This window comes from Solanum lycopersicum, chromosome 1, assembly GCF_036512215.1.
Source record: "Solanum lycopersicum chromosome 1, SLM_r2.1".
Taxonomy (NCBI): Eukaryota; Viridiplantae; Streptophyta; class Magnoliopsida; order Solanales; family Solanaceae; genus Solanum; species Solanum lycopersicum.
The window spans coordinates 1,593,518-1,734,124 of record NC_090800.1 but is presented as its reverse complement, the minus strand read 5'-3'; the positions used below and the strand labels follow the sequence as shown (position 1 = coordinate 1,734,124).

Sequence of the window (140,607 nt, the reverse complement as noted above, 5' to 3'; positions counted from 1 at the left end):
TCTAGTTCATCCATCTCTTTTGAGCAATAACTCATCCAAATTTACACAAACACAAGTAAAGATGCTAGACGTTTTTCTTCTTCTATAAGATCGATAACAACAACAACAACGATATGACTTGTTTGTATCATCCAATATATGCTCTACCGAACATGGACGTAAACCAAAAAGAGGGTCTCACATTCAAGATTTCGAGTCAATGAGTTCTAACCTTTCTTCACATACCTATAATATACTCCGAGCTAGACGCATATGGGTCTTGCAGAGCCCGTTGCGTCTAGTCTAGATCCGCCACTCTTGACAAGAACCAAGATACTACCAATTTCGGTTATATATCAAAAAATGTATATTTAAAGACACAATAGATGATAGAAAGAAAAAAGTTGCTTACTTTCAAAGATGAAATGCTGAGGACTATTGCCATGCAACTGATTAAATAATGAGTTAATTCCGAGCTGAACTCGCGGAGGAAGTCGTAGAATTATTTCCGTTCAATCTGCTTCCGTTATGAGCAACCATATCATCGTTGTGTCTCTGCTCAACGTTTGAAGGTATGTTGTTGTCCGTGTTATTTTCCCGTGTCTCGAGCTGTCCCATAGAAGTACTTCGAGAAAACAATCTCTCTTTCCACCCGCGTGTACTCTTTGAGATTGATTCTCTATATCTGGAAAGCAAAAAAACACATTCAACATTGCGTATAGCTTCTAAAATGACACACTCAAAAGAGCAAGTTTAGCAATTCATACTTCATTGACATTGAATTAAATCGAGATTTCCAGGATTCCGATAATGAATGAAGAAGGTCTGATGGTCCTTCGGTATCCTCGTTTTCTGTCAAAGATGGACCAGAAGAGCTTCTAAAACGAAAAAAAAAAACAAAAGAAAATGGCAAATTTCGATATGAGAAACATGTTGTACCATTGATGTTTTAGCAAAGAGATTGGAAAGTGAAAATCGTTAATACCTATCGCCAACAGATATTTCTTGTTTAACGGTTTGTGGGCGAACATATCGAGATGATGAAGCAGAAAGTTGATTACTTTGACCAGATGAGAGGTGAGGCAAGAACTGTGCAGTCTCATGGCGGACAGGTGTTATAGGAACAGAAGGATCAGCTATAGCTTGACGAGAATCCGATTCAGCAGCAGCAGTAGGAGATGGATCAGGATGAGATGAAAACACTAAAAAATGCGGACGACCATGGGGAGATGGCCGATTTCTTGATCCCTCTCGTTGACCAAAGTGGTGTCCCCGTCCCATTGCTGCAGCAGCAGCCAAATGCTGAATAATGCGCTCTTCGAGTTCAGACTCACTCATACCCGTGGTCAACTAGAGAGCAATCAAAACGGAAAATGAGATAAACGCAACATTATAGCTTGTGGAATTTCATTAATCAGATAGGAGAAGGAACATTTATAGTTTGTGAAATTCAATATTTACCAGCGTAGGACGACGAAACATCGTAGCGTTTCTTGCCTGATTAAACCTAATAGTCCTCTCTTGTTCCACTGCCTCAAGCAATTCTTGACTGCAATATCATTGTCAATCAAAGTCGAACATCAAAGTTAATGCGTAGAGTGGAAATGATATGAATTTGTGAAAATCGAAAGGGAAAAGAAGCCACAAATGTACCTTGTAGGATCTTTCAGACTTAGGGGCTGCCAACACATTGGACAATTAGAACTTCTTTGATGCCTGTTTTGAAAAAATTATACAAATTATAATAAACTTGAATAAGATTTATGTAAGATTTCAACTTCAGAACAAAAATCAGTCCCAGAATTTGACAAGCTTTCATTTACGAAACGTGACTTTAACAAACAAGAATATAGATTTAAAATTAACAAAGAAAATTACATGAAAAAGTAACATATCAAATATCCCCCAATTCGTAAGGCAGACTTATTGAGAGAAACAGCCCGAAATGAGACAATTGTCATACACTCAAACTTGACCTCGGCTAGCAGGTAAGCACTATAACTTCGAGAGTGCACATCTACACACCTCAACTTGATCTCAACTGACAACCAAACACTCCAACTCGTCTCTACTATGTATCATGGATGAGGTGTCTAGATGATCATTTGGTAAGTAAGTTGGAGTGTTCAATTGACACGGTGGAGATGAGTTGAGGTGTCTACGTGTGCATACTCAAAGTTGGAGAACTTACTTGCCCTCTAAGGCCACGTGTGAGTGTTAATTTATGTATTATGCCCTTTAGGATTCGGACAACTAATAAGAGGAGCAGCTTCTACAACATGACCTCTTTGCTACTGTATTTCTTTTTCAAAACCGGTTTTGATATGTTCTACTTGAGCTGAGAGCCTATCGGAATAGCCTCTGCCCAAGGTAGGGGTTAAGGTATGTTTCCACACTACCCTCCCCAACTTAGTTGCGCAAACTCTTCACTTTTGATGCCACACCCGTCTCGGATTCTTCAAAAAATACACTACTTTTGGATATTCCGACACGCACCCATAGGCATTTTTGAAGAGTCCAAGCAACATAGCACCCTAGGCCCTACTAGTGGGGTTTCACTGGGTACGTTGTTGTTATTCTCTTTTATACTTTGTTCTCATTCGCCTATATCTCTCTGTCGTCCTCCCTTTCTCCCTTCTGCTACTCAATCTGTCTAATCAGAGAGTAATTTATTGTGTCATTAGTTCTGCAACATCTTTCGCTTACTTAGCTGTTTATATTTCCTCGAAATGTAGAAATGAAAAAATTTAGAAAGATTTCCGGGGCAAGGTGAGGGGGCGGGGCGTCAGCAAGGTGTGATTTTCTACATAGGAGGACATCTTGTTTTCAAAGTAGGAAGAGATTTAAGAACTTAGTTTGAGCTTCGAGATCAGTGGATCACGGCATCACGAGATATGACTTAACTTTATTACACCTTGTAAACCAACATCAACTTCATGACAAAAAGATTCTCAAAATCAATAAAAATGATGGAAACAGGAAATACTAGTGATTTCTTCCCGTTTGTCTAAGCCTCGGGGGATAGAGTTATCTGATACCTATGCGAGGAGCGTGTAAGCTTGCCTGGAAATCACGCTTATCCAAAAAAAATCGTTTTTACTTCTCTATTTTGCTATCCCAACTCACATTTCCGATAGCCAGTTAACCACACCTTTCCCGAAAAGGACAGTCACAAAAGTTATCAAGTCTAAGTTTATTCTTCTACTTCTCACCCAATTTCGAATCTTCAAATGACATTTTAATAGCCCAGACAACAACAATAAGCTACTGAATGCAAAATAACAAGAGCAGTAAATTAACGTTGTCAAAATCAACTTAAAAAAAAAAAAAAAGATATTGGTGCAACGCCATACCATTCGAGGATGCACTGGAGGTGAAACTCGTGCCTGCAGCTTGTTAGCTGTTGAACAACAGACCAGATATTGTAAGCAGTTTTTAACACCGCGGTAAAAAGAGAGCAAAACAATCTTATACTTAATAGAAAAAAGGGGGGAGCAGCCCGGTGCACAAAGCATCCTGCATTAGCAGAGCCACACCCGAAGGAGGTGTGATGTAAACAGCCTACCCTAATGCAGGCATTAGTGGCTGCTTCCACGGCCCAAACACACATAGACAACTTTACTGTTGCTCGGAAGGCTCCCCTTCAATCCTATACTTAATAAGCAGTTACATTTTGTGCTAGAAGTATTCATAGTGTTCACCGTTGAAGGATCGCTATCGCAGAAAGCTTCCAGACAAATGCTGCACGCATCGTCACAGGCATCTTGAATTCCTCCTTCCACAAAAGCTGCAGCTGATGTGATATGACTCTCCCCTTTCTTGAGCTCATCGTCCATTTCCAGAACCTTACATATGCAACAAAGCCCCAAAAACCGTTTAACTTAATATCTCGAAAAGGAAAGAAAAATCAGAAAGTCCCCCAGCATATCATGGAGAACTCCATTGATAATTGATGAATGCTCAAACCAAAGTACAATACACTAAGACACTCGAGAATTTCGAAGAAAAATGAACAATCCTCAGTGTAATACATATTAGTTCAATAAAATCACTATATGACAATTCTCAATTTGTGCGCATACATTCATCGAAGCCCTCCAATTCTCAGATCATAGAAAAAAAATCCAAACTTCAACGCAACTATATAGAAATTTCACATATTTTAATCCACCACATCGAAATTCTTGAAAAAAGATGCAAACTTTAACACAAATACAAAGAAATTTCATATATTTACATTCGCAACATGAAAAATCTTGAAAAAAAAATGCAAGCTTCAACACAACTATATCGAAATTTCACACATTTACATCCACCACATGAAAAATCTTGAAAAGATGTGAACTTTAACGCTACTACAAAGAAATTTCACATATTTTCATTCACCACGTGAAAATGGTTTGGGCTTGGGACTTTCATATTGGAGGTCTCAAGTTCGAAACCCCTTACCGAATACAGGGGTTCGCCTTCTGGGTCGAGCTCGTCGTACCAAACTTGCCTAGTGCAAATTGCCTCTCCTATATGGTTTGTGACCTATTGCATAAGAGCAGGGGTTTTACCTGTACGCACCCAAAGGTAGCGGATGCGAGTTTCCCTCTTCATAAAAAAAAATTGAAAACTTTATCACAAATATAAAGAAATTTCACACATTAACATTCACCACATGAAAAATCTTCAAAAAGATGTAAACTTCAAAACAAATACAAAGAAATTCCATATATTTACATTCACAACATGAAAATTCTTCAAAAAGATGCAAACTTTAACACAAATACAAAGACATTTCATATATTTACATTCACAACATGAAAAATCTTGAAAAAAATTCTAAAATCTTTAACACAACAACAAAGAAATCTCACATATTTACATTCACCACAAGAAAAACCATAATAATGTGCAATAAAATTTTTTTTTAAAAAATCCATAAACACAACAATTACAATCTCATAAACTAGATCAATATAAACTACAATTTTCATATCACATTTGTTTTATTAATTAAGAACTTTACCTCAAAAATGAATTAGAATTCTGTCCTGGAAAATGGGTCAAAAAAAAGGGGAAAAATTTCCATAAATTAGAAAGATTAAATCTCTGATATTTTTTGCCATGAAAATAAGAGAAATGAATGCTAAGGTCCCATTAAAGAAACCCTTGAAACATAGAAATAAGAAAGATAAAATAGACAATAATTAAAAAAATTGGTAATGGGGGTCACGTTTTTATTATATTTTGTCATTTTGTCCAACAAACATTTATAAATTTGAGCATAATACATACACAAACGTTACGTGACCTCGGTTGACAAGTAAGCATTTCAATTTTTAATATGCGTATCTAAACATCTTGATTTATCTATAAAATGTCAGTTGAATTCTAATTTAAATGGTGATTGACGCGAAGCAAGGATTTTCCATAAGGGGATTCAAAATATACAGAATTAGACACATGAAATAGCCGAACGGGGTTTCAGATCTACTATATATACATAAAAAATTATTTTAACCATGTATAAATAATATAACTTTTTGTCGAAGGGAATTTCGATAAACCCCTTCCTACAAAGTGGCTCTGCCCCTATTTGTCTAGACTCACAAATGTATCAATGAGAACGAGCTATTGTGTTTTTAGTTATTGAAATCAAGTTGAAGTCTCGAGATATTTATTTTAAAAGTTAGAGTATTTATTTGTCAGTTTCAATCAAATTTTAATAATATATTTTTATGTAACTGTATATAAATGAATCACGTCGAAATTTTGATGATAGGAATATAATCGCTTCGTCAAGCCTTGTGTTTGAACTACTATATAATTTAACAATTATAATGTATATGAATATATGTATTATGTAATTATTGAGTCGATGTAAACACAGAAGATACTCCCTTCGTTTCATTTTATGTGACACTTTTCGCATTTCGAGATTCAAACAAGTCTATCTTTGACCGTAAATTTTTTCATAGATCCTTTTAACATTTTGAATTATCAATTATTGTGACTTATAGTACTATTTTTACGTAGTATACAAATATATAAATTTCATTTAAAATTTTTTGAAGATTCTATAGACAAATATCTGATCAAAATTAAATCGTTCGACTCTCAAAAAATAAAAAATACCACATGAAATGAAACAGAGAGAAAGTACATTTTCTTGGGGTTAGGAATGAGAAGTTGATAGGATGATCTCTAATATTCTTTTTGAAGAATCTTTGTGTTTGGTGGCATATGATAATTGGTACTATAATTAAATTATAATATTATACAAAGATATAATTAGTATAATATTAAAACAAGTGATCCACAAAATGAAATATCATATACATATATTGGATTTGTTTACATTTGAGAATTAGGTCTTGTTTTGTTTATAAGTAAATATAATTTGGAACAAGTCACCAACCCTTTTATTTTTATATATTCCAAATTGTAATAATATTTAAATTTCAAAAATATAATAGAATATACTCACCTTTAACTACAAATCATGTGAATACAATGCTTGATTGTAAATTTACAAAAAGGCACAAATTTCACACATACATTGGACAAAAAGGAATAGATTATACTCGTAACGAGTGACGATTAGGATAAATTGTCTTCATCACAACCCTTATCGAACCCTATGTAAATACGAGATGCTTTATGCACCGAGCTGTCATTATAATAAGGCATCACAACCCTTATCGACCCCTATGTAAATACGAGATGCTTTGTGCATTGAGCTGTCATTATAATAAGGAGTCACACAACATTCAAGTGTAAGTAATATGAATAATGAAGTTACTATTGCTTGAAAAAAAAATACTTTTCTTCCAACCTTCAAAATTTATGCAAATATGGAATTTAATCTAAATAGTTTTGTAACATTCTTTCCTGTTGCAAAGATAACATCCTCAGAGAAGTACGACGCTACGCGACGAGAAACATACATAAACAAGAGTTTAATACAAACCATACAAGAGATTTCTATCGTTAGTAGTCATCGCCTCTTGATATAACCTCTTTGCAAGTCGGACGAAGTAAAATGGTGTGCTCAAACTGGGATACGTAGCTACCTTTGTTATCGCAAAGTGGGGGATATGGCTGCCAAAAGAAAAGAAAAACACAGCAGAACTTCAAATTTTGGATCATATAATGTGCACAGTGTAGTCCCACAAGTGGAGTTTGGGGAGAGTAGGATGTACGCAGACGTTACCCCTACCTTCGTAGAGTAGAGGGGTGGTTTCCGATACACTCAGATCAAAAGAAGTGCAATCAAAGTAGGATTGGAATGAAAATAACATAAGAAATTATGCATAAGATAGAATAGGAACCATTGAACGACGATGCTACAATAGCATAAGAAATTATGCATAAGATAGAATAGGAACCATTGAACGACGATGCTACAAGTGTCATAATTGAGCCAAACACTTAGCTTTGAGGTCGCGTACCTGAACAATTCCAGCATCACATAAGTTCTTCAATGCCATCAGATATTTTGTCTCGCCAAGGCGGTCTAGATAACGTCTACAGAATGCCAATGTGGAGAAGTTCTTATTAATCGTTGCCAGCAGTTGCTTGGCTCTGGGTAGCCGCAGTGGAATGTGTCCAATATCAAAGTTTTTCATATAATGGCTGCATTCAAGATCTTCCCTCACGTATCCCTTCCCTAATATATGGAGATACGAGACGAGAATCAGTTTTGTCACATCCCATGTGTCCCGGATAAGCCAGTTATATTACTCTTTCGCGTAAACGAAACAGAAATTACCTGTTGATCCGAACGTCTCAATTGCATAAAATTCACCCTCTTCCATTTTGGTTTGTTCTCCTCCTTTAACTATCGGAACAGATTTTCCTGCGTGGATTTGATACTGGCCAATACTGTGCCCATTCAGATTTCGGATGCTCTTAACTGCCAATGACAACATTGATCAGAATTCTCGATTCAATACAGACGCCTGCTAATTAAATTACTTCGCTTATCAACATATAAGGTCCTTTTCTCCACGCTCCGATGCCATGACGTTGGTTGTCTTAACAAAACAAAGTAGAAATAAATGTTTTTTTCTAGTTATCATACTTCTCAGATATCGTACCTTGGAATACCTTCCCGTTGATTTCAACCTCATAGGATTCCATAACCTCTTGAATTGCAGCACCGACATCACAAAGGCGTACATCAATTCCCGCTTCCTATATAAAAAAATCAAGCCATGAATGCTCCCGAAAATTTGTTAACGCTTCCAATAAACTAGAAGCCCTTTCGGGTGAAAAACTTCCAATTTTCCATAATTTTATTTCCTATTTTAACAAATATTCACCTTAATGCCAGTATTAGTGGCTTCTCGTGAAGCCTCAAGTAGTGGATCAAACATAGGATTGAAAGCCAGAGTAAATGCACAATCCACAATACGTCCTGCAAGAAACAACAGGTTAAACCATCACCTCGTTACTAAAATTGATAACAATGAGAGTGTGTGAGTTAATAAAGCTTTGAACAAACTGTTTTAATGCACGAAGGTGGTTCAGTATGTAATAGGAAATGGTGAAAACAATACTATTAGACTAGAGATAGGACCACAACATGGTCTGGGTCGTGAGGGATGAATCAATATGGCTAGTTTAGGAGAATTGTACAATGACGAGATCTGCACATGCGCCAGCCTGTTATGATTTCTGTCACTGTACTATGGACAACTCAGCGAAAGTAGGCATAACTCGCAATAAAAACTATTTCATAGAAGGTCGTAACATCCTCTTTCCCATGTTTTTTGAATAAGAACCAGCAGCTCACGACAAGCCGGGGGTTTATCGCAAACAGCATCTCTAGACTCTACCTTCCACCCTCCCCAAACCCCACTTATGGGATTACATTGGGTATGTTGTTGTACATAAAAATATGTACCGAGGCTGATTAATACTTATTTATCAGGGTGATTCTACCTGATTTAGAAAGATCCGTTTTTTATCCACGCATCCAATCTTCTCCCAAATACTGAACTATGTTTGGAATGGTAGTAAACACTGACAGATAGAGCAAGTGAAAGGGGGTCAATAATCCCTCCAGATGGATTGTTGAACAATATTAGAACTCCATATGGATGTCAATCTTCTTAAGCCTGAGGTCTATCGGAAACAGCTTCTCTACCTCCCAAGGTAGGGGCAAAGCCTGTGTATACACTACAATCCCGAGACCTAACTTGTATGATTACACCGATTATGTTGTCAATGTAGATGCCAATCACTTCTATGACAATATAGTTCTTTTTCGTACACCACTACGAGGCACCTGATATAACATGACCGGAGCTACTGTACCATTTTCCAAAACAAAAAACAAAAAATTTGATACATAAAGAGATAATGAGACTAATATCAATATACCATAAACCATAAAATCACATACCAAAAGCACCTTAATGTCTAACATAGTTACACAGATGAAGCATTCTATAATATTACCGTCAATATGGGTTCCAAAGTCCAACTTCATCACATCATCATACTGAAGCACAGTTTTATCTCCTGAATTGGGGGTCCAATGTGCAGCTACCCTGCAATAAGTAAGAGAAAAAGATTGACAATTTTTTTTTTAAAAAAAAAAGTAAGCACAGGAAAGAGAATGCGGACATGAAATAGGTCACTGCTAAATTCTGTTTTGAGATACCGTCTAACTGACAATACTTTAAATCACGCTACCATTAGTATCACATTTTTTTAGTAAATCAAAATGAATCTCTCATTTAACAGCCAAAAGGACAAGAAAAAGTTGCATTACCAGTTCAATGAGCACCCTGTAGGGAACGCAATACCAGCTTGAAGACCATTCTCTGATATCAATTTGCGAACCATATTCTCCAAAGTTTCACACAGGTCAATCATTAACATGCCAGGCTTAGCAATTTGCCTGATGTATTTCCGAACCTGAGGGTTGGAATTAAGGAAAAAGAAAATGGATATGAAATGTAATTGACAATTGAAGTTTTAATCCACAAGAAACTTTAGTATTGACTGTCTTACGACTATCTTTGGTAAGAAAATAGCCAGCGTGTATGTACATAGGTACTGACCTGACGATGAACTTCTGCTGCTTGACGAACAGAATTATAAGTTGGCTTTTCCAGGCGCTCCAGTTCCCTCTTTTCCTCGGATGTAGTCCTCCACAAGTTACTGCATCGACCATCAAACAAAATCATCCCATTACTCAAATTTTAATAGACAAAATGCAGTTGAAGTTTTAAGAGTGAAAAATAAAGGAACACCGGACTTTTTCTTTTTAAGTGCTCAATAGATTTCAATATTAGTCGAAACTCTAAACTAAGAACCCAATGGAATGGCTTCAATAACAATAGATCTTAAATTCAAGTGTACGTACTCATCTTTGTATTGTTGAATTTCACCCTCTGGAAATTCACCAGAAGGATAAAGCTCAACTACGGGAATAGAAGGTGGATCAGTTTGCTGAGTTGGCTCCTTTTTTTTCCTGCATTTGCAAACAAAGAAATGCAACATGACTCTAAGGAAAAGCACAAGAGAGTTTCGAGGGTTGGAGCAATTCTCACTTGCTCTTATTTTTCTTCTTCTTCTTCTTTGCAGCTTCTGTAAAATCGTAAATAAAAGGCACAGGAATTAGAGGCAACAAAATGGATCTAGTACCTAAAGGGAAACTAGGGCAGAGGCCAGATTATGAAAAAAGAGCACAAAATCATACAACTGACTTCAAGCACAGGACTAGCAAAACAAAATACATGTCCTTTCCCTAGAACCAAAATATGAAAAGTTCAACACATATTCTTATTTAAATTTATAACGCATTAGCTTGAATACCAAATCTCCATTTAGCAGAAGTTAGTTCCATCAGAACTGCACCTTCTATCAACTGCAAGTTTACATTTGAGTGCAAAAGCATCAGCTTGAATACCGATTTTCAGAAGCTTTCCATCAGACTGAACCCTACTATCCAATTAAACTTCTTACATCGTTAAAGAGCGCTACATCCATGAGGGTTAGTTTTCATCCCAAACGAAAATGAAAAGAATGGGTAGTGAAAGACCAACATCTTGTTTTATGAATTCTAGACTTATACTTGAACAGCTCTTGTCCATTAGTATATGCATGAAAATGTTCAGCCCATTATCTAAAGTAACTTTTTCGATGATCTTCTAATTATCGAGAGTCCAAGTAGTTCTGCATTTAATAAGTGTGTGCAAAATGTAAATTCGGGCTCTCAAGCGGAAAAGAAATAGATAAAATTGAAAAATAAAGGAAAATACATTCATTCATTCACAAGCAATTAAGCTGGTACTAAATTTTTAGAATTTCTTTGACTGAAGGAGTACCTGTCGTCGGCTCATCCACTGTCAAACCATCAATTTTCTCCTCAACCTCCTTTTGCAGTGAGGAAGCAGACCCGTTGGCCGTTTCATTATCATTGCGAACCTCAGATGTTCCTTCTATAACAACGGAAGCAGAGTTTGGCTCTTCTTTTGCCATTATCAATGTCTACACTGCAGCGGAGAATCAAGTGTGGGGTGTAGGAGAAGGTGTCAACAATTGCACAGCAACAAACTCAAAGAATAGTGAAATACCTTAAGGCACACAACTGAGAAGAACGCAACAATTTCAGGTGGCAACAAAAAGGCGAGGCAAGGACCAAAAAACAGAAATAAATCAGGATATCTATTTGTAGGAACCAGGACGAGAACAAAAAAATTCAAGGGCAACAAGAATGTAAACTGTAAGAATCATAGCATGAAGAACAATTGTACCAGTTAAAACTTAACAATAAGATGGCATACAGTAACACTTGAACTCAAAAAATGAAACAAAAAACCCTTTGCAGAACCAGCACAAAAAAAGGGAATCTTTAATCAAGGGGTGTATTGTAAAAGCAATAGCATATGTAATATTAACAGTTAGTAACACGAATTCATCTTGTAAAAGCAAAAATCCCAATTTTCAAGAATCATTAATCAAAAGACCCATCATTTACAAGAAAACTGAAACCAATGATAGAGATAACAAATTCAAAGGTACAAAAGGCACAAACTTTACCAAAATAAGAGAAAAAAACTCAAAGAAAAGGACGTAAATGGGTAATAATCCCAATTTTCAAGAAAAAACACTAACACGAACAAAGATATGAAGGTGATTTAGCTCGACCATATTAGCAATTGAACTCAAAAATGGCAAAACTCAAACATCCTTTTGCAGAACCAGCACCAAAAAGGAGAAATTCTCCAAGGGACAGGAATGAAGCATGTTGAAAAAGCAAATAACATGTGGTAACTCAAACAATTAAAACAAACAAAAACATGAAGATGATTTAGCTCAACCAATAGTAGCAATTTAACTTGAAAATGACAAAACTCAGAAATCCCATTGCAGAACCAGCACAAAAATTAAGGGAATTCTTTTCAAGGAACAAGAATAAAGCATATTACAAAAGTAATAGCATATGGTAACACTTTCAGTTAACAGCATGAATTTTGTATTGTAAAATCAAAAAAAAAAATCCCAATTTTCAAGAATCAATGACCAAACTAGATTCAACAAAAAGCACCGATCTTTTCAAGAAAATTTAAGCCAATGGTAAGAGAAAACAAAACTCACAGATATAAAAGAGCAAACTTTCACGAAATGAGAGATAGAAAAACTCAAACAAAGAACATAACAGATAACAATTCCAATTTTCAAAACAAAGACAATAACAACAAAACTACAAGTGGGGTCTCGAGAGGGTAAAACGTATGTAAACCTTATCCCTACCTTTGTGTGTAGAGAGGCTATTTCCGATAGACCCTCAACTCATTAGATCATATTGCAAAAGCAATAGCATATAGTAACACTAACAATTAACAGCACAATTCATATTGTAAAAGAAAAAAATCCAATTTTCAAGAACATCAACACAAACAAAAACATGAAGGTGATTTAGCTCAACCAATAGCAACTTAACTCAAAAACAGCAAAACTCAAAAACCCCATTGCAGAACCAGCACAAAAAAAAAAGAAGGGAAATTTTCCAACAATAAAACATATTACAAAAAGCAATAGCATATGGTAACACTAACAGCTAACAATTAACACTTAACAGCACAAAATTCATATCTGTGGTATTCAGACCAGCTTTCGCACACCTCAACTAATTCCACTGATACCTCTCAATCACCTCATTGATAGGCCACCACACAAATTCATATAAAAAAAAACCCAATTTTCAAGAATCAATAACCAAACTGAATTCAACAAAAAGATTCAATCTTTTCAAGAAAACCTAAACCAATGATAGAGATAACAATACTAAAAGATATAAAGAAGCAAACTTTATTGAATTAAGATATCAAAAACACTGAAATAAAGATTAAAATACAAAAAGAGATGAAGATGAAGAAGAATACCTGTGTAACTGAAGAAGAAGAATGAGTTACAGGCGCTGTATTTAGCTATCTTTTTGCCCTAGCTTTTGTTTCACCTCACCAAACAAAGAGAAAGGCAAATTAGAAAAAATTGGTAATTTTGCTTTGTTTAGTCAAAGAACTAAAATAATTAAACTATATTATAGTAATAAATAACAAATCTAAAAAAAATAAATTCTCAAAATTTGAGTTTTGGGATTTCATAAATAACGTGATATACTTTGTGCACTCGATGATTTATAAATAGTACTTGTAACTCGTAAGTTTCCGATATGACCAAAAAAATAATCCTTATCGTATTTTTTAATTTTGTTCTTTTACTTGGTAATCGATATTGCTATTAAAATTTAGATAAATTTAAATGCACGATAATAATAATAAGACACATGAATAATCTATAAATATATTTTTTTTCAGATTATTTATCAATCTAAGTTTGTATTTCGAATTGCATAAATAACATGATATACGTTATACATCTTATCATCTTTTAAGATTAGAATCCTTCGTAATCCTATATAGTGTTTGTAAGTGTCAAATATGACCAAAAATAGAAAATCTTTATCCTACTTTAATTTTATCTTTGACGTGATGTTTGATATGTATATTAAAATTCGGATAAATCTAAATTCACACAAAAAATTCATATATGGGTAAAGCAATTCATGAGTAAGGCGATTTCATACTCAATAAGGTACAAATTCAAAATGTCTAATTAAAAAAATATATTTAACACTACATCGCAATTACTATACTCTGCTTACCTATATAATATGTCTTTATACACTAAAATTAATCAGTAATATAATATGTATAAGACATAACTTGATCTTATCTAACATCTATATCTTTCAATCTTGTGTATGAGCACAAGTAGTCACTTAAAATTTGTATATATATAGCTGACACGTGTCCTATTTAACAATTTGCATCCTATATGACATTCTACATATATTATATCATATAGGACACATATATTTACTTGTTTAAATATGTATAAATTTAAGTGTTTATTTATATATATTCAAATTAAAAGATGTAAATATTAATTGATATCAAATTAAAGCACATATTTACGTATTATATGTTAATGGAATATCTTCTTAGAGGAAAACATTAATAATTTTTTTGGTGGGTTGTTGGCTGCTTTTGTTTCTTTTGGTCCAAATGGTATTACTGGAATGGGCTTTTTGGGCCCAATGGTAAACTGGATTGGGCTTCTTAGGCCCAATGATATATTGAAATTCCAAAAAAGAATTCATTTTTGTTTATACATAATACAATTCCAATTTTGACTGTCATTAATTATGTAAAATTATTTTATATATATCTTATAGTGTTAAAAGTTAATTATATCTTATTCTGCTTTTTATTAAATTATAAAAATCTATTAAATTTGGTGGAATTCGAATCTTGGTACCAAAGCATCTTGGTACATCATATTTCGATTTCGAATACATCCCTCAACGTCCTGATACATCGCATCTCGATTTCGTATACATCACTCAACGTCCCGATACATCAAGTACGTCCCTATACATGAAATATAGATTGACTCTCCCACCCTTTTGACAATATTTTTTTGCACTTGACATCGATGTTTGAACCTTGCCGATCATCACTTCATGTTATATCAAGATGTTATAAATGAATCTTACTACCAACTCAAATAATAAATTAAAAATCGAACAGTTCAAATGAAAAAGTTTGATATTGTCATAAAATTTTATATGGACTAAATTTTATAAATTGAAGATTTCTCACTTATTGGAGATAATAAATAAAGTGTTTGTTGAGGAAAAAAAAAATTGAACATTTGCTAGATAATAATGTTAGACAAATATGAGTGAAATGTTTTTGATTTTTTGAAATTACTTAGACTGACAACATGTGCTAAGCCTAGATGTTGACAAGCCAATACAAAGTACTACTATAACACAAGTACACCACTAAATTCACTACCCTAAAGTGAATAAAGCTTCAAAAAATTACTTTAGTCTTTTTGGAAAATAAATTATTTTAACTTCCAATTATTTACTACATATCTATTTGAGCAAGAAATAAAAGTTGGAAAAGATCACATAATAAAACGACTATATCAGCGTGGGTTGTGATGCACTGGTGAAAGTGTTTCATCCTTAATCAGAAGTTTCGAGTTCGAGCCTTGGGTATACAGATAATTTTGTTGGGAGCGTCACCCCCCATGCAGAGCGCAATTCAAATTTGATCGGATTTCTAATGTGGACAATGAAAACTGAGTAGGAAAAAAAAAGTAAAATGGCTATAGAAATATATTAGTAGTTCTGATAACACCTTAAATTTCATTCTACTTATCACAATTATATGCCGATAAAATATAAATTCTGAATTCAGGTTACTGAAAATGAAATTTGTTTTATTGATCGAAGGCAACACTTTTGAAAATTGACTCTGCTGAAATTCAAAATTTACTTAAATTTTAATACAACTATCGGATACTCAGGTTGTGAATCCACCCTGATAAAGAAACGTGAGACCTTTTTAAATAGGGAACTAGATAGAAAAGCATGTTAAAGAATGATTAAGTGTTTATAAATATTATTCATAGACAATAATTTATTATCGGAATGATTTCAAATATGTATCGAAAATCTTGCATTTGATATCAGTGTTCTCTATTTGACGTTCAATTTTTACAGCAAAACTTGATTAAATCTATATTTGTCTCAAAAAAATTAATATTGAGTCTCGATTAACTAGAAATACTACTTATGCTTGTAATATTATAGCACTATCAGGTGCAAATAATATATTATAATCATACTTGTAAAATCGTAATTTATACTGAGAAGTCTAATAGATAATAATTAGATAAGACATTCATATTATTATGAATGAGACTAAGCTAACTATGGTAATTAGCTTGATTTGTAATTGTGATTTAGGTGATTAATGAAAAAGTTAATTACCTAACAAAAATATTTTAATTTTTTTTTCAAAAAAAAAAGTAGAAAAATATTGTGGACCATATATAATATTTTAAAGTTGATTTTTTTTTGGTTTCTGAAATCACCTGGACTGACAACATGTGTAAGTTTGGACTGTGACAAGCCAATACAAAGTACTACTACATCATAACACCACTTCACTTCATATAATAAATTAAAATAATCAAACATAAAAATGTGTCAAAACAAATTTAGAAAGTTTAGGAAAAATGTACGGTATCTCCTTAATCTATGTTCGAAATTTCAGGAACATATTTATATTTTATTGAGGTTCTATTATTTTTTGAATTTATTTTATAAGTAATTTTCTATCCCTTTTCGATTTACGTGATGTTAGGTTGAAAAAAAAATCAATCGGCGTTGGCTCCACAAGTTAGTGTTATGTAGGTCGAAAAGAGGTAGAAAATTACTTATAAAATAAGTTCAGGGGTAATAGGACTTTAGTATAATATAAGTGTGTCTGAATTTCGGATATAGATTGAGAGAGTACTTGTACGTTATCCCAAAAGTTTATTATTTTCTCCATCTCAAAATAAATATCCTTATAATTAAAATAAAATAATATCTCAGTTATTTATTTTAGAAATGGCTAATAATTACTATGAACGAATACGAGTGTGAATCAATTTAGCAAAGTAACATGAAGTATATGTAATGATATGAATATGAATTAGTCAGATTCTAATAAGCATATATCTCGAACATTAAATAGAATATAAAAGAAATCAAGAGTAATAATAATAAAGAAAGAAGAATATTTTCATTTATGGCTTAAATGTGAAAATATTTTTAATAATATTATATATATTTTTTTTTTACAAATTATTTACCATATTTTTAATTATTATTACATGTCACTCTTTTGAGAGGGACTTCTCCAAAATCCAGCCCCATAAAATTTACTCCACATTTCCTTCTCCAACGCCACCACATCTTTATCGGATTTTAAGCTATTGCCGCCGTCAACCACCGCAAGTGTGGTGGCTCCGTCGATGTGATGAATCGAAAGATCTGAATCATCACAGCTACTACATTGTGATTGTAGAATCTTCTTTTTCATTAACCGGCGACGGCGTTTTCTTCGTAATGCTTTCCGGCAAAGACCCGCCGGAAGTTTGTAAATCGCCATTACGAGGAGGTTAACGAGTCCACATGGACAACAACAGCAAACGGCGGCGCATTCCGCTGTTGTTCCGCCGGCGACCTCTGCTAATCGTGCTTTTCGAACACCACCTCGTGATGATGTGTCTTGGTTTGATAACAGAGGTTGACGGCGACGATCGATTGAAAGGGATGAAGGTGCACGCAGCACTATTTGCTTTGTCATTAATTCGATCGGAAGTTATGGTTTCTCTCCGCCTCTCTAGCCGGAAAATTGAATAAATAAACAGCCCCTTTGACGGAAAATCAAACAAGCAGCCTCTCGCCGGAAAATTAATTAAGCAACCCCTTGTCGGAAAATTAAGGAAACAGCTCCTCGCCGGATAATTAAGCAGCCTTGACGGAATAATTAAGCAAACAGCTTCTTGCCGGGTAATTCAGCAGCCCCTTTACGGATAATTTATCAAACAGCTCCTTGCCGGAAAATTAATCAAAGGGGCACCTCGCCGGGAAATTAAGCAAAGGAGCACCTCGCCGGGAAATTAAGCAAAGGAAACACCTCGCCGGAAAATTAAGCAAAGGAGAACCTCGCCGGAATTTTAAGCAAGCAACACTTCTCCAGATAAATAAGCAGCCCCTTGCCGGAAAATTAAGCAAACAGCTCTTCTCTGGAAAATTAACCAGCTCCTTACCGGAAAAATTAAGCAAACAATCCCTCGCCGGAAAATGAAGCAGCTTCTCGCCGGAAAATATAGACCTTACACACCTCGCCGGAAAATGAAGCAGCCTCTCGCCGGAAAATATTTCAAGAACCCCACCCAACCAAAAATCAGATTGGGTGGGTGGGTGGGTGGTGGAGGAAGGAGAAGGAAATGGAAGTCACCGGAGAAGATGAACGGAGAGGCATTTGTAGGCAAAAAAAAAATTTTAAAAATCAAATAAGTAGGCAAAATATAAATATTTCAAAAAAAAAATTGATTTTTTTTTTAATTTTTTAGTTAATTATATTGTGAGCTTAAGCTTATCCTTCTCCTAATCTTTTGCTGTTTTTCTTCTAAATAATAATAATAATGAAAATAATATTAAATAAAAAATGTTGAAAAATAATTATATAAATTTGTGGAGGAGAGAAAAATGAGGAGATTTTAAAGGTGGGAAGAATGGGATTTGGTCTTATATTTATAAGGATATGTTAATGGTATGAGGTGTAATAAAAATGGCGGGAAAATTAACGGTACTCTCGATAGTATTTATGAATAAATTTAAAATCATAGGTTTATCGAGTAAATATAATTATTTCGATCCTAGGAGTAAGGACAATGGATGGAGGAAGTACTAATATCACAATTTTATTTTAAGAGTTTTGTTTTTATATAATCGGTATTGATTCTATTTTTATGTGGTGAATGTTAGTCTGAGTATATTTTGATTAATTTCCGAGGAAATTGATTATTTTCATGGGTAGAATATATATATTGAGTAACTTTATTTATATATATATATAGTTGGAGAGATGATTAGAAGAATTAATCTAATATTATTTTGCCTCAGACTGAAATTTGAATATGGAATTTCGTGATCCGTAAACAATTGGTGATCGCTAGGTTGCACACTCTCGTTACGCTATTGACAACGTCTTTCTTCGATTTGTAAAAAAAAAAAAAGATTGACACATTTATATATTAAAAAAATAATTTAACTTTAAATTTTTAGTTTCATAATAGCTTTACGTAAATGTCATGACATTTCTAAAGTCATAAATTTAATAAAGTTATTGGGATTTATATTAAAACGCGATGAAATAATTGAAATATTTCCATCATTTATCGCAAAAATTTTAAATATGAATTTCGAGGTTAACTTCTTGATAGAAAAAATTATTGTCGATACAGAATCTAGCTTACATGAATCAAGTTTAGCCGCCTCTATCTATAAGTTATTCAAGATACTTTTAAAGATAAATTTAAAAAATGAATTTATTCACAATGCATATTTACACTAAATCATATCAATCTGTTATTATTGAGTGATTTGATAAAGTGAAAAATATAATCATAATCAAATAAAGGAGTTTGTATATATATATATATACATAGAATACATTATTAATTTGACGTAAACACAATTATCAGATATACACCCCACCCCGGGGGTCGATAGGGTCGAGGGTATGTTGGATTAGGAGACAAAATACGTGTGAAAATTCAAGGTGTCTTTAGAGGAAGACTATCAACTAAAATTGTTGGTCCCTCCAAGTTGTTTTAGGGTTATGTATACATGAACCAAAAAAAAAAACAAATTATAAATTAATACAGTCAGGTTTCTCTATAATAATTATTCTTTTATTAAAATATTTGATCATAATGATATTTTTCGTAAAGTTAACTTTTCATTATGTGATTTCTGTATATTATATTTAAAAAATATTCATACAAACAATATCTTTATAAAGAGATTTGACGTATAAGATATCCCTCTTTGTTTTATTTCCATAGGTAAGATACTAAGATATTTTGTTATAATTTATAACTAAATGTTAAAGATATTTGAATGATTAATTTTTTAAAAAAATCATTTTTTTTCTTGGTGATATATAAAATCATTGAGTATATAATGATATTTGTGGTTTACATGGAAAATAAGAGGTCAAAAATGAATGGCTAAAAATTTATTTGCATCAAATATTTATAATCAATCAAGTATGTATGTGACGTGTGTTTATATATATGTGTTTGTTTGTTAAATAATCATAATTAAATAATATTTATATTTTACTATAATAAGTAGGTCAATGATAGTGAATTTTGTTGATTTAATTGTAAATATATCATGTAAGAATAAATAATTATAATATAATAAAACCTTCTCATATTTTTTAATTAAAACTTCTTTTTTTGTTTGACCTTTGAAAATTTAAAGAGATTATTATAAGTAAAGGGCCGTAGTACTGCAAAGTGCAAATTATTTTCCCATTAGAAAATGAAAAAAAAATAAGAATATTCCTTAATCCATGTGTTAATGATAATGCTAGTTTATTAATATGAAAAATACATCTTAACAACATTTTATTAAAATAATTATAGCTTAACCTAACACACAATAAAATAATATTTCCTAATTAAGAAGTGGAATTAAATTTCAAATGTCAAAGACACTAATATGGTGAGAAAAAAGATTAAATATATTAAAAGTTTAGAATTATATATACACGAATTTAATTATACGTCATACTCATAAGATCATTGAAATTTTTTATTCAAATTTCAATTATTTTCTTACGTCTATTGATTATTTTTTTTAAAAAAAAAATTCTAAGTTTAGGAAAATTGACATTGATATTTTCCATTAGAAAATTTTAACCTATAAAATAAATCCATTTTATCATATAAAATTTAGAATTTATAGTTTTATACTTCTTAAAATTTATTAAAGCAATAATTAAACAATTAGTCTAAATAATATACCTATCTTCTTGAAATTTTGATTTATTAGAAAACAATTTAACTAAGCTATCAACAAAAGACGTAGAGGAAAAATTTAATCTTTTCTTGGGTTTGTCTATTTATTGAATTGCGGGTAAAAAAAAAAAATATACGTGAAAATTTAAATTCAGATAAAAATAGATATAAAAATTCATATCAACGTGTAGCATAGTTAGAAGAGTCAAATATCAAGATAAAATAAACGAATACGAACAGTCTAATATCCAAACTAATTAATCAGACTACGATAATTACTTCACTTATTATTTTAATATTAACTATCTATTCTGATTACGTAGTTATAATCCTTCTGGATTATTTCTTCAAATTATTACTAGAAAAAACAAAGGATATATATATATATATATATATATATTATTATCATTATTTCACAACTTTGGCTTATCGTTTATGGCAATGGTTGTATTTCATTATTATTTCGATGGTTTCATTTCAAAATTAATATTCGATATTTATAATAAAATTTAATTAAATTCTATCAAGTTATGTATTATGACGTAGCTTATTTTTATGAATGATATGTTTAATATTTTTAATTTTTCATTTTTAAAATTTAAATTCAAATTTTTTAATTAAAAATAAAGAAATCTCGATCATTATAAATATTTTATTCTATTTTGTTAGGTGACATAAAACTTTAGGGAACTTTTACTAATAAATATACTAATTTAATTAACAAAGGAAAACGTAGCTTTTCAAACCTTGTAATTATTATTATTTTTTTTTGTATTTTTTAAATAGTATGTGTGTAATGATGACGTGTATTGAATTATTATCTTATATTAGCTGATGACTTGACACGTATATATTTTTGTTTTTTAGCAAAAATAATTGATTTGACACATAAAATATCAGTATTCAGTGACCACAATTTGTTCAAAAGGACGTAATAATATTTTTTCATCTAAAAATTATACTATAAACAATTTTTATCAAATCAAAATCAATATTATTACATTATGTTCGAACAATTAAAAAATCGACGAATAACAATTTCTATACACAAAAATAATTTATTTCTCTTATTTGAATTAACTTCGTAAATTTAAAATTCGTAAACTTTTCGATCTATAATAATCATTAAATTGAGATGAAAAAACGTATCGAAAGGGAATCATATTTATAACTTTATCGAAGAAAAGGAGGAGTGAGTATGCAAAGCATTTGCACTTATTATATTTATTTAATTTAATTTAATTAGAAGTTTCATCAAATTAAATACTTAAAGAGCACTAATATATTATTAATGTCAATATGGAAGCCAAATATTTTATTGAAAATCCAACATTTGTCCCTTAATTTTTAGTGCCAAATGTACATGACAGAAAAGAGTTTAAATTCTATGGAAAATATATAATTAGGTCATTTAGAAGGTAATATCAAGTAATCCTATTTTTAATAATATTGATGGAGTATGTAATAAAAAAATAATTAATATGGATTATCAAGATAAATTACATTGCTAGCGTACTAATCTCATTAAATTATTTAACTTAAATTGACGTAAGAATGATCGATTTTCTTTTTCTAGCACCTATATAGTTATTAATAGAAGTATTTTCGAACTTCTTTTTTTATTGCAATTATCACTTGTGTCTTAATCTTAAACAAGTTGAAGATAACTATATGAATTTCAACTAACCATTATTCTCTGTTTAACGTCAAAATAATACGTTAGGAAGTAATAGTGATGTAATCAACTTATCGGCTACTAAAGCAGTATATGTTCTCTTCATATAATCAATTTTTCCCCCCTAAAAAATCTTCATAATCAAAGGAAAGTAATGCAGATAATGAGTGAGAGTAACTTTTTGATACAGCGGACAAAAAAATTCTTCATAATCGAAGAAAAATAATGTAAATAATGAGTGAGGATAACTTTTTAATGTATCGGACATTCATGTTATAATATTTTATAACAATTTTTTTTCTCAAGCAATAATTTCATGTTTCATACAAGTCCTTAGTTTGATGGCCATTGAGTCCATTCCAATTGGTTGAATAATGTCACAACATTCTTTTCTATTACCATCCTGTACACAAAAAGGAGGAAGATTTTATAAATATATATATATACATCTATGAACATTTATAATCAATACTCTGATATGAATGTCGTTAAAGGTTTTATCGACTCTCGATGAAATTTAGTAGTAAAAAATATTGTCGATAATTAAAAAAAAGATTAATTGTTACTAAATATTTTTTTTAATGTAATGTTGATCGTTCAATACTAACACACACATATATATATGTATAATATAATCAACACTCTGATATGAATGTCTTTAAAGGTTTTATAGACTCTCGATGAAATTTAGTGGCAAAAAATATTGTCGCTAAAAAGAAAAAAAGATCAATTGTTACTAAATATCTCTTTTAATGTAGTGTTGATTGTTCAATACTAACATACACATATACATATGTATAATATAATTAACACTTTGATATGTCGTTAAAGGTTTTATAGACTCTCGATGAAATTTAGTGGCAAAAAAAATTGTCGCTAAAAAGAAAAAAAGATCAATTATTACTAAATATCTCTTTTAATGTAATGTTGATATTTCAATATTAACACACACATATACATATGTATAATATAATCAGCACTTTGATATGAATGTCTTTAAAGGTTTTATCGATTTTCAATGAAATTTAGTGGCAAAAAATATTGTCACTAAAAAGAAAAAAAGATCAATTGTTACTAAATATCTCTTTTAATATAACGTTGATTGTTCAATACTAACACACACACATACATATGTATAATATAATCAACACTCTGATATGAATGTCGTTAAAAGTTTTATTGACTCGATGAAATTTAGTGATAAAAAATAGTCACTAAAAAAACGAAAAAAGATCAATTGTTACTAAATATCTCTTTTAATGTAATGTTGATTGTTCAATACTAATACACACGTATACATATGTATAATATACCAAAGAAAATAAAAAAATATTTTTCTTGAAACAGAATAAGATAAATAAATCGAAACAGAGCAATGTAAACTTACCCCCACATGAAGCTTATCCATAGGTGAAAACACATGAACTTTCATGACACCATTAGAAGAATGATCATCATCATCATTATTGGCACAAATCCTATGATTTTTCTTGACATATGTTGTCACAAAATGATTCAACTTAGTACCCTCAAAAGAATCAAAAAACAAAATATTTGGAACTTCACCACATGAAGAATAATTATTGAATTTTCTAATATTAAACATATAAGGTGGCCATGCACCTTTTCTCCATTCACCAAATGTCTCAATTGGAGTTTGAAGATAACTTTGTGGTATAATTTTGTCATAAATTTGTACTGAATATCCCCATGATACTGAAAATGTCCAATTGTGTATCTTATTGTAACATACACTTTGTTGTAATAGTCTAGATTGATCAACACTTGCTGCTTTCATTAGATGATTCAAGGCATCATAATGGTTCATTGAAGGAAAAATTGGTGATACTAAGTCAAGATGATGGAGTGATATAAATGGTGATTGTGGATGAGCCGATAAAAATCCTGATATATCGCGACGCAAGTCGATCTGAAATAACATGAGAAAGTCATTTTCTGATGTTTGATTATCGAGGGAGTAAAAAATAAAGGGAGTCCGAAATATGCAATCACTATAATAATTTTTTTAGTGCAATAAATAAACACATTAATGAAGAGTGCTAAAGTCTTTATCCGTATTAGTTAAATGTCATTAGATTTAATATTACTAAAAACTTTAGAAACATATACGAAATGGATAAATTGTCGTTAAAAATATAATAATTAACGGCAATTAAGCTAAAATCGTAAATGAATTGCCGATAATTTTTAACTTCATATTATATTACTTGCTCTAACTAACAATTGAGACATTATTAATTGTTATTTAATCTTATTTTATTGAACACAAAGTTCTAAAAAAATATAAACTATTAAAATTTATAGTCTAGCTAGAACAAGCCAAAGATATTTGTGTGTGACTATTTATCTCACTATTAATAAACAAAAAGTTAAATTGATCCTAAATGTAAAATATATCATTTTAAATTTGGAGACAAACAACAAAGAAAAAGAAAAATATTTATGAAAAATTATAATTTCACTTGCCAATATTATTCTTGAAAAATATCAAGGGACACTTTAACATAACTATCCTAATATAGGATTAATAAGATAAGACCTTAGCTCTTCTTTTATTATGACTATCGTGACACCAAATTAAATATCTCTCTGTATACATTCGATTATGATTCTAGTTATTATTGTATTTCACTCAAAGTCTTTATTGACAACTTTAAATTATGAATGCGCCTATAACCGATCATGATAAAAAGAAAAAAAGAGTTTGATTACTTACTTGATGAAACCCTTTTTCTAGTGTAATAGTGACTCCTAAATCAGCAATACAAGCTTGTAAAATATGATCACTTCCATACAAATATGGATACCTTTTAATACAAGTATCCATATTCTTAGCCAAAGCTTGTGCTAAAGGGTAACTCAATGCATAACCAGCACCACCAAATGCCATTTGAAATGACATTCCAAAATTACTCACAATACACTCTGAATTCATCCCAACATAATAGTATTTCATATGATCATACTTTGATAACACATTGACCAAATTTTCAATCATCAATACAGTGTCATCGTCAGCCATAACGTACCATCTAACAGTACTAGAGTCATGTTCTTCCATGAACGTTTCCTCAATCACTCTCACCATTCTAATCGCGAATGGCATTCCATGTTTGTTGTAAGGCATGTACCGCGAATTGTCACTAGAAATTCTATAAGGAGGAGAGATATTAGGCCATGGTAAGTGTTCATCATTTGGGGTTCTATCTAAGAAAAGATAACCCTTAGTTATATTTGGTTTCCACCAAGAATTTATGTAATGTTTTTTTTTACCCCATGTGTTTGATGAGGCTGCAATTCCAAAAACTAAATGGCTAATATTAGTTTTGATATTATTTGAATTAAAATAATATTGTTTTGATGATTTGATGATGTTTTTTGAGGGGGAAAATTGTAATAGGGATGTTGTTGTTGTTGTTGATGATGATGATAAGAAAAGGTATATAAGATATAGAATTAGGGTTAAGAAAACTAGGGTTTTGCATAAAATTCCATTCAAGAACAAGTTTTTGGACAAAGTTTTTGGTTTAATATTTAGGATAATGGCATTAGTAGTAGACATTTTTCCTAGCTAGGAATTTTTTTGAGTTTTTGTTGAAAATGAAAGAACACAACAATGATATTTATAAAATATATGTAAATTTCGGCTGGTTACGCTGTTATAATTATTGTTGCACGCCTTCACTCTTTTCAATTTGAAAAAAAAATTCGGTTACTTTTTATAATAATCCGATCTAAAAAGTATGATACATCGATATACGAGATTTTCTTTTTTCACATGTTAAGACCCCCTTGTGGTGCATATATAATATGTCATGTAATTGAAAGGCAAATTAATGTGATCATTGATTAAGTAATAACTTAACTTGAGTTTATTGCTTTAATTTGTTTGGGAGATAATTGGTGATTAAATGATAACACAAAAAGCATGAACATATATGCAACAATTTTTGTGTGGAAACAAAATTTAATGATGAATAGTCACACCAAATTACACAAGGGTCACACAAAAAATTATACAAGGGTCACACCAAAGTTTAGAGGGTAATTAAAGTTAAATTATTTCGCATAGATCAAGAGTAAATTTGATTATTTTTATCAGAATAACTAACTTGTCATCATCTTAAAAATTGTCTTGTAAAGAAATAAAAGGAATTAATCTTTGTCTTAAGGTCGTAAACAATCTCTTTACCTCACAAAGGTAAGGGACAATGTCTGCGTATATTTCATTCTATCTACACTACATCTGTAAAATTACATCGAGTATATTCTTGTTATTGTTTTAAGTTTTTTCTCGTGGTCATAAGTATCTTTACACAAGTTCATGATCATCATCACGTCACAAAAAAAATAATTAAAGGAATTATCTAAAAAAAAACTATAGTCACTAAATAACTCATAAATAATAGATTTTTCTTATTAATTTATTGCTAATTATCCATCATTAAATTAAATTAGCGATAAATTTTTATTGTTTAGCGACAGAAGTTGTCCGGCTCTGATTTATTTATTTTTTTTGAAAATGGACCAATCAATTTCTAGGACATAGCTAAATTTTAGTTATTAACAAATTCATAATCCACAAAAGAATATAAAGGGTAATAATTTAATTTTTTTGAGGTCATCACATAAATTAAGAGTCAATGCCTTATAAATAAATTAAAAAAAAGTGTTCAAGGCATTGAAAATTGTATTTTATTATTTATATTAAAGGGGAAAAAAGGACATTCCCTTCTTCCTTTTTGCTCCAATTTTTTTTCTATTGAAATGAAAATTTTCCTTCCCATGAGCTTTGCCAAGAAAATGTTTTCTTTTGTAGTTTTCAAGGAAAATTTTCTTTGATTTTTTTTTTCCCAAAAAAATAAAATTTTGCAAGAGATGTATATATATAAGTCAATAAAATGTGTTTATTTTGTAGTTTTCAAAGAAAATTTTCTTTAAGTCTTTTTTTCCCTAAAAAATAATCCAGAAAAATAAATTTTGAAGGAGATATATTATAATTCAAGAAAATGTGTTTTTTTGTAGTTTTCAAAGAGAATATTCTTTGAGTTTTTTTACCCTTTACAAAAAGAATTTAAAAAAATTAATTTTGGAAAATATATTTAGATTTTTTTTTAAAATAGAAAAATAAATGGATAATTCATCATTGGGAGCTGGAATTTTTGCTGTTTTTGCAGTTTCTGGAGGTGTTGTCCTTCTTGCATCTAAAGTTCATAAACACCTCCTTTCTGATTTCATGAAGAAGATTGAGTTTGAAATTAGTAAATATTTTGCCCCTTTTAATTATTTATTTATTTATTTATTGTTAAAATATCGCATCGATTTTATTTTCTCTAAATTGTATATCTGTTATCCTAAACTATGTGACATACTTTTCTTTTAGATATATTTTAAAGATACTACGAGAAAACTGTGAATTATATGGAGATTTTTCTAAAAATTAGTATGAAAATTTGTTGAAAAATAAATTCCCTATGAATTTTCATATTAATCCCCATATAATTCAAACCTTTTTTGTAGTGAAAGAATAATACATTTTAGTATCGAAATAGTTTAACTTAACTTTTTTTACTTTATACTTAGGATGTGTTTGGTAAAAATGAATATGTTTAAGGTTTTTTCGAACCCCTTTTCTTTACGTTTAGTGAGTAAGGAGAAAACATTATTTGAAGAATACGTATATACAATCTAGAAAAATACTATAAAATAGGGAGTAGAGGTGGTCGGGTGGTACTCAAGGTGAGGGAGGGGGTCAGGGGGAAGAATATAAGCCGAGAAGGAGATAATCAACGTAAAATATCGTTTATTATAAAATTTATTTATTCTACTATCGTTCAAGAAGTTAATTTTTCATTTTAGGTAATAACCTGTTTTTTTTATAGAAAATATCTTGACTAACCAAATATGTTATTATTATAGTCGCATTTCTTATATATTTTTTATAATTATTTTTTTAAAAATTCTGATTCTGATACTGATCAATAATTTTGAATGTTAGGCCTAGAGAAAGACCAACAAAAGAAGAAGGTGAGGTTTTCCAATGAAGTTATAAAATTGGGGCCTCAATTAGAGAAAGTTGAAGATCATAATAATCCAAAGAAAAGGAATAATCCAAAGGACTTTGAATCTATGCCTTTGAATTGGCAAGTTCTTTACAAAGGGATCCTTCAACACAAGTCCCTCAAACATTACAACTAAATTCAATTTTCAATTTTTGTAATATTATTATTATTATTTAAAAATTGTGTTTTATGTGAGTCTCACAAAATTTTAGAATTTATTTATGTAAATTTTTAAGGTAAATAAAGGAAAAAATACACAAGTATCCCCTAGATTATGACTGAAATTTTAGAGACACGTCTTAATTAAATTAAGGTTCTGTTACCCCCTGAATTTTTTATTTTTTTTGTGATTTGTGCACCTTTTGGCTTACATGACATCCAAATATTTTCCACGCGCCTCAATTGTATGGAGTAATAAAGTGTGCCACGTAAGACAAAAGGTGTACAAAATTAAAAAAAAAAAGTTCAGGAAGGTGATAGGAACTTAGTTTAATTAAGATGTGTCTCTATAATTTCGATCATAATCTAGGAGGATACTTGTGTATTTTTCCTAAATAATTAGTTGAAGTTTCTTTGTTTCTTATTTATTTTTATTTGATAATGTTTTAGTCCCTCTTGCTCTTCTAGAAGAAGAAGAAGGAAGCTATGTCTGAATAAATAAATTAGAAGATGAAAGACTTTTTTTATTTTATTTTTCGATGGTAAAATAATATCAATTTCATGATTTCTCTTTTACACAAGCCATAATTATAGTTATCTATTCTCTTCGTTCGGTATTATTTGTTATGATTTCTATTTTTAGAGCCAAACTATAAAAATTTTGACTAATATTTTAAGATGAATTTTTTTAATCATATTATTATGCAAAAAATTGTAATTTATAGTACTTTTCATATAGTTTTAGAATATCTAATTTTTTGTTTAAAATATCGAATTAATGTGATCTAATTTACCTTTAAAAATTAGTCAAATTAATTTTCGATAAGCGTAACATAACAAACATTTTCAAATAAACTGAGTATTACTTAGCTAATAATTAATTAATCATCGACAATAATAACATACCAATTGTCCCATACTCCCATGATGATTATATAAGAGGACTTTGGATATGGTATGAAGTATATGCAGATTTTATATTTTATTTGGAGTAAAAAAAAAATTATATTAAATAAATCATCGATTTAAAAGAAAAGTTTTAAAATTTTATACCAGACAAATTTTAAATATAAAATATAGAGGTTTCGATTACTACATCAATTAATTCACAAATACAATAAATAATATATTATTATATAGAACATACATAAAACTCTAAAAATGTAGACTCCAAAAGTTTGATGATTTTTTTGACTTTTCAGACACAAATAATTGTTAAATAACTTTTGCAAATTGTCTAAAAGTCCGTTTGGATCAACTGAATTTAAGTGTTAGAGTTGAATTTAGAAATGTAGGAATAATAAGGAATTTAGATTTATATGTTGAAATATTTGAAAAATAAAGTATTTTATTAGTATAGTAAAACAAACACTTTTCTTGTTAAAATTGTTCTGAAATATTTAAAAAGCCATTAACACAAAAAATAACAATAAATATTTCCAGTGTAATTATATAAATATGAGTCTGAAGAAGGTAATATATAACACACGAAAATCGTCGAAATAAGGGGCATGCTCGTTTCGGGGCTCGTTTGACCTTCAAAATGGGTTGGACGGGCCGTGAGGGCCAACCGGATGCGTAGACAAGGTATTGACGGACGTCCACAAAAAAAATTGGCATTTTTGACGTCGGAATCTGGATCACCCAAAAAATGGTTTGTTATTGCACACGAAAATTATCGAAATGAGGGGTATGCTCGCTTCAGGGCTCGTTTAACCTTCAAAATGGGTCAGACGGGCCGTGAGGGCCAACAGGATGCATAGACAATATCTTGACGGACGTCCACAAAAAAATTTGACATTTTTGACGTCGTAATCCGGATCACCCAAAAAATGGTTTGCTATAGCACACGAAAATCGTCGAAATGAGGGGTATGCTCGCTTCGGGGCTCGTTTGACATTCAAAATAGGTCGGACGGGCCGTGAGGGCCAACCGGAAGCATAGACAAGGTCTTGACGGACATCCACAAAAAAATTTGACATTTTTGACTTCGGAATCACGATTACCCAAAAAATAGTTTGCTAGATTTTATTCCAATTAATCATTATAGGATAAAATTATACATAAATTGTTTCTGAATAGATTTTTGATTCAAAACGCATGTACTCGATGCAAAAATTATAAAAAGAAGGTAAAGATTTTTTAAAAAAAAAGTTCAGCTTTTATATTTTAATATTTTAAGTCAAAATATAAAACAAATTGGGTCCATAGCTCAGTGGTAGAGCATTTGACTGCAGATCAAGAGGTCACTGGTTCGAACCCGGTTGGGCCCTTTTTCACTTTTTAATGTGTAATTCTTTTTATATTTTTAATTAATTGAGATATAAAACTGTTAATAGTAGGTTTGATTGATTATTTTTGCATGTTTGTTTAATTTTGAGTCGAAAGTTTATCAAAATTTGTTCTGAGAGAAAAATATTTAAATGGTGAGTAGTGTTGTGCATTAGCTAGCGTATACAAAAAAGTTTGACAGCACATCAAGAGGTCACCGGTTCGAACCCGGTTGGGCCCTTTTTTCATTTTTCAATCTGTAATTCTTTTTATATTTTTATTTAATTGGGATATAAAACTGTAATAGTAGGTTTGATTGATTATTTTTGCATTTTTGTTTAATTTTGAGTCGAAAGTTTATTAAAAATTGTTCTGAGAGAGTAATATTTAAATGGTGAGTAGTGTTGTGCATTAACTAGCGTATACAAAAAAGTTTGACAGCAGATCAAGAGGTCATCGGTTCGAACCCGATTGGGCCCTTTTTTCATTTTTTAATCTGTAATTCTTTTATATTTTTAATTAATTGAGATATAAAACTGTTAATAGTAGGTTTGATTGATTACTTTTGCATGTTTGTTTAATTTTGAGTCGAAAGTTTATCAAAAATTGTTTTGAGAGAAAAATATTTAAATGGTAAGTAGGGTTGTGCATTAGCTAGCATATAAAAAAAAAATTATAAATGGTGTCGATATTGTTCAAATAAATAAAAAGGAATCAATCAACAAACAAATGTAGTTATTAAGAAAGAATCAATTTTTATTATATGAGTGGTTCAAATTTATTGTGGATCAAAAAATTTGAATTTAATTATAGAAATGAATTAGTTGACTTTGATAGAAATTTAACATATTATCGTTAAATAAGATATTTAATGTAAATGCAAATTAGTTTGATTTGAATATAAATTTTAGAGACACACCATAAATGAGAAGAAGTTGATTATGTGTTTGTTTGCTTGACATGTATAACCAATGCTATGTAATAATCAACTAATCATTAAAGAGTTAATGATAAAAAAAAAAATCTAAATTATTATTTTCTCGAAAGTTTGATATCTCAATTATTCATTGTTCCAATTTTATCTATTTAAACTATCATAAGGATAAAACACAAATACCTCCTACAATATGATCGAAATCTCAGAGACGCATATTAATTAAATTTATGTCCTATTACTCTCCGTACCTTTTTTTTTGGTAAATTTATACACCTTTTCGATTAACATGACCTCCAAACATCTCACACGCGCTTCAACTAAGTGGTATCACAAAATGTGTCACATGAGTCAAAAATGATACAAAATTGCAAAATAATAATAATAATAATCGAGGCGGTGGTGGTAATGATGGGGTGATATAAGACGTTAATTTAATTTAGACGTATCTCGGTTTCGCATAGTCTAGGAAGTATACTTGTGCCTTACCTTTTTATTTATTAATACACCTCAATTTCAACGAACTCATAATTAAAAACAAAAGTAAATTAAAAATAAAAAGTGAGAGATCTATAAATCCAATGAAACCTAAACCACTAACAAACTCTATCTTCATGTATCACCAACCAAATTTCAATTTTTTTTCTCTATATAAATTCATAAATTAACACCTCCTATTGCTTGGTATATTGTCTATATCCCATTGTTTTTTCAACTTACTTTTTTTCTTCTTCTTTTTGAAAAAAAAAAAAGAAAAAAAAAACAAAAAAACAATGGCCATCCACATTAACAAAATTTCCATTTTGCTCATAACCCTAATTTCCATTTCCCTTTCACATCAAGCAATTGCAAATGATCCAAATGTAGACAAAGCAAATGTGAAAAATCTTGTCACTCCCCTCATGGTTTCAACCATAGCGAAAACCGAGGAGTTCGTTAAGACAAATATCATAACACGTTTAGCTACCGTTAAAGAAAATCCTAATAAAGATTGTCTCGATACATGCAAAGAAGTGTACGAGGACGCGGTCGATGCCATGAAAAAAACAATAAAAAGTGTAGATGAAGGAAATTACGTAGAAGCTCTTGTGCATGTTAGTGCTGTGGGATCATTCATGGGTACATGCAAAGATAGTATTGAGGAGATACATTGTGATGTTAATCCTGAAATGACTAAATTTGAGGATTGGTCAAATGGTGTTATTAGTGATGCTACAACTAAAATTGCTAGTGTTGCTCATTAAAAAACGAAATCGAGAAAAAATTTCGTTAAAAATGTTCAAAATTTGATAGTTCTATATGTACAAATATATATATTTAATATATTCACAATATATTATTTCTCGATGACAAATGTCCATGCTTTACTGGTTGATTATTATAACATATGGATCCCTACATCGTTACATTCCATTTAGGATTAGGAATACGCGTAATCAGACCCGCTTTTTACATATCTCTATTGGGACCCTATTCACCTCTTTGAGTGAATCGAGAAATAGGTTTGATTGTCCATCTTTTTGATATATATCAGGTATTGCATTCTCCGGATAATTCAAATCGAAGCAATTGGATGTCCAATATACAAAATACATTGGTTTTATAGGTATGAAATTTGACTAAATAGACCTAAAATTAAATGAAATATTAAAATAAAGTTGTTTCGAAATATCTAAAATTTCTTGGAGAAAATAGGCCTAAAATTACATATTTATGATTAGGAAATTTACATAAATATATTATAATAAAAAAATATCTACTATTTATAGCAATAACATTTTTTTTCACTTGACCACTTTTAATTTATTTATAATACAAGTTTAATACATATTACATAAAATAATTTATTATTCACATATAATACAAGTTTTAATGATGGATAATACATTTATCACACATTTTAATACACTTATAATAAAATGTGATAATTTTTTACCAAACAAACATAATATATTTAAAAAATAATTATAATTCAAATATATTGAATATATAATTCACTTTTAATACATATTATAAATTCATTACAATAGTGCTATAACCGATAATAAACAAAATGTCACTAAAATCAGTAATACTTTTTAAAATGTATTAATTTATGTAATTTTCCTTTATGATTAAGGAGTATTATTGTTGTTGGGGTGTATTTACATTATTAAACAATGAATATTGATAAACTCATTAAATATAAAAATAATATAATATAAGAATTATATATCCCAATCATAATCGTTTTGAAATTCGCAATGTTTATTTGTGATACTTTTAGATATTTGTTTTTTTAATGATAATATAATATTAACGATCTAATATGAATATTTAAGTTAAAAGGTAATTTATAGATAAAAATGGATAAATAAATCAAAATTTAAATTTATAACATCGTAGATATCTGCTTACACTTAATTAAATAGTATTTATTTGATATGTTTTTTTTTAAGTAAATCATTTATGTAAGATGAAATCTAAAAATTAACAAAATTTTTATATTAAATAAAAGATGAAATGATTAAAATATGAATATGAAATATATTTATATAATACAAAATGTCAAAAGCTTCAAATAAGTAAAAATTATAAAAACATAAATTAGAAAATGTTGTTTGCCTCAGTCGAACCCCAGACCCCGTGCTTAAATTAGTAAGCCAAGCAACTCAATACGAGAATAAGCACACAACTAAGCTGACATATTAACGTTCTCTCTGTCTATATATATGTAATATTAATATAATATAATATAATTTTAATTTAAGATCACAAACATTTAATTTTTTTTTTTAAATTCGTACGAATTCAAACTAGATCACTCTTTTTGAAACCGAGGAAGTATATATATAAAAGGAAAAAAAACAACTATATCCTGAACTGTCGTAAAAAGTATGCAAATATCATCCGTCATACTTTCGGGACATTAGTGCCCATGCCGTCCAAAAACTAGAACATATATACCCTTTATACTAACAGATATATACGTGTCATAATCTTATCTACCGATTCAACATTTATTAAATATTAAATTGATAGTTAAGATTGAATTATCTATTTGTGTTTAATCTTTTGTTAGAGTAAATGACATATATACTTTAGTTTTTGAACGACTTGAACATTAATATCCTAAAAATATAACTGAAGATATATTTAAAGAAGGGAAAAGGATCTGATATACCCCTCAACTTTGTCATTTAGAGCTGATATACCCTTTGTAATAAAAGTGGCTCATCTATACCCTTACTTGTAAACAAATGGCTCACATATACCCTTTTCTCTAACGGAAATGAAAAAAATAATAATTTTAATCTAAATTTTTATTATTTTTTTCTAAAAAATATAATCGCATATGAGTAAATTTAATCCTAGTCAAACATATTTTTTTTTTACTTTTTTTTTGTTTCAATAACTAATTTATAATTATTATTTTGATAATCAAATTTATTTATGTTTCACTAATATTCTTGTAAAACTTATTGTAGATGGCCAAATTTTTTTTTCGAATACGAAATTAAATTACAATACACAAAAAAAATAGTTTATTTTTTTCTTTAAACTAAGGAATGAAAGAAAAAAAACAAAATAAGAATAAGAAACTCAAATAATTATAATAAAAGAAGTCAAAAAATAATTTATGTATGAAAAAAATTAAAATATACCTTGAACTTTGATAGAAAAATGATATATACCCCTAAATAATTTTTTTAAAAAAATTAGAAGTAATAAATATAATTTTTAAACTAATTTTTAACTTCTGTTAAATGAAGGGTATATGTGAGCCGTTTGTATAACAGTAAGGGCATATATGAGCCATTTTTATAATGAAAATATATCAGATCCAAATGATAAAATTAAGAAATATATCATACACTTTTAAAAAGAATCTCATCTTAGTATTTTTGAGATGCTCTCTCTTTAGCCTTTACAAAAGAAGCCCAAAGGAATTAATTTTTTTTTTTGTAAAGTACAAAAATTAACTCTCCTTTTCTAATCTATGCCTTCTCTTAAGCTAAGATTCAATTTTTCAGGTTTCCATCACTGCTGCAACTGCTGCTCCACTCCCAAAATCCCTTCTTTCACTTCATTTCAGGTAACCCATTTTGTTCTTTTTTACTGAGTAATTTTTTTTTTTTTTGAATTGGGTGGGGAAGTTCAGATAGTCAATTAACTGTGCTATTAAGATTTTAGGGATGAAAGTTTAATGGGTGTGTTTTGATTTTTGTGATGATTTAGTTTCGATTAGAAGTACTATTGTTTATGTTATAATTTGTTTATCTGATTTGGATGCACGAAATTTAAGGAAGTAAAAGAAAATGCTGTATCTTGTGGTTTTAAATATGTCAGTTATAAAGTTAGAATTAAAGAGTTACTAGAAAAAATGAATGATGGATTGTTTGTTGAAACGGATTGAAAAAGGAAAGTTATACAAATAAATTGAAGTTGAATGAGTAGTTGATAAGTCATGTGAAGTGCGGTAAATAGTTATGAATTTGAATAAAAGTGTTGAAATGAACAGTAAGTGTACACTTTTTAGTTAATGGCGGTGTTGTGGGTGGTAATTTTGCGGAGATGGTGTTTGATAGTAGAGCGCTAATGGTTGTGAATGATGACGGTGGTTGGGGATATATAGTGATGATTGATGGTGGTGATTGTTGGTAGCGGTGAGCGGTTGTTATTGTTATAGTGGTTGGTGGTGATGATTGTAAATAGTGGCGAGTCGATGACTAATTGTAGTGATTGATAATGGTGATAGTTGATAATCGTTGACCACGCCCGGTGGTAGTAGTTGATAATGATAGCTTTGAACGGATGGAATTTGTGAAGTATCATTTTTGTAGAAATGTTTAAATGGACGACAACAACAACATATACCCAGTATAATTCACAAGTAGGATTTGAAAATGGTAAAAAATGTACGTAGACTTTACTTCTGCCGTTATGAGGTAGAGATGCCTTTGTACGTAAAGAGGCCTTCGTGGGGAGCAGAGAGGAGATATCTCTTAATGATACAAATCTTAATCATTCAGATATATTCAGACCTATTAAGTGGATGTCACATAACAAAAACGAGCAAACGAACTAATTGACTGAGATTTCTTTGTATTGTTTCAGAGTGAAGCTAATATTAAATCAACCATGGATCGGCTAACCAGTGCAGCACGTCTCATGATAGTTTCAGATCTTGACTATACAATGGTGGGTTGTTGTAGTTTAGGTTGCTCGGATTCTCCAAAAATTTTGCCGCACCCATGTTTGATCCTCCAAAAATGCACTGCTTTTGGAGAATCCGACATGCTCCTGGTGGCTTTTTTGAACCTTTTCTTCATTATGTTGCTGTAACTTGCATGAGACTTTCTTTACAGATTGATCATCATGATCCCGAGAACCTCTCTCTGCTTAGGTTCAATGCTTTATGGGAAGCCAATTACCGCGAAAACTCCTTGTTAGTGTTCTCAACTGGGAGATCGCCAACACTTTATAAGGAGTTGAGAAAAGAGAAGCCCATGCTAACTCCAGATATTACCATTATGTCTGTCGGGACTGAAATAACATATGGGAACTCTATGTTGCCAGATGATGGTTGGGAAGCATTTTTAAATGACAAATGGGATCGGAAAATAGTGACAGAGGAAACGAAAAAATTTACTGAACTCACACTTCAGGTACATACAGATGTTTACATCATTTTATGTTGAGATAATGATCAAAAACACACCTTGAACTATCATTTTTTTTTTGTGAGTTTCACACCTGAACAATCACCGTCTATGTATTAAAAAACTCACCTAGTTGAGTAGATGGTGATAGTTCAGGTAGGAAAATGAAACAACAACTAACAGCTGATAGTTAGTCTAATCAGCTCCGAGGTGTGTTTTAAATTTTAATACATAGATGATGATAGTTTAGGTAGAAAAAAGGAACAACTGGTATTGGGGTGTGAAACTCGTGAAAAGTGATAGTTTAGATGTGTTTTTCACCAATAACTCATTTTGATATTCGGTGTAAAACCAGTTTGTATGTTGAATATTGTTATCGTAATTGATGTCTCATATATAAACTTCTTTACACACTTCAGTCAGAAACGGAGCAACGACCTCACAAGGTCAGTTTCTACGTTCCAAAAGACAAGGCTCAAGATATAATGAAAACTCTTTCCAAACGCTTGGAAGAACGTGGGGTACGATGCGACAATAGCAAAATGATGGCATGTCTTTCTTGTCAATGCTGCAGTGAGCAAAACTTTGATAAGGTTTCGATTTCTTTTTGTTCTGATATTTAATGTTTGTATTTTTGTGATCAGCTTGATGTCAAATTAATTTACAGTGGAGGGATGGCTTTAGATATTTTGCCGCAAGGTGCTGGCAAAGGACAAGCACTCGTGTATTTGCTGAAGAAATTAAAGAGTGAGGGGAAATTACCAAACAACACGCTTGTCTGTGGTGACTCTGGAAATGATGCTGAGCTTTTCAGCATCCCGGATGTTTACGGTGTGATGGTTAGTGGCTAATTACTATCTGTTGATTCCTTGTACCTCGATTATCGTATTGTTTTATTGTTCTGTTTTGCTACTATCTGTTGTTTTGTTATGATCTGTTGATTCTTGTACTCCCGTTGCTTCTTTTTCTAGCCTAGTTTGGACTGTTTTTCCTTGAGCCGAGGGTCTATCGGAAACAATCTCCCTACCTCTGACGTTACCGATATGAGACTCCATGAGTTTGTTGTTGTTTTGAGTTCAGAATTGCTCTAAAATTGTATATTCACTTTGCAGGTATCGAATGCACAGGAGGAATTATTACAATGGCATGCTGCAAATGCGAAAGATAATCCGAAAGTAATTCATGCAACAGAGAGATGTGCTGCGGGTATAATACAAGCCATTGGGCGTTTCAACCTGGGACCAAGTACCTCTCCTAGAGACGTTACCGATATGTCAGACAGTAAGATGGAGAATTTTGTTCCTGCTTATGAATTCGTCAAATTTTACCTGTTTTTCGAGAAATGGAGGCGTGGAGAGATAGAGAATTCTGACCTTTACTTGTCGAACCTGAAAGCAGTTTGTGTACGTACCCTATACCTACCGACTACTGTTGTGTTGTTGTCTTGGTTGTTTCGAAATGCCTTTTTATTCACTTGAAAATCCAAATTTGCCAACTCTTTTTGTTGCTGCAGAGACCATCTGGTACTTTTGTGCACCCGTCTGGAGTTGAGAAATCTCTTGAGGAATGCGTAAATACATTGAAGAAGTGTCATGGCGACAAAAAGGGTAAACAATATCGAATTTGGGTTGATCAAGTCTTACCTACACGGGTTGGTTCAGATTCATGGCTAGTAAGTTTCAAGAAATGGGAGCTTTGCGGTAAGTGTCTTTTGTCTCGTAAGACTTACTTCTTCTTTTCTAGTCTCTTCTGACTTGATTTTATAGCATCAGTTCCTGTAGCCTTCAAAACAACAACAACAACAACATACCCAATGTAGTCCTACGAAATGGGGTCTAGGAAAGGTAGAGTGTACGTAGACCTTACCCCTACCTCAGAGGTCGAGAGACTGTTTCTGATATACCCTTGGCTTAAAGGAAAAACAATCCAAAGTTATCCTGAACAAGAAGTAATAGTAGAACAAGAAACAACAGATAATAACAAAAACAAGAAGATAATCGTTTCATTCATATGACAGATTCTGTGCCCCAAATTACTTAGACTAATGAAACTATGATCATATTTAACCAAAGCGATTATGGAAATGACTTATTTTCTGCGAGAATGATCCAATTACTAAGATGATTTACATCTCCTTTCTCTTCGACTCTTGCTATGTTTATTGTAATATCTTAAAATACGTTGTTTCTTACAGGTGAAGAGAGACAATGTTGTATAACTACAGTCTTATTAAGCTCAAAGGTGAAGTTTATTGAAGGATCGTTGCAATTTTTGTTGTCCTACAATCCAAAGCCTGTTATAATTTGCTTTTTCGCTTCCAGAATGTGACTGTTGCAGACGGGCTCAATTGGACACACGTGCATCAGACTTGGCTGCAGGGCGTGGAGTCAGCAAGTGACTCCACGACCTGGTTCTTCTAGGTTTGACTCTGGAAATCTGGCCTTTTACACAAATGCACATTGTCCCTCTTTTATAAGTATTGCTCTTCTTTTCGACAGTTGTAGTTGTGAAGTTTATCCTTAGAGAACGTCAGTTGTAGGCTAAATTTTCTAAATGTGAGTTTTGGTTTGATTCGGTGACATTTTTGGGACTCGTGGTCTCGAGAGAAGGAATTCGAGTTTCTCTTTGTAACTATGCTCTATGATTTGGTGTCACACCAAAAGGAATTCTTGTTCATACTGAAAAATTGCATATAATCATCTCTACATTCTCTTCTTTTAGATTTATTTCATGGAAGAGTCTCTTTAAACTTAAGTGGAATCTTCGAGGTCTTTCGAGATAACTTAATTCAATTGCCTGATATCGAGAGACAAATGAACGACTTGAATAGAATTTAGATAGGTTAAAATGGTGAAGTTAGGTCAATGTTATAGTTAGTACATGTTATATATCTATAATATCATTTGACATTTTAAATTCCTTTGTTAGAACTTATTACATAATTCACTAAATTTATGTCACCAATAAAAAGTGAATAAACTACTTTTGGTTATTATTTATATATATATTTAAAAAATAAAAAAAATGTAAATATTTGAGTATGTTATAAAGAGGTAACATAAAAAGTTTATCACAGAAAGAGAAAATATAACACAAAAAAAGTTCATTTCAAAGAAAAAGTTATTCGTTAATTCTAGATTGTTATATAGAGATCTGATCTCATTCTATTTATTTTGCGTATCTTATTTAAAAAATTAAATCTTATAATCTTAAATATGGACACATGAGATATAATCATTGAAGAGTTTATTGAATATACAAAAATGATATTTTTGAACAAAATCAAAAGAAAAATACAACATATAAATTAAAAATATTGCTTTTTTTCCCTTCTCATGTTGTCCACCAAGACAATACAAAATACATCGCAAGTGTAAGAAATTATTAGTGCCACCTTATTTCTCAAGCTAAGATTACAAATCTCATCTTGGTAAATATTTTTAGATGATCGATCGATCGATGTATATAACTTTTAAAACACTAAACTTGAATACTATAATGTTTATTAATTTTTATAGTATTCTTTAGAAACTTTGCTAAGACAATCACTAGCAATTGCTTTTGCCCACCTATCAAATTGTTCAAAGGCAGGCTCATTATCTTTTGTATCAACAATACAATCACGACAAGTGTCAAGGTATGTATATGATGCACCAATATCCATATTTGCTTTGTAATAATTTAGTTCTTTAACATCTTGTGTTGCCTTTTTCATTGAATCAATTGCATCTTCATACACCTCTTTGCATGTTTTAAAACAATCTTTTTTGTAATGATCTATTGGTGCACTTGAAGCCAATCTTTTATCAATTACATTCTTGATAAAATCTTGTGTCTTGGCCATTGTGCTAACCAATGACGCCTTAACAAATGCCGGTACGTTTTGACTTACAGCAACGACCTTTGGTGCTGGAAGTTTGGGTTTTGGAATGATAGGAGTTTTTGGAGTAATTGGAGTAGAAAGAGCTACTTTTAATGTATAATCAAATGCATTTGATGGAATTGTGAGGAAGAAGGAAATTGCAATAACAAGAAATGTTATTTTTGTTAGAGGAGCCATTGTTTTTTATTCCTCTTTTTTTTTTTTATTGTTGTTTTATTGGAGAGGAGAAAAAACAATGGAGATAATCAAATATCATATGATTATGAAGAAAGTAAGGGATGTATTTATACAAAAAAATTAATAAAAAATTGGTTTTTGTCTTTTGTGGTTATGCTTAAAAATAGATTGTTATTAAGTATATATGGTGATTACTATTAGCACCTCTCTTTTTTTAGTTTATTGTTAGAAGATGGTTGTTTTTAGGCTACGTCGAGCTGATAAATGAACGGATTGAAATAGAGAATTAATATATATATTGTTATGGACTATAGTAGATGAGGTTTTTTGGTGCATGTTATGGTGTTAAATAGATGGATTAAAATTTGGGCGACTTAAAATAGAGAGTTATAAAATGGATATTTTCTTAAATGTATATGGTAATTAGTATAATTTGTAACCTTTATTTAACATATATTAATTTATTTAGTTTATTGTCACAATCCGAGCCTATATCCAGTTGAGACATGGTGCTTTGAATTACCGGTGTTCCCAAACTAATCCTTTGTATAGCATATCAAAGCATACCGTAACGAAACTAAAGTGAATGTTTTTTCTTAGTGTACGTTGAGGTGTCAAATGGACAGATTGAAATTTGAGCGGGTTAGAATATAAAGTTAATAAGTGAATATTTTCTAAATATATATTGGAATAATTACTTAATAGGCTTCAATTTCACAATGAATTTAGCCCCTCTCTTTCTAGTTTATTGTTAGAAATAAGTAGAGGCGAATTTAGAATTTAAATTTTATAGGATTAATCTATAATATTTTTGGTTTTGAACTCGTTGTATATTTAAAACCATATGTTCAAACCTACCTTCTATTACAGCTTCAGTAAATTTTTATCCATAAAACTTATGCTTCGCGTTAAAAATATTGAGTTCATATATATGAACCCGCAACTTATATGTTGCATCCTCCACTGGTTAGAAAACGACTCTTCTTTGCGCCTATTGGGGTGTGAAATGAGCATATTAGACTGAACTTGATAAATTTGGACGGGTCAAAAGGACTAACTTGATAAATAATGGACGCAGATCATTAATGATTAATTGCATAAATAGAATTCACGGATGATTTTGAACTTTTGTCCTAACTTAAAATTATTCACTAGTGAAATGCAGGCAATAGAATCAGCCGATAGGCGCAGGCAAGCGTAGCGAATCACATAGATAAGCCCCTACCTGCCAGCGCGCGGATGGATAGGGCGGGCGAAGCGCGAAGGGGATGGATGTCTGAGCGGTTGAAAGAGTCGGTCTTGAAAACCGAAGTATTTTTAGAAATTTTTACTATCCATCAGACATAAGTTCTTGTAATAACGTGTACGATTATGTTGCTTCTTCTCAGCCCAATAATTAGTTGTGTGGCATCCATGTAATTAAGTATCGACATTGCACCGAGGCTGGTTCATAACACTTGGTGATCTCAGTTGGCAAGTAAATGCTCCAACTTTGAGTATGCACATCTAGACATATTTATTGTGCCTATTGAACAGTACTCGAACTTACAAAATGACCATCTAAATACCGCCAAAATTTATGCCACGTCAGTCTTGGGTGACCACGAGACACAATGGTGACAAATTGGAATATTTTAAGTACGTTCAAAGTTGACATATTATCTTAAAATAAGTTTGTGCGTTTATTTATGTATTTCTGGATATAAAACGCGAAACGATGCACATTTTGAAGGGAAAAAAAATGTACGTACGCATGCATGCATGAAAGTGAACTTTACAAAAATTAAACAATCCATTTTACCACCTTACATTTCCTTAATTTTTTTTCCCCCAAATATTTTTCCTTAATATTTCCCCTAATTTCTCTTAATCCCTAATTTATTTTAAATTTTTTTTTTCGAATTTTGAGGCTGATTTTTAGACTAAGCTCAATTCTCTTTTTGTTTTCTTCAAAAAAAGAAAAAATCAAAAAAAAAGAAAAAAGAACTCATCTTTATTGATGAATTCTTGAATTTCAGATTCCAAAAGGAATCTGAAATTTAGGGTTCTTCAATTTAGAGAAAGTTTTTAACATTTGTTGAGGCAAAAAAATTATAGATTCTTGAAAGGGGTTTTTGGGAATTAAAGAGAAAATGTTAGGATTTTGATTATAAGAAAAAAAAAAATCTTTAATTTAGGGTTCTTGAATATATATATTTTTGGGGGCAATTTTTTTTTTTTCCTTTCTTGAATTTAGGGGTAGTATTAAATTTTTGGGGTTAAAAGATTATAGGTTTTTGAATTTTTTTTTTAAAAAAAAAAATTGAAAGAGAAAAAAAAATCTTGAATTTAGTATTGGGGGTAAAAGATTATAGGTTCTTGAAAGTATTTTATTTCTTGAATTTAACTTTTTGTGGGGTAAAAGATTATAGATTTGTTGAAAGGGGTTATTTTTTTGGGGGAATTAATGAGAAAATGTAAGGATTTGATTGAAAGAACAAGAACAAGAATCGGGGTCTGGAGTCTGAAGAGGGTAGAGTGTATGTATACAGAGTCGTAGACGTTAACACTACCTCTCGACGAGGTAGAAAAAGTATTTGATTGTAAGAAAATGGGGAATACATGTATAGGACCCAAATTGGGTAACAATGGGTTCTTGCAATCAGTAACAGCAGCTGTTTGGAAAACAAGACAACAACAACATTTACCTCTTGCAAATAAAGGGGACTCAAATTCCCATAAAACTCAAGAACATTCATCGGTTGGTTCGTCGTTGAATGTAGATGGAAATGATGCTAATAGATTTGGTGGTACTCAGAGTACTCCACCCCCACACCTTAAGATTAGTGGAAATGATACTAATGAGAAGAACTCGTCGCCAAACGTTAGTAATAAGCCAGTGGAAGGAGTGAAACAGAATAAACCTAGTCATGTTAAGCGAGTATCGAGCATTGGGCTTAAAATCGACTCTGTTTTGGGAAGAAAAACTGGTAATTTGAAGGAGATTTATAGTTTAGGGAGGAAGCTTGGACAAGGTCAATTCGGGACTACGTATTTATGTGTGGATAAGGTATAGTTGAACGCTGTTAGTATCGTTTATCCTTCTGTACTCGTAGTCGTAGTTTGTTCATTTGATTTCTAACACTATATTTTGTTGTTGTTACTGTTCGTTTAGTATGCTTTGTCATGTCTTGTGTAGTATTTTGTCTTAGTTTCTTCACTCCCGAACAACCTCTCTACCTCCCACGGTAGGGGTAAGGTCTGCGTACACACTACCATCCCGAGACTTCACTTGTGGGACTACACTCGGTATGTTGTTGTAATTAGTTGTTTAGTTGCAAAGAGGAATCTAATCCTTGATTCACTCGATTATTCAGTTTCTTACCGCTTGTTTGGATGGTTGTTACCTATTGCATCATATTCATTCAAATTGCTGAATGTGTGGCATTATATAACGACGGAAAATGATACAATCTCTCGGTAAAAAAATCGTAACAGGTACATGGAAGGGAAATGGCGTGTAAGTCCATTGCTAAAAGGAAGTTGAATACCGAGGAGGATGTGGAGGATGTAAGAAGGGAGATTCAGATTATGCACCATTTGGCAGGGCATCCTAGTGTGGTACAAATAGTAGGGGCTTATGAGGATGCTGTTGAAGTACATGTCGTGATGGAGCTTTGTGCAGGTGGGGAGCTTTTCGACAGGATTTTACAGAGAGGACATTACAGTGAGAAGAAGGCAGCTGAACTCGCTAGGGTAATTGTAGGTGTCGTGGAAGCATGTCATTCCATGGGTGTCATGCATAGGGACCTCAAACCCGAAAACTTTCTTTTTATCAACCAGGATGAAGATTCGCACTTGAAGACAATCGACTTTGGGTTATCGGTATTCTTCAAGCCAGGTAGTCTACTTGCAAACATTTTTCTTTTAAAAGGTGTCGATCTAGCTTATTGGTTTTATCATCTATTCGGCTTAGTTGCGTGGATTCTTCCTTTTTGATGCCGCACCCGTCTCAGATTCTTCAAACATACACTACTTTTGGCGAATCCGACACGCACTTGTTGACATTTTTGAAGAGTCCGAGCAACATAGATATTCAGTACTTCCTGGAAATGTTATGATCTCATTTATGTCAACAAAGCAAAAGCAATATTGTGTAGATATGCTTTAGATCCCACGAATTTTAGATCTGCATACTCGTATCTGTATCCTAAAATCTTAAAATTTAGATCATGAAGGATCCGACCTCTAGATTTACACCCATATTAGACACCTGCACCCAAGTCCGAGCGACTTAGATAAGGAACATGTTTTTCTTTTCTTTGTTTGTTTCACATTAAGCTTATTTTATAATGGATGTTTGTCGAATCCTTGTTGTAGGCCGTGCGTTGTTCTTCTTTTAGAGTAATTATCCGTCTATTTTTTCTAGCTGTTTCATTAGCTGACACCTGATCAAGAAAAAAAGTTCTGTGCCCCCAGGTGAAATCTTCACTGATGTTGTCGGAAGCCCTTATTATGTTGCTCCGGAAGTGTTGCGTAAGCATTATGGTTCAGAATGTGATATATGGAGTGCTGGAGTGATCATTTACATTTTACTAAGTGGAGTTCCCCCCTTTTGGGAAGGTCCGATCTCGTGAATCTCATCCTTATTGATTTAATTATATCATTCTCGGAGCTAACATGATCATGTCCATCTTACATGTATCGTGTTGTTATGAATCAGAGACGGAGCAAGGAATATTTGAACAGGTTTTAAGAGGGGAACTTGACTTTGTATCAGAACCTTGGCCATCTATATCAGAAAGTGCAAAAGATCTTGTCAGAAAGATGCTCGTGAGAGATCCGAAAAAGCGGCTAACAGCTCATGAAGTCCTTTGTAAGATACAATTTTCATTTATGCTCGTAGCATCGTCATGTTTCATTAATCCTTGACTGTGATACTTATCGTCCTTTCTCCTTTGTATAATATGATCGTAGAGTCTGCATTTCATTCTTGGAATAGAACCGTGGTAAAACTTATCCGTAATGTGCCAAATATCTGCATTTTATATCAGGTCACCCATGGGTCCGTGTTGGCGGTGTAGCTCCAGATAAGCCTCTTGATTCCGCTGTTCTGACTCGTCTCAATCAATTTTCTGCAATGAACAAATTAAAAAAGATAGCAGTTAGAGTAAGTTATTCTAATTCGTAGGACCTTTACACTTTGTTGCTCGGACTAATCTCCAAAGATGTTGCCTCACCGTGTTAGTTCCTCCAAATATGCACCTCGTGGCAGCTTTTAAGAGTCCGAACAACATAGCCTTTGAACACTGTGATCCTCTAACTAATATTTTTGTCGGTGACCAATCCCTCCGCTATTTATAGGTTATTGCTGAAAGCCTGTCTGCAGAGGAAATTGCAGGACTCAAGGAAATGTTCAAAATGATAGATACCGATAATAGTGGAAATATTACGTTGGAGGAACTAAAGAAAGGTTTGGAACGAGTAGGTGCGGATCTGAAGGATTCAGAAATAACTAGTTTAATGCAAGCGGTAAGTAAATAATTTCTCTATTTTGTCTACGAACTTCTATTCCTTGCATGAAAAAGATGATGTTACGATAAATCTTAGATGCCTTGAAATAGCATTTACACGAGTTAGGAATCAGTATTCGAGATCTTGAGGTATTGCTAGAGTTAGGAATCGAATCTATGTCATAACACGAGGAGAACTTAAGCTGTAGACTCGACCAACGCCCCAACAAACCTTTGTGTATCAGGGTGCCTAATCAAGTACATATTCGTTCTTCAAGATATATACACGTATCATTGAGACATAATCTAATTGATTTGAAATGTGTTTTCTCTAACAGTTTAAGCTTTTTGATGAGATGGTCGGGGTTTGATGCACTCTCAAACGAACTTCTTTGTGCAATTGCAGGCAGATACTGATAATAGTGGTACCATTGACTACGGCGAGTTTATAGCAGCTATGCTCCATCTAAATAAAATTCAGAAGGAAGATCACATGTATGCTGCTTTTTCTTATTTCGATCAAGATGGTAGCGGGTACATCACAAAGGACGAGCTCCAACAAGCTTGTGAGAAGTTCGGGATGAGCAATATCCCCATCGAAGAACTTATGCGTGAAGTTGATCAAGACAATGTACGTCCCTCTGTCCCCTTTCTTTGAACTTCTTCTAATATCTTTGCAGAATCGTGCAACGTTAAGCCTAGGGATTAACGTGGTAGTTCTTCAGATATCGTTGCTCAAACTCAAACTTAATGTACCCTTATCGATATTTCAGGATGGACGCATTGATTACAATGAGTTTGTAGCAATGATGCAAGACACCGGTCTTGGCGAGCTGGGGAGCAGAAGGAGGTAAGTGTTGGTATTTTAGAGACGTTAAAAGCCTCGATAAAATCATACTACGCGTACATCTCTACGTATCCGTGTTCATAAGTACATCAACATGAGAATGTTTCACTGTATATATCATACATACATGTAAAGATTAGTCAGGCAATTGGAGAGGGGAAGGCTAGTTTTTTCTTGCTTATTAGCATTACCATTTTGTATCTTTTTATTTGTATATTTCTCCTCTTTTTTTTTTTTTTCATTTCTTTGTAAAATTATTTTTCATAACTTCACTTATTTAGATTTATAAAACATTTCGACTTTGAACACTTTGATTATTTAAACATCTTCAAAATTTGTGTGTCACATCAACGTTGAGTATCCACGAGACATACTGAGAATGAGGTTGAGTGTTAAGTTGCTAGTGATCTAATTGAGGTGTTTAGATGTACACTCTCCAACTTTTTTTTTCTTTTTTAACCTTTTTCCATATTAGCATTTGTATATCTACAACTCTATTGAATCTTGTACAACTTTTTCCCACTATAAAGGGCCCAATGCACATGAAACCTAACCTAACTCACTACCTTTTGTTTTTTTCAAGCACAACTACCCCTTAACTTTCCAAAACTAACAATTCACGAAAGATTGTGATGGAATGAACATGATTTTTTCTTTAGTAATTAAAGATTTCGCGTCCAACTCCTAAGATATAGTAAACATATGTTATCGGAACACATGTTAAAAAAAGAAACTATCTCACACATGTTAGGATATTCATTAGAATATGATTCGTTAATAATATTTTCGACAGATATTTGATCGATTTTTTCAGAAATTTCTTCACTTCTAGTAGTGGCTTACCTCTTTAATGTATGTTATGTAACACAAATTTAAATTAGATACGACCTCAAAATCGAATATCGAACACTAGATAAAAACACACACAAAAAAAAACTCACATATTTTTTTTTTTGTGTTCATCCTTTGTTAGTATTTATATACACAAAAGAAGGAATAAGACAATAATTAGCCCTATATTGTATTTACCTTTTTCTTGATATAGCACATCAAAGCTCAATAAGTAATAAATATTTATTTGTTTTTTGTAAATTTTAACTTTGGTATTTAAGGCAACTCTTTTTTTTTGTTTGACCATTTTAGTGATTAATGTGTAATGTCCATTTCATTGAAGCCAATTAAGCCACTATTTCTTAGGTGATAGTTATCATAGTTTGAAAAAATAGTTCTCTTCTTTCTTGATTGCCTACTTTCACTTACCTGATAATTGCGGAGTCAGAAATATTATTTATAGAGATCAAAATATATATAAAAAAAAGTAGACAAATAAAAAATAAAATAAGTTGACATATCTCTACATAAAATTTAAAAATTTAACCTAACTAAACTATATAATTTCTAGTTTTTTTAATCGAATAACTTGGGAGGTAAAGAGTGTTGTGGGAAGAAATAGGTTTTACTATACCTAAACAATAACAATTGACATAATGTTTCTTTTAATTCAAGTATTAAAACATATATTTATGTATATAATTATCATAGGGTATGGTAAAATGGTAAAAAGAAAATTCTCTTCTAATCAGAATTCTTGCGTTTAAACGTTGAAAATGAAGTCATTTCGATAGAGATCAACGAAATACTCCTATGATAAATTTTCTACGATGTGCATTTGAATTAATCGAGTCAATGTGTTTCACATAATTTTGATTATAAGTGATTTGATGCCATTGAAATACATTTTTAATTACTTGATATATGATTTTCCATTTGGTTAATAATAACTCTAATTAAAATAGAAAATATTTATTCCTCAATGTGAATAAACTATTTTTTAGTTATTCAATATTTATATTCAAGGATATTCTCTTGAGAATTCCCAATTTGTTGGAACTATATTGAATATAAATATGATTTTAGTCAAACATTATACTATCAAAGAAAATGATAGGCATTAAATTCTAGGACACCAAATTTGGACTTAAATTGTAATAATTAACATAATTTTCAATAGTTTTAGTTCAAAATTAGATATGTATCAAAATCATAGAAGATTATAGTAAAGTGATAAATATTATCCGACAAGCAACTTGATATTGCTATGTTTCAGTTTTAATTTTCAAGTATTTAAAACTTGTCGTAGAGAACATTTGTAATTTGTAAAGAAATCTATAAATTTTTTGTCGAAGAGCAATCTCTTGTTTCTTGTTATGAATTATGGTGTTTTTATGAGTTATATCTTTAGAAAAGAAAAGTTGTGACGATTGAAAATTATTTTTCTCTAATTTAATTGGTTGATTTGAATCATATAAGGTGGATATATGTATATATATATTATAAATTTTTTGTGATCATCAATTTCAAAATAAAATGACTGAAAATTTTCATGGACGTCCATAAAACGTTAGCGATAGACCCAGTTCATCCCGCGGGGAAAACGAGCACATTTTCAAGTTCAAATGAGCCTCAAAGCATGTAAACGCCGATTTTGACAATTTTTATGTGTTGTAGCCCTTGAATTTTTTGTGATCGTCAATTCTCAAAATTAAATGGTCAAAATTTTTCATGGACATCCAATAAGACGTTAGCAATGTACCAAGTTCATTCCGCGGGGAAAATGGGTGCAATTTCAAATTCAAATGAGCCCCAAAGAAGGTAAATGCAAATTTTGTCAATTTTCATGTACTATAGTCCATGATTTTTTTTATGATCGTCAATTCGTGAAACAAAATGGCAAAATCTTTCATGGGCGTCTATTAGGATGTTAGCAATATATCTAGTTAAACCCGCGGAGAAAACAAGCGCATTTTCAAGTTCAAACAAGCCTCAAAGCAGGAAAAATTGAAGCATTTTCAAGTTCAAACGAGCTCCCACGGACATAAACGCAGACTTTGCCGACTTTCGTGTGCTATAGTCCATGAAATTTTTGTGATCCGAAATTCCCCAAACAAAATGGCAGAAATTTTTCATGGATGTCCATTAAGACGTTTGCAATGTATCCAGTTCATCTCGCAGGGAAAATGAGAGCATTATCAAGTTCAAACAAGCCACAAGGCAGGTAAACGCAAATTTTGCCGATTTTCGTGTACTATAGTCCATGGAATTTTTGTGATCCGGAATTCCCAAAACAAAATGGCAGAAACTTTTCATGGACATCCGTTAAGACGTTTGCAATGTATCCAGTTCATCTCGCAGGGAAAATAGGAGCATTTTCAAGTACAAACGAGCCCCAAGGCAGATAAATGTAGATTTTATCGATTTTCGTGTGCTATAGTCCATGGAATTTTTGTGATCCAGAATTCCCAAAACAAAATGGCAGAAGTTTTTCATGGACGTCCGTTAAGACGTTTGCAATGTATCCAATTCATCTCGCATGGAAAATAGGAGCATTTTCAAGTTCAAACGAGCCCTAAGGCATGTAAACGCAGATTTTACCGATTTTCGTGTGCTATAGTCCATGGAATTTTTGTGATCCAGAATTCCCAAAATAAAATGGCAGAAATTTTTCATGGCCGTCCGTTAATACGTTTGCAATGTATCCAGTTCATCTCGCAGGGAAAATAGGAGCATTTTCTAGTTCAAACGAGCCCCAAGGCAGGTAAACGCATTTTTTGCTGATTTTCGTGTGCTATAGTCCATGGAATTTTTGTGATCCGAAATTCCCAAAACAAAATGGCAGAAATTTTTCATGGACGTCTGTTAAGATGTTTGCAATGTATCCAGTTCATCTCGCAGAGAAAATAGGAGCATTTTCAAGTACAAACGAGCCCCAAGGCAGGTAAATGCAGATTTTGTCGATTTTTGTGTGCTATAGTCCTTGGAATTTTTGTGATCCGGAATTCTCAAAATAAAATGGCAAAAATTTTCATCGACGTCCATTAAGACGTTTGCAATATATCCAGTTCATCTCGCGGGGAAAGTAGGAGCATTTTCAAGTACAAACGATCCCCAAGGCAGGTAAACACAGATTTTGCCAATTTTTATGTGCTATAGTCCATGAAATTTTTGTGATGCGGAATTTCCGAAATAAAATGGTAGAAATTTTTCATGGACGTCCGTTAAGACGTTTGCAATGTATCCAGTTCATCTCACAGGGAAAATAGGAGCATTTTCTAGTTCAAACGAGCCCCCAGGTAGGTAAACGCAGATTTTGCCGATTTTCGTGTGCTATAGTCCATGAAATTTTGTGATCTGGAATTCCCAAAACAAAATGGCAGAAATTTTTCATGGACTTCTGTTAAGATGTTTGCAATGTATCCAGTTCATCTCGCAGGGAAAATAGGAGCATTTTCAAGTTCGAACGAGCTCCAAAGCAGGTAAACGCAGATTTTGCCAATTTTCGTGTGCTACAGTCCATGGAATTTTTGTGATCCGGAATTCCCAAAACAAAATGGCAGAAATTTTTCATGGACGTCTGTTAAGATGTTTGCAATGTATCCAGTTCATCTCGCAGGGAAAATAGGAGCATCTTCAAGTTCAAATGAGCCCCAAACCAGGTAAACGCAGATTTTGCCGATTTTCATGTGCTATAGTCTATCGAATTTTTGTGATCCGGAATTCCCAAAATAAAATGACAGAAACTTTTCATGGACGTCCGTTAAGACATTTGCAATGTATCCAGTTCATCTCGCAGGGAAAATAGGAGCATTTTCATGTTCAAACAATCCCCAAGGCAGGTAAACGTAGATTTTACCGATTTTCGTGTGCTATAGTCCATGAAATTTTTGTGATTCACATTTCATAAACTAAATGGCAAAATTTTTTCATGGAAGTACATTAAGACATTTGCAATGTATATTGTGTGTTCTGTAGGGAAAACAGACGCATTTTCAAGTTCAAATGAGTACCAAACTAGCTAAACACATATTTTACCGATTTTTGTGTGCTATAGTCCATGATAATTTTGTAATCCAAAATTCCTGAAACAAAATGACCAAAAATTTTCATAGATTTCTGTTAAGATGTAAGAAATGTATCTACTTCATCCCGCGAGGAAAACAAGTGCATTTTCAAGTTTAAACGAGTCCAAAAATAGATAAACTCAAAATTTGTCGATATTCGATGGCTATAGTCCATGAAATTTTTTGATTTAGAACTCATGAAATGAAATGACTAAAATTTTTCATTGACATCCGTTAAGACGTTTGCAATGTATCCAGTTCATCTCGCAGGGAAAATAGAAGCATTTCAAGTTCAAACAAGCCCCAAGGCAAATAAATGTAGATTTTGCCGATTTTCGTGTGCTATAGTCCATGAAATTTTGTGATCCAAAATTCCCAAAATAAAATGGCTGAAATTTTTCGTGGACATTCTGTTAAGACGTTGACAATGATTCTAGTTTGACCCACCGGGAAAATTACGACATTTTCAAGTTCAAACAAGTCATAGAGCAAGTAAACACAGATTTTGCTAATTTTCGTGTGCTATAGTCCATGATTTTTTGTGATTCAAAATTTCTGAAATAAAATGGCTTAAATTTTTCGTGGACGTTCGATAAGATTTTGGTAATGTATCCAGTTCATCTCGCAGGGAAAATAGAAGCATTTCAAGTTCAAACAAGCACCAAGGCAGGTAAATGCAGAATTTGCTAATTTTCGTGTGCCATAGTCCATGGAATTTTTCTGATTAGAAATTCCCAAAACAAAATGGCTGAAATTTTTCGTGGACATTTGTTAAGACGTTGGCAATGAATCCAGTTCGACCCACCGGGAAAACTACGACATTTTCAAGTTCAAACAAGCCCTAGAGCAAGTAAACACAGATTTTACTAATTTTCGTGTGCTATAGTCCATGAATTTTTTCTGATTCAAAATTTCTGAAATAAAATGGCTGAAATTTTTCGTGGACGTTCGATAAGACTTTGGTAATGTATCCAGTTCGTCCCGTGGGAAAAATGGTCGCATTTTCAAGTTCAAACGAGCCCAGAGCAAGTAAATGAAGAATTTGCTAATTTTCGTGTGCCATAGTCCATGGAATTTTTCTGATTAGGAATTCCAAAATGAAATGACTGAAATTTTTCATGAACGTCTTAACAGATGTTGGCAATGTATCCAATTCATCCCGCGGGAAAAACGAGCGCATTTTTAAGTTCAAACAAGCCCAAAATAGATAAACATAGATTTTTGCTAATTTTCGTGTGCTAAAATTCATGGAATTTTTGTGATATAGATTATCGAAACAAAATGACTGAAATTTTTTCGTGGACGTCTGTTATGCCATTGGCAATGTATCCAGTTCGTCCGGCGAGGAAAACATATGCAATATCAAGTTCAAATGATTCCCAAAGCTATTAAACGCGAATTTTGTCGATTTTCTTGTGCTATAGTCCGTGAAATTTTTGTGATTAGAAATTCCTGAAGTAAAATGACCGCAATAATTCATGGACGTCCATTAAGACGTTGATAATGTATCCAGTTCATCTCGCGAGGAAAACATACATATTTGTAAGTTCAAACGAGCCCCAAACCAAGTAAAGGCATATTTTATGGATTTTCGTGTAATATAGTCTATGAAATTTTGATGATCAAGAATCTCAAAATAAAATGATCGAAATTTTTGTGGACGCCCATTAAGACGTTGGTAATGTATCTAGTTCATCCCACGAGAAAAATGAGCACATTTTGAAGTTCAAATGTGCATCAAAGTACGTAAATGCAGATTTTGTCGATTTCCGTGTGCTATTGTTCATGAAACTTTTGTGATATGAATTCCTGAAACAAAATGACCGAATTTTTTTGTGAATGTACGTTAATATGTTGGCAATGTATCTAGTTCGTCCCGCGGAAAAAACAGACACATTTTTAAATTCAAACGAGCCCGAAAGTTAGTAAACAGAGATTTTTCCAAAACAAATGTCCTAAACTTTTGTGGACGTCCGTTAAGATGTTGACAATGTATCCTGTTCGTCACGCAGGAAAAATGAGCAACATTTTAAAGTTCAATCGAGCTCTAAAGCAGGTAAATGCAGATTTTATACATTTTCGTGTGTTATATTCCATGAAATTTTAGTGATTCAGAATTCCAGAAATAAAATGGCCGAAATATTTTGTGGAAGTCCGTTGAGACGTTGACAATGTATTTAGTCTGTCTCGCGGGTAAAACAAACATATTTTTAAGTTCAAAGGAGACCCAAAGAAGGTAAACGCAGATTTTGTCGGTTTTCGTGTGTTGTAGTCAATGAAATTTTTGTGATCCAAAATTCCCCAAAAAAATGACCGAACTAATTTGTAGACATTCCTTTGAAACATTGACAATGTATCCAGCTCGTCCCACGAAAAAAACATGCGAATTTTTAAATTCATACGATCCCTAAAGCAGGTAAACTCAAATTTTTGTAAATTTTCGAGTGTTGTAGTCCATGAAATTTTGATTCTCCGGAATTCTTGAAACAAAAAGGTCAAAATTTTTCATGGATGTCTATTAAGACGTTGCAATGTATCAAGTTCGTCTTGCGGGAAAAACTGGCGCATTTTCAAGTTCAAACGAGCCCAAATCAGGTAAACACAAATTTTGTCAATTTTTGTATGGTATTACATGGAATTTTTGTGATCCGAAATTCCTGAAAAGAAATGACCGAAATTTTTCTTGGACGTCCTTTAAAACGTTGGAAATATTCCAGTTCATCCCTCAAGCAAATCGGGCACATTTTCAAGTTCAAATGATTCCCAAAGCAAGTAAACTCAGATTTTATCAATTTTCGTGTGTTATTATACATGTAACTTTTGTGATCCAAAATTTCCTAAACCAAATGGCCAAAAGTGTTCATGGAAGTCCCATTGATTATAGCACATAGGAATTGATAAAATCTGTCTTTATCTTCTTTGGGGCTCGTTTGAACTTGAAAATGCATCATTTTTTCCACAGGACAACTTAGTTCCATTTCTAAGGACTTGTAAGACGTCCATTAAAAGATTCGGCCATTTTTTTCGAAATTTCTAGATAAAAAAAATTCATGGATTATAGCACACCAAAATCGATAAATTCTATTTTTGCCTGCTTTGGAGCTCGTTTGACTTGAAAATGCACCATTTTCTCCATTGAAATGAACTAGTTCCATTTCTATGGTCTTAACGGACGTCCAAAAAAATTTCGGCCATTTTATTTTGGGATGTCCGAATCAAAAAAATCATGGGTTATAGGCTTATAGCACAAGAAAATCGGTTAAATCTGCATTTACCTAGTTTGGAGCTCGTTTGGAATTTAAAAATGAACAATTTTTTCCGCCGAACGAATTTGGTCCATTCTAAGGTCTTAACGAATGTTTATGACAAATTTTGGCCATTTTATTTTGAGATTTTTGGATTAAAAAAAATCAATAGGCTATAGCACACAAAAATTGATAAAATATGACTTTGCCTTCTTCGGGGCACCTTTGATCTTGAAAATGCACTAATTTTTCTCGCGGTACGAACTGGTTCCATATATAAGATCTTAGCGAACGTCCATGAAAATTTTTGACCATTTCGTCTCGGATTTCAAAATAAAAAAAATCATGGATAATAGCGCACGAAAATTGGTAAAATTTATATTTGCCTACTTTGGGCTCGTTTGAACTTGAAAATTCACCATTATTTTTTCGCGAGATAAACTTGTTTCATTTCTAATGTCTTTACAGATGTCAATGAAAAATTTCAGGCATTTTATTTTGAGGTTTCCTGATTAAAAAAAATCGTGGGCTATAACATACGAAAATCGGTAAAATCTGTCTTTGTCAATTTTGGACTCGTTTGAACTTTAAAATGCATCACTTTTCTCCGCGAGATGAACTTGCTCCATTTCTAAGGTCTTATGGACGTCTATTAAGACGTTAGCAATGTACCCAGTTCATCCCGCGGGAAAAATGGGCACATGTTTAAGTTCAGACGAGCCCCAAAGCAAGTAAATGCAGATTTTGTCTATTTTTGTGTGCTATAGTCCATGAATTTTTTGTGATCGTCGATTCTCAAAATGAAATGGCCAAAATTTTTCATGGATGTCTGGTAAGACGTAAGCAATGTACCCTATTTGTCCCGCGGGGAAAACATACTCATTTTCAAGTTCAAACGAGCCCCAAAACATGTAAACGCGGATTTTATCGATTTTCGTGTGCTATAGTCCATGGAGTTTTAGTGATCCAGAGTTCCCGAAATGAAATGGCGAAATTTTTTATGGACGTCTGTTAGGTCGTTAGCAATGTACCCAGTTCATCCACCGGGGAAAACGGACTCGTTTTCAAGTTCAACAAGTGTCAAAGCAGGTAAACACATGTTTTGCCGATTTTCGTGTGCTATAGTTCATGGATTTTTCGTTATCGTCAATTCCCGAAATGAAATGATCGAAATATTTCATGGACGTCCAATAAGACGTTAACTATGTATCCAGTTCATCTCGCTGGTTTTCATGTTCAAACGAGCTTTAAAGCATGTAAACGCATATTTATCCATTTTCATATATATATATATATATATATATAATGGCTACGAAATTTACTGCTAATATATCGTTAAATTGCTCGTGACAAAGGATTATTGAATAATCTGTTGCTAATTTATCATTAAATAAGATTAGTAGTTATTATTTATATAATTTTTAATTCTTTTTGAGTGAATAACTTGGGAGGTAAAGAGTGTTGTTGGAAGAAAAAGTTTTACCATACCTAAACAATAACAATAATTGATATAATTTTTCTTTTTATTTAAGTTGAATCTTGAATAAAAAGATATATTTATCCATATAATGATTATAGGATATGGTAAAATGGTAAAAGTTCTTCTCTTTTAATAAAAATTTTTGAGTTTAAATATTAAAAATGAAGTCTTTATCACAATATACAATATGTATTTATATTAATCGAATCAGTAAATTTCGAACCATACAGACTAGTAGAGAAAGAAGATATGTCCACATAATTTTGATTATAAATGATTTTATGACATTGACATACTTGTTTCAATTGTATTATGTTATTTATAATTGAAATATGATTTTCTCTTTGGTATATAATAACTCTAGTTAAAATTGAATATTTTTATTCAAGGATATTCTCTTGAGAATTCCCAATTAGTTGGAAATATATTGAATATAAATATGATTTTAGTCAAACATTATACTATCAAAGAAAATGATAGGCATTAAATTCTAGGACACCATATTTGAACTCAATCATAATAATTAATATAATTTTTTAACAGTAAATTTGTCAAAATCATTAAAGAACAGAGTGATAAATATTTTTATTTTCTTAATCAATAAAGATCTGTTAATTATCAATAAGCAACTTCACAACATTGATATTACTCTATTTTATTCATAATTTTCGAGTATTATAATTTATACGTAGAAAAAAATTTACGATTAATAAATTTTTTAATAACTTTATCTACGAACAATCTCTTATTTCTTGCTATGAATTATGGTGTTTTTATGAGTTATGTTTAGAAGAGAAAAGTTGTGATAATTGAAAATTCATTTTCTTTGATTTAATTAGGTGATTTGAATCACCAACAAATTAGATTGAAATAACAAAATAAAATTTGTATTTGATTGGACAAAATATGTCATTTATATATGTGGCGCAATTTCATTAGTTTTTTTTTTCTTAACTAAGAAATCTTAATATTTTTTTTACTTTTTTTTTAAAATTTAACTTGATATTCCGTTATTTTATGTGTAGCCCTAATCTATCTCATTAGGATATAGTGATATATTTTAAAGTTGACCATAGTTTAAAGCTCAAAAATAAATAAATTAACTCAACAAAATTAAACATTTTAGATAATCAATTTATACTTATTCACACTATTTATTAAAATTAATATACTTTAAGGTTAAAATATAATCTTAATTGTTTTATAATTTCAAAGATTAAAATGGTATATTACTCAAATAGACACTTACAAGAAAGCAACAATAACATCAAAATTAAAACTTATTAGTAAGAATTATAGAGTTGGGCTATAACTTATTATTTAACTTATTTTGACACAATTTTATTTCATAATCTTGAGACTTAAGAAACTATTTATTTATTTAATTAATTTCATTTCATTCTATTTTTGAACTCAATTTATTATTTAATACCATTATTTATAATTTTTAAATTCTGAATTCGACTTTGACGACTCCTCTCTCTCGTATGGCATTTGGCAAATACTCTCTCCGTTCGGTATTGTTTGTCATGGTTTCTATTTTTATAGTCAAACTATAAAAACTTTGACTAACATTTTAAGATGTATTTTTTCATCATATTAATATACAAGAAAGATTGTAACTTATAGTATTTTTCATATAGTTTCAGAATATTTAATTTTTTTTGTTTAAAATATCAAATTAATGTATTCTAAATTGACTTTTAGTAAGCGTAACATGATAAATAATTCCGGACGGAGGGAGTATACAATTATAATAACACACTAGCACATAAAGTAGCACTAAGAATATCCCAAATGATTTGCCACTTGAAATTTTATAATAATGATACATAATAGATAATATTGAATATGCAACCAACTTTAGTTCAAAGATATTATATAGTATCACTAATATTTTTTATTCGATATCTATATTGACGTCCAATCAAATTAAATCGGTATATTACATGATTATTCATGAAAAATGATATTTTCAATAAAAAAAATTTAGTTCTAAATTCAAATTTTAAAATATTTTATTATATAAATTTTACTCTAACAAATCTACTATTGTTCTGGCTAAAGTCAAACAAATATTAATTTATGGAAGAAAAAAAGGTCCAACTTTTGACTTAGAATTTAATTAATAAATTAAAACGGAGGAAGTACTTTTTTTTTTAAAAAAAAGAAGAGAAAGTGTATCCTCTAAAACACATACTCCTTCAATTGCAATTTATATGACATTATTTTCGTTTTAGTAAATTTATTTTTTATAATTTTTATACTTGATAACAATTTTAATTTAAACCTTTTTATTTACTTATGAGACGATTTATAACTTAAAACAAAATTATAAAAAAAAATCATATCCTATATTTTAAGCAACAAGTTTTTGATTTTTTTTTTCTAATCAAATTTCAAATCACAAGTACATCACATAAATTAAAACGACAAAAATCAATTAAATTTTTTTAAAAAAATAATGAATGCTAAAAGCTAAGTGTCATTATCCATGTAAATAAAATTGACAATTGTAAAGTGAAAAACAAAAACCTACTTTTTTTAATTAATAAATAAGAAGCAAATCATAAAAGATACGTGATATAATTCATTAATTAGGTCTCAAAAAATGATTCCACATGCCAAATGTTGCAAATATAGCCATTTTGACAGCCTAACATGTGCTATGGCCACTCAAACACGTGGCATATATATAATCACTGAAAAAAAAATTGAAAACTTTTTCATGAAAAAATAAAATAAAAAGGGTTCGACTATCAAACGTGATCGAGTCAAAATTTTCACTAAAATATGATTCAGTATATAAATAATATAATTTTCTGTTTAACAGAGTTTAGATATATCCCTTATCTAGTGGTGTAGCAACATGTAGCCAAAGTCGGAGAGTTGAACACCATTCGTCGAAATATAGAAAATTTTACGAAGTATATATATCAATTATTTTTCATACATATATACATCAATCGTGAATTTTACTGTGTATATTGCTACATATATTAAAGGAAAAAAGGATAAATATATCGTTAAACTATCGTAAATGGTATGCAAATACGCTCCTTTATACTTTTGGGATATTGATGTCCCTGCTGTCAAAAAACTAGAGCATTTATATCCTTCACTCTAACGGAAGACTAGAGACAATGACACAATCTTATCCGTCGATCCTATATTTAATACATATCATTGATGGATAAGATTAGGACACGTATATATCCGTTCGTATAAACGCTATGTATGTTCTAGTTTTTTTTACAGTGAGAGCACTAATATCACAAAAATATGACGTTTATAATAATTTGAGGATATATTTATTTTTCTTCCCTATAAATATTCTTACTCAAATTTTCTGACTTTGCCCTTTTTATTCCTATTTGGCTATGCATTTACGATAAAAATTATGATAAAGTGATAAATATTATTTCAATTAGAGATTTTGAGTCTATATTATTATAAAAAGAAATTGATCAAATTTTAATATAAATATTAAATAAATGATAAAAAAAGTTATTTTTAATTTTTTTTAAAAATATTTATGTGACCAAATAAATTACTAATAATGTCACTAGCCATACTGGCTTCCATTGTCTGCCATGCAGTGCGGTCTTAGTCACGTGCTTTTCCCTCTTTTGGCCGGCACCGCCCCCCACCTTTTAAGATTTATGAGTCGATGAACGGTGTTTTGAAGTTCGATTAATTTAAATTTAAATTTTATTTAAAAATAAAACGGTTTTTAATTAGACATAGGAGGTTATTCTATTGACATTTATTTTGTATTTCGATTGATTTACATTCGTATTGGATAATTTTGATAAGTGGATAGTGTTTTCAGGGGCGGAGCCATTTTGGTATAACAAACTTTTTTCGACGGAAAATTATACTATTTATATATGGTTAAAATAATATTTTATGTATGTATAGTAGATGTCAAACCCTCTTCGACTACTTCGTGTGTCTATTTTTACGAATTTTATATCCCTTTATTTAAAATTCTGATTCCGCTGTTGAATGTATTTTTTTTTTTTTTTATCAAATGTAGTATTTAGTTTTAGAGAATGTTTGGATACTTTTGTCTTGTATCTATTTTAAGTTAGATTAATATAAATTTATATTTTGAATATGTTTTTGGTAGAACAATTAAATAAGTGGATTTTTAATATATTTAAATGTTTCGTTTTTATATATCTAAATTTTTCAATAGAATGATATTTAATACTATATAAAGATGGAAGAAGGAGAATGAAATTATTATAAGATTGAATAGGAGAAATGTTATGACAGTACTCTAATGTGATGAATGAAAGATATATCAAAACGACGACATGAGTTGAGATACAATGATTAGATTATTTTATTTTTAGTCAGAAATTTTAAATTTTAATTTTGAATATGAAAAAAATCATATTAAAAATGTTATTTCTGATGAACTCTATAATTCGTGAGCTAAATTTAACTCGAAACTCAATGAGGAAGGTTGACAATAGATGAGAAAATAATTTTAAAAAAAGAAATATATATAAAAACAATATTGAAAAGAAAAATAATAATGAGTAATTTAATTGGTACAAAATCAATTATATTATAGGGTAATTTAACACACGAAGTTTAAAAAATAAATAACCTTGCTCGTAAGTATTTTTGGAATATTAGTCACTTTTAATTAAAAATATTTTTAATAAATAAATGAATTTTAAAAGTTTGACTAAATAAATTACTTATTTGATTAAAATGTAATAACAATATTACTCTTTGATCACAAATAAATTCCTCATATATGTGTTTACCTTATTCTATTGATATTGCAAATCTTCCACATTATTTTATTTTGATAGTCTAATTCCCTCTCACTTCTAGATATAATTATTTGTTTCTCTAATATATAATATAAATATTATCTAAACTTAACAGATTAATTTAAATACATATAATTATACAGAAAATACTAGAATATACATTTCTACAATTATATCATAAGTACATATTATTACGTCAATGGGAGTCCTCTATTTTTAATTAGAGACAAAAAAAATTTAATTCAATAGGATCAAGTCTAATATTTATGAAAATTTAGGAAAATTTTACATATTTGAATTTATATGTTTATGGTATTCCGTCTTTATTCTTAATTAGATGTCTGAAAGACTGAAACTCAAGCCTTGAGAATGAGAAATTTTTTCATAAATTGCGATAGTTATATTTATTTTTATTTTGATAATTTAAATTAATCGAGTCAATAAATCTAAAGTATCTTATATATATATATATATATATATATTTTATTATTATTATTATTATTATTATAATAATAATATTATGATCTTATCTTAAAACATTTTAATTTTAGAGAACTAAAACCAAGTGGTTGAGATGACTTGGGATGACACGTGTCACCTAGGATAGACTATGTGGTTACCAACCATACCACCCAAGCAAAGACAAGTAGACAAATCTCTTATCAAAACCCCCCAAAAATGTCCTTTTGGGGGTCACTTTGGCTAAATCCACCCCCCTATCCCCACCCCCACCCCACAACCCCGACCCCTACCCCACAACCTCCGATTTATCGTCTGGTGTTTGAAGTTTATATTGCTTTAATTAAATCTGAATTGCTCTTTACAGAGCTCATCCAAAAATGACGTTTTCATTTTAAAAAATTTCATATTTAAAACTCGAATATGATATTTTTGGTTAAAAACAAAATGATCAGACCACTCATGTTGATCAATCCATCCAATTATAGGAATTGAAAATGCTTATAGCCACTCATACATCAAACCACAACTTTTCTTGTTGCTTTTTGAAAATGACATTTTTACCCTTTTATATAAGAAGGTTTTTAAAAGTGATCTTTCTTCATTACTAATATTGAATAAAATATAGTAGTATTTCAATATTAGTTGGATCAAGTGAATCGAAAATGACTTCCATTTATAAGTGAGAAAAAAATATTTTGTTACATATATATTTTGACAATGAAAATTGATAGTTAAACAATAGAATATTACTTTTCATAGAAAAAAAAAATTCCTCCAATTTTACTTTTATCGTATCAAACACAAAAGAATATATATATTAATGATCGAATATTTTTCTTTTCATATATATTCTGATAATGAAATTTTAATGATAAAAGTCATTTGATCGAATATTATATATTAGAGAAAGCTTATTGAAAGACATATTATAAGATAATTCTTTTATTTTAGCTGATCGACTAAAAATAATTATATTCATTATAAATATTTTATTTTGTAATTATTTTGTCAATAAATGCTTATATCTATCAATCTCTTGATAAATAATAATAATAAAAATAATTCATGAAAAGGATTTTATTAGGAGATTAATAATGACAACAATAATGACAATGATCATGATAAAACAATAAAAGAAAATAAGAAACTTGCACTTCAATATATTCTTTTTAAGAAGAATCATAATATTGGATAGGCATGCATCATGCATGACATATAAACAAAAAAAGAATTTTTTAATTTTTTAATCTATTTTTTATATTTATTTTGAAGTTTTAATTAATATAAACTTATATAATTTAATATTAGTGGTGAATTTTAAATTTAAACTCGATAAATTTAATTTAAACTTCTATACGTTGAATTTGTTGTAATTCTAAAAGTTATAATGAGTTCAGACTTATTATTTATTATAATTTTGATAAATCTATATACACAAATTTATGTTTTGTATAAAAAAATTATTGCGTTCAAGTAAATTCAATGCAAGTGTTGCATCCGCATCCTTGCTTAAGACCATTGTAAAGGTAAAACGTTCTTTATTTTTCTTACTCGAATTTGATTACTCTAATTAAGAGCGAGCGACATTATCTTACATAATAACAAAAATTTTCAATTTCATTTGATAATATTTATAATTGAAGACGTGAATATTGTGCAGCGATCAGAACTGCTTCTCATCTTGAGTCCAAATCTTAAATATGAAAAAGTCAAATAAAAAAATGTTTCTCCTCGAATGAGACCTTACACGACATGAATTCAAATACAATACGTATATCGAATGACTGATGAAAAAAAAACGTGTCCACCCCACCCCCACCCCCTACCCCCCAAAAAAACTCCAAAAAACTCTTTTGCCCTTGAAGCAAGGTAATATGAGAATGGGACAATTGGCCCATGGGTTATATATTGACAAATTTCTTTCAATTTCTATTATTTTTTTCTCTCTTTGTCATCTTCTACCGTTTGATTAAAATGGCGGCATTGTGCTTACCCTAATAAGGCTAAATTTCATTAATGCAAAAAAAGGAAAAAAATGTAAGTTATTCATAAAATTGACACAATAATAAAATTTAAAGAAAAATATTTACCGCCATAACTAATTTTGTAAAATATTATCAATTTTTCATATTCAAAATTTATCAAGAATAAATCCAATGAGACCAACTATGTATTTCTATCTTAATAGCCTCAAGAAAAAAGTAATAAACATAACATCTCAAAATGTGTTTGTTTCAATTTATGTGACGGTGTTTAACTTTTATAGAAATTTTTTTAAAAATTTCAAAATTTATATAGTTTAAAACGAGTTAATGATATTTGTATTGTCATAAATCGTATATTATGTTTGTTCCAACTTATATGACATTTTTTTTCTTCTAAAATGACATTTTTCTATTTTTTTTCCTAGATGATCTATCACCACAATTTTATAGTTTGTTTTAGTCACAAATTTCAATTTTTTTTAAAAAAAATTCGTATTTGGTTAAACACGTCCACATAACTTGAAATAGATCTATTATTTATTATAAAAATGTGACATCTTTTTATGATCGACTAACTAGAAGACAAACATGGACACATAAAATTGATAGAGGGAGACTTTATACCTTGACAAGGAAATATTATTTATATATGTTACAAATAAAAATAGGATGAAACATGTCTAATACGAATACACATAAATAGCTAGGCAATATATAGGTGCATCATATTGTACATAAATTTGTACTCAATATGTACTAATTATAATCGAAAAAAAAAATACATTAGTTGATATAGGAAACATTATATCAATTAAAAATTAAAATAATGTTGATATGTAAATAGCAACACGAATATATTTATTCACCATAATTTTATAAATAAAATCTGAAAAACTATCTCCAAAAAAGCGAATTTTTCTTTAATAATGTTATTCTAAAAGAAAAGAATAAGACCATTAAATAGTGAAAGTGCTAGGACTAAACAAGAATAATAAATAATATTACCACCAAAGATTTTGAATGGTAACATTTCCATTTTTAATTATTCACAAATTTTGGATTTGAGTGAATATGAATATTTTCTCTCAAAAATGAAACTTTTTAAATTAATCGAACTCAAATCAATATAAAATAAAATAAAATATCGTATAGTAAGATTTAAGTGATATACATTATTAATATTATAGAAGATGTTTATGTATACTATTAGATTGTTCAAATAATATCAATAATATTCTTTGTACTGACGATATATACGAGCGTAAACTCGATAAGTATATTATAGGATAATGAAAAGACTCCAAAGTGATGATTTCTCAAAAGAAAAGCAATACATACACGTGTATGACAAGGATGATTTGGACTAGACAAATTAAAACTTTAATGTTGTTGTTCATGTTTTATGAATAATAAATATTATTTTGCATTTATGCTAAGTGGTTTTCCACCGTTGGTGTAAATTATGCAAAATTATATTGTTTTTTTTTTGGTGTGTTTGGGGGTGGGGGGTGGGGGTAATTGGACAAGGGTATTTATGTAATTTTAACTTTTCATGTCTTTATTTTTTCTAGCTATAAAAGAAAAATAATGAATTGCACTTTGGACAAGTAAAATTGTTATAAAGAGTTCATAGAACTAGTGAAATAATATTTGAGTATTCTCTCCACAACTCCTTCTTTCTTTTTATTAGGTATGATCCTATATTGCAATTATAATTTAATTTGTTTTATCTTTTTCTTATTTTTCATAACGAAGTTCGTTCATCATAATCACCTATATATATATAATTTTTTCAACGATGAGGGTTCGAATGAGTCCTTTCGATCGTCCCTCTAGCTCCAACACTATGATATCATTGAAACTTTATAATATATAGTTTTGTTGATAGAGTTATTGAAAGGTAAGTGACATATTTTTATTCCTTTCTATAATTGTTTCTTTTCCTTCCCCTTTTTCTTGTTGTTTTTGATAACTTAGTAAATCTAAAAAATAAAAAATTTCTTTTGTATGTATATATATAGGAAAATGCTAGTTAATTATATATAGATATGCATGGTTTGTTACTTTAATAAAATTGACTTCTTTTTTCTTTTTATGTTTTCAATAACATTTTGTTATAAGTTGAATTATTATTATTATTTTTATTGCATGCATGTATAATTAACACAATTACCTTTTCATTGAAGGGGAAAAAAATATGATGGATAAGCCAAGTACCACTAGTTTACTACGTACAAAGTCAGATCAATTGGTGGAAGCAATTTCAGCAGCAATGGGAGGAGGGACAAAGTCGTCGCCGATGAACGGTGACGTGGCGGGTGGAGGAGGAGGGCCGGAGACGTTATCGAGAAAGTCAAGCAGACGATTGACGGGTGCATCCCCAGGACGCAGTGGCGGAGGTAGAAATAACACACACATTAGGAAGTCAAGAAGTGCTCAATTGAAGTTTGACCTAGATGAAGTCAGTAGTGGCGCGGCCCTGAGCCGCGCCTCTAGTGCCAGCTTGGGCTTATCTTTCTCTTTTACGGGCTTCACGGTGCCCTCAGATGAGATCGCGGATATGAAACCCTTTAGTGACGATGATGATATTGGTAAGTAAATATTTATTTTTAAAATCTTTAATTTTTTTTCCAAGAAAAAAGGAAAGTTGAAATTATTGGCATATTTTTGCCAACATTCTTTAATTTGTGCACCACAAAAAGTTCAATCATTTCAAAAAGACATAAATACCCTTGTTAACAAAGAGATTTCTTGGTTATAAATATTCATAACCCTTCATGTGTAAGGGTATTTGTGTCAATTCACATACATCCTCTCAACAGGCTGCCATATTTAAAAACTTTACTTTCTTTTTGTTTTCCTTCTCTTGAGGGCATGTATAGATAATTAAAGCCATCACTATACACAATAAAAATATAAAATATTTACTATAAGTAGTTATATAGCATTTAGTAGGAAACAAATCAAAAAATTAATAATGTTCAAGGCTTAAAAATAGTCAAATGATTGGTTCAAGAAATGGGAAGAAAAAAGAGATTAGAAGTTCAACCTAAATCACGAAATGTCGTGATGAAGTGATAATTTCTCTCCTGTTCTTAATAAGAGTTTTCAGATTTGAATCCTAAATATAAAGTTATGTCTACGATAGAAGTACTTTAGTATTCACATACATCGAACTAGAACTTTCCAGCTCAAATTAATTTGTATAACCCAAAGATCAGTATCGTTTTTCTCATATTCGAATTTCGAGCCCTAGATATTAAATCGTGTGTCATCTTCTAGTATATGAGTGTATCATTAGCCTCATCAAAATGAGACTTTTCGCGTACACTTTTTGATTCAAGCCTTATATATAAAACCGTCCTGATTATAAGTGCTTTATTCTCAAAACGAAACTAAATAATAAAAATTTGAATTAATCGAACTCAAAAACGAATATACTTGGAAAGCCAAAAAGCCATGACCTAGCCTATTTCATGTGCATGGGTCAATATTAACCACTGCCACACTGACTTTTTTTTTTCTAGAGGTCCCTAAAGTAAGAAACTGGTGAAAAGTGGACCCCCTACTTTTTTATGATAGTCATATGAGGTCCATAGTGAAAAGTTTCTTTCATTAATTACTTTAATAAACAAAAAAAATATATCCATAGGAATAAATTTTAATATTTTTATATGAAATCAATAATTGATATTATATCCAAACACTTTTTTTTTCAACTTATATTCAAATATATATATTTTTTGGTTTCAAATATTGACCACTTATTAATAATGGGATAAGTTTTTGGCCTACAAAAGTTGTCATCCTCCACAATTATCAATTAGACACTTGTTCAAATAATGTGTGTTGCCAATTTTGTTGGTTTAAATAGGAAAATTACACTAAAGTTGGTTGGTTTTAAGTCTTGTCATGGTGCCCACTTTGTGCACATACATTACTTTTGATAGAGTTGAATGGGATATAGCAATTATTAAAGCAAAAAAAAAAAAACCAAAAAATGTATTTTTACTTTTTATATTATTATCATAGCAATTATTAAAGCAAAAAAAAAAAAATCCCAAAAAATGTATTTTTACTTTTTATATTATTATCATGACTAATAACTTTTTGTGAGATATCTCAATCTGTTTTTGGTATTCGTATTAAAATTTGACTAGGTTTATGTTAGGACGTATTATATCGAATCGTGTAAAATGTTGATAAAGAAAAGAAACTTTATATACTTTTTGAAGTTGAGATCGATCGATTTCTAATTAAGAATGAAAAGGTATTTATTCGTAATGTTAATATATCATGCCCTCACAAGGATTGTCACACTGCTTCATTTAAGTACATGTAGTTGCAAAATTTCATTTTTCAACATGTATTTGGTTAAATGTATAATTATTAGGAAGGTAGTAATTTAATCAACTAAAAACCTATTATAGTTTTAAAACCTTATATTTTGTTATTGATAAATTTCTATAGCCACAAAAATATTTCTGACATATTAAAGAGCACAAATTTCATATCGAATCAAACTATTAACGTTGTGCTAGTAGGAAAGTAACGTGTATGTGAGTTTAAATGAATTTAATAGTTTTGCTATTTATTGAGAAATCGACTAAATATATGTAAATATTTGACAATGAGTCGAGTTATTGTTACATTAAGTAGTTATGTATCGATAAATTTCAAATTTTGATTACGACTTTTATTATATATATATATATTTATGTACTTATTGCAGCTGAAGATATTGAAGCTGGCACAAGAAAAATGAAGATTCAAGCAGAACCTACCTTACCAATATATCTCAAGGTGTGAACCTAAGTTATTATAAAATTCATAAAAAAAAAAATTGAATTTTTTGGTTTAGGTCTAAATAGACGAAAGGGTAATCAATTGAACGCTCTTTACTGAAAAATTATAGTAATACGTGTGTGTATATATATATATATAGGTCAAATAGTCACTAACATAAAAAAATTGCAATTAGAATTAGCTATGAACTTTGTTGCTAATTTATCGCTAAATTGCTCGTAGCTGACTTAATTTTTTGATATATAACTATTTAGTGACGACTTTTGTTGTTTAGTTACAATATTTGTCTATGGTCACTAATATCAATTTTTTTTATTAGTAGTGTATGTTATCGTGAAAATCCTTAGTGAAATTTCTGACACCGCCTATTGGAAATACGAATTGATTGGGTACTATTATGTATTTGGACAGGCAAAAGGAGGGAGGTTAATATTACGAAGCGATCCTTTAAATATCAGGTTCAGTCTTGTACAAAATCTAATTTCACGAGGTATTTTTGTACAAGACTTCCCCTCCCCCTTAAAGGTCGAAAACACATCTGAACATATTTTTTCGCGAGTTTCACACTTTAACTATCAGTTCTTCCCTTTTACTTTCTGAACTATCACTATCTATGTATCAAAACACACTTCAACTATCAGTTATTCCCTTTCAGGTAGGAAAAGGGAACAATCGATTGTTGAGTGTGTTTTAATACATAGATGATCGTAGTTCATATAGGAAAAGGAAAGAACCAATAGTTGGAGGGGTGAAAACTCGTGAAAAAACAACAGTTCGGGTATGTTTTTGATCGTTTAACTCTTTTAACAACCCTAGAAGAAGTGTTGCACAAAAATGTACCACATAATAGAGTATATAGTATGCAGTTATTTTAAAATCCTGGATCCGCCACTGCTCACAGGGCAACATACACGAGGGGCGTAAATTTCGGTATAGGTGTTATTTTGAAACTTTAGTTAATTATATTGTATGAACTTATTGCCAAGTTACTTATTTTCACAAAAATTATGCAGTTTACTGAGGTATGTTACAAGGTGGTTATCAAAGGTGTAACATCAACAAGAGAGAAGGAAATTTTGACAGGAATAAGTGGTTCTGTTGATCCAGGGGAAGTTTTAGCCATGATGGGACCTTCCGGTAGCGGAAAAACGACGTTGCTCAGCCTGCTTGGAGGGAGGGTGAAAGAGCCAACAGGAGGTTCAATCACTTACAATGAACAACCATATTCAAAGCATTTAAAGAGCAGGTGATTGAATTACACTCCGGAATTCAGTAGGCGGGTCTTTTATGTTGTTCAGACTCTTCAGAAATGTCGACTGGTGTGATGTTGGATCCTCCAGAATAAGTGCATTTCTGGAGGATCTGACATACGTGTGACAACATTTTTAGAGAGTCTGAACAACAACATATCGACTGGTGTGATGCACGGATCCTCCAGAATTAGTGCATTTTGGAGGATCTGACATAGCACGGAAACATTTTTGGAGAGTCTGAACAATATTTATAGTCAATATTCATCAAGTGACTATGTTGTTCGGATTCTTCAAAAATGTTGACTGGTATGATGTTGGATCCTCCAAAAGTAGATAATTTTCGGAGGATCTGACATAGGTGCGACAACGTTTTTGGTGAGAGTCTGAACAACATATATAGACAATATTCATCAAGTGACTATGTTGCTCGGACTCTAGAAAAAAATGTTGACTGATGCCTGTCGGATCCTCTAGAATTAGTACATTTTGTTTTTGGAGAATCTAACATAGGCGCTACAACGTTTTTGGAGAGTCGTGAGCAACATAGCAAACATTTCACCAACCCTAGTGGATCCCTCCGGGACGTAGTGCATTTTTGAAGGATTCGATTGATTTTCTTTCACTCGAATGTAACATATGAATGTGAAATTCTTGGCAGGATTGGATTTGTGACTCAAGATGATATACTATTTCCTCACTTGACAGTGAGAGAAACATTAACGTATGCAGCACGCCTACGACTACCAAAGAAACTGACGAAGGAGGAGAAACAAAAACGAGCCATCGATGTGATATACGAGCTAGGACTAGAGAGGTAACTAATTGTTTCTTCATGTGATCAGAGACGGAACCATGATTTTGAGTTTATGAGTTCTGAATTCTAAGAAAAAGGTAGCTTACTGAGTTCATGTTGTGAAAGCTGAATAAGGAATGTGATGTTTTTACAGATGCCAAGATACAATGATCGGTGGCTCCTTCGTTCGTGGAGTATCAGGAGGAGAAAGAAAACGCGTCTGTATTGGAAATGAGATCATAATCAACCCCTCCTTATTGTTCCTCGACGAACCCACATCCGGTTTGGATTCAACGACAGCTTTAAGGACAGTTGAGATACTACACGATATCGCTGAGGTATGACTTTCTCTGTGTTTTCATCTTAGATATCGTCATAGCACGAGTTATATGTCCTTACAATGCTGTGGTTATAGGCTGGAAAGACGGTGATCACAACGATCCATCAACCGTCTAGTAGACTTTTCCACAAGTTTGATAAGTTGATTCTTCTTGGCAAAGGGAGTTTACTTTACTTTGGGAAGGCATCTGAGGCAATGGACTATTTTTCAACTATAGGATGCACACCTTTGATATCAATGAATCCAGCAGAATTTCTGCTGGATCTCGCGAACGGAAACTTAAACGATGTTTCCGTTCCATCAGAGTTGGAGGACAAAGTACAGATTGGGAATTCAGATACTGAAACAAGGAATGGAAAGCCATCACCAGCAATTGTGCATGAGGTGAGTAAATTCTACGACTCTCTCCGTTTTAATTTGTTTATCTTACTTTCCGTTTCAAAAGGAATGTATGTCTCTTTCCATTTTTTTGACAACTCTTTCGTTCTAACTTTCCACACATCAACATGAAAGGACATTTTGGTACATTAAACTAGTCATGTCGGATCCTCCAAAAATAGTGCATTGTCGAATTTTGGATGATCTGATATGGGGGGAGCATCATTTTGAAAGAATCCGAGCAACTTACGTTTTTCATCCTCAAGTACATAAGTTTTTTAATCATCTCAGAGGAAAAAATAACTCAACCTATCACTTAGCATAAAATCTAATTTTTGTTTTCTGCTCCTTTTTGACTTTTTGAGTTTTTCGGCCTTCTTTGCTCGATCTCTTTAAAAATGTTGATGGATTCATGTCGTATCCTCGATAAATAGTGCATTGTTGGAGGATCCGACACAGGTGCAACAACATTTTTGGAGAGTCGTTTACATATAAAAAATGCAGAGAACCAGATAGATCACCTCTATGTCTTGGAACACAACTAAGTCATAGAAAGAGCTCAACTATTTTTCAAAACAATATATCAACAACAAATCTTCTTCAATCTACAACAAGCTTGGGTCGACTATATGAATCCTCACTGTATTTTCTTTTTCGATTTTTAACAGTATCTAGTGGAAGCATATGAAACGCGAGTTGCTGAGAGCGAAAAAAAGAAACTTTTGGCTCCCATGATGATTGATGAGGAATTGAAGTCAAAAGTAGTTACCTCAAAGAGAGAATGGGGAGCAAGCTGGTGGACACAATACTCCATATTGTTCTGGAGAGGACTTAAAGAACGACGCCACGATTATTTTAGCTGGTTGAGAATCACTCAAGTTGTTGCAACTGCAGTTATCTTAGGGATGTTGTGGTGGCAATCTGGTGGTGATAGTCCTAAACATATGCAAGAACAGGTATTTGACATATATACACAGTACAATTTTCCGACAAAGGGTGTTCAACTGACCATTCTTCGGTCCATGGTACTAAAGAAGCTAACTGAAACGTTTACGAAACCTTTATAATAAAGCACTAGTAGCACATTTACAACCGATTATCATAACAGTGGAACTTCATTGCAGGCGGGGCTACTGTTCTTTATCGCGGTGTTCTGGGGATTTTTTCCAGTATTTACAGCAATCTTCACATTTCCACAAGAAAGGGCAATGCTGAATAAAGAAAGATCTGCTGATATGTACAGATTAAGCGCGTATTTTTTGGCGCGAACCACCAGTGACATCCCCTTGGATCTTATACTGCCAGTACTCTTTATCTTAGTTGTTTACTTCATGGCAGGCTTGAAACATGATGTTTGTGCCTTTTTCCTAACCGTTCTCACGACTTTCCTCTGCATCGTAGCAGCTCAGGTATTCCATTTTGTTCAATTCTAACGTAATGTTTAACTCACTTGCATTGGTAACTTCAATAATAATCGTTGCTCAATTCATTGTTTCCAGGGATTAGGACTAGCAATCGGGGCTACACTAATGGATTTAAAGAAGGCAACAACTTTGGCATCAGTAACAGTAATGACATTCATGTTAGCTGGTGGATATTTCGTAAAGGTAACAATTTGTAGTTATATTTGATGTATATATAGTAGATGTTGAACCCCCTTCAACGCTTTTTTTAGTGCATTTACTTCTTCATATTTTGAAACCCCTTAGTAAAAATCCTGGCTCCGCCACTAGAGCCGAGGGTCTTTAGAAAACAACCTCTCTACCTCCACGAGGTAAGGATAAGGATTAAGGTTTGCTTACATCCTACTCTCCACAAACATGGGATTACACCGAGTATGTTGTTATTGCATACATGAATGTTCTCATAAAAGTGCTACATGCACATTCATGGTTATATGGTTAGATATGTTTACCTGGTTTGCTCGATAGAAGTTAAGGCATCGAGTGTAGGTCAAGTCTCATCTCAGTATCAAGACGCGACAAAAGCATTCTCTCCTCTTTTTCCCTGCCTCCATATCAGTTCAATTACTGATACATGATTTTTGAAATGATCTGCAGGAAGTACCGGTATTCATATCATGGCTAAGATACTTATCATATAACTATCAAACGTACAAACTCCTACTAAAAGTTCAATACAAGGAGAAAAATGATTGGGTGGATGGGATCAAAGTAGGCAATGGTGTAAAGGAAGTAAGTACATTACTAGCTATGGTGTTTGGCTATCGGCTTCTAGCATACATATCTTTACGGAGAATGAAGCTTCACTCAGGGGCTTAGATGATCGATGATGAAAACGATGGTTCAATTTCAAAAAGAATAAAGGACTAGTACTATTTTGCAGCTTACACCACTACTGATTGTTGTTATAAAGATAAGAGACTCTGATTCATCAGCTGATATAAGTTGCAGCTAGCAGAAGGAAAGAAGAGTTGATTGTATTTAATGAATTACAAACTTAGAAGTAGGAATGAAGTGTATGTAAAATGTTCAACATGATTTACTCCTTCAGAATTTTTGGTTTCAATTGTAGCTTTTCATGTTTGTAACAAGTTTCTCAAGTAAATCTGAGTTCCGAGTGGTTACTGTACGGTGAATTAGTTGAAGAATAAACTGGTGAAGCCCTTTGTTTATATGGACTCGAGAAATCCACCCGTCACAAGCTAGTTTCTGAGACTGAGTTAGATCCAAGTTACGGACATGAATCAATTGCAGTTAAAGCAGAGCCGAGTGCCATATTTTTATGGATACTAGAATTTATAGTCAATATTAGAGTGGAATAGAGTCTCACATCGATTGAGGAATAGAGTGGTAATTTGTTTATATGAACTCGAGAAATCCTCCCGGAGACTGAGTTAGACCAAAGTATGAGTAGCTCCATAACATCTAAGTAGGGTTTAAACCCGAGTCTTGTAAGTGACATCACTAGCTTATACCAACTGCACAAAAGCACATTTATGTTTTGCACTGTTAATTATATCTTTTTTTTGCTAGTTTCTTAAGATAGATATACATATATATACATCATTTTTTTGAAGTTAGCGGGTGCACGTGCACCCTTACCAAGCCATATGAGTCCGCCCCTGCTCTTATGTACACTTCTTTTAATAGTCTTGGTTACGTATATTCCTATTAATTACATTTTAATGCAAGTTTCTAAAGATAATACATCTTATATTTTAATATACTAATATTTATATAGTTGAGATATAGATTGATACTATTTATAATAGTTATTTTATATTAAATATGTATACATGTTAATCTATGATGTAAAAGAATACAATTTTTAAAGTATTTTTTTCTATAGTAGATTTGAGAATAATAAGTTACATGTAAATGCTTCCTTGTCCACTTGCATTGTTCATTTTGAAAGGCCCTACACCCATGACTATTCGTTCTCAAATTACAATCAAGACATTATACTTGACTTCAAATTTTAACTTTGACCTTCAACTTTCGTAATGCACAAACATGCACTTTAACTATCCAACTTTTAAATAAACAAACACACGAGTCCTACATGGCACAATACACGTAGAACACCAGATAGGATAAAAAAAATGACATATAGGACATGTGTGTCTATTTGTTCAACTTTATACAAATTTAAGTGTCTACTTGTGCAAATCCAAAGTTGAAGGTCATAAATGTAATTCGAAGCCAAGTTAAAGGGCATATTTATGTATTATGCCTACAATCAATTAGTCTTATCACCTCAGCGACGCTTTGATCTCCTGCGTTTACCAAGAAGCTTCAGCATGTTATCGGTGACATCAGGAGGAGATTTATCATCTTCACCATGATTCTTGTCAGATGTTTGAGTTAACCATGCTAGTGCTTCTATTGCAGCATCCTTTTCTGCAAGGGCTTTGTTTCTCTTTGGTTTACCTACAAATTGCATTCCCTTGAACTCTGCAAGTGCCCTAAATTCATTTGTTTTTAGATGCTTTGTTTTGTACTTGGGAGGGGAGTGACCCGCCCTCATAAGTAGCGTCTGCAACAAACTCTTTGGGTTTGTCCCGTCCCTTGTAAATCTATCAGCGTCAGAATCTTTAGGCTTCTTGTTTTCACGACCAAACACAAACCTGCCCTCAGACTGATCTCCTGAAACCAGTTCCTGAACAGCAAGCATAAGGTATTTGCCTTCCTTGTGGATGTCTACCTCAGGATCTTGAAGCTGCATCATCCAAAATCAGTGCAACTCTTCTTATGTTTTGACAAATCATCCCAAAACCAGTAAATTTACAACCAAAGAAGGACAAAACGTAACTTAATATGCTAAGATGTTCTGTCTTCAAGGCAAAAATTCAAAACTCCAGGACTGTTATTTAAAGAAAAACATGGGATTATCACATACCGAACCTTATGTGGTTGTTTGGTAGGATATCTTAGAGAAAATAATACATGTTTAGTCATGGTATTGATTAGTCAAGGGCCAATTTTCTGGAGATCGGCCCAATAATTCAAATGAATAATAAGCACCTGCACTTTTTCTCATTCTTACATCAGTTCTGTTCACTTCCTTTACAAATTATCTGGGTTGACCTCTTTCTTTCATGCTATCCAACTCCCCCCACCCAACCACAAAACAAAAGAAACAAAAAAAAAACTAAGATAACCTTCAAAATGAATAAACAGATAACTAACTAATAACAAAACCTAAAACTTAAAATTCCTTTACACAAATCAGTCTAAAATATCAAACAAATTATTGGGCCAATCTCCAGAAAGCAGTGGTTACAGTAAGACCTCGAATTGAGAGTACTTCCGGCATTTGTTTGTAGTATGCAAAGATGTACTCTTAATTAGTTAGAAATAAACTTCCCTTGTGGTTATGTACAGCTAGTTTATTTTGATTAAGATCGCGTTAGCTTCTCTGAAACATTACAGTTATTTGAAGATGAAACTTAATGTATCAACTTGGTTTCTTATCTTTTTGCTCATTAGAGTTCCACTATCTTAAAGGTAAAGAAGTGAGTTCACCGAAATACCATGCTTAAAGTAGTTTAGTGCACCTGTCTGTTTGCTGTTTAGTTAGCAGAAATAATATGGTTCATAACTAGGAGTAGTATGCGTTGAGAAGGAAACAAGATCCTGGAAAATTCACCTTCTTTTGCAAAAGTATATCGAGCTCCTCTTTGAGCTTTATGTAGCAATCCGCCAGAGAAGGATCCATGAAGAACTCTATGTATCCACCTAACATCTTTAAATGCCCAGCCTAAAGAAAATATAATCACAAGATTTAGGAACCCACAGCTGTTAACAGCATCAAGAATGTGAATCGATAAGCATCTAGGCAGAGAAAAGTTACCACATCTCCACAGTCTAGAGTACTACCAAATAGGATCACAATCGAATCAGATACTCCAGTAGAATCCCGTATGAAGACTGTATTGACCTTAACTTTTTCACTGAACACCAGCCAAGGGTATGGAATCGTTTGATAGCGAGCATTGACCGAATTCTGAAGACAAAATTGAGATGTTACACATCTTCATCAATATGAAAACCATAACAACTGAAATACACATGTGCAAGTAACACAACAATTCAACTGCTGAAGTGCAAGTCCACCCTCCTACTGGAAAGAGATTGTCCAAAGAAATTTTTGTGTAAATATCATGTTACGACAATGAACTTGAGTAGTTTTTTTTTTTAAATGACAACCAGGCTGAAAACGATCATCTATGGCACCATGACCCGGAAGGGCATGGAGGCTATTCATCATACCCTGGTCTCATGGCCACGGTTCATCCACCAGATTAGATTTCCTGTCTCCTTTTAGAACTCAAGAATACATTGGTACGAGCCTATAGAGCAGATCCCGTTCAACTATGTTGCTCGGACTCTTTAAAAATGCTGATGGATGCTTGTCCAATCCTCCAAAAGTAGTCTGTATTTTATGATCCGACACGGGTACACCACATCTTAGAGAGTCAAAGCAACACAGCCCGGCAACATAGACACTAGACAGCAACCATGGCTACCAACAGCAATAGATCAAATGCTTGGGCAAGGGAAAATGGGAGAATAAGAGCTTTTGTGAGAGTCGAGAATTGAGGATATGCAGATTTATTTTTATTTGGGGAGAATTCATGAAATGAGACAGCAGATATGAAAACAAATACGGGAACCTAAAAAAGAAGAGTGAAAACCAAAACTTTGAAATTCCTAACAGGTCCAGATGCATCAATTCAAGGGATAAATGCTTTCATCTTCAGAATTCAAAACATTATCCCAGATTATAATTTTCCGTCGTTTTATTTTCTTTCTCCATTTTATGGGATTATCTTGTATTGAAGGTGACACCAAGATGAGAGAAAATTTGTTGGATTGATGTCCAATTAAATAAAATTTGGAATTTTTTTTATTTGTGCAAGGAACCTCAACCCCACATAGATTAAATGGCTCAGCAAAAAGGAGAAGAGCAGAAACAAAAACTGTCACCAACTTCATAATCTAATAACTTCCAAAGAACTGTTCATTGAACTTACTGTATATAGAAAGACTTGTCCATCATCCATAGTCTTGAAGGACATTGATGTCTCTCTATTCTGCACATGTACATGATAACTTATATGAATAGGTATTCAGTTGGACTGACATAAATTCATGAAACTAGATCAGAACTGTAGAACCATTGCATACCACCACTGAAGAAATTCCAGGATACAATCCAGAACATATGACAGCACGAACCAAAGACTGATTGTAACTTAGCTTATTGTTAGTTGCAGTATCAGCATCAAGCAATCCAGCATCTTTCAAGATGAAGATAAATTGCTTTCTAAGAGAATGGATAGCTTGAAGAGTCTGGGCAGAGAGGAAATTCCTCCAGCAATATTCATAGGCAGAACCTTCCCTTTCAGCATCTTTCCATCCTTCATATGCACGGACAAGCGCCATATGGTCACTATAGTCCTTGGCTGAGAATCTGGACTTTGCTGTTCCCGCTAACTACAAAATGGGAGTTGATCAATATTGGTGAATTAAGATTTAGTAGAACCAAAACAATATTATCAAGTGCAGTGTACATTTTGCTGGCTGCTCGATGCTATCTAGACTTAAAAATGAGAGGATGAATCAGATGGGAAGATGCCAAGTTAGTATGATCTTAAAAATGTCCTGAACCCTGCATAAGGCCATCCATCACAGGGGAAAATGAGGTTGACTGGTCTACCAAATTAGTTATATGGAAGGTGTTCAAGAGATACATGCACTGCAAAATTTTCTCTATTCAGTAAAGAAAAGAGAAGATATCAAATTTCTTTCTACAAAACCTTTTTTATCCATAACCCAGTGTTATATTTATGTGAGATTTGGACATTAATAAACTTTTTACATATTTAGCAAAAGAACAGAACCAAAAAGTTTTTTGATCGACCCTAGTTTCCTTTGTTATCCTCTATGAATAGGGGAGAGTAACCTTTTATTCTAAAAAGTTACCATCTTGATCAGGCATAAATACATGCATTTTCTATCTGTCTTCTTGTTCCTTCTTCCTTTAAATATTTTGTGTTGATCTGGGAAAAGCCACATCAATGTCTAACTGCTAAATAAGAAATACACCCCGGAAAATATCATATAGAACTCCTTCAACCTAAAACACTTTCAACTTCTCAAAAAATGCACTTCAAATGGCAAAAGTTAAATTATTGGCAAATTGGTAAACTATCCATTGAGCAAACATGGAAAGAAGCAGGGATGCACAATCTTGAAGTGATGGAACATCAAGGACATGAAACTAAAAAAAAAGAATGTATAACAAAGCGAAAGTAGATACAATACCAACTAGTAGTAAATGAAATTAAAAGGAGGCAAGGCTAGTGGCGCAAATTGCTTTCTACTTACATCTTTTTTATCTTGAGGCAACAGAAATGGATCCCGTACACTAAGACCAGCCACAATAGTCAAAACAGGATCAAAGCAACGGAAAATAGTACCCATAATGAGCATTTTCCCAAGCTTGGGATCCACAGGGAGGATTGCTAAAAATTTGCCTGGTTGTAAGAAATGACGAAGATATAACTTATAAAAATCAGAATAAAGGTCATAAATATAACTAGTAAAAAGAACATCATAGAAGCAATACAATTTTTCATGAAACAGATTATTTTTCTCCTCAAAAGAATACATACCTAGATGTGTAAGATTCTCATTTTCATCTAATGCACCAATCATCTTCAAAAACTGAATAGCATTTTGCACCTGCAGTATATGGACATTACATTTCAATCATACTTGGAAAGTAAGAAGCAACCCTCTAATCTAAATGGCATGTGTAAAGCATCATAAGAACTTGATCTATAAAAGAGCATAAGAAAAATAGAATAAGCATCAAGAGAGGAAGCACTTACAGCCAATGATTCTGGAGGCTGAAGCGCAGACGAAAGGAATCCAGCAATACTTCCAACCTGCAAACTCTTTATTTGCAAGCAAAGAGAATTTAAAGGAGTTCTCAGGAGTTCAGGTAGTTGGTATTCAGCAAAAGCTTCATACACACATCGTGGATACAAGTGGTAGCACTCGCCTGGTTGGACACGGCCAGCCCTACCCCTTCTCTGCAACATGAGAGATATGACAGCTCATAAAAAAACGACAATAACACCCACCATAACATCAAAATCTGACTCAAAGATAACAGTGAGAAGAATTCACATTTTTATCATCAGAATTCAAGTTCAAAATAAATTGAAGTATCGAACAGATGTTACTGCAAGACAATGCACAACCTAGTCGTTTGAACAGATTCGCGTTTCACATGCCTTATCAGCTACAATCATCCAATACTATCCAAAAACTAAACGTTATTATTTTTTTCCCGGGTAATGTTATCATGTTTTTTAAGTAACATCTAAGCACAGAACTTCTTCATATTACTTATGAGGGGAGAAATTGTTCATTCTCTCTAGAATTTTGTGCAAAAAGACGGGAAAGGAAAATTGAATTACATACGGAAAGTTTAGGCTTAATAAAAAAGGTGCTGTTTATTAAAGGAACTCACTTGTCGTGCAGAGGCTTGTGAAATCCATGAAGGTAATAAGCACGGAGTATTATTTAGAGCATCATAAGTCGTTTCCTTCGCTTTTCCACAGTCCACCACAAAGACCACATCATTTATAGTAATACTTGCCTCGGCCATATTTGTTGCAAGTACTATTTTACGTACATTCTGAGGTGGCTTTTCAAATATGAGTTTCTGCAGATTACAATTTAAGTTTGACAAAACATTAAACTGACAAGGAAAGAGAAGTACACTTCTAGTAATAATACATCTGAACTGACAGTACAAATATTTTACTCGGACTCTGAAAAAACGTTGTCTCAACTGTGCCAGATCCTAAAAAATGCACTACTTGTTGAGGATCCGACATGCACCCCGTGACATTTTTGAAGAGTCTGAGCAACATAGCATTCAAAGAAAAGCGAAAACTGCTAAACCCAAAGAGGCATTAAAATAAGGAGAGAGCATTATTACCTGCTCAGAGGTAGCCATAGAACCATGACAAGTGAGCACCAACACTCTATTTGGGTCACCCAAGAGAGGATGTGCTTTAAGTTGATCTCTTAAACAACTAATATCTTCCCAACCAGTCATAAATACTAGTACAGCGCCTGGACGTTCTTTCCGACATATATGGCACAAAACTGCCTCAATAAGATTGAATCCAATACAATCAGGAGCCCAGCATGCTAGTGAATCACGTGCCCTTGGACTATAATTCTCGAAGTTTGATTTTTCTACAGCATCCTGCCACATAGAAGTACATCATTCATACAAGATTAGTACTGTATCATCTCTAACAGTACCAGCAATCTGACAATTTCTTTCTATAGCATCTAACCAACAAGATAAAACTACTTAAGAAAGAAAGAACATGATGGGAGAAAAATTTGAGATATACCAACAATGGGTCTCTTCGGAAATGTGCCTAACACTCAGTAATTTGATCTCTCACCGGAACTAACTCCGACAACCCCTTTTTCCAGTGAAAGTTTAAGCATTTCTCGATGATTTGTGGAGAGGAAACCTTTACTTCCTTCTTTTATATATAAAGTAACAAATTACATTAACCAGACAAAGTATTCGCCTGTATAGAAGAAGTACACCTAAAAAATAGAAAAATTTAAACAAACAGAAAATCTTTGTTTCGGGGATAAATCTTTTGAGATAGTAAATATCTGTGAGAACAATACCAAATGGTTCATGCAGATGGAATGGCAAGTCTTTTTTGTTGAAAGGCGACATAAGAGAAAAGTATGTTAAAGTGGCACATAATTACACAAAAAGGAGCTAAGTCGCTCGGACTCTCCAAACTTGTTGCCGCACCCATGTCAAATCCTCCAAAACTATACTACTTTTGAAGGAAATGACACGCACCTTTTAACGGTCAAAGAAAGGGGTTTTAGCTTCCCTCATGGCCTTAACATGTTAGCATATGAAGAAATGTAACTTCCATCTCTTATTTTTATCATATGGTTTGTTGATCTATGAGGAACACCTTATTCAATACAATAAACAAGCTCAAACTTCAGTTGAATCACTCACTGTCTTCATTTCCAAATTTTGAAAATAAGAAAAGACTATGATTTTTTCTCCCTATTAGATGTTCATAGCTTGAGAGGGACATCAAAGAAAATGAAACGGCAATCAGAAAACAAGCACCGGAAAAAAAACGTAGAGCAAAGTTGTAAAAAGATTATAAAGGAAGCTGAAAATCTAACAGAAATGGACTAAAGAAGACAATACATAACTAGCAAATACGGAAGTTCATCATCTCATGTACACAAAGCAGACAGAATAACAACCTCAACAAGAGCAGTTATCTGATTTTTTTTTTTGCGGGGTGCTAACTGTTTTTGTGTTTTCCACATCTTCTCCTGGCCATAATCATCAATTTGGTTGAATGAAGTCAACTTATATCCCGTAATTTCCAGCACATCTTCCAGAAAGTTTGCTCTTACAGGATATGTGAAGCCCTACATCATACAAAACGCCAAAAGTTAACATAATATGTCAAATAAGCCAGCAAAGCTCAGCAGCCTAAAACCCGGTTTAACAAAAACAATATAGAAAGATAAAAGTTATTCTGGAATGAAAAGTCAACATGCTATGACCTTAATTGATGGTAAATTTTACATAACAAAACAAAAATGAATAAGAAATCTCAAGTGAAGTGAGAATTATACAAAAAGATGAACACTTTGCATATATGCGCCTATCTAAAGGTAGAAAACTGGAAAGCTCGTTCTTTTTAATCTACATCAAGAAATTCCAAAAATTAAACATATAGGGGAATCAAAGAGTCCTGGGCAGAGTAAAAACGACTACTATCATTGAAACTAGTACACAAACACCAATAACATGTATAAACTCTAACAGACTGGTGATCCAAGTTGCAGCTTACTGGGATGTGAATCATAGGCGCTCCTCCAAAGTAACTGGAAAATAATTCAGCATTAAGAGTAGCACTCATCAAAATCAATCTCAAATCTGGGCGTCGTGGAAGAAGATCCTTCAACACAATCAACAGGAAATCTGACAAAGAATATGAAGCAAATTATCAATGCAGCTTTCAGAAGAAAACCAAACCAGAGACCTAAGTTGCCAATTCAGCTACCTTCGTTCATGCCTCGCTCATGAATTTCATCAACAAAAACATGGGTTATACCGTCAAGATTGCGGTCACTGAGAAGACGACGAAGCAAAATACCACTCGTACAAAATAGCAAATGTGTATTTTTTCCTTTCACCCCTTCTAATCGCACTTTATAACCAACCTACCAAAAATATTCTGTGAAGAACAGCAACTAACATAAAGAAGCTTCCAAATTTAATTGTAACAAATAAAATTTCAACTTTTATGACTGTCTCATCCAGTGAAAGCTTAACCAAAAGCCTGTAAAAAAAAAGATTCAGAGCAGAGAAGAATAGTAGCATACTGAGTCACCAAGAGGTTCTCCCCTTTCTGTAGCCACTCTTTCTGCAACAGCCAAAGCAGATATTCTTCGAGGTTGCGTACAAATTATGCTACAAAATGCTCCACGGCCAGATTCTATCTCTGACTCTAGAATGTACTGTGGCAGTTGAGTGGTCTTACCACATCCTGTCTCGCCAGAAATTACTACCACCTGTTGTAATAATCAAAACGGGACTAAGTAGACATAAAACAAATTTAACACATCACAGACAATTCTAAGTTCCTTGCATTCCTACCCTGCAATTCACGAACATCAAGAATCATCACGTCCAATAATTATAAAACTGTGTCTTTTTCTCTGTTTATCCCAATGCTAAAAGAGGTTTATGCACTACGAATATGTCCTAGTCTGTTCCCTGGACATCCTCCAAATATAAGATAAATCAAACCAGTTAATGTGATCAGTTAAACGTTACTAGTCTATAAGCACAATCACTAAATTATTAAGGGGCTTGAGTTTCTTGCTAGTGCAAATAGGAGAGCAAAAACTTAGATGCATTTTAAAAGATCAGCAGTTCAAGAATACCAAAAATGACTAGCAATTTGCAAGAGAACCTTCCAGCACAACCACATCTTTCATAATAAATAAAGGGCATTGACTTGGGCTACATGTCAGTCATATGCAATCACCATACATGCTTTGATTGAACAGAGAAAGAATAATAAGTTTATCAAAGTAAGACCTGATTACGTGCAATTGCTTGGAGCAGCCTTTCTTTTTCCTTAAATGCAGGAAGAGATTTCCGGAATTCTAGCATTTTGTTGCCATCAGGAGATTCCTGCGAGAAATAAATCCAACAAGCATTAATACATTGAATATGTATCCAACAAAAGTTTGTTGATACTGATATTGAAGGACAAAAAGAGTTCACCTCAGGACAATAGAATGCTAACTATTGCAGGCCATATAGGGATCTGTTAAAACTATGATGAGCATGAATATTTTGTGGAAGGCAAAGTAACTTTATAAATTAGAACAGAACATATTTGTACAATGTAGTAAAAGAAAAAACAACAAGTGTGCCCCGTCTAATCTTGTTTCTTTTTGAGAAAGGTAAAATTCGTTTGTATTGACTAAAACCAGTACTGCCCCGTCTAATCTTGTAGGGATTGTAATGTTTGTAGAACCATTTTAGCTTCATTTACATGTTCCATCCTACATCATAAGCAAAACAAAAACATACAATTAGACACTTATCTTGTTGGAGCTCGCAGAATTTCCAAAGCATCACCCATTTCTACGTCCAGGCAATCCACCAAATGCATACAGGTATGGACATATAGTATTCCACCACAGTAACTCACTGTAGAGTGGTCTGTACCAATCCCGGGCATCTGCGCATCTCCCCTTCACATGCCCAAACCATCGCACCTTCCACATCTTGTCAAATACAAAGTCCCTCCTACATGTCCCGAATATCTTCATTCCTAATCTTATCTCTCCTAGTATACCTACACATCCACAACCACATACTCGTTTCCAGAACTTTCATGCAATTCTCATCTTCTGAACAGGAGAGTTCTTAACAGAGATATTACATCCGTAGAAAATGAATCCAACACACTAATAATTAGAACCGATCTTCCTTCCCGAGAAAATATTGGTAGATATTGTTTCTTTCACCCGGCTAAACTTTTTCATATTTCTCCAACACTACTTCCCACATGTTATAGAGCTTTATGCTTGGGTCTCAATGACAATTCAAGATAATTAGTTGGTAAAACAACTTGACAGCCTAGGTGGAGACAGAAAGCAGCAATTAGGAACTTTATTAACTGAATATAAGCAACTTTTTCAAGCCAAGAGGAAGCTTCAGAAACTACTAGAAACACCCTCACATGTTTTAGTTGATCAACCTCGGCATCACACATCACCAAAGTAGCATTTTCTTACAACAGGTGAAAGATCTATAGAATGTTGTGGGTGATGTTATGAACACTGAAACCATTTATCCAGCCATTCCTCTATGATACAGACAACATAAGACTGGAGCACTCCATCACCAATAAAAATGGGAAAGGAGAAATAGGGTCTTGTTATCATAGACCCCTTTGAGCAGCAAAGAAGCCCACTGGTGGCCCATTAACTAGGGCAGAATTTTAACAGTGCTTCTGACATTTCCTAACCAAATCCCTCTTGAGCAAGTTGATTGAGAACTTCCAATTAACATGATCATAAGACTTCTCAATGTTAAGATTACTTCTAACTCCTGAAGATGTTTCCAAGAGGCTGCTAGTGTGAGCCAACATCCTTTATCTTTAAATTTAAGGTTGGAACATAGAATGCGAAATGCATTTGAAACGAGCAATGTTTTCCACAGAATATAAGAAAAACACAATAAAAATAGAAACACAGAAAGAGACCTGCCAACCCCTCTGCATATTACGCATGCGTAAGCTCCGCCTCTGAAGAACCTTCTCCATGACAGAGCCATCTAAGAATGAATCTGGATTTTCATCCATATTAGCATCTGTGACTATATCAGAGGACTTAGTACCATCTAAAATGTTGTCATCTTTTCCACTGCTGAGTTGTGTTCTATCAATATGTTCTTGAAGCAAGCCTTCTACTCTCCTTTGCAGACTTAGTGGGATTACTACCTGCATCAATGCAATCAAAAATTCAGCTTCTGCTTACTAAACTTGAGAGCAAATCAAGAATGTTCAACAGCACGAAATTCTGCAAGGACATATCTCAGATAACTACATCTCAATTTACTCTTTTGATTTAACACAAATTTAAAACCAAATCCAAGTGCCAACTTAGAAGTTTGTTTCTCCAATTGTTACTCTACATATAGATATTAAGTCCTCATCAACATGTAACAATAGAAGGAAATAATTGTACGATTAAGGAGATAACTCTTACCTCTCTTTGAGGCCGCTTATCATCAAGATCAGGTCTGTAATTTGGAAGAGGAACCTTGCTCACCACTACAACTTTCCCATAAATTTCACTGCAAGATGCAAAAAGAAGAGAGTAAATAAAGCACGAAACAAGATAACAAAAAGCGTGTCGAGAAATCATCAACAACATTCTTCCATACCTATAGAGACCCATCCTTTTAGCAAGGTTGGATATCTGTTCATAGTCTCTTCTATCCCGTTTATCTCTGGATACAATTTCATGATCCTTCTCATTGCGCAACAGCAGGCTAAGTTTCCATTTCCACTCATCTACATTGGCCACTGATGACGAAGCCTGTCATTGAACTCTCAAAGTCCCCAAGTAAGCTCTAACTGATAAATCTTTCATACAAGAAATAATTTGCACAGAAATTTTATTTATTTTTTATGATTGAATTATACATATGAATTTATTAAAGAAGAAGAAACAAAACGCACACACAATAAAGACAAATAGATCAACATTCTTCTTTCCTTACATTTTCTTGGCTTTTCAATTAAGTTACAACAAACAAAACCAATGGCAGTTGACCACTGACAACAAAATCCACCGTCAAGCCCTTCAAAAGCCACAGAATCTCTTAAAATAGAAGTCCATGTACGCATTTCAAGTCAACTCACCCTACTCTTTTCCATGATCTTTTGTAGCATTAAATGGGCAAATATGCATACCAACTGCAACTGTCGTGCATATTGTTTTTAGAAGAACATAAAATAAAAGGATATAGTATACTATCTCCATGCAAGTAACAGAAACACCCAGAGAATAAACTTCAAAAGTAAAACAATACAATGTTTCATTGGCTGCAAAAGAAACAATATCTTATAAGCAAAGCAGATTTTGGTTGGTGGTATTAAATAACACATGATCAAATTGAATATTGATGGCAGTGTCAAGACTCAAGTTGGAGAAGCTGCTTTTGGAGGAATTTTTAGACATGATCAATGGAAGTAATTGCAGGCACTCAGGTAAGATAAAGCCTACCACAAGCCTAACTTAAAAGCATGGAGCATCAAACAAGGACTAAAATTAGCAGAAGAACTAGGCTATAAAGAATTGGACATAGAAACAGATTGCCTAGTTGTTGTCAACCTTCTTTTTTTTTCAATAAAGTAATAAATTTCATTAAGGGCAAAAACTTGCCCGTATACAAGAAGTACACCAAAGGTAGAAAACCTTACAAGAGGACATGGTTTTCTACAAATAACACCCACTCATCATACATGTAAAAATCATAAGGGTGCACCAAAAAGAAAAAAGGGAAAATAGGTTATTCCTCAAGTATACAAAGTCTTTCTGTACTCCCTCAAGAGCTCTTTCATTCCTCTCACCATATGATCAACAAAAGTGGAGCTTATCTATGAAGACATGCGGTATCACTCTCATAGGACTATAATTGAAAATTGTAAGTATTTGTTGAAAGAAATTAAGACCACTACCAATCTATTTGGCTTATCAAAGGAGAGGTTAAAAAGGTTAGCTTGAGTACAAGAGTGTCTGCTAAGAACAGAGAGCTAACAAAAACCAAAAAAACTGCCTAACATTATTTTAAGAGGTAAGAAAATTCCAACTGAAACGATCCTTGTACATGCTGACCAGTTCAAGTGGCTTCTCTATAGTAAAGGACAACATAAAAAGAGAGGGATGTTATGTACCCACAATGTAATCTCTTGTAACCATTGACACTACCCTTACTCCTCCCCAATCACATCGCGAACAGAAAATGAAAATTCAGAATTTTCAAGACAACTACACTGTAAATGTTTCATCCACAATAACTAAATGATTCAAAGCTGAAAATAACTCAAAGCTGCTAGCTTTGAGTAAGAACTGAAGCTAAAACTATTTCTCTAATCTTCTTTCCAGTACTCCTAAGCTGCTTCGGCCCGACCCGGAGAAAAAGGGAAGAAATAGTATTAAAACTATGTTGATTCCTATTTCAATTATCCAAATTACAAATAGCATTTAAAAGATCAGATTTTTGAGTTAATGGTGGAAAACACAACTAAATTATCATTTTTTATGAGTTCCATTATTTAACTATCCAATACCCTTTGGCACTCTTCCATCTCCTAGTCTGGTGGACTGTTGACCCCCTTTGGTTTGAAAAGGTGTACGTAAATGTTTGGGAAAGACATCCTCAACGAATTCTCCCCACACAATTTGTGATTCCAAAAACTAATACTCCTTTGGTCCTCCGCTAAAGGTGATGTGACCATTAAACTCATCCCTTCCTTCCAGACTAACTAAAGGTTTCAAAATGGAGAATTGCTCAAAGTTGCTAGCTTTAAGTAAGAAATGAAGCTAAAACTAATTTTTCTAATCACTTTTCCCGTGGCCGTATACTACCCACCCCTAAGCTGCTTCAGCCCAATGTTGAAAAAAAAGACTTCTTTTGAAGAAACAGTATTAAAACAATGTTACTTCCCCTTTTGAATTTCCGAATTACAAAAAGCATTTTAAAACATTAAACATCTTAATCAATGTGTGTTAATTTCCAAAGTTAAAGTCAATATGAAATTCAAATAAACATAACCAAGCATAGAGTGTATGTACGCAGTTGAGAGGCTGTTTCCAAAAGAGCCTAGACTCGAGTAGAGCAATCAGAGCAAATACAAAAAGCGAAAACGACAGAGGACAAAATATAGCAACTACTACGGAAAACAGTAACAACAAAATAATGCAATAATCTTCATCATAAAAACAGATAGGGTAGAAAGCAAAGCAACACACTACAAGTTACAACCACCACAGCAGAAACCACATAGCATAAGTAAATCACCACAATTTTGAAGCATGAAAGAAAACAACTTTATATGTTTAAAGCTAGCTGTAACCTTACCGGATGATTTTCGTAGTCGCATTCATACTCATCATCGGAGAATTGCTCTAAAGCTGCTATACCAGGGTATCTGCAAAACCCACGCAGCTGTCCCAATCCACGAAAATTCGATTCTTCGAAGAAATAAATCTTACTTATATCACTACCAATCAAAATCCGACGGTGACAAGCAACAAATATCTTCCGATTTTGATGAGAAGAGAACACAGTAGATAGAAGAAACGTAGACGAAGAAGACCTCCTTTTTGTGCATGCTAAGAGAAACCCTACTCTCGAATGCATTCTATGTGTTTGATAAAATGATTACTGTGATCATAGCTGTGCTTCAAATTTTTTCTTCTTCAACCTTGATTAAAGAAAGCGATAGTTTTCCCCGGAAAAAATGGTAGCTTTGATGACGGCGGCGGAAAAACGGTTCCGGTGGAGCAGCAGCGGCGCCGGTAAATTCACAGTAGTAGAGTAGCGGACCGGTATAATATTATATGGTAGCCAAAACAAATAAATTCAAACTTATAATACGTGAAATTCGAACTTTAATCGAAATTGCTATTACGATATCAAATTTAATACTTCGTAAAATATGATATCCTAATTAATAGCAAATTTGATCAAAATTTGATGGTATTTCAAACTTTTTTCTCTAAAATAAAAAAAATGAAATGCAAAATATGAAAATAATGACCCACATAAATATAAATTTTATGGTATGTTCAAATCAACTTTGAATCTAAGATTTTTTATTAAGAATAAAATGATTTTTATGACTGTACTATTAGAGTCTACGACACGTTTGGATGACATGGCAATTTCATTGTCACTATTTTAAAAAAAGATCAACTATCGAATCTAAACTTCTTATTTAGAATGAAATAATTTCATCAATGCACTACGAGTATATGTCTCTACGATCCATTTGAATGATGTAGCAATTTCATCGTCAGTATGATTACACTTGAAGTACAAACTATAGGTGGTATGCTCAAATCAAATATTGTATCTACAGCTTCTGATTAAGAATAAAATAATTTCATCGATGTACTACGAGTCTCCGACTCATTTGGATGACGTGGCAATTAAAAATATAAACATTTTGAATTTAGTGTCTCATACCCGACCCGGTACCCGTTAACCCGAAACAGTTGCGAGGGAAATTGAAAATCTTCAAATCCCCCAAATCCCTTATTTCCAATTTCATTTTCCCTCTTTCACCATTCCTCTTCCCCCCTACCGGAGGTATCACTCCGCCGTGTCTCAGCCTCTACCGGTGCCGTCGATTCACTCTTAATGCTATCGAGGGCAATAGATGATTCGAATATTTAGGTTGTTAGGTTTTTGAACAATTTGTTTTGGTTGTATTTGCTAAAGTTGAAGTGGAAGAAGATGGCTGCGAAGGTTGCTGCTGCGGGTATGGTACATCAATCAGATGCACTTAATTTTGGTGGTGGTAGTTCTAAGGTCACTACTACCACATTGAAACGAAAAACTCCATCGGAGTTGCGGGTGAGTATTTTTTTATCTCTGATTTAACTCTAAAGTTTCAGTTTTTTATATGAAAGTAGATCTTTTTGTATGGATTTGAGGTATACTGTCATTATTTTGTGGGTGGAGAGAGCATTTGTATTCAGGTCCTTTCTGTTTGAATTAACCGGCTGTTTTTACACCCTTTTTGCATAATAACTTAACTATAAAAAGGTAGCCTTGTGCACAAAGCATCACATGTGTTAACGCAGGGTATGTCGAAAGTCTGCAGCCAAATGAGTGTGACGTAGATAACCTAGCTTACTGCAAGAATTAGTAAGTTTTCCCCACAGTTTGAACCCGTGATGTATATAGGTCAGACGGAGAAAATTGTATTGTTGCTCTTATGCTTCCCTTGTTATATGTTCATGCTAACATAATAATGTGGTAAGAGAAGTGTTTTAGTGGCTTGACTTGGATTCTTAGAAATGAATGGAATGGATGATTGTAGGAAGTTAGCTTGTGTAGCTATTGGGCCCTTGTCGTATTAAATGTTGTTGTTGCTGTTTACCTGTTTCCTGGATGAGTAGTAGGAGTGTACATTTTGCTTTAGTGGTTTATTTGTATGAGTAGAATCCCCTGGGGTAAATCTGTTTAAGCAATTGAAAGAATGACCATAAGACACATAAATTAAATGTTTGTTAATTTTCAAGATAAAATTTGACAATAAAAATAACTGTCAGAATTTCTAATTAGACCTAATCTCTCACTATGAGCATCTGTCTTTGACAACACTGAATTTGATAGGGAGAACAATTGAAGAAAAAGAATATTGTGGAGCTTGTGGATGAATCAACAGTCCCTAATGGTGGCCCAATGAGGTAATTTTTGTTCCCAGATGTATTATTATTTGTTTGAGTGCAACTCATAAAGTTCATCCACTTGTTTGAAAGCAGTGGTCTTTTCCCAGGGCCCAAGAGATGCGATGTATCGAAGAACCCTAGATATGTTGATACTCGTGTGGACGAGCTATTTCCTGCCAGAAAAAGTAGCATCAGGCTTAAATTGGTTTCAATAAAAGAAAATGGCAAGGTCGGTTTACTTTACTTTTTCTCAAAGTATATATTTTTAGGGAATCTATGTAATTCAGCAAATGCTTTAGCTGATACTCATTCCATTCCAATTTATATGACATAGTTTGTTTTGGCACAAAGTTCAAGGAAATAAAGACTTTTGAAATTGGTGGTCTTAACCATGCCATAATATTTGTGCGGTAAAACTTTTGAAACTTATGATCTTAAACATGACATACATTTGCATTACTGTAAAAGCTTCTCGTTAACAGTAAATGGGAAGTACAAAGTTAGTTGATCCAAAATAGAAATATGTCATTTTTTTAGAATTTACTAATAAAGAAAAAGCGTCACATAAACTTGAATAAAGGGAGTAATTCTTTTGTGTGTTTCCTCCACTAAGAACTCATTATATATCTACACAAGTTTCACATATTTGTATTTTTCTTGCTGGCAGGAAAATTTTCAAGCAGAGAATAGTGATAACACTAAAAATTGTTCTATTCCTTCAGCTTTCCCTACTGAGAATCAACAGCGATCTAAATGGTAAAGGCACAGAATTGTATTCAATGTTTGTAGAATGTAATGGCTATTCTTTCTTCTTGCTGCTGATTTAATGATTTTTTTGTATACTGTCATCAAAAGCCCAAAATTCTCTCTTGCTTCAAGTGTAACTGGAAAAGATCATGCTACTGAAACTTGTAGCACAAGCGAAAGGTGCAGTGAGAATACTTTCCGCAGTGTCACTGAGCTGTCACTGGGTAGTGTAGATGTACATGGCTTGTCTACTGTTGATATGGTAATTACTATTGCCTGCACTTATCCTCTTCAATCCTTCTGTATACTTTGAATTTTGATAAGCTAAGAATTAACCTTTTATCTTGCATTGGTAGGATAAAGCCTTAAGAGGACTGGCTACTCATGAGCATCTAGGTGCTGCTGCTAAAATTGCTGAATCCTTTGAAACTGATGGTGGTATTAGGTCAAAAAATTTCTGCCCAGAATTCCATGTCCCATGCAAGATGACCCCATTGGATTTGACGATGAAAACTAACATACGAGTTGTATCCTCATCTTCCATTAATTGGTGAGTGATTAGTTAATTGAATTTGTTATTTAATGAGCCATTTTGATATCGATTCATGCCTTCATTTAATTGTCGGAAAAACTGTCCGTGTGCTTTTGTTTGTGTTAACTTTTAAAAGAAACTGTGCTTCTCAGGAAGTTTATTTACCACCAAATAAGACAAGATAGTTTAAATACTCACACTATCTGGACCTGGAGTGACAGAGCTTGTTTATGATGTTGGTCTAAGTTTATAATGAAGTATCTGATATATCTGTTACTGTTGTCAAAAAAAAATGAAGTGTCTGATATATACGACTTCTTTCACAAGAGTTTGTAGTTGACTCGTATCACACACTTTAGTAAGACTTGATGGCATGTCGCTAAACCAAACCATGTCTGGCATAACCAAATAAGAAATGAGAGATGTACATATCGCTTCAGCCATGCCATGAAATGTGCTCCAAAATAAAAAGGTTAGTGTTGTCGCTTGTCAAAATGTGTCCATTTATAGAAATGCTGAAAAGAATTCTGAATGTGGCTGACCGTGTTTTGGGCCCTTGTCCAAGGTGTTTTTTTTTTAGACTCATGCAATATTAACACATTGACACTTTTTTGTATGTTTCTTATGTAACAGTAAATTAAAGACTAACATCTGAGTAGTGTTTATTTTTTCTTCTGTGTATTATCTATACTTATTAATTGTTATGCAGTACTTTTCTTCTCTTATGTCCCTCGATGTTGTTTTGGAAAGGTTAATTAAGTCTTCTATGATCCTTTAGGTTTCATAGGTTGATCAATTGTGGCGCTAACAATGTGGTGGCGAGGTCCTCAGTTAATTGTTTCACGAAACTAAAGATGACCAGTTTATCTGAAGTGACTTCTGTTTCCCAAGCGATTAATCCAATGTCATTGCATTCCTGGATGTATCCTCAGTCTCCTCTACCGCCTTCAGTTATATCAGCTTTAACCTTGTCTGCTTCAGTGGGAGGTATTGCTGGATTCTTCTGTTGTCCTACCTTTGTTTACTGTCTTCGCTCCCGACCGTATAATCTGTCTTTTAATTCTAGGGCAACTGGACTTTTTAAGTGAAAGGCAGCTAGCATGGCAGGATTCGTTTCGAAGTTTATATTACATGCTTCGGAAGAATGTTTGCAGCATCTTCTACGGTAATGATCATTTTAATGACCACCTTCAATTTTCCATTATAACTGACATGCAGTTCTTATTTTCTTCACATTTCATGTGATTTCACACTTATGAAATACTCCCTCTATTCCATATTAACTGATTTGTGAGGCAATGCACAATTATTAAGAAAAATAATTCAAGGACATAATTTAAACTATACTTTCCACTACTGTCCTTTGTGAAAACATAAATATAGCTTTGTAAGTGGCACCTCCACAGGCCTTAATAGATCTGCCCCTGTTGCTTGTAATGACAGAAACTACTCAAAGTGATTCCAGCAGATTATATTTCAGAAGGAAGAAATGTTTCTACTACCTACTCTTCTGTCCTTCATGTTCATTTTCCATATTATGTGTTGGTAATTGTTGTTTAACTTTAATGGTTTTTGGTACTTGTGATGTTAGTTAACTTTCTTGGCTTGTACATAACTTGCCTTTGAGAGCTCTATTCTTAGTCAATTTAAGAACACATACTAAAGTTTGTATTGCCTATGTCCTTTGAAGAACTTCTGAATGGTGGCATTAATGACAGTCCACTCCAATGATTATATTTATTTTGCCCAACTACCCCACTTTGTTCCCAAAAAACCCACGAAGGCAACTCTTAAATTAGAATGGATTTCCTTTAATGAGGTGATGCATAATCTAGCATAAATGAGTAAACCATCCTATTTTAATTCTGTACTGTAACTACTTTGTACAACTGAACGTAGATGCAATTGTTTGTGGATACAACTTCATGATAGCTCAAGGGTTTTTCACCTTGTTCCATTTTATATGATATTTTTTCCTTTTTAGTCTGTTTGACAAAGTATGACTCATTTATATATTTGGAAAACTTTAAACTTCTCATTTTGCTCTGAATAGCTTGTTCTCGTAGCCATTGAAATGTCATGGTATGTTTAAGGCAAAAAGTTCTAAGGGTACTTTTCAAAAAAACAAAAAATTCTTTACTAATTTATTTGCATAGTCTAACACCAATATAAGCTGAAATGTGGGGAGTACCTTTTTTCTGCCTCGTTACATTGATCTGAATTTTATGTATTCATGTTCTCTCTGTTCTAAATTTTGCAGTTTGCACTGCTCAGTTTGTGATCATGTTCACCAGTTCTTATTCAGAGGAGAACAAATATGTTTGTAATGCATATATTTCTCAGTCAACCCGGGGTTTGAGGTCATTACTCAAAGAACATGTAAGTATATGACACTTCTTATTTTGCTTATATCTTCAAGGTATTCTTCAAGCATTATCATGTATTATCCTGCTCTTTGTGGCCTATTTGGTGTCAATTTTTACAGTGTTGTTGTATTGAATATGGGTGTTGAGAAAATAATGTAGTGAATAAAAAAAATTGCTCTCCAACAATTTTAGCTTTTAGATGAGATGGTTACACAGCGTCGGTTTCAAATAATTTTCCCCAACTTTATTTGTTTAACTCAATGGTTGTGGAAAGCCAAACAGTCCATCTGTTTTCTTGTGTTCACTCCACTCATCATCTTTTTAGCTCATTAAGATTCAGCACCAATTTTAGGCACTTGTAATACTATATACTATTGGAAACAGCCTATCTACCCCAAGATAGGGGTAAGATTAATGTGTTCCCTACCCTCCCTAGACCTCACTTTGTGGGATTACAGTGGGTATGTTGTTGTAATACAGTACTGATATACTGTGCTGGAACATCATCTTCAGCTTTTACAATAAAATAAAGGGAAAAACACATTTCCTATCTTCTGACTCTGTATGTGTTTTTATTTGATACATAATTTGTAAAGCTGATTATGTATTGCAATCTTTTGTGATAGGATGTTTCTTATTCTATGCCGCTTTGCCACTCAAAGTTGGAGGAGCTTAATACGGAAGAATTGGTTGAGCTTTCAGAGATTGAGAAACAAAATCTGGGCCAGGTAAAATGTTAGGTTGTTGATACTCACCTGGATAAATATATCCAGCAGTGAAATTTGCCTGCAAAGCTTTGGTATTTATTGATTTCCGATTCTTGGACTGACTTGTTCATTCCAAGTTTTAGGGAAGGGAGAATTGTCCAACGCTTTGAGTATCTTTTTTAATGTCTTGTCTTTGTTTGCCTTGATGAACTTAACTTTCTTAATGTGGAAATCTTGGAATAATTATAGTGATGAATTGTGCTTTACGATAAGTCTACTGCTTGCTAGAAACTCTCATGGTGTATCCACTGGTGGATTATTTAGTCTCCCCTTTTACCTTGATTTTCTGATATTGTAGAGGTATGTTAACTGCTTTCTTTAAAAGCTTAACTATCATAGACGAGATACTATTATTTACTTAATTTTGTTCGCAGTACTGACCACCCCACATAATTGTGATTTTTTTTTCTTTGGCCTACCACATGGAAATATTTCAATAGTAGGTGATGGTGAGGCCAAACTAAGGGCCTTTGCTTGTTTAATTTGTTGTGTGAATAACCTGATTTAAAAACTTAAGCTGTAAAAAGGAGGACCTTCATTTATATATTGGTTTATTATATTATATTTTCTAACTGGTGAATATAATGTTTTGTGCAGACTAGGCGTCGAAGTGCAATGTGCGATGTGGATAATAGGCCAGATTCTTTGCTGGCATTCACTGGAAATAAGAATGTTCATTCTTTATATGACTTTCTGTTGAACTATCGGTAAATCCGTAATTGATGACGAATGTTTAGTCGACTTCATTCCATCATATTATAGTTGTTTATGATCTTCACCACTAAATAGCATTTTTCAAAAATTTCAGATATTTCTTGACTTCTCTAACTGGTGTGGATGTCCCTGAATTGTATTCACCTATCCCATTTGAGAATGCTGCACTCACTGCTCCTGAGGTTGGTTTAAGACTTTTGCATAATCTTGTTTCTTCATTTATCTTGTCTGGTAGTTGGCTCGGGCCATACTTTAGGGTCGTTTATATGGAGATAAGATCATACATGATTATAAGATGGGTACAGTATGATTAGTATAAGACAATATGTATGTGGATTTAATTGGGCATACATTTGCAATCGTCCTTGTCTTATTGTAATAAAGACCTTATGAGTGGACTCAATATAACACTGTTTCTTGATTGCCCTTCAATGGAAGTGGCTATTATTTAATTACATTAAAAATATATTTCTCAATGTTAGTCTTGATCTCGTTATTGCATTATAAATGTCTTATCCTGTATAATCTCTCAAAATATTCCGTCTTAAGCTGGTTATGGTGTTACAAGTGTGTTAAATAGATATTAGTTTACCTACTTTCCAGGTCAAATGCAAGGAGGTCAGGAGAATTGATCAGGCAGCTTTTCAAGGAATGGAGTCAAATGTGACTTGTGAGCCTAATCAACAACCATCTTCTGGGATGTGCTATAGTGTTGAAATTAAGGGCCGATACCTTGCCCCATGGGTAACCTCTGCTATATGTGATGCTTTCTGCTCTAACAGCACAAGTTTTGAGGCTAGGTATACTGTCTAATAACATTTTTTACCTTTTTTTTATCTTTCATTCTCAATAACATAGTTTTGCACGTAGTCTATTAACGCGTGTTGTTTACTGGTTGGAAGGGGATGTCCCTTGGGGTTACTGGTGAATTATGGAGATCCAGAAACTGGTATTTTGATTACAAAACGAACCACTGATAGAACATATAGTGAAAATCCAACCGGGAGAAATCTTTCAGTATTACGAAAAAACTGCTTGTTTGAAATGAGTTTACTGTAGTGTCCAAATGGTTAAACCAGCAACTTTTTGTGTTTATATTCTTTTCAGAAGTTTTAATCTATTGTACTGATGCTGTTTCATTTTATCTATTTGTTTACTTATGTATTCCCCTTCTTACATCAAAATTTTATGTCTTGGCAGTTTTATCACAGAGCCAGCTTCAGTTAACTTGAATGCCAGTCTCGGCATTACTGGGAAACGTTCTGATCCTCAAGTTTCAGCAACCGAAGCCATGGACAAGGATAACCTTTGTTTCGGTATCCCAAATACCAAATCTTGTTCCCAGATGAATTCAGGTTTCTTAAAGGGGTTGAAGTACAATGGTGGTTCTTACACTGCTTTTCTTTCACCGGTTTGACACCCCCTCGTCTGCAACACATTCTGGGTAAATTATAAACTATCATCTGTTTTTTGCTGCAATACATCTTTACCGTTGTAAAAACTGTTCGTGTTTCAACGACCTTATGTCAAATTCCAGTTGTAAAATTGTTCAGTAATCGTTCGACCATTATAGCTGTGCAGGATTTGCAAAATGTTGATGATCAATACTTTTGATATCTGGTGTATGGGGTTTTTGCTGTACTGAAATATATTGCACTTGATTGAGCTTATTATGCTGTCATAAATCTGCAGATTTTGCTTTAAGTTCATCATCCCTTCCTTTCTCATTTTCATTTCATTCACCTCTTTTTAACTCTTTGACTCGTTTGGTATGTGGGATGAGATAGCAATATCATATATATATTAATTGTTTTAATAACAATTTAATTTATAGTATGGGTACAATCGGAATTTAATTTTAATTCTTTTGGTTCCGATATATATATATATATAGATAGATAGATAGATATAGGAATCAAAAGAATTAAAAGTTTGAATTACAGTTGTACCTATACTATAAATTAAATTGTTATTAAAATAAGAATGTAACAAAATTATAACATAAAAATAATCACCAAGCCGGTTAATAAACTTAATTAAATTAATCTTTGTTTATAGTAAAAAGAAAACAAAACAAAAAGATTATATTGGTGATGGAAACAAAGTCATAGGAATCCAAATTATTAGAAGATGAAACAAGTAAAACAAGACAAATTTGTTAAAAGCAATATAACTAGGAAAATGGAGCCAAATATCTTTTTCTATGCTTTATTGTAAATTATTTACTAAATTATAAAATAAGGAATAAGGTTTGCAACTTCTAGTGGAGTAGTTCATGACTCGGTTATTTTCTATTCGACGTTCAGTATTTATATAATAATCTAATTGAGCTTGAAAATATATTAAAACGTCTTCTGTTAAGAGTAAGATACTCCTTATTAAGAATAATTTTATACAAATCAAATATGAAATTTCAACTCATGATTTCACCAGAACAGTTGGTGATCATTTGTTTCCTTTAATTCGTCTTATCAATGGCAAAATTAAAAAGGGCTCGAAAAAAAAAATGTAGTGTCCCCACTGATCCAATCTCAAATTTTCTATACGTAAATTTAGTTTTTCATCAAGAGGCTTCAAGTGAAAAATCAATGGCAGAATTAAAAGGGCTCGAAAAATAAAATGTAGTGTCTCCACTGAGCCAATCTCAAATTTTCTATACGTAAATTTAGTTTTTCATCAAGAGGCTTCGAGCGAAAATCCTCGCCCTCTTCTAAATATGCCCGTTGCTTATTATCATCATGATAAAGATCTCTTCATTCTTGATTAGAGGGGAAATTTGAGCCTTAATATAAAAGTGTAGTTCGAAAGCATTTTTCTTGTTAAATGAATCTTATGTATCACAAAATTGAATTAATCAGACTTTCAATATAGACACTGAACATCGAATCGGAAGTTCGAAAAAATAATAGTGAAGTGCACGTGACTAATGAAAGCATGTCACGTGCACACATGTAGACCCAAAACATTGAAGGTTGTGATATCATTTTCTGCCAGAAATTAAATACAAAAAATGCCTTGATGATTAGACAAACCTTCTGGTGAGTCCACGTGGCAGTTATTTGTGGTATACAAATAATTATTTTTAATTTATTAGAGTTAATACTTTTTTATTTTTATATGTCTTGATAGTGAAAGTAGTAGAGTATTTATAATTTACTATATGTTTATTTACTTTTAATTAGAGATATTTATTTTGAGTATCGAATTTCAGTTTTGAAAATAAAGTTACCATTGCAAGGGAGAAGATTTACAATTTTTTGAGCGTCAATCTCAATAAAAAAAGTTATAAAGTTGATTCAAGAAATGATTAAAATTCGTTATTTTTTATTCACTTATAATTATATACTGAATTTTGAATCCAAAATATTTCTAAATTATAAAAGTGTCATTAAAAAAAAGTAAAGATTTCTTTTTTTAAAAAAAACATATGGTTTTAGGTATGTTTTTAATTCTGAAAAAATGGAAGGAGATTAAATATATGTTTTAATGATTATTAATATCTTCACATGAATCAATGATTAGAAAATAATTTTGAATATAAAAATATAAACATAGACAAATAATGCACTCTGCAGACCAAAATTAGTAGGCACATAATGATCATTAGCTATAATTTTTATAGGTTTTCATGAACCTTTTTTTGGCTAATTCTATTTAATTAATTAATGTCTACTTAAGTACTATTCTCTTTGCTTTTTCAGGAAGTTCAATATTTCTGGTATTTTATGAAAATTATCTGATATTTAAAATTTACAAACTCGAAAAATTTATCATTTTTTTATTCTTAATTCAAACTGTAATCTCTTGAAAAGATTGTGTTTTTCTCGTCATATAATCAAATATTTATTTATTTATTTTATTATATTATTATTATTATTTTCATTTTATCATGTATTTATTGATACTTTAATTTTCTCCTTTCTAAAAAAAAAGTCTAGAATCCAAGACTCAAAGTTTGCTTTTATGATTTAGATTGACAAATTCTATCATAAAATTAGGGTCAAAAGTATGATTTTTTTTTCTTTCTAAAAGCAAAAGTGTTTGCTTTATTTTGAATGTCTAGAAGTAAAAAAAAAAAAGTTTTTTTTTTTCATTTTGAAGTAAAAAAGTGTATTTTCTTTTCATATAGAAAAAGTTTTACTGCAAAGTGATAATCTTTTTTGCTCAAGTCATTGTCAAATATGCAAAATAATAAGTATAATAAAGAAAACTATTAATTGATATACACATGCACATTAATTGGACCTTATACCATAGTGTACTATAATGTCATGATTATTATTTTTGGTGTAAAGATAAAATTATTTTTCGTCTAATTTATAAGTCTTGAATTTAATTGTGCTATCGATTTGTTAATTCTCGTTCGTTGTGTATATGCTAAAAATACTCTATACATAAAAGTTAATTAACCTTTTCAATATTATGTTGTATTTTTCGCATAACATTGATCAATCTTATTACGTCACATCAGCTCGATCAACGATCAAAGGAATTTAAAACAAAAATTAAAATTTATGATTGAAAATTGGTAAAGTTGGAGATAAAAAATAGATAGTCATGTAAATATAAATTTCCATTTAGATATTAAATCAAAGTTTACAGTCTTTATTAACGATGAAAAAGTATTTATCAGCTCGATCACCACAATCCCGCTGATATTGTCAATTTGTTGATAAAAAATATTGAGATAAAAAGAGTAAGATCCAAACTTTATAGCATGTGGAGGTTTGACAAACTCACAACTTTTAGGGGGTGGAGTGGTTGATTTAATAAGTTTTAAATTTCAATAAAAAATATTCTATCTAAAAAAAGTAGTTATGGGATACTAAAGGACTTTGAATATAAAATATTTTAAAATTTTCCTACCTGGAATTCCATTTGGTTTATATTATATTTAAATTTAAATTAAAGTATCATTGACCCTTTAAGTTTAATTAATTAAATATACATTTGTATATACTTTATTATTTCATTGCACCACTTGCCACTTAATTTAACATAAACACTTCTTTATTTTTACGACTCAAACTCGAATGTTTGGTTGAAGATTCAAAAATTAAGTCCATATCGCTAAATCGTATGATAATTTTAGATATGGTAGTTAATGATCGTGAAACTATTAATAAATATTATCGATACTGTAAAATATTATCATAAAAAAGTTTTATATCACATTCAATTTATCATTAATGTTACTAATGAAAAATTGTTGTTTCTCTATGAAATGCATAAAAATAAATTTATTAACAAGTCAAATTCATTCATAATAAATTAGCGATTTTCTGATCACAAATAAATTCAATACGTGTGTTTTCTGTATAATATTTATTTCTTAATTATACATAATTAATGACATAATTTTATTTTAATTTATTGCTTAATTTTATGATATATGTATGATTTAATTAATGTATTTATCAAACAAAAAAACAATCATTATATTAATTGTATCTTTAATATATAACAAAAGTACCTTTCTATTTGCCCTTAATTACTTTTAGATTTTAATTTTTATAAGTTGATTTAAATTTCAATAAATTTTAAATTCCATATTTTATGAACTTTACATCAAAGTTTAATGGGTCAACTTCAATAATCATTCTCCACTATTTGTCATCATTATAATTTCATTAGTTTGAGAAAAAAGATGTTTTTTAGTTCATTATTCCTTTTTATTAAGTTTTACTTTTTCTCTTTTTATTTTTTTTTCCTTTTTTAATTTTGTCTACACATTTTTTTTGGGGTGGTGGTGATGGGGGTGGGGTGAGGGGAAATGACATCTCACCTAAATATGTAAGTTGAATATAATTTTAAATTATCAAAATACGATTATAATAAAGTGATATATATTATTTCATTTTTAAATATCGAGCTTTGTTACAATATCGTTTTAGTTAAAAAACGTTTTAGGTAAACAATTACATTGTTCGAGTTCAAAATTTGAAAATAAATTTATTTATTTAAAGTGTTTTTAAAAAAAAACACATTTTTATAACTTTTTTTGGTATATTCACTTTCTTCTCACCCTTCAATTAAAGATCCAGCATGTAGAACACCGCGATCATTATATATTCACGAATTAGTGAATTTAGATTAGTCGAACATTAGAAAAATATCAAATATAAATGTACTTGGTTTAACCAAGTGATCCCACTAAATAGTACTTTTTTCGTTTCTTTTTAGTTGTCATAATTTTTTTTTGAGAGTTAAACAATATAAATTTTGACTAGCATTTTATGATATATTTTTTTATCATATTAATATGAAAAAAGTTACAATTTATAGTGCTTTCCGTATAATTTTTGATATCTAAAATTTTATTTTAAAATATCAAATTAATATAATCTAATTTATCTTAGAAAATTAATCAAATTGACTCTCGAAAATTGCAACATGACAACTATAAAGAAACTAAAAGAGTATTAATTTTCTCAAATTAAAATAAGGTGAAAATATATATTAATTAATTAATCATAATCAAAGTGATAACAATTTACTAACCAACACATATTATTACATTTATTAAACATCGACTGTGGATAAGTTTTTACTTCGAACACCAAATACTAAAAAAAAATCATAATATTATAATGACCATTTTGCCCTTCCTATTTTTCCTCCCTCCTCACCCAAAGTTTTATCCTTCTCACCTCTCCCTTTTTGCTTCACATGCACTCATATTTTCATTAAATACTTTTGAGAACCAAGACAAATAAGAGCTCATAAGATTAGATTTTAGGTATCTTCCGCTCTCCTCAACCCCACCACATATAAATATTTTTTGTTCAGTATCTGATGTTTATATTAAAGTTTGATTAAATTTAGATTCACACGTTTAACATTCATTTCTAGGGGCGACAGTTTTAACATTTATAATCTTTTTTCATTTTCAGGGTAAAATCGAGATCTCTGATTAAGAATGAAGGATTGAAGATTTTAGGTATCTTCCACTCTCCTCAACCCCACCACATACACATATTTTTCATTCAGTATCTGATATTTATATTAAAGTTCGATAAAATTTGGACTCACGCGTTTAACATTCATTTTTAGGGGCGATATTTTTAACGTTTATGATCTTTTTTTATTTTCAGGATAAAATCGAGATCTTTGATTAAGAATGAAGGATGTCAATCATCCCACGATAACTCATATCGATTAAAAAATAATAAGAGAGAAGAAAGAAGCATGTGTTCTCTTGTGTCCCTCTCTTTTTTGGTCCTCCAAAATTCTTTCACCATCATATCACATATTCTATCATGTATTCCTCAAAAAAGAAATTTATTTTTTTAAAAAAAATAAAAGAAAAAAACTCAAAATCCAAAAATTTGAATCCAAGAATGTAGATAGATGTAAAAAAAAGAAAAAAAAAAGAAAGAAAAATTATAATATTATTAGTTATTTTGCTATCTTTTTTTTTGCTTCTCCACTAATGGCAATTACCGCAAGTGCTGCAAAATCAACACAAAAAGAATAAATTAAAATTTAAGTGACATTTATATTTTGTTTCTATTTTTTTTAGAAATTACTTTTTCGAATAATGTTAAATTGGATTGTAATATTTATTTATATATTTTTTAATCTTATAAAATGTATATTATCGTCTAATCTTTATTGTTTGCAATATCAATAACAATGAAATTATATAAGTGAAATAAGAAAAAGTGATGTATATAGAGTATTATTCCTAACTTGTGAAGACTCGAAATTCGTTTGCGATAGATCATTCATAATATTAATGAAGAGAAATCATAATTTAATAAATTTAAGATCATAGTCTAACGCTAATTTTTAGTTTGATCAAAAAAGACATTTCGATCAGGATCTAGTTTTTGAAATCTGAATTAGTCGGAATTTTAAAACGAGTACGACTCAGCGAATGAAAAATAACAAAAATCCTCACAAAATATTCAAAATGACCATTTTGCCCCTCTTTTTTTTTATTTCCTCGCCTCTCCCTCTTTTCTTCGTATTTACTTGTATTTTTAAATATCGAACATCGAATAAGAAATCAAACAAAAATCCTCATAAGATTTTCAAAATGACCATTTTACCCCTCCTATTTTTTTTTTGTTTCCTCACCTCTCCCTCTTTGCTTCACATGCACTCATATTCCCATTAAATACTCTTAAGAACCAAGACAAAATAGCCTCTTCCCACTCCCCACCCACTCCCTTAACTCCCCCTACCCCCCACCCACCCAAAACCAAACCCCACAAAAACAAACCCCTCTTGTTCTCTTCTACCCCACCCCCCACCCCCCACCCCCTCCTCTTTTTAGTCCTCCAAAATTCCTTTCACTAGATATCATACAATCCATCATAAAAAAAAAACCCCTAAAAAAACCAACCATTGAATTCCAAGAATGTAGATATACATAACACCACAAAACACACACAAAAAAAAAAAAAAACACTAGTAAATTTTTTTTCTTTCATTTTTCACTAATGGCAAGTGCTACTACATCATCATCAACAAATAAAATTCAAGAATATGATGAGGTTACAAGTTACAAAAACAAGAATTGTGAAGTTTTTGTTAATAGACAAGAAATTAAAGATGCAATTGCTAAAGCAATTGAATTAAGAGCTTTACATGCTGCCCTTTTACAACAACAACAAGGGAATAGTCCTATGAAGAAGTTCCCTTCTTCTGCTTCTCCAACTCTTTCACTTCATTCTCACCATTTTTCTTCTCAAGATTATCCTATTTTCACACCAGTAAGTCCTCCTCCTTGTTGGCTTTAAGTTTAGTTTTTGACGAGAGACGGATTCAGAATTTAAAGATTATCTTTAAAGATATTGACTTTGATGTGTTAGTGTATTCACCACATTTTTTAGACTTCACTTGTAATATTACGTTGTCTTATATTCTTCTTATCGTAAAGATTCGATCTTCAAAAGATATTGACTTTTTGATATATTTTACTTGAGTCGATGTGTGTTTGAAACAAGACTCTACCTAGGGGTATGACTGTATACATAACTATTTTTGGACCCCATTTATGAGATTAGACCGATTATGATGTTTTTGTTGTAAAGATTTCACCTTTAATGATATTAATTTTAATATGTTTTATTAGAGTGTACATGTATTATTTGTGCTCTATGATGTTATTTTTGTAGGATTTTAACTTTTAAACATATTGATTTTGATATGTTTTATCTCGTTTTGTACATATGATTTTTTTTTTGTAAGATTTTAACTTTTAAATATATTGATTTTGATATGTTTTACTTGAGTCGAGGTGTATACGTAATATGCTTTGTACCTGGAGGTAAGACTTTTTCTTTTTTGTAAATTCTCATGATTTTTTTTTTCTTTTTTGGTACAAATTGCATTTTTTATCTGATTTATGAAAATATATTATGTGTTTGCCAAATATTAAATAATCTTGACTTCAAGCTTAGACAAATCTTATGTAGATATTGCTTCTAAATGAAGGAATTAAATGTCAAACCTGAAATAAATATGATATAATTAATAATTCATGTATTTAATGTATATATTGCACAATACTACTTTTTATAACTATATAATAGTAAAATTAATAATTGTTATAGTGAGTAAAGTTTAGTTAATTTGATGTGACAATAGTAGTTTTAGGACTTTATTGTTATATTAGATAAAGTTTAGTGACTTTTACTCTTATAGTGAACTTTGGTTATTTTAACAAGACAAAAATTAATTTTGTGACTTACTTTATACAGATAGAGATCAGTGATTATACGTGAAATTAACACCAAATTACGTAGTACCAAAACAAGTTAGCCACTCTTGTTTTCACTTGAGATCAAGATTTATTGTGATTTACGTTGCTCAGACTTTCTAAAAATGCTACAACGCCATTGTCGGATCCTTCAAACTCTTAAAAAAAGTCATCAGGTGCATGGCTGACTTGAAGAGTTTAAAGGATCCAATGGGAGTTTTGCAACATTTTTGGAGAGTACGAGCATCATAACATAGGTTTTTATAGCTTCTATAGGTCGAAATCTCGATTTTCGTTTTTTTCATTTTTAATGATCTTTGAATCAACATTAATATTCATCAAGACTAGTTATGATCTATGTTGCTCATACTCTTCAAAAAGAAGTCGATGGCCACGTGTCGTAACCTCCAAAAAGGTGCTTTTCTTTTGAAAGATACGACAAGTGTTTGCAACATTTCTGGAGAGTCCGAGCAACATAGGTTATGATCACTTCATTTTTGATGATCTTTGAATCAACATTTTGTGTGCAGAGCTATGAAGATGAACCATTGCCAGGATACAAACAACTACACTTAGATCACAATCCAAACTATGCTGAAGTTTGGGATGAATATGGAGTAGTAAATGGTAACAATGAATCCGTTTTATCGGATTACAGAAAGGCGAATTCGACCTTCAAAAATGGATTTACTAACAGTCTGATCAACTTAGAACCCCACATGTGTCCAGCTGATGATCAGAGATCGGTCACGAGCTCGTGTACTGATCATGTCACTACGCGTAAAGCCTCTCCCATCGCTCGTTACATCAAGTCTCGGAGAAACTCATTAGGGGACTTGAACTCTATCTCATCTTGCAACAAGTGTAAGCCTGCAACAATTAGTACTGAGGTTGATGGTGGTGGTAGTAGTACTAGCAAGAGTGGTAAGAACTCGAATGTCATCGTGCCATTGACGGACTCACATGTTTCTGTTCAATCGCAGCCAAAGAGTAAAGGCGGGATGAACTTGTCGTGGCTGTTCCCTAAGCTAAAGAAGAAAAACAAGGTTGAGATTTCACCAAACCGAACAGATCAATCCGATGAGGTTTTAAAGGATCACCATATAGGGATGGTTTCAATCGAGACGTTGAAGAAAGAGCTAATGGAAGCAAACGAGAGCAGAGATGCAGCGTTGATTGAAGTCTCGGGAATGAAGTCGTCTTTAGGTGAGCTAAAGCAAAAGTTAGAGTACTTAGAAACTTACTGTGAAGAGCTGAAAAAGGCCTTAAGGCAAGCAATTCAAGCTACAGAGTCCCCTGTATCCTCCAACAAGCTAAGAACTTTTCCTAATGGAAAATCCATCGATGGGGACGGAGAAAATGTGATCCCGGTTAATGATGAGGTAATGCTAGAAGGGTTCTTACAGATGGTATCGGAGTCAAGATTATCGGTGAAACAGTTCAGCAAGACTCTAATAGGACAGATTGAAGCAACAGACAATTTGTTAACCGATAACTTGAACCTTTTGCTTCAACCTTACAAGCTATCTCTCAACTCGAAGTACTCGAAAGCAGTACTATACCACATTGAATCCATCATAAACCAATCACTTTTTCAAGACTTCGAAAACTGTGTGTTCCAAAAGAATGGCTCAGCAAAACACTTAGACCCTCAACAAGATCGCCACGCTCAGTTCTCATCATTTGTCGCGCTGAGGAACCTAAGTTGGAACGAGGTGTTGAGGAAAGGTACAAAGTACTATAGTGAAGAGTTCAGTAAGTTCTGTGATCAGAAAATGAGTTGCATTATCGCAACGCTTAATTGGACAAGACCATGGCCTGAACAACTCCTCCAAGCGTTCTTCGTTGCTGCTAAGTGCATCTGGTTGCTGCATTTGTTAGCCTTTTCGTTCAATCCTTCCCTCGGGATTCTACGAGTGGAAGAGAATAGAACTTTCGATATGCATTACATGGAGGACGTCTTCGCGGATAGGCAAAGATCACAAGGTCCTAGCAAGGTTAAGGTCATGGTTATGCCTGGTTTTTATGTGCATGATAGAGTACTTAGGTGTAAGGTTATATGCAGGTACAAAAATGTATCATAGTTAGGGTTTCTCTTTTCTCATTTTTCTTGTTTAGTAATCTAACTTGTAATAGTGTTCTCTTGTTGATTATTTGATTTGAGTGAGTTCTATAAACTAGTTGCCATATATATTGTGATCAAATAAACTCGTAAGTCGTAAGGGTGACTGAGTTGGTGCAACGTGTGGTATCTCACAAGGGAGGTGGATCAATGTCTTCTCGGTCGAGCTCGTCATAATAAGCTTGCCTAATACAGGTTATATCCTTCTATGTGGTTTGCAAGTTACTGCACAAGAGTAGGTTTTCGAGTGCGCATCCAAAGGGTAGTGACTGTAATTTTATTTTTTTAAATAAAAACTTTCATCAAATAATATATGACAAATAATTATGGGAAACTTACATAAATATACTATAATTAAAAAATATTTACCATTTATAACAATAATATTTTTTTTCACTTGACCACTTTTAATGTGGATAATACAGTTATCATAAATTTTAATACACTTATAATACAATGTGGCAATTTTTTACCAAACAAACATAGTATATTGTAAAAACAATTATAATTCAAATATATTGCATACATAAGTCACTTTTAGTACATATTACAGATTTATTACATTATTGCTATAAATGATAATAAATAAAAAATATCGCTAAAATCAGTAATTATTTTTTAAAATGTATTAATTTATGGAATTTTTCCAATAATTATTGAAGAAAATTATGTTAGTGGGCCAGAAAGTGAAATCTTTTGGGCTAATTGTTTAGTAAATAATCTTTTTATTTTCGTTGCAACTTATGAACTTTTTAGATCATGGTCTAAAAGATCTTTTTTGGACAAACTAAAATCTTGTGAGAAAACGTTCGATTATAATCTAAAACTTCGTAATTTTGCAAAACATACATGATAATGTAATGTTTTATTTAAGGCTGGTCAATACACGAGCAAATATTATATCAGAGTCTAACGTTATATGGAAGAATAATTTCTCTAAGGGTTATATTCGCAGAACTTTTATTTAAGAGAAAAGAAACAAAAATTAAATGATGAAGTAAATCTTACTTGAATGGAATACACACCTAAGTGGTTGAATTTACTTATAATTTATAGAGGTTAAAAGACTCAAATCTGTCGTCAATTTTTTTTAAAAAAGTTCATTTATAATATTCATTAAAAGTTTAACTCACCTATGCTATTTTCGCGGCATGGATGAGCCTTTTTTCGGAAGTCGAGAATATATTTGAGCATTTTCTCTTTCATAAAAATAATGATCTAATTAATGACATGCCTGAATCATAATCGATCACGTATATAAAATGATTCTGAAAAATGAAATTATTTTTAATTAACAAATAATGATATGAATCAACATTTTCTCAAATAAAAATTATATAAATAAGTCAATCTTTTAACAAAAAAATTCAATAAAAGATGAACTACAAGCTATTAAATATTTATAATATTGAATGGATTATTTCTTAATACATGTAAAATATCTATTTAAAAAAAAAGCCTTTTATATTATACATATGTTGTTATTCGAATGATTAAAAAAAAAAAGAAATACAACCAAATATTATAATGAAATAATAAGTATACGTTTATCTTTAAATAGAGATTTAAATTTTAAGTTTATCTTTTTTTAATAGGCTAAATACTTATAAAATAGATTTTTTTTAATCTTAAAATGAATATAAAAAATTAATCAAATCTAGCCAATGATGTATGATAGATATTGATAGTACTTGTATAACAATTGGTCCATACATGTCCAAGTTCATGAATCATGAGTCCCAATAATTATTGTATACGTGTATCATTGAAAACTACTCAACTTGCAAAAAAAAATAAAAAAAATACCAAATTATAATAATAATAATTAGGACTCGTATTTTATACGTGAGATAAAAAATAATAATTAACCCAACAGATAATTAATCGTAATCTAAAATGTTCTTAAACTATAAAAAAGAAGCAAATTCATGCACTACATAATTAACCCACCACATGGATTAATTATGAAATTTGCATAAGGTTGACATGCACGATTTAATCTGATTTCATATCGCACGCTATTTGCTAGTGAAAACTTTAAAGTTATGTAGTAATATTTTTTTTGGAATTTTCACAATTCAGATTGTTTTAATTTTGCTCGTTATTTACATTAAAATCAATTTTATTTTCTTTACCTTTCTTTTTTATCAATATCTTTTTTTTTTCAAGTTATAATTTATTTTATCAAAATTTGGTTTTGGATATTTTTATGAAAATTTATAATAATAAAAAAAATTGGGAAAAAGGAAATATACATCCGAACTATCGTAAATGATATTCAGATACCCTCCGTCGTACTTTTGAGACATAGTTTCTCCTATCATTCAAAACTAGAACATATATACCCTTTATACTAACAAACATACGTGTGTCATAATCTTATCCACCGATTTGACATCGGATCGATGAATAAGATTGCACCACGTGTCCCTATTTGATCTTTTGTTAGAGTGAAGAACATATACGCTCTAATTTTTGAACGACAGAACCACCAATGTCATGAAAGTAATCTGCATACCATTTACGATAATTCGGATTATATTTGTCCTTTTTCTCTAAGTATACTAATGATGGTTACTATACAATAAATAATATCTTAGATACTCTTTTAGATATTTCCAATCAATCCAATGCACTTTTTTCCCATATTTAAAGGACCCAAAAAGCAAAAGCAAAAATATCTTCTTTACTCATCGAACCTTCTAGAACACAACTGCATATCCACTATGTCAACGTCAGCAGCCGACGCCGTGGCCGGAGAAATCACCGGTACCGACGACGGTGTTCTAGAAACTCCATTCCTTGACTCGGAACGTTGGAACATCCTCCAGAGTGTAACGGAGGAAGGAGGCTACGCATACGCAACCATGACGTCGCTCGCGGCGGCCGGAGATATACGAGCGGCGGAGGCGGCGAAAGAGATGGCGTGGGAACAGTTACATTCAGGTCCATGGCATTCGGTTGTTCCTATATGGAGAGATGCGTATTCAATGGCGTGTATGCATTTGGCGAAACTTCATTATGCTAATGGTGAGTTTAATGAAGCGATTAAAGCTTTAGATATGGGGATTATTATGGGAGGAATGATGCTTAGGGATGAATTGAACCTCGCGATTCGAAAGGCGTCGGAGAAGGAGAAAGCGAAGAGTGATCTCGGAGAAAAAGGTGAATCAGAGATTAAATTTGTTTCTCAAGAAATTAACGTGGCGGAGGTGAGGTTCGTCCCTCGCAATTTACGATTTGTTGTATTGTTCAGCTTTCTATTAAGTATTAAGCTTTGTTTGAACAAAAAAGATGTTTAAGTATTAAGCTTTGTTTGAACAAAAAAGATGTGATTTTGATAGTAATCATTCAATCATTTGTTTGTCTGGAGTTGACTTGAAATGATATCAAAATGTCACTTAAATCTTGTGGTCGTAAACGTTTTGAAAGCTAAAATTAAAAGGTTCGCCAACAAAGAAAAGAGGCAAGGAAGTAAGGATTATGATACTAATACTTCACCAAAAAAGGATTATGCTACTTATGGTTTTGAATGTCATTTATGTGTGCTTATAAAAGGTTAATGGTATATACTTCAGCATTTTTTTGAGTTAAATTGTTTGAAAATGTAGAAAAGATCATTCTTTTTGGAACTGAACAAAATGTTGGAAGGGAGAGTGATTTGTTCTTTTGATAATTGAGAAATCTTCGAGTGCCAGTAGGCCATGGTTTAAATTTTGGTGGACAGATTTTAGTTAATATGTGATGTGTGCGGTGTGCCTAATCCACACATCACAAACTGAGCTCTTACCACTAGACGAAAGCCCGTGGAATGGGGGATGAAATTGTGACTATCATTAGTCTTTTTACAATTTACTGAACTTGAGAAATGTAAATAGTTTTGATCAAGTCAGTGTTAATCCCCCTCTTCATGTTTTGTGCTATGTGGTATGAAATGAAAGAACAACTGTTGAGCGGTGAAGGAAGTACGTAGATTCTTTCCTTGCTTAAGCTTAGGAATAAACACAATCAGGAACTTTGGGTTTGTTAATCTACTTTCGGAGTCTTTTTTGGTCAAGGAATCTACTATCTGAATCTTACTAGCGAGATGTTCTAAATCTAGAAATGTTTTATAGTTTTACATCCATTTTAGCTAATTGTAGGATAAAGCATCCATTTCTGGAATCCTGTTTGCATTTTCTAGGTGAGGTCATCAGTGAGTGCCTCTAAGCTTTCACATAGTTGAGGTGGTCTAGCATTTACTTGAGTGCTAATTGTGTGTTTGAGATGAGAAGTGTGGTTATTTATCTTTTGTTTTGACTTTGCAGGTGCAGCAGTCGCTACCTATTAAGTCTCTGTCTTGTAAGTTAGTAGGGAAAAGGCCAGCCTTATCGTTGGAGGCATTTCTGAGAGAGCATTATTTATCAGGAACTCCGGTGGTAATCAGAGATTCCATGGATCACTGGCCTGCTAAGAGTAGGTGGAATGACATGAATTATCTTAGAAGGGTTGCTGGCTTCCGTACAGTCCCGGTTGAGGTGATTACATTTACAACTGAACTCAATAACTGTTGCATATTCCAACATTAAATTGATCGGCAGATTTATAACCTTATCTAGAAGATAAGTCTTTTTAAAGCAAATGACAGGAATGCAAGTCCCTTCTTCTTGAAATTTGTAAAGAGAATGTATACATATAGCATGTGCAAAGAGAACCAACGAGCTCAGGGCTTAGTTTTCACAATATTGTTACCGAGTCCAAACTTATAGCTAGCTTTCCATGTTCTGAGTGGAATAGATATAAGTGCTATGTATTAAAAAGGTGTCTCTTGTGTGCTATGTCAGATCTAATGCAATCAATGTGTGAATTAATTCCGACCTGGTTATTCTACCCTTCACTCAAAACTTGATATCGACTTGAATCATCTTCCAGGTCGGAAAGAACTATTTGTGCCCAGAATGGAAGCAAGAGCTGATCACTTTTTCTGAATTTCTTGAGAGGATACGGTCCAATGATACTACCTCTGTGGAAACTACGTACTTAGCTCAGCATCAATTATTTGATCAGGTGTAATTTCTTCTGTACATTTATTTCTGTATATTTGTGTAAACAATTTTACCTTGAACTTATATTTTTGGAATTAGTGGCTTAGCTCTGTAGCTAAATGACAGATACAAGAGCTACAACAAGATATTGTTATTCCTGATTATTGTTTTACTGGAGGTGGGGAAATTAGGTCGCTTAATGCTTGGTTTGGTCCAGCCGGGACTGTGACGCCTTTGCATCATGATCCGCACCATAACATACTTGCTCAGGTACGTATTTTTACTATAAGCTTCCTGAGCTTAACAAAAAGTAAATCAGGTTGAACCATAGGTGATTGCTTTGATTGATTATCTTTAGGGGGAAAAATTACTGTAACTGTGTGCATGTTGATATGTTTCATTTTTATTTCTTGTGATCTTCTGCATTTCAATTACAGGTTGTTGGCAAAAAGTATGTACGGCTTTACTCTGCATCACTTTCGGATGAGCTTCACCCACATAGTGAAACCATGCTTAGTAATTCCAGCCAGGTATATGCTTCTCCTTTATTTAAATTGCATTTCAACAGAATTGTCATTTCAACGGTCTGTTATTCAGTATTTTTAACCTTAGTTAGTTGTTGCCAACTCCAGTTATGCTGTTGTCTTTGTTTTACTCGGCATAGTATTTAAAAGAAATTTTGAAAACGTTAGCTGTTAGTTGTTAGTAGTAAGTACTACTCCTTGTGTGTTGTGTGTTTTATGATGGTATTTGGCTAGACGTGGAGTTTTAAGATGTTTATTTGAGTGGCATATCAGAAAGAATAGATTAGTGATGGTTGAAAAGTTCATATTAAAATTTGTGCGAGTTTATATACTACTAATTCTTCCTAAAAAGCTGTAGATCTTACATAGAGATGGCACTGTAACAAGCATTTTACAATGTTCCAACGTAGAAAATGTCATCAATTGGAAAACACGAGCTGATCCAACCTATTGCCTCTCTAACTTCACGGGGTAGGGTTTAGGTTTGCGGTACACTCTACCCTCCTTAGACCCCACTTGTGGAATTTCACTGCGTATGTTGTTGTTGTTGGAGATGAATTGACTAGTGTTCTCAGAGAGCATGACAAAGGAAAAGTCCTCCTGAAAAATGGGTTCCACAGATCTTTTTAGGTTATCGAAATTGTGGGATGGCTAAAAAGGGGAAATCCGACTATACTTCTAGGACAGAGTGAATAGTGAATGCTGTATCTTTTAGGGAAAAAGTAACCGATTTCTCTTTCCATTCGTACTCGGCTGCACATAACTGCACTTGAAAACAGACGTCAGGGTAGAAGAGAACTATTATATGCATCTCAAGGTTCTGCTTCACTTACATATTATCATACCTCTGTTAGATGAACTTACAATATCGTTTTTCCCTGCCAATTGTATTGCTGTTGATATCTTTAGATGGTTGATACGCATTTGAAATCTTGTTTGAAGGTTGATCTAGACAACATTGACGAGAAAGAGTTCCCAAATATATTAGACCTCGAATTCCAGGACTGTATTTTAGAGGAAGGTGAAATGCTTTACATCCCCCCTAAATGGTGGCACTACGTCCGCTCTCTCACGACAAGCTTTTCAGTTAGCTTTTGGTGGAGTGATGCTGAAAAATTAGACGACTGATCGGTCTCGTCTCGTTTATACAAAGGGAACCAGTCCAACCATCATTCTTCTGCAAATAGCCTTGTTGTCTTTGAGACTTGTGATGATGAATTTCCAAAGAGTGGCAATCTTGCTTTATTACTTAAAGGTTTGTCTAATCATTATCATGAATTTAGTAAATAAGGTGAAAATGAAATTCTACTTATTTGGAACTGAGTTATAGTTATTGTTGTAGGATTTCACGAGATGAAATGACAAAAAGGTTTAGAATTATTGGTTTCACGAGTCTCATACCTTTACTATCATCGTTTTTTATCTATCTAAAATATAGTCTTTTGGATTAAAACACATTTTGATGCTAAGTTGGCCAAATATTGTGCTCGATCGACAACAAGTGTGTACAAACATATTTTGGTAGGTATAGTTAGTCGGATTTAGATTAAAATAGAAAATTGGCTCATTTTAGTCGAAATTGGATAATTTTAGTTCTTTTGGGGGCTTTCATCCAATTGAGGTATAGTAACGACGAGGGTAAAATTTTTTTTATTTTAACAATAAGGATAAAATTAACTAATAAATAAAAAGTTAAAAGGATATTTTTAGTCATTTTTTCAAATATTTTCTATCAAATTGATACGCTAAAATTAATATAATTTGATATAAACACTCGCTAAACTCTCCATCATCACACATGAAAAGTCAAAAATCTTCAATAGGAACTCAATCATCAATTATAATATAATCCAACAAAGACAACATTTCAATAGCAATCTTTCATTCTCCTCTCTTCTTTCCACACACCATGGAAGGTGAAAAACCTCACATAGTTCTCTTCCCTTTCATGTCACAAAGTCATATAATCCCTTTCTTAGCTTTAGCTTCAAAATTTACCCAAAAAGGTTACCAAATCACTTTCATAAACACACCATTAAACATCAAGAAACTCAAATCATCATCAGAAAACCCTTTAATTCATTTTCTTGAAATACCCTTTAACACTACTGAACATAATCTTCCACCAGATGCTGAAATCACTGATTCTTTACCTTACAATCTTGCCCTTGAACTTCTTAAAGCTTCCCCTTCACTTGAATCTAACTTCAGATTCATACTTACTCATCTTGTTAACCTAAAGATTGGATTTTTCAAGAAACCCCCAAATTGTGTTGTGTCAGATTTCTTTTTTGGGTGGTCAGCTAAGGTAACTCATGAATTTGGTATTTTACATTCTATTTTTGTTGGTGCTGGTGGTTTTGGATTAGCTTGCTATTACTCTATGTGGATAAATTTACCTCATAAAGATGTTAATAATCTTGAGTTTATATTGCCTGATTTTCAAGAAGCTGGAAAATTTCATGTCACACAGTTGTCACCTAGTCTTGCTATAGCTGATGGAAGTGATGATTACTCAGTTTTTCAGATGAAGAATCTTCCACTTTGGGAAAACTCAGATGGGGTTTTGGTTAATACTGTTGAGGAGTTTGATAATATTGGATTGATGTATTTTAGAAGGAAGTTATGTATACCTGTTTGGGCAATAGGACCAATACTTCATCAAGAAAATGTCAATCCTAGGAAAGAACCAGGAATTTCTTTAGTGAAATGTAAAGAATGGTTAGATAACAAGGATGAAAATTCAGTTCTTTACATATGTTTTGGTTCACAAAACACGATTTCCGCGTCACAGATGATGCAACTAGCAAAAGGATTAGATGGGGTTGAAGTAAACTTCATTTGGGTGATTAGACCACCTTTAGGATTTGATGTAAATGCTGATTTCAGACCAGAAGAATGGTTACCAGAAGGCTTTATTGAAAGAAATCAAGAACAAAGAGGACTAGTAGTGGTTGATTGGGCACCACAAGTTGAAATCTTGGCTCATGAATCAATAGGTTCATTTTTGAGTAATTGTGGTTGGAATTCAGTTCTTGAATCATTGATCAATGGTGTCCCATTGATTGGATGGCCAATGGCAGCTGATCAATTTTTCAATGCTAAGTTTTTGGTTGAAGAAATTGGTGTTTGTGTTGAAATGGCTAGAGGGACTACATTTGATGTAAGTTATGGGGATGTAATTGAAAAGATTGAGTTAGTTATGGGTAGTGAAAGTGAAAAGGGGAGAAGATTAAGAGGTAAAGCTTGTGAAGTTAAAGAAATGATTAAAGATGCTAATAGAGATGAAGATGATTACAAAGGATCTTCTATTAGAGCTATGGATGAGTTTTTTAATTTGATGATGAAAGAAAGGATTGGCTCACAATAATTGACTTTTTTTTTTTTGTTAATAAAATAAAGAAAGAGAAATCTAGAAGAAAAGTTCAAGCTACTTCTTCACTTTTATATATATATATAATTTTTTTTTGGATGTTTCAAAGAATAGTTTTGAAAAAAGAAATGATCAATGTTGCGGTGGGATGGATAAGGTCTTAACATCTTTATTCAGGAGTTTCGAGCTGAATTGTTTTAATCCAAGATATGTGAAGATCTTAGTAGGGAGTAATTCTCTCTTAAATGAGCTTTGAGTGGCATGGACTCTAATTAGTCGTGATTTTAATGTGAATATCAAAGATCAAGTGAGCATTTCCCGAATCTTTCACGAGCGAATATCAAATGTTGGATATGAAACCAAAAGAAAATGTCTAAATTTGTGGATAATGAGTTGACTTGTAATTGGTTTTAAGAGTGTTAGGAATTGAGCTTGTAACAATATATTGAGTGCATATTTGAAGTTATAAGTATCTGTTCTTAGGGAAAACTTTCAAGTTCTAACTACAAGTATTGAAAACTAGTAAAGCTATTTGCGTTTTGCGTGAGAATTTAATATCATAAAATTACTTATAAAATAAGTTCAGGGGGTAATAAGACCTTAGTATAGTATAAGTGTGTCTCTGAGATTGGGGTACTTGCGCATTTTTTCCCTTTATATTAATATTAAATTTCTAGATTTTTACTGGTTGTACATAGGTGTAGTTTTATCTTCCCCGTGATATTTATTCTGGTAAATCTTTTCATATTCTTTAAAATACTCTATAAAGTGCATCATAAGGTGTATTTGTCCCATTATTTCATTCGTCTTCTTTCGGTTAAATTTTTCCTTCAAAAAGAGTCTGCTTCATGTAATCTATTACAATTGATTTAGCTCCCAAACTATTATTACTTTTTGTAGTATTGCTAAGCTAGCAGCATATGCACTTATTTTCGTATAATACGTATTTCTGAAAAGCTTATGTTGTAATAAAATTCATATTCAGATAGAAATAATTGATTCGAGAACTTTTTTGCGTATATAAATTTTAAAGTGTGGACATGGACTATGTTAGAAGCACACATGTTCACATTGTGTGTTTGTGTAGTTTAAAATTATATAAAATACACGTGCAGAGCACATGTTCAAAGACTAGTAAAACTAAACAGATAAACACACATATCATACGTGATTTTATGGAGAAAAAAAAAACCTTTGAAATTGTAGAATTAAACAACAAACTCTTGTAAACATTATTTACATAATAAAAAAATAATTTGATTCTACGTAAAATGAAGTTCTTTTTTTTATTAGTTTAAAAAGAAGAACACACTTTTTAATTTTTAATTATTATCTTTTTTTTCCAAATGGAATACACATGGACAACACTTCTATTTTTTTACTATTATTTGCCACATATTTTTACTTTTTATTATTTTTTTCAAGATGTACCATACTGATTTTCTATTTTTATATTTCTAATCTCTGATTTCAAGATATGCCACCTTTTTTTTAAAAAAAAAAATCAGATTCTCTGCCACTCCTAAAATTATTTATTAATATTCTTTTTTCATGATCTGTCACGTGATCATTAAAAATAGCACACCAGATTTATTAATTTAAAATTATTTATTTTTCTAGTTTCAATTTTATTATCAAGTTTAATTTTAATAAGAATATGAATGAGCGTTATTGTTAGTTCATTATTATCAACTACTATCATTCATAATTAATATCTATAGTTATTATCTTCAATACATATTATCGTCGATCAATCAATATGGTCAACCATCAGCATGAATAACCATCATTTGCAATAATCATCTCCGAGCACCAACAATCAACAATCACAACGATAAATCAATATCTATAGTTACTATCTTCAACACATATTATCGTCGATCAATCAATATGGTCAACTATCAGCACCATTAACCATCATTTGCAATAATCATCTCCGAGCACCAATAATCAACAATAGCAACAATAAATCAATATCTATAGTTACTATTATCAACACATACTATCATCGATTAATCAATATGGTCAACTATCAACACCATTAACCATCATTTGTAATGATCATCTCCGAGCACCAATAATCAACAATCGCAACGATAAATCAACATTCTACATTGCCAACTATACATTCTATTACACATTATTATCATCCACTATAATTATCGATCACCACCATATCAATTACTACCATTGACCACTAGTCACTATCTATTGTGACCACAATCACCACTAATAGTCCATCATCATCACCAATTGACATAAGTACTATTTTTAAATAATATTTTATTGCTATATGTATTAAACTAATAACAAAATCTCAGTTTTTGTATTCAAATATTAATACAATAACTTAATATTCAAGTTTAGACATCTAAACAGTAAACTTAACGCAACCTTGTTATTCTGGCATTCGTTCAAACTAAACATATTTAATTTTAATAAATAAAATAAAATAAAGTTAAAGGACATAAATCACGTACTTTTAATGTGATGTGCTAGATTCATTAATCCGATGCGCAAGATACATTAATTTGGTGCGCTGATACATTAATCTAATGCGTGAAAATGAGGGATTTTAGGAATTTATAAAACTAATAGGGGTTAATGGTAATAAAAGAACTTAAAGGTGAAAATTTTGACATTTTTTCTAAAATAAATAGGAAATAAATATGAAAATGAGCAATATAAAAAAAGTACCCCCTCACCCCTCTCACACACACACTTATATAAACCACACTTTAATCAAATTCTTACCACAAATATGAAAAAGGTTTCTTTAGTTTTGTGGTTTTGTTTATTATTAGTCTCATCTTTTCTAGGAGAATCCAAAGAAGAAGGCCATGGAGTATACATTGTTTACATGGGTGCAAAGGGTTCATCTAATGATCACATTCAACTTATGAGCTCCTTGACAACAAGGTATATGACATCGTTTGTTCGGATATTTTTTAGCGAAATCTTGTTATATGAGAAAAAATCGTTATTTAGTGAAATGATAACTGTTATAAAAAAGTTTGACAATGACTAGTTGTAATATCTTAAATCCCTTCAATGAAAAATCTTGACTCCACCACTGACTCTATTTTACTTAATGATTTTTACTTTGTTATATACAGTGGCGGATCTAGGATTTCCATTAAGGGATTTGGGAAAAAAAGAGTAGTGCTAAGATTTGAGGTTTGAACGCCTCAAACACTAAGCCAACCTCTAATCATGTATTCAGAAGGTTCAAAATCAACATATAAATATACAACATAAATTTTTGTCGAGGGGGTTCAGTGAACCCCTCGGCAGACTCTAGGTCCGCCCCCGGATATATAACTAGTAGCTCAGACTCTTCCAAATCCTTTTCACACCCGTGTCGACACGACATGAGTGTGATTAAGGTATTGTATCTCAACACCTGTATTCACACTCCCGAATTTCAAAAATTTATGTGATGAAGATTCCGACCTCTGGATCCACACCTACATTAGGGATATCCGCACCTAAGTCTGAATAACATAGCTTGTTATTTCATCTTTCTTTTGTATATGACAAAGAAGAGCTTCTTTTCTGAGATATTGTATATACTTCATTAGGAGAAAGAATGCAGTGGTACACAGCTACAAACACAGTTTCTCAGGATTCGCAGCACGTTTATCAGACGATGAAGCTCAGTCGATAGCTCAACATCCCGGAGTAGTATCTGTTTTTCCAGATCCAGTATTTCAACTCCACACGACGCGATCATGGGATTTTCTGAGAGATCAATACAATCTTTTACACAACTTCCCGGACAGTTCTCATTCAAATTCAACCTCGAAAGGAGCAGATACCATAATTGGAATTTTCGACACTGGTAGCTAGGAACTGAACTGCCAAAAACTCTCATTGCACTTTGTCCATTCTTTACTATTAACTTTCTGTGTTATGTTTTAGGAATATGGCCTGAATCAGAGAGTTTCAATGACAAAGGTATCGGTCCAGTCCCATCGCGATGGAAAGGAACTTGCACCAGAGGTTATGATTTCAAATCATCCAGCTGTAACAGGTATAACAGTATTATTTAATGTCCTGAGTAACCGATCCAGTGTGTTAGCCCTGAGTCCACGGGAACTTAGTAGCTCTTGCTTGAGGTTGTTGTTGTAGAAACCTATAAATATTTGAACCTTGGATCTGTTTGTGTTTTCAAATGTCGCTAAATATGTATTTCTAGCGGCAACTAGGACTCTTTGAATATGTCCCCAAAGCCTTTAGCGAAATTGGTTCTAATGACACTTAATTTATGTCGGTAAATACTTTAGTACTCTTTATTAATGTCAATATTTAATGCCGCTAAAAGTTTTTTTTGTAGTAGTGTCATACCTAATGATCTTGAATTTTCGACCTACATTTGCCCCATGAACAAATCTTCAAGGTTAAAAATTAAAACTTGAAGTTTTGTTCTACGGGGCAAGCAAGGTCAAAAGTTCAGGACCATCGCTCGTCTCAGTGTGTCACAGTCTTGGAAAAGTAAGTAAATGATAGAAATGACTTGCATCAGGAAACTGATTGGAGCAAGGTTTTATGACGAACCTGGAGAATCAAAAACACCTTTTGTGGGCACACCTAGGGATCACGACGGGCATGGTACTCACGTTGCAGCCATAGCAGCAGGGAGTTCAGTGGCAGGTGCATCCTATTACGGCATAGCAGGAGGAACAGCCAGGGGCGGGTCTCCAGGGTCAAGGATTGCAGTGTACCGTACATGCACGCCTTATTCTGGATGCAGTGGATCGAAAATTATGAAAGCATTTGATGATGCTATTGCAGACGGGGTCGATATCATCAACTTATCATTTGGTCAACCAGCTGGAGCAGAGTTTGAGTTCTCGAAAAATCCTATTGCCATTGGAGCCTTCCATGCTATACAGAAGGGCATTTTCGTTGTTGCCTCTGGTGGAAATGATGGGCCTTCACCGGAATCTGTTGTCAATGTTGCTCCTTGGATTTTCACAGTTGCTGCAACAACTATTGACAGAAACATTGAAACACATATTCCCTTGGGTGGAAACATACTAATTAAGGTTTTCAAAAGAAAACAAAACAAAGTTATTCGATATATCCACTAGCTATCGATCTTTTCGAGAACATCTCTTAATGCCCTTTTCAATTTTCAGGGTGGAGGTATTAGCTTTTCCGATCTCAAGAAATCTCCAGTTTATCCGTTGGCAGACAGTGTATCGGTCAAAATAGACTCGGAGTTTGTTTATGACGGTGAAGCAAGGTAATTGGAAATTGAAATTTATCAGTTCACATTTCTGGGGCTTCACGGAAATAACTTTTTTGCATACTTGTAACTAACTTGGTCAATGTTTCAGTGACTGTGAACCAGATAAACTAGACGAACACAAAGTCAAGGGAAAAATTATTATATGTGACCATCTCGACGATTACTATTCACTCGAAGAAAGGCTGGATGAAGTGAAGAAAAAGGGTGGGATCGGATTTATACTAAGTCTTCCTGATGATGAGCTCATAACAGCACCTAAAATGGGATCATTTCCGGGGGCAGTAGTCACTCAAGGAGACGGCACAAAGATTCGTTCTTACATCAACTCAACAATGTACTCACTTTACTTCTCAATAAGAACTTGCGGGGTAACATACCGACTTGCTAATTTCACCTTCATATTTTCTAAAGGAACCCGGTGGCAACAATTCTACCAACTGTTGGTGTAGATAATTTCAAACCGGCTCCTGTTGTGGCTTTCTTCTCATCAAGAGGCCCTAATTATAACACTCGAAACCTCCTAAAAGTAAGAATTCCTTATTCTAACTTCATTTCTTTCATATTTAGGGGTAAGTCTGCGTACTACCCTCTCTAGATCCCACTTGCGGGACTACACTGGGTTTATTGTTGTTGTTGCTTGATCTGTGCCCTTTTGCACAGTGCTATGATAGTACTGTTCCGAAGAGACAGTAAGGACTCGTGATTACTTACATACTTAAGTCATAAAACTGAACATATGTTTCATGCAAGATTACCGTACCAAATGGTTTCTGACATGTATGTGCAGCCGGACATTGCAGCTCCAGGGACAGCAATACTTGCAGCTTGGACCGCTAGTAACGACACAGATGTAACTCGGTTTGGCCAACAACCACCGCTATTTAACATCGAGTCAGGTACTTCCATGTCTTGTGCTCATGTTTCTGCAATTGTTGCAACACTGAAGTCTCAGAATCCCTCGTGGAGTCCGTCAGCAATCAGATCAGCTATAATGACCACAGGTAAGTAACCTGATAATAGTTTTAAATATATCAGTGCCTCCAATTTATGGATTTTACGAAAACAAATCTCATTTTTTCGACCCCTTTTGTTTCCTTTTAATAGCTTTTCAGCAAAGCAATACAAAGAGTCCAATAGATCTCAATGGAAACGCAGAATTCCTTGCCACGCCATATGATTTTGGTGCAGGAGTAGCAACTCTGTCTGGACCATTGCAACCAGGTTTGGTTTACGAGACCGAGATCACAGACTACCTGCAATTCCTCTGCTCTCAAGGATACAACACATCAACAATAAAACTCATCTTGAAGAAACTTCCAGACAATTTTTCATGCCACGCAAACTCGAGTGATGAGTTGATGTCTAACATGAATTACCCATCAATAGCCGTTTCTCTGTCCAAAGTAAGAAAAACGAAGAAAGTTATCAGAACTCTAACTAGAATTGGTGATGAAGAATCAGAATATACAGCAACCATAACAACACCAGATGTGTTGAGAGTCGAAGTTAGTCCAAAGAAATTGAAGTTTACAAGTGACAAGAAGAAACTGAGCTATCAAGTGACTTTTAAAGCAATGTCTAGAGAGAAAGAATTTTTCGGATCAATTACATGGTCGAATGGTAAGTACAAGGTTCGAAGTCCATTCGTTGCCTCGTTTTGGTAACATTTTCATCAATCTGCTACTTTACTAGTCTAAGAAAAAGGGTGTATGCAATGCATCCATGAACATTGTATCACCAATATGAATCCGGAATGAAAGGTTCTCAATAAAGATTTCGTGATATTCTTCGTGTTGTTTTTCGTTAAAGAATGTAAATATCTACTGAAGAGCACCTAATACAACTAAAGAGCACCTAACCTCACAACCTTCTTAGACTGAATAAGTTCTGAAAAACGATACTGTATTAATGAAGGATGAAACGACGGGTCACTAAGCCTAACTTGAATAGATTATTCTCAAATGCCGATTTAGGCAGTGCCTTGGTAAGAGTGTCGACTATTTGATCGGCACCATCGACATGAACAGCATGAACCCTTTTGATGTTGATCGGCACCTCGTAAAGTAAATATCTACGAGGTGTCATTGGTAATATCTACTGTGACACCCGTAACCTCTAAATTCTGGATTCGCCATAGATAGAAAACAATTATAGTGCAGTACAGCTGTTGGATTCCAACTATGTGCTCACATTTCTTACAGTCTCAAAAGCACAAAAAACACTATAACATATACGCCGTCCATTTCAATTTGTTTGTCTTTTAGTTCCTTTTTAGTCGGTATAAAAAAGAATGTCACTTTCTTTATAAAGTAATTCTTTACCCCTAACGTAGATTCAAATTACATTTTGGTACGTTACATACATTTTTAGTTTAAGATCATAAGATTCAAAAGTTCTAATTATTTTCTTTAACTTCGTGTCGAGTCAAACTAGACAAAGAGATTGGAACGGAGAGAGTACTATGTAATGAACAGAAATGAGATGTACACCAGAGCAAGCATACTGATTACTGATTAGGCAGAACCCAATAGCTCTCGCGTAGATTCTATATTTGTATTAAAAAATTACTTAATATGTATAAATAATTATTGTGAACCCCGTAACTATTTTTATCAGAAACTAAAAGTCAAACTCTAAAATTCTAAGTCCGACACTGAAACTGAAGCTCTATCAATCAAAATCCAGAGATAGAAGCAGTTGATGAAAAGGATGATGGGATGAAAATGCAGTTGTTTTGAGCTTGCTTCTAATGTTTGTAAATTGCAGAGGTTGCAGAAAGTAAAGATTGTGTCGGGTAAAACTTATCCGTACCGAGTGTTTACACCAAATCAATACATGCATGCCACGTGTTTAAATTTATAGTTCATTTTACTTCATTAAATCACGTGATAATGAAAATTGCATTAGCTCGGTGTAAACATCCGGTGCAGGTAAGTTTTTTCCTTTTGGTGTCATCTTCACATGTTCTACTCTTTTTTAGTCTGTCCCAAAAATTACGTTTTACTTCCTTATTCAGAAACAATTTAATTTTTCATTTTACCCTTAAAGACTTATAGCTACACAAATTTCTACGATTTGTTTTAGACCATAAGGTTTTAATCTTCCTTTTTTTCTTTTCAACTTTGTACCTAGTCAAACAACGCCATACTAATTGGGACAAAGTACTTACTAGTGCACAGAAGTGGCTCAAGCGTATCAGTGACCTAAAACAAAAATCAAACGAGACCTTAACTTAAAATTGTTAATACCTTTTATATAATTGATTTCTTCTAGTTTTCATCCGATAATATAACCATTCTTATTTTAAATTATTTTTCATGCGATATAGTACTCCAAATATGTCAAATTTCTTCTAATTATCCCTTTATTATCCATGAAATATTTACTTTTTCTACAAATAGTATTCAATATTTGTTAAAACATAATAACTTATAACCTATTATTATTAAAAACAAGGTCTCTTAAATTTTGAGGCCTAAGACATGTACATGTCTTCTTTTTTTTAAACACTGTCGAGCCAACCCTACTAGTGCATTTTGTATCTCTACAAAATAAAATGATAAATGAATGAACAATAACAATATTAGGGAGCGCTTTACCCCCAATGTGGGACTTCACGACGCAAATCCGGATTTAGTTGGGCTCCAATGTGGGTACCGGACACCGCATGGGAAACCAAAAAGAAATGTGATAAATTGGGCATCAGTTAGGGCCTTAACTTTATACGGACAAAGAACCAAGAAACATCCTAATGTAACAATGAAATCCTTCACTTACATCACTTGTGCAGCACAGTCAAGTATATTCTGAGCAAGTAACAACTTCTAAAGAAGCTAAAAAGAACTCTATGTATTGTTTCTGCCTTTACTACTCATGAAACTAACTCATTAACATGAGGTACTTTTCTTGAACATGTAAAAAAATGTGTTTGCTGTCACACTGGATTTACATTTGACTTCTCGAAAAGAAACCTAAGCTGATAACTTACAGTCGAACTTCTGACATTATGATAGGAAGAGCTGTTCCACCTTAGTTACTGTCCTGCAGAGAAACTCTTGTAATGAGAACATAAGCACAAAAATACATTCCGAACAAATGAAAGAGTTAAAAGCAATTCAGTTTAGTAGCACTCACATTCTAAAAGTTGTCCTTCCTCTTATACTTGTCTATGAGGCGAAGAATGACATTAGTTCTTTGTCAAAATCTAAATCATAATCCGAATTATCAAAATGACTTTCAGTATCAAGCCCCAAGTCAAATGGACTGCCGAGTGGAGATGCAAAAGGCATATCAATATGTCTGTCGTGATTATTCTGAAACATGTCTTTTCCATCATGATGATTGACTTTAGAGATATCATTTCCACTTCCGTGAAGCGATGGACCAACACCAGAATGCCTTGGCGTAACATGAAGTTCATTGTGAGCCAAGTGGGACTGTGGTTCAGCATGTGTCGCCCCAAATTCAGGTGATGAATAAGAGTGATACACAGGTGGTTGACTGAAGTTAGAAAATTGAGACCCTTGAGCAAATTCAGAAACTTGCAGTTCAGTGTGTGCGATGGAACTGGGAGGTCCATATTGCAACCCGTTGTTTGGAGGTCCATAATGCGATAAGGAAATTTGTGGTCCATCATTTATACCAGAAATCTTCTGGAGACCATGGAACTGAGTGTCTTGAAATTGATGCTGAACTATAGAGCGTTGATTTTCAAGATGCATCTCTGATTCATAAGGGACAACAGCAGAATTTTGAGACATCGGATAAAATGATGGCCCAGCACCTATATATGTATCCTCTTTACGGACTACATGAGCTGATGGAACCAATGATAGGTTTGAGTCTTGTAATGGTAACTCTGATTGAATCTCTAAGTCGTTCTCTACAGAATTTGTTGTTTCACTCTTGTCATTTCCCTGTAGGCTGTTACTCGTTATACGTCCAGCCAATAGCATTTTTGAACTGTTTATATCAGGTAATGTGTTACTATGCTCGTCACCATGTAGCTGAGATGGTTGAATCTGTTTCTCAGTAGGGTTTGACCTAGCTCGTTTTCTCCTTCGATGATGTCCATCTCCTTTCTCCGTACTTTGGTGAGATTGAGGAATGGCCTTTAGAGGATGAACATGATTCCTCCTCTCGTCCCTATACGATACAGAGCCAATACCATCATCAGTGATATCAACATCATAGTCGCTGTCACTGCTAACTAAAGGTTTCTTCTTTTCACCACGGTTTCTAACTGGTTCCTCTACGCTAGATGATCCATTCTCACTGCCTGCTTGTTGGAGGGTTGCTTCCTCTCTGCTTAAAACAGCCAGCCAAATTGAGCTCTCCTTAGCAGTCATCTTGTCCTGCAGACTCTTCGATTTGCGGATTAATCTCCTGATCTTTGCAATATCAGGTGACATGTGCTTTATGACAGCAGTTAGAACACCAACTTTCCACATCTTCTTCAAATCATGAGGCTTTCTGTATGGCGGTTTCTGACCCTTAGGTAGTCCCATTTTAGCCCACCATCCCTCATCCCCAGTTGGCCACCATGGTGGCGAGATACCTTTCTCCAGCGGGTATTTCCGTTGAGGCGGATCACAGTGTTGCATTAAAGAAGACAAAAGGGACCCCAAGGTAGCATCTTGCAAGTCTTCCAAGACACTTTGCGGGTTCCCATTTTGGCTGCCTACACCGTCTCCTCTTGCTAGACATTCCGCTTCGTACTTGGCTATTGCAGCAAGACCATTCTTATCAAACTTCACCTTCTCCTTCCACCAAGCTCTTATGTTATCTGACGAACCGCTCACAGGCTTACCCTTATCAGGAATGATTCCATAAACAAATCCTCGAGCATTGCAGACCTCCATGAGCTTCAACATGTACTTCAAAATCCCATCTTGAGCTCTTGACATCTTTTTCCGCGTAGCCTGATCAGTAACTTGTTTATTGTCCTGCTTCTCTGCAGCTAGCCGGGCTGCAAGCTTCTGTTTTTCCTTGAGCCGCTTGAGCTTGACACGGTCCTTCCACATCCGTCTCTCCAATTCTTTTGGCTCAATTTCTTCATCGCTGACATCCTTTTCGGCTATATCACACTTTATGTCATCAATTTCAATGTCCGAGCTGTTCTCAAACACATCAGCTTTAATCATACATCACTCAAATCAAAAGCAAAATATCTATCCATCCAACAAAGATACACTATGCGAACTCCAAATCTTTTTTTATTCGTAAAAACAGCAAACTTCAACGTCAAAGTATACACACAATTCAGACTTGCAAACACCAAAGAGGCAAAGACTAAAAGCTATTACAAAGTGACCACAAAAAGCAACAAACTTTTTCTTATAATTACGGTGTCTGGGCTAGCTAGCGTGCACCTCGACCAATTTTGTCGACCAAGGTAACCACAAAAAGCAAAAAACTCACACTGGAAAACACAAAGGACTCGTTCCTTCAAATCCAAGATATTAAGTTGGGCACGTATCTTGTGGAATTAGTCAAGGACTCAATGTGCTTGCAAGCTAGCCCGTACACCACGATTATCAACAACAACAAAAAAGGCTTCACATTGGGTTTACAGAAAGCTCATAAAACATCACAACCCAAAAAATATAACACCATATACAAAAACAAAGAGGCAAATAAAACAAAACCAAGATTCAATTTTTATGATTGCTAATTGCTCAATTTCCAACAATTGAGCAAAATATCCACTTTCAAGTTAGTTCTTTACCCCCCTTCTCCATACGAACTCCCGCCCTTTTGCTTCCTTGGTGACTCGAACCTACATCTTCGAGGCAAAGGGTGCTTAACATCCGAGCAACCCCTCTTGTCTTATATACCCAAATCCTCAAATACTAACAACAACATACACAAATGATCAACAACCCATACATCTCTTCAAGATTGTAAAGATCAAAGCTTTTAGCCATTTTGAAAACAAAACCTCAAAAAGAGGGGAAAAAAAAACACAAGTAGTTAAAAGGGTGTATACCTGACATCAATTCCAATCTCATCCATCACAGCCATTTTAATACAGCAAATTGCAGCAAGATAGATACAAACCTGAAAAGGGTATTAGATTTTATACCTTTTATCTCTCAAAAAAATTTTTTTTAAAAAAAGGGTTTAAAATCAAGAATATTTAATAGTGAAAATTTCATAAAACAGAGACAATGAAGACTCTTAATTTCAAAGGGAAAAGGGGACACAGATAAAGATTAAAAATGGCTGAAAATTCTCAAAAAAGATTTGAAAATGAGAGATTTTTTTATTTTTTTTTAATTTTCTTAGACAAATATTTCTTCTAATAAAGGGACAAAAAGAAGAGGAAAATCATCAAAGCTTACACAAATTATTATTATTATATAATCTTTTTATTAGTCATTAAATTAGAAATTCAATAACTTAAAATTAGAAAAGAATAATGTTTATACCTTATTTGTTTTGCACAATATAATATTTTGACCAAAGAAGGAAAATAATGTTGAATACTTTAGTCAACTATGAGAAAATAATTATGATTAGTATGTAATTAGTTATCTTTCATATAATATAGTTTGACTGAATAAATAAAAAATTATGCTTTACAATGTTTGAATCTTGTAATTTTAAGTAGTGTAAAAAATGTCATATATAATGGATTGATACGATCATATACTAGATAGATCGAATGTGTGGAATATCTCATATTTACGTAAAGTTTTTTTTAAAAAAAAATCATAGTGTAATTACTGAATATAATATAAATAATTACCCTCTTTTAATAATATAATTAATTTTTGTATTTTACGACTTGAACTCGTGATCTAAAGACAAAGTTTGACAAATCTTATATTTTGTCTTATTCTCATAATGGAACAAAAGGGGAAAGCTAAGAAACATGTAAAAAAATGTCCAAATTCAATGAATTTATGAATGCATCCAGGTTCAATGAACTTGTCTCTTCTTTTTTTTAAAAAAAATAATTATTTTTTTTATTTATTTGAAGTCATTATTTTATTTGACCATTTATCCTTTTTTTTTTTTACCTCAAGGGAAGGAATTGGAAGAAAAAAAAGTATTCCCTCTTTCACAAAAAAAATGTAATCAATTTTTTTTTAAAAAAAAATATCAAATTTGTATAGTAAAAGTCTTTAGTTCTGCTTTTAACTTAACGACCAAAAAATCCTACTTTCGAACTTCAACCCCTTTGAGGTGGTCAAAGGGTAACAATCTCTCACGCCCGACAATATTGCAACAGGTAGGGACTTGTCCATCGGCCTACTTTCCCAAGAGGTGTCATGAGTGCAACGATCACCAAAAAACAATTCATCAACATAACACAATAGACTTATCAAGGGTTTTTTAATATATAAAGAAGTAAACGTACGTAGGCCTTACATACACAACATAATTTTCAACAACCCCTTGTACCTCCTAGCTCCAGCGTCGAACTATTGGGGTACAGACAAATTTTAAATAAAACGAATATTATCATACTATTGATTCCAACATATTTAGAACTGAATCGTGTATATCTCGGCATCATTGTGAAAAGGAAGACTTTAAAAAAAGGAAAAACATAACAATTTTCTCTTCATTTCCACCTCTTTTTATCTTTCATAAACCATATAAAAACTATAATAGATGGTAATTTATTCAATGACAAAGCCAAAAACAAACATTTCACCTTGACTTAACAATTTCTTCTTTCATTGCAAGTGAAAGAGCATTTAAACAACAACCACTTTCTACTACTACACCAGGCATTGCCACAGCTCTACTCCCCACAAAACTTCCTTCACCTATTCTAACTTTACCAAATTTCACTTCCCCTTCACCTTCATATATATGTCCAAATAACAATGCTTCTTTGCCTATACATCCACCTCCTTCAATCTCTATCATCTCAGGATTCAACAGAACTCCATTGCTATCTACATAAACCCCTTGATCATGACTTAATTCAACTTGTGATCCCATAAGTTTCATCCAAATGACAAACAAGAATGATCCTGTTGTCATTTCCATGAAATAGTCACTAACAAGTGTTCTAAATGCTTGCCATAATGTTTCCATTAGTAGTCCTTTGCTCCATATGAGTGATTTTCCTCCATCTTTCTTTCTTGTTGTGAAAACTAGTTTTGCTAACACACAAGTGAATGCTGCTATCACCCCTGAGGATATCCAAAAGAATGGGAAAAACCAGTATAGTTGATGGCTTGTTGTTGAACATATGAGCCAGTTTAGAGGACTATGTATTGAATATGACAAAAGGAAGTATGGTAAGAATGTTTGGAGTATTGGCTGAGCAAAAGTGGACCAAGAAGTTTGATACCATGTTCTTGATAGAGCTACTTCTTGATGATGAGTACTTTCTTGTTTCACTTGTAGTGCAATTGGACAGCCTGAGAGATCAACTTTCACATCTGATTGTTCTATGAAGTTCTTCCAGGCTTCTGGAAGTGGTTCACCATTTCTCAAATGTTGGCAAATTTCATATATCAATGAACGACCGTGATCGATGGAAGCACTTTGAGAGGCTGATGTTGCCTTCACAACATCAATCTCGTGGCATCGAAGAAAGGGGTTGAATTCCAGCTGCTCTGATTGTTTTTTGGTGAGGTTCTGATCAACAACGATTTCTCCAACATCAACATATGGGAATTCAGCTTCATCCCATGGCCTAGTGCAGTCAAGTGCAATGTCTTGTGTTGCTTCATCCTTAGGCACAGACCTGAATTGTAGTTGGAAAATGTAGCGAACACCGCCTTGTGAACTTACCCTTTTCTTGAAATCATCAACAAGGAAAAGTAACGGGCGTGTGTCGTTATCTTTCCTAGGAATTGCACCTGTTTCTGGAGGAAGTATTCCAATAGGCTCAACTTTACCAGAATCCTTTCCAATGTTTTCATCACCAGGCCTCAATTTGAACTTCACATACATTTCCTGTCCATCTGTAAACCTGAAAAGCCTGCATATATTTGAGTAATAGTGCATCTCTGTATATGAGTTTGAATCACGTAGTGATGTCCATACTGCATCGCGAACATGTGGTACGCGTTTCACATGCTCCTCCCTTGCTGCTAAGCCACAAACAAGCCATGTCGCGAAGTCAGAGATAGTCCGAGCATAGAATGCTTCCCCTGTCTTCAATGTCAAATCTAGAAGTGGCTTTTCATCATCAGAATTTGCATGATCAGAGAGTATTCTCAATGCAGCACCACGAGCATCGAGCCTTGCATCATCATCGGCACTTAAGCTGTTGCTATGCCGGACTATGACAGGATATTGTTTGCTGGATACAAAGATTGTATGGTCTGGAAATCCTTTGATGTTGTCATATATTTTGAGCATTCCCTTTCCACTAACACCAATTCTATGGAAGTATCTTGTTTTGACCTTGAGAGTAGTTGCAGCCAAATTTGCAGCTAGATTGCCAACTATCTTCTTGTATTTTGGATCCATATCTTCTATCCTTTCATCCATGGCATGTCGTGTGTTCTTTATCATGACGGGGGATTGAGATCCAACGTAAACGCCACCACTTTGAAGAACAGAATCAATCGGAGCAACTGAAAGTGCACCAAGAATAACATTTTCTTGGATAAGTGATCTTGGAAGGACAACACTTTGGCTCCCAACAACTGAATTATCTTGTACCTCAACTATTCCACTCGTGTAGCCACTCGAGGAATAGAAGCCGGTTACAATCCTGCTGAAGTCACCTAGATGGACACCTTCACCTAGTGATATCAATTTTGGATCACAAACCGCGTTGATGGCTCGGATAGAACAATGGTTTCCAACTTTTGCTCCTAAGAGCCTCAAGTACATGCAGAAAGCTTCAGTTCCAGAAAGGAGTTTAGCAAATCTGAGATGACAGGCAATGTTAATTCTATGTTTCAACCATATTCTCAGTGAATTATCGGTGTTTCGTAAGAGAAAATTGTTTACAAATATGGTAAGGATGCTCAAAGTCAAGCCATGAGCCAGGTAGACAGTTGCAACTGAGATAGCGAAGATTATCGGGCTTGAAGTGATACTAGAAATAATCGCCATGTAAGCGATGATAGTGAACGGAAGCCAGTGGAATGCTCCAGAGAGACATATTAAGGAGAAGTGATGAAGAGATGGAGATTTTTGAGCTAACAGTATGTACAAGAAATAAAGGATAGCTCCTGAGAGGGCGCTTATGAATCCGACAATGTAGATTCCCATCAAGTGATACATAGCTGTAATGAGACCATGTTCTGTTTCATTTGCCGGTTCAACGACCTGAAAATACAATAGAAATGCATGTCGTTCTATTCAAAGAAAGTTCACAGGATGTTGTAATAAATTTAACATCTGAAATCAAAGTCCTCACCTTCTTACGGCTGTTTGACTTTGATGATGACGTCTTCTGTAATGATGCTACCTCAGTTCCTTCTGCCAAAACGCTTCCTTTCTGGAGTACAGCATAAGGACCAACTGAACAGTTTTTGCCAATTCTAACTGGATGGAAACTCAGGATTCCATTCTTCACTTCATGGCCTTGAATTAAAGCTCCTTCTGCAATAACAGCTCCATCTCCTATCGAAACAAGTGCTGGATCACTGATATCGATGGTATCCAGTACAACCGATGGTCCTATCCTTGCTCCAAATACTTGAAACCAGTATTTCAGAAAAACTGTTCCTCTCAAATGCACTGCCATAACTTTAGACGAAATTTCTTGTGCCTTATATAGAGCCCACCACTTAACAAAATCGAATGACCAGATGGACACCTCTGGGGTCAGGGAATAATTTGGTTGAAGGACCAAATTTCCAAGAGTACCGATGCATATGCAGGTGGTAGATATGCATAAAATCCAAGCAAATGGTGCAAAGATCAAGGAAATTGCATAACCAACCCAAGGAAATGAAATCACTAGAGTTGGATTTGTCAAAATCAGGTTCTTAAAGACAGATATGGATGAGTATGCAGGAAGAACCAGCATGAAAATGGCATAGACAAGAGCAAGAAGTTGCAATAAAATGATACCGAATCGATGGGATGGGGAAACTTCTTCAGCCACCAAATTACAGGAATCATCCTCTGAGTAGTCTGGAAGATAAGAAGGATTTGTTGCATCATGAGGTCGAGATTTTATAACCAAATCCTCTGTGAAGCTTGCCAAGTCCTCAATGCAAGTTGCTGTGAAGATATCGATTGCACCAACTTGAACTCCAAGAAAATCTGAAAGTTTTTGAGCTGACCTGACTACACCAATAGAATCAATACCATAAGATACTAAACTTTCAGTAGTAGTAATCTTGCTGATAGAGATTCCTGTCTGCTCCGATACGAGTCCCTTCAGGAACTCGACAATTTCCTTTTTATTTAGTCCTGGAGTTGGTGAAGGGGATGTTGTGTTCAAATGTGACCTTGGTGTATTTCCCTCCCTGCAAGAACCTGTGGTAAAAGATCTAAGAAGCTTTCGCTTTGACGAGATTTGATCTGGAACCACATCCAGTGTTCCATCAATGAATTGTTTCAAGCACTCAAATCTCTTTATCTTTCCAGATGTTGTTTTGCTGATAGTTTTTGGCTTGATCAGCTTAACAGAAGCCAAAGTAACACCATGTTCTTCAGCAACTCTTGCCTTAATTTCCTCGGCGACGTCTTTGCTAACAGGTTTACCATCTCTTACTTCTGCAATGACAACTAAGCCAACCTGGTCAGAGTGATCAGGTACTGGTACTCCTTTGCTGTATAAGGTCTCTTCTGGAACTCCAATAACAGCACAACAACCCGGGCGGAGGATTTCGGATGAGCTTTCGACAGTCTTTTCTATGTCTGACGGGTAAATATTTCTTCCAGCAACTATAATGAGGTCCTTGATTCTTCCAGTTATAAACAGATTCCCATCAATTATCCTTCCAAGGTCTCCAGTTCTTGTGTATACCTTTTCAGAATGCGAACCGAGTTTGTTTTTGAAAGTTTTCTCAGTCAATTCCTCCCTGCCCCAGTATCCAATGCCTGCACTAGGACTGCTGATCCATATTTCTCCTTCCCTTCCGGATTCATCATGCTCCTCGCCACTTTCCGGATCAACTATTTTGATATCAACATCCGCCTCATTTTGATTCGCGTAGCCGCAACCTACTCTTCCTTGCCAATCCACCAAGATTGGTTTTCCCTCCCCATAACCACAGCTTACAAACACACAGTTTTCTGCCAATCCATAGCCAGGAGCCATCACTCTTTGGGAAAGACCGAAAGGTCTCGTGAGCTCAATAAAATTCTTGAGAGTTTTCTGCCTTACTGGTTCAGCAGCAACCATTAGAAATTTGAGTGATGAAAGATCATACTTCCATTGCTTCTCTTTGTTAGCCTCCAACCTACGGACAACGAGCTCAAACGCAAAGTTTGGTCCAGCACTATGAGTTGCTTTGTACTTGCTCATCGTCTCGAGCCACATGAGAGGGTTCCTGATGAATGTCATCGGAGAAAACAAAACTGCTGATCCTCCACTTACTAAAGCTGTGAAAAGGCCACCAATAAGTCCCATATCATGGTACTGAGGAAGCCAGCTTATTAATACTGTGTTTGATGTGCTTTTGTATACTTTCCGCATTAACTTCACGTTATGGATTAAGCCACCATGAGTTATCATAACTCCTTTAGCATCTCCTGTTGACCCTGATGTGAATTGTAGAAAGCATACATTGTCCGGTTGAGGCTCAAACTTGTCATTGCTATTAGAATGCATTTCTTTGGCATTCTTAACCCAAGAGTCTGTGTGTATCCATAGAAGATTAGGCCAGCGACCGGAGCTTGTTCCATTTTTACGGTTCAGTGATATCAAATTCTTCACAGAACCTGCTCGAACAGCTGCATGATAACCTGCAGTAGACAAAATGGCCACTGCGTTGCACGATTTAGCAATGTTTTCAATCTTGAGTAGTGCTTGTCCTCCTCTTTGCATTGGATCTGATGGAAGTACCGGGACAGGCAATACTCCAGCTCTGAAGCACCCAAAGAAAGCATCAATAAAGTCAAGTCCCGGGACGTAAACTAGGAGAACTCTGTCACCTTGCTTCATTACTGGTTTTCGACTAGACAACAGCTTCTGAGCAATACAAGAAGCATTAGCGTTAAGTTCTTCATACGTCCTCTCGTTAACTACTTGTCCTTCTTCACTAATCCATTTGTACAATGTCTTCTTACAGGTTATGTTATGATTCGACCAGTACTTCAAATAACCATCAAGGCTATACAATTCCGGGAATTCCACTTGATGAGATTCTTTCAGAGCTTTCGGATTCTTATCCGAGCAATCAGATAAGAGGGGGAATAATCTCTGCAAAATCAATGATTTTTAATTGAATTATTTCACACTCCACACTTCAAATGCAACTTAATCTGCAGTATTTAAGTCATTTTCTGTTTCGAGTACCTTAACGTAAGGAAATCCCGGTTGTGGATCAGTATTTGCAAAGTGCTTGGAAATTAAGGCCATGGAATAGGATGAATTTCTTTCAGTAAGCTCAAATGCCATTAAACCACCTACATAATAAGTGTTTTTCTGACCTTGTAATTTGTTTTCTATTTTGTCATAGAAACCATCCTTCATATCTGTGTTCGAGTTCCAAAGAAGGTTAGTTACACAAAATTCTTAGCTATGATACTCGGACTCCTCAAAAATTCAACCAGGCGAGTGTTGGATCCTCTAGGAGTTGTGCATTTTTGGAGGATCCGACACAGTGTGGGAGCATTTTTGGAGTATTCGAGCATCATGGTCTTTTAGTAATAAGCATTATATACCTTGGCTATTTACATGAGGAAAATACTTGAATCGTCGTTGCAGGACAACCATTTCAACTTCACCTCCAATTCTTTTGACAGCATCAACCGCAAGCTGTAAAACTGTTGAACCCTTGACGTTGGCTGAGTTACCATAAGACCAGAACAAGAAGACGTTTGTGTCGGAATAGAATCTCTGCATGGCAACTGGATTTCCTATTGTTGCAGGATCATCCATAAACTCCTCAAAGTAATAAAATCCAACTGGTATGTGTTCTAGTCCTTTAATCTTCAGAACCGTCGTGTAATAGTCGATGGTCTGTACTTGACTGAACAACTCCTTTTCAAGTTCACTCAATTGCAGAACTCCATTTTCAGGATCTGTTGGATCAAACTAACATTAGCATCAAAGGTAGCGGAAACTCAAACACAAACAAGGCTGCATAATCTTGATGTATAGTTTATTATCTATGTTGCTCGAACTCTTTAAAAATGTTGCAGCACCCTTATCGGATCCTCCAAAAAAATGCACTACCACCGACATTTTTGAAGAGTCCGAGCAACATAGCTTGTCATACCTGCTGTAATGGAAGATGGTGATCTATAAGTCCTCCCACTCCTAAAAGGAAATGCCCCGGATAATATCACTTTATCAAACTCCATACTTTCTAAATCACTACTTCTGTCTTTGATATCAATTTCGACACCTGTACTGTTGCGTCTGATTGAAAGCACTTCTGTTTGCAACATGACTGTTATTGGCAATGATTCACTGACTTTCTTCCACAGACTTGTGTATCCATCTTTGAAACGTCGAATTTTCCCAGCCATAGATGTTCGAGTGAACTCATGAATATAGGCATATGGCATGTCTTGAACAAATCCATATCCAGAAGCAGTGTAGCCATATGCAACAGATTTTGGAATGGACTTGAATCCGCGGCTTTCAAGAAATGCAGGTGTCATATCAGAAGCAAGATCACTCACAGCATGAATTCCAATTCTACCTGAATCCTTTGCTTTGTCCTGTTAAAATACAAACCTCTCTATAACAACATTTCACTATAACGGCCAAATTCTTGTAGGAACTGATTTTTCATGTTATGTTATATTATAGGCATAACACATAAACAGACGCTCAAACTTAGTCTCATTTAACGAGTAAACTCTCTAACTTTGAACATGCACATCTAGTGATCAAGACACCCCAACTCGTCTCCATTGTGTTAGTTGAACACTTCGACTTGCAAAATGATCATTTAGACACCTCCAAAATTTATGTGCCACATCAGCAGCAGGTGTCCACGAGACATGAGTTGGAGTGTTAAGTTGTCAGTTGAGATCAAGTTGAGGTGTCTAGACGTGCACGCTAAAAGTTTAAGGCTTCCTAGGCTAGCTGAAGCCAAGTTTGAGTGTCTGTTTATTATGTATTCTTTTAACAACATTTCGCTACAGCAGACAGAATAAATCTACGTTATAGAGTGGTTTGACTGTAGTTTAAACAAGATGAACTGACCTGGAGTTCTAATGTCAGTGATATAACAGATACATAATCATCTGCAACTTTATTGTCCTGATAATTCCCTGTTTGGCTATCAATTAATCCAAGTTTATGTGAGTCTAATTCTACAAGCTCACTTCCTGTTTCTTTTGCCAAATGAAAAATTGTTGGAGCACTATTTGCTGCAAGAACTTGACCTCCGAGATCATAAACTCGTCCTGTTAAAACAAAAGATATGTCACCGCTCGAACCTCAAACTAAAACAACCTACATATAAAACGTGTTTAAACTATATACACAGACAATATATATAATCTTTACACCAGTACTGCAACTTAACCAGCTATAGCAGTTTACTACTCTATTTTACGTTGTCAACGTACACAGGACTAAACTCTATGTACAACATTTGTGTATATACCTTCAAGATCATAATTTTTTCCTGCAACATACAAACGATTCTACATATAACAGAACCTCAAACTAAAACAACCTACATACAAAACGAGTTTATAGGGATTTGTACACTGTCAGTGCACAGAACATAAACTCTATATATGATGTTTGTGTATACCTCAAACATCAACAGATACACATATACCACCAACCGAGTGATGTTTCTCGATGACTGTCACACTG

The 140,607-nt window shown here is 32.8% G+C and overlaps 17 protein-coding genes, 3 long non-coding RNA genes and 1 other non-coding gene across 33 annotated transcripts in view; 12 read left to right on the top strand and 9 right to left on the bottom strand.

Annotated features, from left to right (window-relative positions):
• Positions 1-5,228, bottom strand: part of LOC101255326 (E3 ubiquitin-protein ligase RHF2A) — a 5,698-nt gene extending 470 nt beyond the window's left edge. Inside the window, exons 1-9 of one of the 3 annotated variants that reach the window (XM_026029276.2) lie at positions 4,994-5,136; positions 4,429-4,575; positions 3,681-3,824; positions 3,333-3,379; positions 1,633-1,695; positions 1,441-1,528; positions 965-1,329; positions 747-857; positions 392-664 (exon numbers count right to left, since the gene is read on the bottom strand). In XM_026029276.2, the coding sequence (XP_025885061.1) occupies positions 445-664; positions 747-857; positions 965-1,329; positions 1,441-1,528; positions 1,633-1,695; positions 3,333-3,379; positions 3,681-3,815 (1,029 nt within the window). In that variant the 5' untranslated portion in view covers positions 3,816-3,824; positions 4,429-4,575; positions 4,994-5,136 and the 3' untranslated portion in view covers positions 392-444. Of the gene's footprint in view, positions 1-391; positions 665-746; positions 858-964; positions 1,330-1,440; positions 1,529-1,632; positions 1,696-3,332; positions 3,380-3,680; positions 3,825-4,428; positions 4,576-4,993 lie in introns of all 3 variants that reach the window. The other 2 variants (XM_010317517.4, XM_010317525.4) reach the window with 2 other exon arrangements.
• A 1,562-nt stretch (positions 5,229-6,790) lies between these two features.
• Positions 6,791-13,630, bottom strand: LOC101244984 (methionine aminopeptidase 2B). 2 transcript variants are annotated; one of them, XM_019213732.3, is made up of 13 exons: positions 13,371-13,630; positions 11,559-11,572; positions 11,310-11,477; positions 10,533-10,569; positions 10,346-10,453; positions 10,041-10,140; positions 9,749-9,894; positions 9,433-9,524; positions 8,292-8,386; positions 8,067-8,163; positions 7,739-7,882; positions 7,419-7,636; positions 6,791-7,068 (listed from the first exon to the last, which is right to left on the bottom strand). In XM_019213732.3, exons 3-13 carry the CDS (start codon positions 11,461-11,463, stop codon positions 6,958-6,960), a joined length of 1,302 nt encoding a protein of 433 aa, XP_019069277.1. In that variant the 5' UTR covers positions 11,464-11,477; positions 11,559-11,572; positions 13,371-13,630; the 3' UTR covers positions 6,791-6,957. The 2 variants fall into 2 exon arrangements, with proteins under 2 accessions (XP_019069277.1, XP_004228613.1); XM_004228565.5 differs by lacking the exon at positions 11,559-11,572 and having other exon boundaries at positions 13,371-13,601.
• A 3,483-nt stretch (positions 13,631-17,113) lies between these two features.
• Positions 17,114-18,624, bottom strand: LOC101264148 (uncharacterized). Its single transcript, XM_010317537.4, has one exon. The coding sequence runs from the start codon at positions 17,700-17,702 to the stop codon at positions 17,223-17,225; it is 480 nt and encodes a 159-aa protein (XP_010315839.1). The 5' UTR covers positions 17,703-18,624; the 3' UTR covers positions 17,114-17,222.
• A 3,732-nt stretch (positions 18,625-22,356) lies between these two features.
• On the bottom strand, positions 22,357-27,381 carry LOC104646356 (uncharacterized). Its single transcript, XM_010319669.4, has 3 exons — positions 25,347-27,381; positions 23,997-24,539; positions 22,357-23,012 (listed from the first exon to the last, which is right to left on the bottom strand). The coding sequence occupies exons 1-3, from the start codon at positions 26,190-26,192 to the stop codon at positions 22,911-22,913; spliced, it is 1,491 nt and encodes a 496-aa protein (XP_010317971.1). The 5' UTR covers positions 26,193-27,381; the 3' UTR covers positions 22,357-22,910.
• On the top strand, positions 27,264-29,383 carry LOC109119844 (uncharacterized). The gene is made up of 2 exons (XR_011220265.1): positions 27,264-27,891; positions 28,629-29,383. It is a non-coding gene; the product is annotated as an uncharacterized lncRNA (long non-coding RNA).
• Positions 29,384-31,052: 1,669 nt separating this feature from the next.
• TRNAC-GCA (transfer RNA cysteine (anticodon GCA)) lies at positions 31,053-31,124 on the top strand. The gene has a single exon. It is a non-coding gene; the product is annotated as a tRNA-Cys (tRNA).
• A 4,761-nt stretch (positions 31,125-35,885) lies between these two features.
• LOC778279 (sucrose-phosphatase 1) lies at positions 35,886-40,418 on the top strand. Of its 2 annotated transcripts, none has more exons than XM_004228568.5 (9): positions 35,886-36,131; positions 37,154-37,237; positions 37,405-37,704; positions 38,118-38,219; positions 38,343-38,537; positions 38,811-39,101; positions 39,212-39,398; positions 39,893-39,939; positions 40,020-40,418. In XM_004228568.5, the coding sequence occupies exons 1-9, from the start codon at positions 36,036-36,038 to the stop codon at positions 40,116-40,118; spliced, it is 1,401 nt and encodes a 466-aa protein (XP_004228616.1). In that variant the 5' UTR covers positions 35,886-36,035; the 3' UTR covers positions 40,119-40,418. The 2 variants fall into 2 exon arrangements, with proteins under 2 accessions (XP_004228616.1, XP_010315846.1); XM_010317544.4 differs by having other exon boundaries at positions 35,934-36,131; positions 38,118-38,246.
• A 655-nt stretch (positions 40,419-41,073) lies between these two features.
• On the bottom strand, positions 41,074-41,785 carry PMEI (pectin methylesterase inhibitor). Its single transcript, NM_001316931.1, has one exon. It carries the CDS (start codon positions 41,756-41,758, stop codon positions 41,204-41,206), a length of 555 nt encoding a protein of 184 aa, NP_001303860.1. The 5' UTR covers positions 41,759-41,785; the 3' UTR covers positions 41,074-41,203.
• Positions 41,786-43,565: 1,780 nt separating this feature from the next.
• On the top strand, positions 43,566-48,405 carry LOC101250538 (calcium-dependent protein kinase 20-like). Its single transcript, XM_004228584.5, has 8 exons — positions 43,566-44,807; positions 45,236-45,638; positions 46,217-46,360; positions 46,461-46,613; positions 46,792-46,907; positions 47,102-47,269; positions 47,657-47,881; positions 48,024-48,405. Exons 1-8 carry the CDS (start codon positions 44,349-44,351, stop codon positions 48,102-48,104), a joined length of 1,749 nt encoding a protein of 582 aa, XP_004228632.1. The 5' UTR covers positions 43,566-44,348; the 3' UTR covers positions 48,105-48,405.
• An 18,152-nt stretch (positions 48,406-66,557) lies between these two features.
• ABCG1 (ABC transporter G family member 1) lies at positions 66,558-75,165 on the top strand. 4 transcript variants are annotated; one of them, XM_069295836.1, is made up of 12 exons: positions 66,562-66,650; positions 67,147-67,551; positions 69,693-69,763; positions 70,178-70,224; positions 70,780-71,012; positions 71,678-71,833; positions 71,967-72,150; positions 72,228-72,536; positions 73,199-73,486; positions 73,655-73,939; positions 74,030-74,137; positions 74,591-75,165. In XM_069295836.1, exons 5-12 carry the CDS (start codon positions 70,888-70,890, stop codon positions 74,810-74,812), a joined length of 1,677 nt encoding a protein of 558 aa, XP_069151937.1. In that variant the 5' UTR covers positions 66,562-66,650; positions 67,147-67,551; positions 69,693-69,763; positions 70,178-70,224; positions 70,780-70,887; the 3' UTR covers positions 74,813-75,165. The 4 variants fall into 4 exon arrangements, with proteins under 4 accessions (XP_004228604.1, XP_069151937.1, XP_069151932.1 ...); XM_069295831.1 differs by having other exon boundaries at positions 66,566-66,650; positions 70,178-70,696; XM_004228556.4 differs by lacking the exon at positions 70,178-70,224 and having other exon boundaries at positions 66,558-66,650.
• A 917-nt stretch (positions 75,166-76,082) lies between these two features.
• Positions 76,083-90,548, bottom strand: LOC101264455 (DExH-box ATP-dependent RNA helicase DExH3). The gene is made up of 19 exons (XM_010317563.4): positions 90,267-90,548; positions 87,564-87,718; positions 87,386-87,473; positions 86,881-87,117; positions 85,200-85,295; positions 84,479-84,667; positions 84,157-84,316; positions 83,944-84,074; positions 83,345-83,515; positions 82,014-82,286; positions 81,540-81,734; positions 80,893-81,096; positions 80,674-80,743; positions 80,387-80,535; positions 79,184-79,492; positions 79,030-79,089; positions 77,847-77,999; positions 77,643-77,753; positions 76,083-76,712 (listed from the first exon to the last, which is right to left on the bottom strand). The coding sequence occupies exons 1-19, from the start codon at positions 90,546-90,548 to the stop codon at positions 76,251-76,253; spliced, it is 3,495 nt and encodes a 1,164-aa protein (XP_010315865.1). The 3' UTR covers positions 76,083-76,250.
• Positions 90,549-90,734: 186 nt separating this feature from the next.
• Positions 90,735-99,383, top strand: LOC101266252 (uncharacterized). Its single transcript, XM_004228553.4, has 14 exons — positions 90,735-91,766; positions 92,532-92,605; positions 92,681-92,816; positions 93,255-93,343; positions 93,443-93,596; positions 93,691-93,884; positions 94,645-94,853; positions 94,933-95,031; positions 96,127-96,245; positions 96,859-96,960; positions 97,597-97,706; positions 97,808-97,895; positions 98,317-98,513; positions 98,914-99,383. Exons 1-14 carry the CDS (start codon positions 91,647-91,649, stop codon positions 99,128-99,130), a joined length of 1,908 nt encoding a protein of 635 aa, XP_004228601.1. The 5' UTR covers positions 90,735-91,646; the 3' UTR covers positions 99,131-99,383.
• Positions 99,384-104,410: 5,027 nt separating this feature from the next.
• On the top strand, positions 104,411-105,110 carry LOC109119843 (uncharacterized). The gene is made up of 3 exons (XR_002027382.3): positions 104,411-104,452; positions 104,607-104,653; positions 104,808-105,110. It is a non-coding gene; the product is annotated as an uncharacterized lncRNA (long non-coding RNA).
• An 850-nt stretch (positions 105,111-105,960) lies between these two features.
• On the top strand, positions 105,961-109,599 carry LOC101252211 (IRK-interacting protein). Its single transcript, XM_004228590.5, has 2 exons — positions 105,961-106,433; positions 107,953-109,599. The coding sequence occupies exons 1-2, from the start codon at positions 106,161-106,163 to the stop codon at positions 109,504-109,506; spliced, it is 1,827 nt and encodes a 608-aa protein (XP_004228638.1). The 5' UTR covers positions 105,961-106,160; the 3' UTR covers positions 109,507-109,599.
• Positions 109,600-112,183: 2,584 nt separating this feature from the next.
• On the top strand, positions 112,184-118,314 carry JMJ524 (JmjC-domain protein JMJ524). 2 transcript variants are annotated; one of them, XM_069296086.1, is made up of 7 exons: positions 112,184-112,756; positions 113,852-114,061; positions 114,456-114,590; positions 114,695-114,838; positions 115,006-115,098; positions 116,035-116,347; positions 117,612-118,314. In XM_069296086.1, exons 1-6 carry the CDS (start codon positions 112,271-112,273, stop codon positions 116,218-116,220), a joined length of 1,254 nt encoding a protein of 417 aa, XP_069152187.1. In that variant the 5' UTR covers positions 112,184-112,270; the 3' UTR covers positions 116,221-116,347; positions 117,612-118,314. The 2 variants fall into 2 exon arrangements, with proteins under 2 accessions (XP_069152187.1, NP_001306150.1); NM_001319221.1 differs by lacking the exon at positions 117,612-118,314 and having other exon boundaries at positions 112,237-112,756; positions 116,035-116,469.
• LOC101259185 (UDP-glycosyltransferase 92A1) lies at positions 116,807-118,573 on the top strand. Its single transcript, XM_026029256.2, has one exon. The coding sequence runs from the start codon at positions 117,002-117,004 to the stop codon at positions 118,460-118,462; it is 1,461 nt and encodes a 486-aa protein (XP_025885041.2). The 5' UTR covers positions 116,807-117,001; the 3' UTR covers positions 118,463-118,573.
• Positions 118,574-121,183: 2,610 nt separating this feature from the next.
• On the top strand, positions 121,184-125,501 carry LOC101264753 (CO(2)-response secreted protease-like). Its single transcript, XM_004228871.5, has 9 exons — positions 121,184-121,384; positions 122,047-122,306; positions 122,387-122,498; positions 122,991-123,513; positions 123,607-123,713; positions 123,808-124,053; positions 124,131-124,245; positions 124,507-124,720; positions 124,824-125,501. The coding sequence occupies exons 1-9, from the start codon at positions 121,227-121,229 to the stop codon at positions 125,381-125,383; spliced, it is 2,295 nt and encodes a 764-aa protein (XP_004228919.2). The 5' UTR covers positions 121,184-121,226; the 3' UTR covers positions 125,384-125,501.
• Positions 121,610-131,053, bottom strand: LOC101249950 (ETHYLENE INSENSITIVE 3-like 3 protein). 5 transcript variants are annotated; one of them, XR_002027680.3, is made up of 5 exons: positions 130,708-131,053; positions 127,854-129,833; positions 127,708-127,760; positions 124,480-125,113; positions 121,610-123,448 (listed from the first exon to the last, which is right to left on the bottom strand). XR_002027680.3 is itself a non-coding variant. In XM_019213720.3 (3 exons), the coding sequence occupies exons 1-2, from the start codon at positions 130,740-130,742 to the stop codon at positions 127,886-127,888; spliced, it is 1,983 nt and encodes a 660-aa protein (XP_019069265.1). In that variant the 5' UTR covers positions 130,743-131,053; the 3' UTR covers positions 127,390-127,760; positions 127,854-127,885. The 5 variants fall into 5 exon arrangements, 2 of the variants coding, with proteins under 2 accessions (XP_019069265.1, XP_019069267.1); XR_002027681.3 differs by having other exon boundaries at positions 123,010-123,457; positions 127,708-127,755; XR_011220264.1 differs by lacking the exons at positions 121,610-123,448; positions 130,708-131,053 and adding an exon at positions 130,447-130,553 and having other exon boundaries at positions 124,973-125,113.
• Positions 131,054-132,379: 1,326 nt separating this feature from the next.
• LOC112940918 (uncharacterized) lies at positions 132,380-134,927 on the bottom strand. Its single transcript, XM_026029242.2, has one exon. The coding sequence runs from the start codon at positions 134,925-134,927 to the stop codon at positions 132,381-132,383; it is 2,547 nt and encodes an 848-aa protein (XP_025885027.1). The 3' UTR covers position 132,380.
• A 36-nt stretch (positions 134,928-134,963) lies between these two features.
• On the bottom strand, positions 134,964-138,315 carry LOC112940917 (uncharacterized). Its single transcript, XM_026029241.2, has one exon. The coding sequence runs from the start codon at positions 137,764-137,766 to the stop codon at positions 134,965-134,967; it is 2,802 nt and encodes a 933-aa protein (XP_025885026.1). The 5' UTR covers positions 137,767-138,315; the 3' UTR covers position 134,964.
• A 67-nt stretch (positions 138,316-138,382) lies between these two features.
• Positions 138,383-139,143, top strand: LOC138347502 (uncharacterized). Its single transcript, XR_011220263.1, has 2 exons — positions 138,383-138,734; positions 138,846-139,143. It is a non-coding gene; the product is annotated as an uncharacterized lncRNA (long non-coding RNA).
• The last annotated feature ends 1,464 nt before the right edge of the window (positions 139,144-140,607 follow it).

What these genes read in the sequence shown, in the direction of transcription:
- LOC101244984 (XM_019213732.3), bottom strand. Translation starts at nt 11,463, where the DNA reads ATGGCAAAAGAAGAGCCAAACTCTGCTTCCGTTGTTATAGAAGGAACA. An exon ending in ACAGGGTGCTCATTGAACTG is followed by an intron (nt 9,525 to 9,748) that starts GTAATGCAACTT and finishes TACTTATTGCAG; the next exon opens with GGTAGCTGCACATTGGACCC. An exon ending in CCACTAATACTGGCATTAAG is followed by an intron (nt 8,164 to 8,291) that starts GTGAATATTTGT and finishes TTTTTTATATAG; the next exon opens with GAAGCGGGAATTGATGTACG.
- LOC101264148 (XM_010317537.4), bottom strand. Translation starts at nt 17,702, where the DNA reads ATGACAAAGCAAATAGTGCTGCGTGCACCTTCATCCCTTTCAATCGAT.
- LOC104646356 (XM_010319669.4), bottom strand. Translation starts at nt 26,192, where the DNA reads ATGTCTACTACTAATGCCATTATCCTAAATATTAAACCAAAAACTTTG. An exon ending in TAGAAAAAGGGTTTCATCAA is followed by an intron (nt 24,540 to 25,346) that starts GTAAGTAATCAA and finishes ATGTTATTTCAG; the next exon opens with ATCGACTTGCGTCGCGATAT. An exon ending in TGGATAAGCTTCATGTGGGG is followed by an intron (nt 23,013 to 23,996) that starts GTAAGTTTACAT and finishes TTTTGTGTACAG; the next exon opens with GATGGTAATAGAAAAGAATG.
- LOC778279 (XM_010317544.4), top strand. Translation starts at nt 36,036, where the DNA reads ATGCCTTCTCTTAAGCTAAGATTCAATTTTTCAGGTTTCCATCACTGC. An exon ending in CTTCTTTCACTTCATTTCAG is followed by an intron (nt 36,132 to 37,153) that starts GTAACCCATTTT and finishes GTATTGTTTCAG; the next exon opens with AGTGAAGCTAATATTAAATC. An exon ending in CGAACCTGAAAGCAGTTTGT is followed by an intron (nt 39,102 to 39,211) that starts GTACGTACCCTA and finishes TTGTTGCTGCAG; the next exon opens with AGACCATCTGGTACTTTTGT.
- PMEI (NM_001316931.1), bottom strand. Translation starts at nt 41,758, where the DNA reads ATGGCTCCTCTAACAAAAATAACATTTCTTGTTATTGCAATTTCCTTC.
- LOC101250538 (XM_004228584.5), top strand. Translation starts at nt 44,349, where the DNA reads ATGGGGAATACATGTATAGGACCCAAATTGGGTAACAATGGGTTCTTG. An exon ending in AGTTCCCCCCTTTTGGGAAG is followed by an intron (nt 46,361 to 46,460) that starts GTCCGATCTCGT and finishes GTTATGAATCAG; the next exon opens with AGACGGAGCAAGGAATATTT. An exon ending in TAAAAAAGATAGCAGTTAGA is followed by an intron (nt 46,908 to 47,101) that starts GTAAGTTATTCT and finishes CGCTATTTATAG; the next exon opens with GTTATTGCTGAAAGCCTGTC.
- ABCG1 (XM_004228556.4), top strand. Translation starts at nt 67,158, where the DNA reads ATGATGGATAAGCCAAGTACCACTAGTTTACTACGTACAAAGTCAGAT. An exon ending in TACTACACGATATCGCTGAG is followed by an intron (nt 72,151 to 72,227) that starts GTATGACTTTCT and finishes CTGTGGTTATAG; the next exon opens with GCTGGAAAGACGGTGATCAC. An exon ending in CTGGTGGATATTTCGTAAAG is followed by an intron (nt 74,138 to 74,590) that starts GTAACAATTTGT and finishes AATGATCTGCAG; the next exon opens with GAAGTACCGGTATTCATATC.
- LOC101264455 (XM_010317563.4), bottom strand. Translation starts at nt 90,548, where the DNA reads ATGCATTCGAGAGTAGGGTTTCTCTTAGCATGCACAAAAAGGAGGTCT. An exon ending in CGCCTATGATTCACATCCCA is followed by an intron (nt 83,516 to 83,943) that starts GTAAGCTGCAAC and finishes TGTATGATGTAG; the next exon opens with GGCTTCACATATCCTGTAAG. An exon ending in AGCCTCCAGAATCATTGGCT is followed by an intron (nt 80,744 to 80,892) that starts GTAAGTGCTTCC and finishes CATATACTGCAG; the next exon opens with GTGCAAAATGCTATTCAGTT.
- LOC101266252 (XM_004228553.4), top strand. Translation starts at nt 91,647, where the DNA reads ATGGCTGCGAAGGTTGCTGCTGCGGGTATGGTACATCAATCAGATGCA. An exon ending in GCTTGTCTACTGTTGATATG is followed by an intron (nt 93,597 to 93,690) that starts GTAATTACTATT and finishes TTGCATTGGTAG; the next exon opens with GATAAAGCCTTAAGAGGACT. An exon ending in CTGCACTCACTGCTCCTGAG is followed by an intron (nt 97,896 to 98,316) that starts GTTGGTTTAAGA and finishes CCTACTTTCCAG; the next exon opens with GTCAAATGCAAGGAGGTCAG.
- LOC101252211 (XM_004228590.5), top strand. Translation starts at nt 106,161, where the DNA reads ATGGCAAGTGCTACTACATCATCATCAACAAATAAAATTCAAGAATAT. An exon ending in ATTATCCTATTTTCACACCA is followed by an intron (nt 106,434 to 107,952) that starts GTAAGTCCTCCT and finishes TTTTGTGTGCAG; the next exon opens with AGCTATGAAGATGAACCATT.
- JMJ524 (XM_069296086.1), top strand. Translation starts at nt 112,271, where the DNA reads ATGTCAACGTCAGCAGCCGACGCCGTGGCCGGAGAAATCACCGGTACC. An exon ending in AAGAAATTAACGTGGCGGAG is followed by an intron (nt 112,757 to 113,851) that starts GTGAGGTTCGTC and finishes TTGACTTTGCAG; the next exon opens with GTGCAGCAGTCGCTACCTAT. An exon ending in TGCTTAGTAATTCCAGCCAG is followed by an intron (nt 115,099 to 116,034) that starts GTATATGCTTCT and finishes TCTTGTTTGAAG; the next exon opens with GTTGATCTAGACAACATTGA.
- LOC101259185 (XM_026029256.2), top strand. Translation starts at nt 117,002, where the DNA reads ATGGAAGGTGAAAAACCTCACATAGTTCTCTTCCCTTTCATGTCACAA.
- LOC101264753 (XM_004228871.5), top strand. Translation starts at nt 121,227, where the DNA reads ATGAAAAAGGTTTCTTTAGTTTTGTGGTTTTGTTTATTATTAGTCTCA. An exon ending in ATGAGCTCCTTGACAACAAG is followed by an intron (nt 121,385 to 122,046) that starts GTATATGACATC and finishes ATACTTCATTAG; the next exon opens with GAGAAAGAATGCAGTGGTAC. An exon ending in GTTTATGACGGTGAAGCAAG is followed by an intron (nt 123,714 to 123,807) that starts GTAATTGGAAAT and finishes TCAATGTTTCAG; the next exon opens with TGACTGTGAACCAGATAAAC.
- LOC101249950 (XM_019213720.3), bottom strand. Translation starts at nt 130,742, where the DNA reads ATGGCTGTGATGGATGAGATTGGAATTGATGTCAG. An exon ending in GAGATTGGAATTGATGTCAG is followed by an intron (nt 129,834 to 130,707) that starts GTATACACCCTT and finishes GTTTGAGAACAG; the next exon opens with CTCGGACATTGAAATTGATG.
- LOC112940918 (XM_026029242.2), bottom strand. Translation starts at nt 134,927, where the DNA reads ATGTATCACTTGATGGGAATCTACATTGTCGGATTCATAAGCGCCCTC.
- LOC112940917 (XM_026029241.2), bottom strand. Translation starts at nt 137,766, where the DNA reads ATGAAGCAAGGTGACAGAGTTCTCCTAGTTTACGTCCCGGGACTTGAC.